The 103,129-nt window shown below is 46.8% G+C and overlaps 2 protein-coding genes across 2 annotated transcripts; both read left to right on the forward strand.

Annotated features, from left to right (window-relative positions):
* The first annotated feature begins 5,295 nt into the window (after positions 1 to 5,295).
* On the forward strand, positions 5,296 to 12,316 carry LOC144142117 (cytochrome P450 2D1-like). Its single transcript, XM_077673520.1, has 3 exons — positions 5,296 to 5,545; positions 8,756 to 8,946; positions 12,084 to 12,316. The coding sequence occupies exons 1-3, from the start codon at positions 5,337 to 5,339 to the stop codon at positions 12,281 to 12,283; spliced, it is 600 nt and encodes a 199-aa protein (XP_077529646.1). The 5' UTR covers positions 5,296 to 5,336; the 3' UTR covers positions 12,284 to 12,316.
* Positions 12,317 to 42,477: 30,161 nt separating this feature from the next.
* On the forward strand, positions 42,478 to 94,693 carry LOC144143403 (cytochrome P450 2A9-like). The gene is made up of 7 exons (XM_077675163.1): positions 42,478 to 42,645; positions 50,513 to 50,746; positions 73,070 to 73,194; positions 76,596 to 76,702; positions 79,660 to 79,952; positions 89,620 to 89,735; positions 94,434 to 94,693. Exons 1-7 carry the CDS (start codon positions 42,590 to 42,592, stop codon positions 94,691 to 94,693), a joined length of 1,191 nt encoding a protein of 396 aa, XP_077531289.1. The 5' UTR covers positions 42,478 to 42,589.
* Positions 94,694 to 103,129: the final 8,436 nt, after the last annotated feature.

The raw sequence follows: 103,129 nt of genomic DNA on the forward strand, positions 1-103,129 counted from the left end.
TGGGCCATCTGCTACTGACGTTTATGGCATCAATATCCTCCCGTTGCTTTGAATCTTTCTAAACGCAAAAACCTTCCTAGATCCAAACTGTCGGAATACGACCATTCTTCGGAAGCTGATTCCAACGATGATTTTGTCCACCTCTACTTGAAAAAAATTGAGGAGACAAAATGCAACCCAGACTCACCTTTTCAGTGTGAGTAACCATCTTTCAATAGCTTCTGTAGTGGGAGTAGTTCGAAAAAACCACCCATTAAATCCGCACAACATCCATATGTAGTTACTGCGATTATTTATGCTTTTGTCCTGTTCTTTACACACAAACATAATAACTAATATCTTGTAAGCAAGAAAGGGCTCGGAAAATACTAATCCACTATATGACATGTATAAGCAGTGCCGATCTGAAAAGAATCTTCAGTCTACGAACAATATTAACCCTTCGGGACTACGTGAAGCAAGACGTTTTTTTATTTCACCAACCTGACCCTTCTCCCGTTTAACGACCACTGTATTTGCGCAACCCCATAGCTCTTATTACTGCATCTGATAGGAATGTCAGTATCGTCAGCAGTACAATCCCCGCTAAGCGACTCAAATGGGAGCCCTTGCCCGTGTCACTATTGCTCAGGCAGTGGCTAACCGATGTAAAGACGAAAGCACGAGCACTTGTATTCATCAACATCAATTTTAGTAAGCGTTTCTTCACGCCGTTTTTTTATTGACAAGACCGTAATAATCTAACCGTAATGGCAATTTTTATTTGTTGCGCAACAGGATCCACTAATCATTTTCCGCAATCAAGCCCTTGATATCGCCTAAATGACCTCTGGACTTTCTTCACTAAATATGTTGCTACTGACTTATCTTAATAAGTATTATTCAACGCAAAATAACCTAAAAGCAATACCTCAGTGCTAAGGTATGGTTCCTTTGAATTGTGGGGAGCTGGTTTGTTTGCGTAGGAAATCAGGTCCGATAGTTTAAGACAAACTGGAATTTTCAACGAAGTGAAGGGGCTCTAAAAAATGTAATATTATTCATTATTCACTCGACTGAGTCTGAGAGGTGGTTACAGACAGCATCGGGACAGTGCGTACGTGGTGGGAATGTTTTATGTGTATATTGTGGGGAGTACAATAGCTATGAGAGCAATAGTCTAGTTTTTCTATTATTTTGTGTTTTTGCATCCCTGGTGTTTTGTGACTCTGCTCCCGTCCTATTTATCATCTTAGTCCCCTCCTTCAAGCGCAGTTTTTCTTCTTAACGATGCAACACAAACTGCGCCAACGACACGCTGTACTGAGTCCCAATCCGATTGTTGTTTTCATTCCTGTCCCCATGTTATTGCTACACTTTTTCGTTGTTCTACATGTGCCAGTGTAAACGATTCTCAGAGTACTGTTCTGGCTGAACGAATAGGTCGATAAAATTAAACCCACTTCCACCCCCAGTGAAATCGGCTGAAACAGCGGTTCGAACACCGGTTCGAACAGCGGTTCGGCTTGAACGTCGACGCCGCTCGTCTGAGAACAGCAGCTTCGTCTCCACGCAAGTTCTGCGGTTCGAAGAAAGAAATCGGCAGTGCCGGCAAGCTCCCTTCTCTCTGCCTTCCCCAGTGGGAGGAACACAAACCCGCTCCGGCGATGTCTTTTACGAACTGATTGTCCGTAAGGGTGAGGGGTGAACTATGCAGAATCGGAAATGCGGCTGTGAAGAAGCGGTTAGTGCTAATATGTAGCCTACACTCACTATTTTCATTATTTTCAGTGGCCTAGGCACTCAACGCAAGTAAATTTTTTTCACTGCGTGGATCAGACATTTTTGTCTGCGGACCCCTGTAAGGGAGCAGCGAATGTTTTCTCCCAAGCCAAAGAGTGTCTCTAATTTACATATGATACCGACATAGATTTCAGTGCGATTACGCAAAACACTAACATGCTCGAAAAAGTGGACGAACACACACATAGCCTAAGCAATTTTTTTTTGCGTTCGAAAAAGTGGAGGAACACACAGATTCCCTAAGCAAACTTTTTTGCGCAATCTTACCGCAACAATAAATATCTAGAGTGCTCAGAATACTCCTCGTAACGGCAATACACTCTTTCGCAATTCCAGTCGTTTTTTTTTTCCTGCATTCAACAACGTAATTAGGAGCGTTTCAAAATTCCCGCAGTTTCCACCTTGATGTGCACGCACATTTGGGGCAGACGTGGAAGAACGCGAGAGAAAATTTTTCACTCTTTGTTTTTAATATTTCAAAACACTTTACGAAACACTAAAAACAAGAAACGTTTTTAGTTCTTAATGTTTAGAACTACCGTAATGAATTTATTTCTCTTGTTTCCACCTTGATGTGCACGCACATTTGGGGCAGACGTGGAAGAACGCGAGAGAAAATTTTTCACTCTTTGTTTTTAATATTTCAAAACACTTTACGAAACACTAAAAACAAGAAACGTTTTTAGTTCTTAATGTTTAGAACTACCGTAATGAATTTATTTCTCTTGTTTAAAGCCTGGTGAGATGGCTGTTGCGTTGAGCTTTCACGAGTTCTTCGAGGGTATTGTGGATTCCGAGTTGAAGGAAACGACAAGTAGAGGTTTGAGCGGGGAGGCCAAGTCCAATTTTGAAAGCTTTCGAATTAGTATGTCGGCTTTCCCCCGTTCTCTGAGTTTGAGGGAAATGTCTGGGGTGAAATATGTGATGCGACAAATTGAAAGTGCTTGAATAAGTCGTATTGTATCGTCTTCTTTGAGGACTCCTCCTTACCACTACCGGCCGACACGTCCTCCAGGCCCTCGGATAACCGACCCCACCTGCTATACAAGCCCTTCAGTGCATTCCATCTTCAATTCGGTCCCACAATACTGTATGCAAAATTCCCAACAATATGCACCAAGAATTCAACCAAGGTAGAAGACTCTTTGGTTAAACATCTTCGATCCCAATTCCGCTTTCACCCCGACTCGCTCATGCTCTGGCGCTTGTAAACTGAGAACGTACATTTCTCACCTCCCTCACAACTCTCTCGACATCAACCACCACTGCCGAAGAAATCGCCACAGCCATGGCCGCTACAACTGGCTCCGAATACCTTACAATAATAACACATTCCCAGCAAGCCTGCCGTATCATTCAACGTGGACGCATTTCACTTCCCCCATTACGCATGCTCGCATCAATCAATCCCCTCCCCGAGCTGTACATCGTGTGGACGCCCGGCCACTCGTCCCTCGATAGAAATGAGGCGGCTCACGCCTCACGGTCCAGCCTCCTCCACCTCCCGCTGTTCCATCACACTCGATATCCTGCACCATTATAGCAACCTTAGCCTCACTTTGCCTAAACCTCGCCCTCAACTAACCAAGGAGCAAGCAATCATCTGGCGTCGATTACAAACAAACACTTATGATCCTGCACGCTCGTTCCCCTACCCGATACACACTCACCTGTCACTTCTGCCCCTCTTTTAATACTATCTACAACATGGTGTGGGCCTGTCAAAACAACCCATCGTTTATCATCAATCCCAACCCTTCCCCAGAGCAGTGGGAGGGCCTGCTGACCAGCTCCCATCACGCTGACCAGATCTTTCTGGTGACCCGTGCCAGGGCTGCAGACAAGGCCCAAGGGTACCTGGACTGAGGCGAACCCACCCCCTGAGCGACTGCCCAACCACCGCAGTTTGCTCTATTAAACATATTAGATGCGACTGCATCTCATTCACTCGCCTTGTCCCTCCATACGGCGTTGTCCGCACCTCCCCCTACACTATAAAAAAAATAATAGTTAGCGGCGCCCGGTTTCGATCCCACGACTCCGTGGGCGGAACGCGAGGTACATGGTGCTCTTCCCACTGCGCCACAAAACCGAGACAGAATCAAATGCTACGAACGCGCCTTATATCCTTGACTCATTCAAACTACGTCAAGAAGCTGCTCATACAACGCATGATGGGGCAATGATTAACACTTGCAATAAAAGAAAAGAAGCTCCCACTTACAGCAACAATGATGGAGTAAAGGTCGTTGCGACAGCGAAGCCCCAAGCATACCACTTAGAGAGTTTGACCAAGATTGGCCAATAAAACATAATAATAATTTTAAAACATAATAATCATACGCGTTCCCGACACGTTTCACGCAATTTCAGAATCAATCCAACGGAAACACCAAGTGAACCCCACAATGCGTCGCATCTACACAGGGTTCCCCTCGCGGGGAGGTGGGCGAAATTTATTCTCTTTCTCTCTCTGGTTTAAAGGGCGACCAAAATTAACTATTTCAGTCCATGTGTGCTCCTTAACTTACTAAACGGGTTTAACAACTCAATACTCAACAATTCCGTATTAAGAAATGATATCTATGCACACTATCGCCCCTTTGCATCCCAAACGTCTCTTCGAGGCTGCTGGGGCACTCTAGACTCATTCACATGAGAAAGAGGTAATGGGCAAGTCCGCACACAACTGTGCGTGCTCGCTCAATTTTTCGTCATTTCATTTCAGGTCCCTTTTATGGAAAAATTGATCTGATATCTGGTAGCGACTGGCTTTCTATGGACACTATATAGCCTTACAATAGAAAGAGAAGTTCAGGAAAAACAATCCTGTCGGCTAAATCCAGAACTCGCATGTGCTATCGGCGTCAAATGAAACGCGAACATGAAAACATGAACCTGAACACACAAACAGCGCGATTTCTTTCCATGCAAGCCAAAATGACTCGTGGCTTAGTTACAAAAACAAAGTTGGGAAAAGTGCATTTCTAAACATACCAATAGCAAGGCATTATATGAACCCTACGAACAGTAGTTTTCAATTTCGCACGTTCCTGTTTTTATTGTCGTGTACGCGTTTCATTTGATGTCGATAGTACCTTTTTTTGAAGGATTACGTTTTACAGCGCAGCTCTATATACCTAGGTTTTCACGCAGAGCTGCGTGGATAAACCGGCTTAATCATGAGATTTTTCCCACTTTGTGGTCAACGGGTTTTGGGTTAAAGATGCCAATGAAGTGGCAGGGAAACAGTCACCTCCATGATTGTCCGCTAGAAAAACTAGTCGTTTCAGGTTTCATTTAGCTAATTGGTAAGGAAGTACGCCCTATCGCAAATTACAAAACAAACTGTTTTGCTTAGTGCAATCCGTGGACTTTTCCCAGCTTCGCTTTTCACCCTTCTTCACAGAGTGAAATCGAACAGAATTCTGACAAATTCCTCCATTCTTATTTGCCTCAGTTACTTTGTACGTTGTGGCTAAGTTTGTTCGCCCTTTTTTCCTTCAGACAGATATCTGATTGGGCACATTGGTAACTTCATTGTTGCTGGAACAATGTCCCCCTGGGACTCCATGCAACAGACTTTCGTACTCCTGGCCATCCACAAAGACACTTTTCAAAGGAACGTTCAACAGGAAATTGACGACATCGTCGGACAGCACCGGTGCCCCACATGGAAAGACCGAAAGAGCATGCCGTTCACGCTGGCCTGGCTGTGGGAAGTGGAGCGATGGAAAGCGGCACCCATCAAAATTCCAAGAGAGTGGGTCACGTGCATTTTATTTCATGACGGTGGTGGTTCTTAAAACTGGGGATCGAGCAACATTTCAAAGAATCGTTGGGGTCCTTAACCATTGGCCAATTCTGCGGCAACCATTGCACAAAATATAATTCGTGTTTATTTTCATAATTTTGCTATGTAAGCGGGGCTGTTAGCTGGAAGACGTGTGTTCTAGACAACTCTGAACTATTATTTCAAATATTTGTCTTAAAATTCCCACCTGTCAATTGCGGCTGGCATCAAAACAATATTTACAGCAAGCAATGACGTTTGACTATCCGAGGGTAACAGTTGCAATTTGCAGACAGGGAACACATGCTGTGTTAATACACAAAGTAGGTTATGCATAAGGTCAAGCGGTGAGAAAGCGCTTTAGCCTAGGCAACGAAAAATAGAACAGAATCTAAATATTATTGCGTTTCACATGCCGTAACTGCTAATCAAAAGAGAAAGAAGAAAGAAAAAACTAGGCGCAGAGTGACAATGTATGGAGTACACTAGAGAAGCACTATCTTATTATAGATAATGAACAGGTGGGTTAGCTCTGTCCCAACGAATAATGGAGCAAAACAAATGCGTGCCTTGGATAATAACTTAAGGAATCGAACCTACCACTTGCTACTACGCACCCTGGAAGGCAGCACTTAAGAACAGACAGCCATGGGAATAAGCATGATAAGTAGCGCTTACGGATATCAGGTAAACGTCATGAATTGGTATACCACTTTCTCTAAAGACATCCTACCTTCCATTAGGATGATGTTAGGGAAAGTTATATTGTTCGGGCTTCCATGTGCTGCAAGAAACAGAGGATAAGTCATCTTCCGGCCGAACCAACAAATACTTCGAAAGACGTTGTAAGTAAAATAACAGATATACTTCTATGGGAAGATAAGACAGCCCAATTTGGCGTAAAATGATCCATTGCCAAGGGGCGTTGCAGCAGTGGTCTAGATCCGGTAGGAAAAAGGAATCATTCCTCCATTCAAACTGATAGATAGATAGATGTAACTTAAGGAAAGGGCTGGCTCAGAGGCCTATAATAATGGTAGAGCGGATAAATGAATGAAATGAATGAAACTGATAAATGAATGTTTATTTTGGTTGAAAAGATACCCCTTTTAAAACACGACCTTTTCAAAGCGGCTCTTTCAAACACCAGCAGAGAAGCTGCTGTTTTCAACGCTTTTTTCGGTTGCAGTGATGAACCAGTCAACAAATTCCAGAGATACAGAAATATACTTTGCTCTGTCAATGTAATTCTCGAGCAAGATAGACCTTTCGGGACTCATAAAGGGGTTAACAACGCACAAAGACGACGACGCCTTTCTGATGCTACACCAACTAACCCACCAAGCATCCTCATGAACTTTCGCGTTTGTTTCAAAACGCTAAATTTAAGGCAGCGTTCACCGCGTTTTGTCATAGTGTAATTACATGCTTTTGTGCATATAGTTGTTTGTCTTTGTAGTGTGCACATATTTTTCTCTGGTACTTCAGTAAACGTAACGTGATATTTATTTACCCTGTAAAGGCATAACTTTAAGAATTTCTTTCACCCATTTTCGATTACACGAACATCTACACCGTTATTCTCGCATAGTGAGTGGTGCACCCTAACAATAAATAGTTTATGTCAATCTTGCTGTTCTTCCACGAATGAAATTGTTTTCAATCAGGCGTACGTGGCAGGCAACGAATCTTAGGTACTCTACAGAAAAATGTTTCATGAAAAGCGCCGGGTCATAATCACGCTAAATGCTACCGTGCCGTAAAAATTGCCACTTTTCCATAACAAGGTTTTATTTGATTGCCACGTAATGAAGTGCAAAGTACGGGTGTAGTAAAAATAAACGTTTGTTGAAGCTACCTTTTGCATAGCACAAGACAAACAATACACAAGCGGCGAACAAACGAGTACTAAGTGACTTTTTGATTTACTTTGTTTTATTTTATTTCGACGTTTTTTTCTGACATATGTTGTCTAGGTAGAGATGGCTAAAAGCAGGCTGCCTTTATTCTGAACTACGCAACCTTATTTCCGAACGTTGTACATTGCAGAACCGTCGGAATAAATCATAAACTTGTTGAATCATCATGAGCAGTATGGGTTGGCAAATGACCAGCCGGCGCAGGCACCCTCTCAAAAAAGATTGCCCGACGAGGCATTCAACAGAAGAAACTGATTGGAGCTAAGCCCCAACTTGCTTCGAGCTTGAAACACAGAGTAAAATAACTGGCCCTGTTCACGCACCGGTACCAAAACAATACCCGAGAAGCGGTAACAAAACAAGTAAATTTATCAAGAGATTGTGGCAACTCCATGTGTCCGCAGTGACCTTGGCGGAACAAGCGAAAGCCTTTCTCCACTGTCGATGTGAAAAAACACTTTTGTGTTGTGTGGCCCAATATTGTAACGAGCACGCACCTCTGACGTGGCATGATGCCAAAAGAACATTCTGTAATTGTTCCAAAAGTCAATTGTTTTGTCAAAAATGGTGTACGGACAAATCTAAACGTAGTAACAACTTGGGTCGTTCAGCAACAAAAACCACTCCGTCTTTTAAGTGCAATGCACTTCTTAAGCGACCCTGAACCTGCGTACACCGGCGATGTCCGCGCACGTGGAGATGGGCGCGCGCAGCCTGGCCGCTGACATGGCACATACCCACGTGGGGGATTGGCCAGGAATCTCCTCGTCTTCCTTGGTAACGGGGGGAGATGGGCGTGCGCTGCCTGGCCGCTGACATGGCACATACCCACGTGGGGGATTGGCCAAGAATCGGGCGTGAGAAGGGCTAATGCACCTGCTTAAAGGAGTACTGACACGAAATTTCAAAGCTGAGATCCGCTCTAGCAATCAAGTACAACGACAACACAAATAGCTGTCTGTGAATAAATGCATCTTTCTTTCTTTGTAGTTGTGTGTGTGTGTGTGATCTCTCTTTCGCAAACATTACCGAACCGCGCAAATTCAACTCGTGCATTCGCACTTTCACATTCTTCCCCTCGGGAAAATGCGGGGAATTTTTATAACTGACCCCACAAAAGAACAGCTCAGTTTAAGGTGTACGAAAAGCAATAGCGCAAGATTTTTTTCGAATAGATTCTACCGTTCTGCAAGGTGCTTCGCATCTTTCGAACATTATAGACTGTCTTTAATTTTTCCCGCCACTAATCCCGACTTTTCAGAGCACGGGAAGATATCGTCGTCGGTGATCTCTTTGTACCAAGGGGCACTGTGGTTCTCCTCAACAAGTGGGCCGCGCACAAGGATCCCCGCTACTGGAGAGAACCGCACAAGTTTCGCCCCAGCCGGTTTCTAAACGATGACGGATCCTTTAATGAGGAAAAGCCAGAAAGCCTGGTTCCGTTTTCCTTGGGTGAGTTTCAACCTCCGCGGTGGCGTAAAGGTTAAGGCGCTGTGCTGCTGAAAACCAAGGGCACGGATTCGATCCCGGCCCGCGGCGGCTCCTTTCTGATAGAGGCAGAAGGCGAATTCGCCGGCGGTGTGTCGAGATTTTGGAGCGCGTTTAAGATCCCCAGGTTGTCAAAATTAATCCGAAGCCCTGCACTACGGCGCCCCTCATCGCCTGTGAAACGTAGGCGCGTTAAGCCTCACTGTCAATCAGTCAATAAATCAATCAGTCAATCAATTAATCAATCAATCAACTTGTGTGTGGGACACTATCTTGTTCTTGATCATAACACCATTCAAATGCGATAGAAGAAACAATTTCATTCGTTTTAGGAAACCATGAAATTGCACAATTTTTAAAATCATTTTTGGCAGTTTCTAAAGTGAAGGCACCCGCCGCGGTGGCTCAGTGGCTAAGGCGTTGCGCTGCTCAGCACGAGGTCGCGGGTTCGATTCCCGGCCGCGGCGGCCGCTTTTCTGATGGAGGCGAAAAGCAAAAACGCCCGTGTGTACGAGATTTCGGCGCACGTTAAAGATCCCCAGGTGGTGAAAATTAATCCGGAGTCCTCCACTACGGCGCGCCTCATCGCCTGCGTTGCGTCGGCGCGTTAAACCCTACAATCAATCAATCAATGTAAAGTGAAGGCAATGGCGCGAGGGTTCAGATAAGAAGATTAACCCTGGGCCCACTGAATACTCCTGAGATGAAGAACGGCACTCGGGGTACTAATACGGCCAAGGGAACTGCTGAAGAATATCATGCCGTGCTAAACACCATGCTTAACATATCTACAATGGCTTGCAGAGACACTTAACTTCAATCGCACTGTTTCAGCGCTATAAGAAGACGTGAAGAACCCATAAAGAGAAATGTGGCAATATACGTCGAGCCCCAATCTCCAAATGTAATTCATTCCATCTTCCACACCCCTACCTTTATATCGGTTATTAATTAAACAGGCTTTCGTGCGAACCAGAATGTTGATGAAGAGCTGATAGAAATGCAAGGCGGCTGCTAAAGTTGGTTTGCCTGTGTTTTCTTACCCATATGATTATCAGTTTATAGACGAAAATGAGATTGAGATTGGCTCGTGATTGTTATCCTTAGTTTTTAGAAAATTGTGGCTTCTGAAAGAGCAAGTAATACGTATATAAGTTACATGTAACTATGCTGAAAGATGAGGTGTTATGCCAAGGTATATAATGCTGAAAACAAGAAAAGACGTAGCAATTACAGCCAGTAGTGACCTAACTGTGTGGTTTATTGGTCCAAAACCATGTCCTGCAGCGGTACCATAAAACGTACCAGCAACGCGCGTGCCGTTTCTCGCGCTATTTGCTATGCATGAGCAAGGTCTTGCAAAGCACAATGACAGGATACATTATCCTAACGTGCCGTTCACATAAAAGCGGTATGTGTAGTTTAGAGGCATGGCTCTAGATAACGCCAGGATTTCTGTGAAAGTTATATTTGTTTGTCTGCTTACTTTTTTGTTAATGGGTTTAAAACTAAATTAGGGGGGTGCGTGTGTGCTCTAGAAAATACTTGCTGCTCCCCCATTCTTCACACTGCAAATATTTTCTGCGCAAAAACACTGCATGATTCAGGAATGGGTCCGACATGTTTAGCTTTTTTGCACGTTCCGGTGACGCATTGGGTGATATTGAAAATTTGTATTTCTTTTTAACTCGCCATATGTGTGTCATGCGGGTCCACCTGTCCACGGCGGCGGCCACGTCAGTGGTACAGCAGAGGGGGACAAGAATCTCTCGGTCCGTACATGCCGCCAGTGGAATTTTATTGCGGCAACGTTCTGGGCTAAAGCCCTTGTAGGGAGCAGACTCGGTTGGTGTGGCTGATGCGGCTCCCTAAATTTATTTGAAGAGCGCATGCATGCCTGCCAGAACTGAGAGCGGCGAAGACGAACTACCGCCCACCTGCTCAGTCGTGTTCGATCTCTCGCGTGGCACAGCTTACGCTGGCCAGGCACCGCTGATGATGATTCTGGCGCTCATGATGACATGGCGATGGTGTCGCTACACCCTCCAGAGGGAGCGTGGCTGAGATTTACTACTAGAACAGCTTTCAGTCATAAATGGGATATTCTAACATTGCGCGGGGTTGAATGAATACGGGAGGGTATTAAGGTGCTGAGTAGTGTCCATATTTTATGCTACCGAGGTCATGACGAAAGGGAGAAATTTAGAGTAGGTTTCCCGGTTCATAAACAGGTACCGCAGGAAACTGGAGAAATTGTACAACTTTAGGGAAAGGAAACATCGAGCTGGGACGAAGAGACAAACAAGACGCACAGTGTTAGAATATTCAAACTTCCAGCTACGAAAGTTTCTACGTGGAGGTGGAATTGGCAGTGACTAAGGTAAAAGCAAAGTACACTATAGTGATGGGAGAATTGAATGCAAAAGTACTAAGAAGCGACTGATCAGACGTGTGGCAGGAAAGCTATTGGAGCAGGGAACATAAAAATATTTGTAATCTATCTAGTCACGAGAAGCCGGTCTTCCTCGCTTCGAGCTTTTTTCGCGGTATTGTCTGATTTTTCTAAGTCACCTGCGCGTTTACGGCTACTGCTTCTTATCTGTATAAACCTGAGATCTACTAAATGACCACGTTCTGGATTTTGTTTCAGATGTACCCTTACCTCGTTTGGTATGGGTGTTACGGCGACCCTGCTTCGTGTCGCCGAAGAGTTGGCGTGTCGCGGGTTCTGGTCCGTTCGATTGGAGAATTGTTGGAGAAATCGAGCAATTTGCGATTAACCTAAATTAATCAGAAAATGGTGCGGATTTTTGCTTCCCTTGTTTGCGTCGGGGTTTCTTAGGCAAGGAATATCAGCCGAGCCCACGTGGTGCGGATTTAATAGATTGGGTTGCCGTTGATCATTAATCCGCAATAAGTGATGTGCGCGCCTTTTCCAGTCAGCGGGTGTGTTGCGTTGATGGGTTCCCCTTAGAGATCCATGGCAAATATGTCACATGTAACTGTTTTCAAGAGAAAGCTCTCACGAACACATTTTCACCACACACTTAATAAACGTAGCTTCAACGTGTTGACTGGACATTTCTCGCTTCTATTTACAGGTAAGAGATCGTGCCCGGGAGAGAAGTTCGCCTTGATGGAAATGTTCCTGATGATGACGTTCGTTCTGCAGAAGTATACTGTGATGCTAGATAAGCCGATTCCACAAGACGAAGAACACCCAGACGTCTGGCTGTGCAATCCATTTGCTGTAGGGCTGCGGTTCTTGCCCCGACTGAGCTCAGCCATTTACGGCCCTTGAGCCCCTCCCTCAGAATATAAACTCAGGGTTACACGGAAGCAGTGTTAGCTTGAGGGTTGTGCCAAATACGGCGCGGAATTTCAAATACACTTCCAATAGTAAAATCAATCATAAAATACACAACAATGCCCCAGTCGAAGCAATTTCATCAAGCAAGCTTTCCAGTCGAAGTTTTTCAAGGTGGTGGTGATGATGATGATGGCGGTGATGATGATTAGGGTAATGATGATGGTGACCTGGTGAGCATTTTGTTTTGGCTGCGTCTAATCTCACGGCAGCCATAAGAATTACCTCCGGAAAATTCTTGTTCCACAAAGGCTGGCTGGTTTACAGTTCGCTTAATATTATTACTTCCCAACGTAACCCAACATAACATAACCTCACCGAACATAACGTAACCTGAAGTTACCTAACCTACCCAAATCCCACCCAGCCCAACGACACAGAACGCCACCTGTATTAAACCTAATGCAACCAATTCTTGAAAACATGTGCGGCGGGCGCTTGATATGGCAATAACCTGAATGAACCCGGCCACGGTGGCTCAGTGACTAACGCGTTCCGCTGTTGAGCTCGAAGACGTGGGTTCGATCCCCGGCCGGGGCGGCCGCTTTTCTGATGGAGGCTAAAAAAACACCGTGTGTTCGAGATTACAGTGCACGTTAAGGATCACCAGGTTGTCAAAATTATTTCAGAGCCCTCCACTACGGCGCGCCTCATCGCCTGCGTTGCATCGGCGCGTTAAACCCGACAATCATCAATAACCAGAATGAAAAAAAGCACTAACAAGTTCACGAAGAGCAAAGACTTGAAAAATTCTGAAGCTACCAAATTTCCGCACTCCCGGGCTCGAACCAGAGTCTTCTACTTTCAAAGCAAGTGCTATACCACAGCGCCACAGGAGCAGCTCTAGGAACAAGTTTTTACGGTATATTTTTCCCAGAAAATGTCCGAGTGGCGTACTTAGGCAATCAGAGGCGACTGCCTTGAGAAATTTTTAAGAGTAATTCGCACGGTTGCCGTGATAATTGACACTACTTTTGTTTTTTTTTTCTGGTTTGACCCTTCTAAATAAGCGCTGGAGTTCCCCGTGGAATGATCTGAGTAAAAATTTTAACAGCTTAGCCTACCGTGCATCTTCTTTATATTTCGGTCTCGTATCTTTCAGCAGCGTGTTTAAAGCCCCGCACTGTGCCAAGTCACTCAAACCAATGGAATGTTTTGCGAAGGTGTCGACAAACACCGTTGAATTTGCTCGCGCGTTTCGGCGTCCTTCCGTCTACCCTCCCGTACTACGTAACTTACGAATTCCCTTCATCACATGAGCGGCGCCAAGCGTCTCTTTTACGGCGAAAGCCTCAAGTGCGCCATTGTGATAGAAACTGTGTTAGTGATTGTAGTTATTCCCCTGTGAGAAAAATGCCCGCCACTGTAAAGAGGTAATAAAAAAACCCATTTATTTGTTGTGGTAATTGAACTGGCGCCCATAGAGTTGGAGCCGAGCTTCTTTCTAGCACGCTAAAGCCGCACGTTGCAAGCGGAGGAGCAAAAGTAAGACTTGTACAAGCGCCTGAAAATCGGACGCAACGGCACGATAATAGAACGATCGGACCCCCACCACGCAGAACTCTGATTCTTGGGGAGCTGTGACGTGTGCTGAGTCTCGGAATATTTGACGCCAACAGACAAAATGTTGAAAGCGAAAAAAGCGACGCAAATACGATGTAGCCCTAAAGAAGTCTGGAATACTTTCTAGGCTTTTGCCTTCAAATCCCATAAGCAGACTTAAGTTCCTTGAGTCATATTTATCTACACAGCACACAACACAAACGGAGGAAGTACTGTGATTAGTGGAAAGCGTTTGTGCGGACCTCCGCGCATGAGCAGCACATCTGCTGAAGGACCACCTAGCCCTGTGCCCGCTCTGTGAGAGGCCGAATTTCAGCCCGCTGCGCCACTCCTGGAGCTGCGTTTTCCGTCGTGACGTAAGCCGCAGCCACACGTCGCATTGGCTTTCGCTACATGATGAGCCCTCCTAGTCTCAATTGCGGCTCCACGGATACCCTCCCTATTCGCTCATTATCTCGCACATAAAAGTTTTAAGCGTGTTGAACAGCTTTAAGAAAGACACCTGAGTCTCCGAATCAAACTTTTTTTTAGTCATCATTGCTTGTTTCTTTTTTTTTTTTACCTTTGCGAACTCATTCGTAGTGGTTGACCTCAAAGACCCGTCTTGGGTGCGTAATTTATATAATGTCACACCAAGTGCAACAACTGAGGCTCGATATTGTGTGGATTCTGCACGCAAACATGCAAGCGCAGTAATGTACGGCGGCGTCGGGTGCATTTTTTTGAGGGAGGAACGCGAGAACGAGTCCTTTGCTATACGGCGAGAGAAAATGGCAATAAATAAATTACGAACTAAAATAACTGCAGACCACTTTTCCGAGTCTTCGCGTAACTCGAGGAAAAATGAAAACGCTTACGTGGATTGGAATATCCCAGTTCCTATGGAAGGGCTTTGCTGAAATGACAAAAAGATGCGCCGGTCGTAAATGGCGAAATCCGGTTGAGCTTAGTAGAAAGAAAAGAGATGCTAATTTTGTTTCTAAACTAGCACACACCACTTGCAAGATAGCATATATTCATGCATGCTTTCACGGGCCTAGGTGTACCTTGCGCTGCGTATTTTATTTCAGCAGGGAAAGCAGACGCGTGAAGAATTTCACGCAGAACCACATCCCGGGGAGCGAGTAACAAAAGATGCCTCATTACGAACAGAAACAGGCAGGCATGAAATTAATCTGGCCTGATTTCTATCGATCATAGGCCCGGTGCTCTGATGCGGGCAGGTGGCGCTGTGATGCAGGTAGGAAAGAAGTCACTGAAGCCATATAGTTTCATACAATAATTATTGTATGAAACTCTGTGACTGAAGGCCCTATTCTGGTGTTTGGAAATTCTTTGTGAATCAATGCTTTCCCGGGAAGCTATCTCAAATTGGTTTTCAGGTAGTCACATCTTCCAGCTGACTCGGCCATTGCGTGCAGTTATCACATTTTCACGTTTAATGACGTTTATGCCCTTTATGTGTTTTGGTTCCTTTTGACAAAGTCCTGGCCGATTTCGATAGAATTTTCTATTATTTTAGTCATTCAAAAGTCCTTATCTAGATTTCAGCATTGGTGTACCGTGAAAGGTAGGTTTTAAAGCGCACTCCATCCAAATCCGGTCGTTAGGCTTAGAGGCCGCCTTACTTGCTTCGTTAGCTGATGCAAAGTTCTCCTAATCTGACTAACCTAGGGGAGACGATCTTCGCCGTCTCCGGCAATTCGACCGTCACTTGTCTGCAGCTCAACCGTACCCTGGGCAACTCACCGCCCCCACGTTTCCAATAGGCCGCAGCTGACACCGGCTTGGCGCATGCGCTCTTACAGCTGGGTCACCGCCTGACCACGTGACTCACCTCACGCCCGGCATAAATGAGCGCCGCGGTCGTCTAGTCAGTGCGAGCTTGGCCATGGATGAGGGCGACGCCTGTCCGTCTTCCCAGAGTGTTACGCCGGAGTTGCAGGCTTTGAACTGTTGTTGACTGGCGACGTCTCACCAACCTGTGAATGTAACCCGGCGATCTGCTTCACTGTAGAGGGTTGAGAATTCCAAGCGTGCGAAGCTAGCGTTTGAGACTGCGGAAGAGCAAACCAAGTGAAGCAAAACCTAACGAGGCTAAACGAAGCCTTTGCTTTGCATATCCAGGGCCAGTTGGGCTAAGCCGGAGCATTTTTTTTATCTTACTGCAATATTGATATCCTCCTGGTACTCAGCAACATTGGTGACCGCGTCGACACTCGTAATTGCATGTGCATCATTGCAACAACAAGAGAAACAGTTATTTTCCTGAAAAACCCCTACGAGTAGCGCAAATCGAAATGTTAAATGTACTTGTGCTTGACAAACCACGTGAAAAATGTGCATGCACTAGACAACCCACGACTAACTGATGCTAAGGTAAGCTTTGCGTTCACCTGTGCTGATTAGAAATACCCTATGCATCCTCACACAACGGCAACGCGCGACTGCGGTTTTCTTATTCTACAACCTCAACCGCGTGCTGCTTGCGTGGCGAGCATGCGCCCTGCATTCATAAAGCAACAAATACCACAATAACGATCTTGAGCAACGTTTTTCGCCACTGACATTTTCTTGTGAAAAAAACCCATGAACCAGTAAATGAACAAGCGCCGGTGATCACAGGCTCGTTTACTGTCACTAAAGGCACCTGTACTGTGATAAAGGCACGCTGTCGCTTTCGACAATGTCGGAATAGCCTTCTGCTTCGACAAAACGGCAACACCCTCGACAGCGGTGCTGCTCCCTTACCTCGACAACGGGCACACGCAACTTCCTTAACGCGCTCCGACGCCACCACACTCATTCCTTCCAGCGTGTGCACAGCATCAACGAACACGGCCGAAGAAGCCGCTACAGCCCTTGCCATTACTGACGTTACGGGCCCAACTATCGCGCTGTTTACACACTCCCAAGCTGCCTTCCGCCGCTATCCTCAACGTCGGGTTTCCCCCTGAAACTGCACATCCGTCTCACCTTCCCACCCTTTCCTTTACCCGCTTCGTGTGGACACCCAGCCACACCTCTCTCCCTGCGAGCGAAGTGACTCAAAACACGGCCCGTGATCACCTTACCCAGGCACTACGAGACGATGCCTCTCCCTCTCCAACATTGACCAAGATACACCTGCTTTCTCTACTTCCCGAAAACTTACACTGACGTCCCATACCACTACAGAGGACGACAGAGTCCCCGGCACTTCTATCCCCCTGCCCACCCTTCGCGGTAGGCTTTCAACGCTCGCAGCTGCCGAAGACCTCAAACTCATACCCACCACAACCACGTCGCCCTCCGCCGCATCTTCCCACCTCCAATGCACTCTTCTAAAACGGCTGAGACACTTCTGACATAGAGTTTCATACTAATATACATGACTTCGGACACTACCCCGCACCTTGTTCGGTTTGATATGCCCACTCAATCCGCCGCTACCACCTCCCATTGCTGTAGAGCGATGCGAGAGTGCGTTGAGCAGTTGCCAGCTTGCAGACCGCGAAGCCCCGATCTCTTGGGTGAAGGAGGCGGCGGCGACGTGCGGACTACAGGAACTAGGATGGCCACCCGCGGCTTCCCAATCCCTTTCCCATCTCCCTTTTAGGGGCCAAGCTTGTCTTGTTCGGGCCCTGTCCCGGCCGTATACGGCACATTCTACACGGCACATTCAAGATGATTGTGGCAGGATCACCCTGCCACAATCATCCCTGCCCTGTCGGTCGGTCGGTCGGTCGGTCGGTCGGTTGGTTGGTTGGTTGGTTGGTTGGTTGGTTGGTTGGTTGGTTCCTTATGTCATGGCGCGTACCCACGCGGGGGATTGTAAGAAGCTGCCTGTAATAATTAGGCTGTGACCCGGCTTATTTGAGACTGTGTCCCGGTTTATTTTAGGCTGTGACCCCGTTTAGTTTTAAAAAAAAGAAGTACGACAAAAACATTGAGACATTGAGAGTAGAAAAAGAAATCTTTGGATAGAACAGGATTGTCAGAAAAAAAACTTGCGAATGAAGGCATAGCTATCTAGCAGGGCATCCGGCCTGTCGCCGCAACAAAGGAATGAAAGGCCATCATAACATCTCTGTGGCAATATCCTATGACGGAAGCACCCAGGGAAAGAATAACAACAAAGGAATGAAAGGCCATCACAACATCTCGGTGGCAATATCCTATGACGGAAGCACCCAGGGAAAGAATAACGTTTAAAGATAAAGGGAGATTAAGCCTATTAAACGTGTATTCAAGGTGCGTACGTCGCATCGAGGAAAAGCTGCGGCAATTTAAAAGAAAGTGTTCTATTGTGTCGGGGGCCTTGCAGAAAGGGCATTGAGGAGATAACGCCTGACCAGCTTTGTGTAGATAAAAATTTAAAGGGGGGATTCTGCAACGAAAGTTTGTGATTGCGACCTCACATTTACGAGATTCGCAGAATTTAGGCTTCCATAAGTGAGAGAGGTGAATATAGTCGGAGCATGAACGAAGGGCATCTTGCTGATTATTCTGTAAAACTTGAAGGCACCTGAACCTCGCCCCCAAAAGAAAACTGTCAATTCGGCAATCACGACGGCAGGACCCCCAAGAGCCACATTGGCTAATTGGTCTGCCAGTTCATTGAATATTGTCCCTGCGTGACCAGGGACCCACACTAACCGGACCTCGCGAAGCTGGTAAGGAATAAATGAACCGAATGACCTGAGAATGGAAGAATCTTTATCAACGCGTTCGTTGCTACCCAACAAGGAGGAGAGGAAGAAGAAGATGTTGTCGTTCGTAGCCTGCGAGCTCAAGACTTGCTTGGGCCCTGTCCCGTCTCTCGTTGCTGCCATTTCGATATCAACCAGCAAGCGATGAAGGACTACATGCGGGAACAAGTACTTCTCTACGTACCGTTCAGAAACGAAACTGTGGACGTACTAGACAACGACAAGTACGTGCGCATCTACGAAGAAAAGAAGGACATCATCGCTGCTAAACGGCGCGAGTACAGCCCTGCTGACGACGACCCCATCGTGGCTCAGCTCATCGAGCAATATCAGCAAGAACGAGAATCTCGATCACTCGATGCCGCCGCCGCCGCCGCCAAAGACGACGATCCTGTCGTACACCACCACCACCAAGACGACGACCTCCTTCCAAACGAAGACCTGCTGCGTCTCGTTATACCCCTTCGCGTGCCGCGGTGCGAAAGCGTCAAGACATCATAGACACGGACGAGTACGTCAAGCTCATGCAAATCACCAACGCCGAGCAGTACGAGTTGCTCCGAGAGATCATCCACCATCTATATAAATCCACATAAAAAAACACCCCTATAACAACGTATCGAGTGTTCGAATGATGTGTAGGCGAGCTTTTCACGGTTTTACCGATAAGCATTAGAGCTTCGCCCCTCTCATCATCATTCACTTCGTGGAGATGGCGGGATTTTTTTCTGAACGCCCCTTTTGCCAGAACAACCCTGCATCTGTGCTAGTTAGAGCTTTCCCTCTTTCTGCCGTGCATGGTACCACTGAAAAAGCTTTATTGCCCTCTAGCAGCATCCGCAACAGCACCATTGTAATCGCTATGCGGTGCGTGGTCTAATAAAGAAGAGAACGAAGTTGGCCCCCGAGGCTCGAACGCCAGCACTGCGTCTGCGTCTCTTTACTTCACGGCCCTGGCCCGTCGGCCACAGGCGCCGTGCAGAATGTGTGGGCGCGGGCGGCCCGCCTCCTTACGCAACGGCCAGTCCAGCCTACAAAAGTGGTGACCCGGAGACACCGGACTCAACCCAACGATGCATTCACCGCTGGGGTATCAGCGAGGCTTCAACAGCGAGCCGCCATCTTCGCCATTCCCTCCTATGCCACCTTTCAACCCCAAGGACCCAGAGCTGTGGTTCGCGCTCATGGAGAGCCACATTTGAATCCGCGGCTTCTTTAGCCAAGTCACAAGGACAACATCACGCTCCGGGCTCTCCCGAGCGAGGTCTTTACCCAACTCCACGTGCAACCATCGAGACCAAATCTCTACTACGACCTTGAAGACGCCGTGCTAGAGTGCTTCGGCATACCAGTGGTTCGTCTTCCCCCGCTCGCGACCCAACCGAGCTCACCAACTTCGCAGGCACAACCGCCAGCGCATATGCTGAAACTCGAGCCTCCTACCAATTTCCCCGAACTCAATGACAACGGCGCGCCTATGGAGACGTCGTCAACTGCGCAATCGTCCTCCCCGTCGCTGACAATCACCGGTACTGACAAAAACATCGAGATCCCTTCTGGCCAAGCCAAAATAAAGACGCCAAATCCACCTCAAGTGACTGACACTTCAACAAGCGCCCCCTTGACACATCCCTGCATCATTGATTGCCCGCTCACCCATCTTCAGCGGCACACTTCTGCCCCTGAAACGTTAAAGCCGTTGTCCACTCCTTAGGTGAGCTCCACAGCGCCTCCGACAGTCCTCGGAATCCTTGCTCCACCAAACGAACCAACACAGTTACCTTGCTCAGCTCCAGTTACCTTACCCGATGCACTGCCGTGTGCCTCCGTCGATCCTGACCACAATTCCTCTTCAACTGCTAGAGGCCAGCGTAGAACTCGCGCCATTGGTTTTCGCATCGGCAACCTCGGTCTCCAATGCCCAGCATATCAGCTAAATGTTGCTCATATGAGGTTCGCCCCAGTCACTGAGCCCCGTGGCGCGAAAGAAAGCATTCGGTTTGGCGGCGAGGCAGATGGCATGGCGTACCAAGCGCCGTACGTGGCATCGACGCCGTGGTCGACCACCACGCCATCACTCCATCCCCACATCCATGTCTGCTTCTACACGCATCCACTTTCGACATCGGCACCATCCCAGACCCAGGGTTCTCCTTCCACCTGCCGACTCTCGAGCACGTACCCGCATCATAATGTTCTCTCCAACTCATCCGAGAGTCTCTGTTCACAGACTTACGCACTACGACCTCTCGAATTCGTGGAACAGCATTATCCGTAACGCGGGCAGACCTCTGCCGCACTCCCAGCCCAGACCTCCGGAATTCCCTCTGTGGCTACCGGTGCTGCAAGGACCCCGACTGGGCGCGAACATTGAAAATACCGATCTCAATTGACAAAGATATCATTTGTACATATCTGTGCTGATAGCGCTTTCTTCTGTCATCTCACTTGCACATAGTTAACGCTTTTACGCAGTTGTGTATAAGGGTCATGTCCATTCTCAGCACTTTTCATCGCTCACTTCAACCTGCTCGCTAGGGAGGAGGCCATCTTTAGCAGCATCCGCAACAGCACCATTGTCATCGCTATGCGGTTGCGTGGTCCAATAAAGAAGATAACGGAGTTGGCCCCCGAGGCTCGAACGCCAGCCCTGCGTCTGCGTCTCTTTACTCTACGGCCCTGGCCCGTCGGCCACAGGCGCCGTGCAGAATTTGTGGGCGCGGGTGGCCCGCCTCCTTACGCAACGGCCAGCCCAGCCTACAGCCCCAACAGAAAAAGTGCGTAGTCTCCTGGACGCACAAAATACATAACCAGCGGAGCTGCACATGTCCAATCCCCCCCGTTCTCTGGATAGTTTCGGACAAAAACTCAGGCACTTCGGGTATTGTGCTCCGCGTATGAAAAAAATTCCCCCGCATTTCCCCGAGGGGGAGAATGTGAAAGTGCGAATGCACGGTTGTCGGCCCGCTTGCGGCGCTTGCGCTCGGCCCCCGCAGCCCACCGCCTCGCCGCCTTCTCTTCCATCTCTTCCATCGGGTTTGTAGTATCACGTGTACACCACGCAGTTATCAAGCCGCTATAACGCCGCTGAGTCGCCAACGCACGCCGCTGACGACGTAGTTTGAATGCGTTAAAGATATAAGGCGCGTCACTAACACTGATATCAGCGTCGCCTCCGTGGCTTGGTCGGTAGAGCGTCGCGCTGCGGCCGCAAAGTCCTCGGATCGAAACCTGGCGCCGGATGCTGTTTCTTTTTTTTAAATATAGAGGAGCACTGCGGACGCCGCCGCCGCCGCCGCCGCCGCCGGCGGTGGATGGTTTGGGGTCGCTTATAAAGTGCATTCGCACTTAAAATACCTAAAAAATGTAGTTCAGCATACGGAAAAAAACTATGAAAGATAGTAAAATGTCTTGGAGCTTCCGTATTTTGAGAGAAAATGTACAAGGAATGCGTTTCTTCTCAGAGGTGAGCCGACTTTATTAAGGAGATCACTGTAAGCTTGGTTGTAAGCTAGCTTTCGGGCAAATGATGTTGCGCAGTGAAGCATGGCCATCTTCGCGGTTAGTATCGTTACGGCACCACTTTATACTCCTCACCACCACCACCGCCTTTTTCCCGAATCCTGTATTATTGTTGCTCCGCGTCATACAGTTTCATACTTGAAGGGGGCGCGAGAAGAGGTCCCGCTTTCATTTATTGAGGAGGGCCGAGAGGTTACAGTCATGACAAGGGATGATGAGTGTTTTGTTTGGCGCCGGTGACACATGTACCATTTAGCAAAGAATCGGCGAACATCGTCACCACAGACACGCTTTACACTTGTTCTCTAAAGCGTTTGAGTTCAATTTACTTGCTTTTCCATAGCAAATATTTCACTCCGTTCATTTTTAAGTGCTGGCCACCTAAAGGGCCCGACTTATCATCGTAGTTCGTCCGGGGCCACGGTCGCTAGCCACCATAGAAACGCATAACGTGTAACACGGCGTCGCATACCAAAACAGATGCTTCAGAAAGATCACCGCTTCCCCTGGTCGGGATCGCGTACACGTTCGTCATATGCGAGGTGTCGTGGCGAACTTTGCTCTGCTGCAAATAGCTACACAATAACATATAATAAAGAAAAGATTGGCTACATTTTACGCTGTGAAGGTGGTTCTCAAGCGAAGCTTTAAATGAAACCCACGGCAATTCCCCATGCGACGTCACTTGAATTCACACACGTGGCTCTACAAAGAGTGAAACCAGAGATTCTTCCAGCCGTTACCAGGAATTCACAGGGGCGGCGTCCCGAACGCAGCAGCAGCGTCGGCCACGGCCGGGCTACAGCGACGGACGCTGCCACTGTAGCCCGGCCGAGATTCGGGAGGAAGAAAACTGAGAGGAGCGTCTTTCGAAGGGTGAGGCAGCGGAACCTAGCTATCCTAATGTGCTAGCTTAGGGCTACACCACCGCTCCACAGAAGTGCACGCACCGAAACAATTCGGTAGGTAGCCTTAGTGATTCCCATTTATAATGATTTGTACTAGTTAGTTTAGTAAGTTTGAGAATTGCGAGAAAGCTCAGGGAACTTTTATAATAGATATCTATCAGAACCAGTTGCTACTTTCTCCCTTTGTAATACCTCTTAAAACACAACCGAATTGCTATTCACCAATTTAGAAATTGGAATCCCATTCGTGGCAAGCAGTGCGCAAAAAGTAGCGTTTCTCTAGTGACCAGATGTCTGCATGGGGTTTGTACATTTTGTTTTCCCGCCCTGCAAATCAATCCTACGTATGTTTGCCGTGTGACCACTTTATTCTGTCGGGTGCGGGTTACGCTGGAGGAGCTGTCTAACAAGTTAATCAAGCCGCGCGAAGGCAGCGCGCAATGGACGCGAAGCTCCACCAAAACAGGCCCAAAACAACCATTGCTAAAGCAGACGACAAAGCCGAGCTGCCGATGCCACCGCTGGCGAGCGGGCACTTGCGCGCGGAGAACGCTGGGTAAATTGGTCACGCCATCCCTGGTGTGCTCCGTGAGTGAAACCACCCGCCCCCCTCCTCCCGCCGCCACCTCCGCCGCGTTGGGAGTTTCTCATGCCGAATGCCACGAAAGAACCGTTGGCTGGAAGAGCTAGACAGATTTGCTTTAAAAAAACATACAAATTGCTCGGCGCAGTCGCAAACTGATAACCGGCAGGGCGTGATACATTCATATTCAAATAGGCTATTTGTTTTTGAGATATTATGAGTGATGGCTGGCTTACGCACTTGTCTCCGCGTTTTACTATTGCGTGAGCTTTCATTATTCCCCTGTCTGGTTGCTCTTTATGCGTACACTGTCACATGGTGGTTTGAAATCTTTCAGAAAATCCCCACTCGTCGCAATGTATTCCCAAGTGTAATAGCTCCCTGTTTTTAATGACACGTTCGTATTTTTTTATTCTTACAATGAAACAGCGTCCAGTCTGACCCATATGATTCCCGCCAGATGGCGAGGAACCAGCTCCTACGGCCCCATGAATGTCACAATGGGGGTTTTATGCCATATCCTACATTTCGCGTTTTGGACTTTGATTCTGCTTTCTTGTTCAGCCCGTGAGCCATAAATCACAAAACCCGTACTTTTCACACATAAGTTTTCACTTAAACTTGTGCATGAGCCCACATAATTTTCGTAGGAATCAAAGGCGAGAATTACGGAAGCGTAGAAGCGCACTCGCGATGAAGCAGAACGCCAATGGAAAACACGTGCAGTGGGAAAATTGCGAGGTCGATGCACCAACAGTTTCTTAGTTTCCAAAAAAACTACCGAAACCGCGCGTTCTGCACTCTTTCTAAACTCCTGAAAAATTAAGCGTCAGATTAGCGCGAGTGGTATGAAGCAGGTACAACAAAATTTGAAGCCTGATATGAAACACTGATCGCATGATTCGTTTGAGCTGACTTAATCTGTTTCCTGTCGTGCCGTGACGGTGCACTGATATATTACTTTGCGAATAAAGAGAAATAATATTGGACTTGCATAAATTAAAATGTCCAATTTCCTACGTTCTGTGATCCTAGTGTTGCCTTCGCGTTTTACTTAACAATGACCGTACATGGCTGCTTGTGACACTTTTTTTCGCGGGCACATGATTACACGGGCTTGTGTCACTCACACTCAGCTGCAGGTGTGGCAGCCAGCCGAAGGGCTTGTCTCTGACGTCCCCACGGCTGGCAAGCGATTGCAAGTTTTGCTGAATCGCCGTTAGAAATAACAGCACTATTTTACCTCTGATTCGTTCGTCAAGAGCCGAACGGAGCATCGAGTTTGTTCTCCCATCTCACCAACATGCTTTCACTCTTGCTCTCGATATTACTTCAGCGAATAGCCAAGAGTCGGAACACATTTTTACGTATAACGAAAGAAATACGCGCGAAGTGAAAATCCGCTTTCCTATTCTCATAGATTCTACGACTAAATTTTCATACATGCTGCATCCTCACTGCTGATGGTACTTTGTAGCCTGGTTTCAAACCAGGTTTTTGTACGCCGTGTAATTGAAATTCAATACAACAGCTTGCTTTGTCCGGAAAAGCACGGTGAGCGTAGGCTAGTAAGCACTAATGACTCACATTGGCTGTTTGCTTAGAAGGTGAAGCTAGGGAACAATGGTTTAAATGAACGCTGCAAATGATGGAGTTTCATTACGTCAACTGTGCGAACAGTAACCATCGATGGAACCTCAGCACAGGCCAGCAAAGGTATTCTTGTCACGTGAGTGAAGCTTTATCAGCATTATGCAGACGAAGAAAAGGTGTTATTTTATTTGTTGCATTCTAACACATTGCCCATCATGAAACACCGGAATAAATTTATGGAATGCACCCATGCACCCCGTATAGCTGGTTGCTCGTGACAAAGACGGACCGAGAACGAACGCCGCCTCCGCGATCTCCTAAAGACAATAACCTTACATCCGTATCCAGTGCCTCAGGGCCTTCCCGCGCTGAGCAGATCTTGCCTAATCGAACGCGGTCTGGAAATGCATTAGCTATGACATCGGGGCCAAGCGGAAGCAAACCTCCAGCAGAATCCGACGCGGTGGAAATTCCAATGTTGTAGTCCACACTGCTGTTCATCAAAGGCGAAGGCATCCCCATCGCTACCTTCCGACTTCTCCTACGCTTGTGGACACGCGCTGAGACCGACGATCCATCACCTTGTATGGAACTGATTTGGTATCACAAGGCCATGGTCGTCACGCCGACCGGCATGGGTCCTCACTTACGAGGACTGGATCCGTCCTAAGGGCCCCATCAAATAGACTTTAAGCGCACTACGCCGTCTTGTCTAGGATTCGTCAAGGTTAGCGTACTACTGAAGCCTTCTTCCTTCCCACCCATCATTTTTTCCTATGCGGCCTTGAGCAATCTCTTATTATAACCATTATTTTTTCGTTCGATAGCCTGGCCTTCTCTGGTAACTGGGGCCCTTTCCACGAGGCTACGCTCGCCGGAGAAGCCGAAACTAGTCAGCCGCGCCACCCACTACTCGTATGTGGGTTGAGGTTGTGGAATAAGTGATGGGGTTAGAGGACACTCTCCTACTAGGTAGTTTAGGGTGCCACAGGGGAGTTGGAGGGAAGTATTCGCGGGAGGCGGTAGAGGGTGGGTTACATGGTAAGGAGTAGGGTAGTGAAGGAGTGGAAGTTTTCAGTCGTCAAAATGCCCTAGCTGTGGATCCGGATAGGTGTGGGTGGGGTAATGGGTATTTTTGGCTCTCGTGCCGGTACTGGATAAATATGTCGGCGTATTTAGGCAGAGGCGTTGGCTTGGACATATGTGGAGCTTTTAAATCTAAATCTACTCCTTGAGAAAGGTCCCGGAGTGTATGGGCGGGGACAGTGGCGTATGCGAACTCATTGCCTTGAAAGATCCCTGCCCAGGAGACCAGACAATGTGTAGTTCTGAAATCTAACTTCTTCTAGAATAGCCAATGCTGTAGGGATATTCGTTCGGTGAGAAAATTCCGGCAGGCAGATGGGTAGTCAGTCAGTATAATCGTATATTCCTCGCGGTTGGTGGCAGATATGGTGGCAGCAACTCCTCTTGCTGGTTCTACGGATGTTGCGAGGGTATTTACTGCTGTTAGTTCTTTTCTGTTGGCGTCAGTCACTATACCAGCGTTGGCATGTTTTTGGTGGTAGGCGGATGCGTCTGCGTAGAGAGTGAGGGGGGTTATCGTATTGTGCATGAATTCCTCGTGTCCTTGCTGCCCGTCGTACCTTGCCCTATAGGTTGAATCATGTTACGTGTGATTGATGACACGCCGATGTGTTGTGTAATGGCTACAGGAATATGTCTTGTGAACTTTCTTTTGTGAGGTTGAATATCCTAGCGGGGGAGACATGGCTGTTTTCTTAGAGGGGAGTTGGAAGCCTACAAATTGTAATATTCGATGTGTTACTTGGTTCGCGTCCACGCGCTGTGGACGCACTGTTGTAGCAATTCTTTGTTCCCGTGTTGGTGGGCCGGTTTACTGCGATTTTGTAGGCTTCAGATATCGCCTTGTTCAGTTCAGCTTATTCGGAGGTTTTTAGTGCCAGGTACGGAATGCTCTACGCAGTTCGGTTAATAAAAGTGGCCTGGAATATGCGAAGCGTATCTGATTCTTGAAGACTGAATCTTCGGTGAGAGACTGGACGGATTAGATGCATTTGTTGTGTGACTGTGCGTTGGAGGGGGAAAATTATTTCGTAGCCGATTCGTATTTTGGTATGGTGAGCCCCACAATTCGGAGGTGGGAGATTTTAGGGACCGTTGAATATTGTCGCTTTATTTGGAATCCGGTATAACGTTGACGCGCGGTTCGACAATCGACAATCGAACGACAATCGAAACGACACTAGAATTTCTCCTTACTCTATGATGAGGCACAAATCCACACTCCGTCACAAAGTTCATAGATTGTGCGTTCCCGCCTGAGCTTTGATATGACGTAGCTTCGACGTTTCTGTTTTTGTTCTTCCTAAAAAGAAAACGAATAAATCCAGGCGGTCAAAGTTGCTCCTGCAGAAGCCATTGGATTAGGTGGCAAGCTCCAGAACAGTACATCAGCAAGAGATCTTGAGAACACGCAACAGCTCTGCTTCACCCACCGCAATATACCTTTACCCGCTTAAACAGGGCTTCGAATGATGACAGCAGGCAGTTGTTGTTTACGTACACCAAAACTTGCGCGACCAAAGTACACCGTCGACATGGCTGACAGACAGGCACTACACAGTGCGCTCTCGCAATTTTCACAGTTATCAGCAGCTATCCCACCCGCCCACAAGCCGAGGGGGGTGAATTTTGTGACGTCGCTTTGTGCAAAAACGTAAACATTCACAAGGCCATTCTTGCAACTCTCCAATGTTGCGTGTTATTTTTGGGGCTGTCTGCCCTGTTGTAAGTTTTGTTAATTTGCTTTTAAAAAATGAGTATTAATGACCTTCCTGCCTAAACTTTGTATAGCACGTTTTCTGGTTTTCTGTCGTTTTTTTTTGTTTCCCACGGTTGGTGTGCAGCACCGCATGTACACGGGACAAGGTTTCCGTGAGGCTGAGTTAATCTCACTTTTTCCTCTCCAGCCCAGACCTCGATTGTCTGAATAAAAGAATATATGATATGAAATAAATAAAAATGGGGGAGCAAGGTGTGGCAGAAAGCTGGACACACATCCTCATCGAAATCAGCAGCAGCTGCTGCAGTCTGTTTGAATCCCCCTCCAAACGAACGGTTCTCCCATAGAGTTCTAGATGCGCCCGCAATTGGCTGTCCGTACCAAAGGCTAAAACAGAACCTGTTTTGGAAAAACCTGGTCGCGATGATACAGAGCGTCTGGGATGATAGCTGGGAACTGATCGAGAGACAGTGTCTGACTGCGGAAAAACGTTTCAGATTGTCACAGAAAGCCAAAGCCGCACTTTAAGCAGCATTAGCGCCATTAAACGTAGCGTTGTTGGCTAGTAGGATCGGATCATGCCGAAACGGTTGATTGCAATTACTTCAGCAGCTTTTCTGCTATCAGCGTGCACGTACATATATGTGAACTTTCTAAAGCTTTTACTTCATTTCACATTACAGAACTTATATTCGTATTAAGAAAGTGTTCCCGGACCCTTTTAAAGCGAAAGCTTTCTTAGTGGCACTGATGGCGTCCTTTCAAAAAAATGAACGCCTTTCCACTCAACGTGAAAGTGATCGGAAGTGCAGAGCTGTAATTCGCCATAACAGGCTGTGTGGCGCCGTTGTCCGCTCATTGCTACCACAAATCACGCTCTTCGCTGCCCTGTCTCACTCCTCCCCTGATGAATTGAACGGAGGTTTGCCCAACGCATTTCAAATTTCCCGCCTTCGCAGTGCTCGCGGGCCCCTTGCCTGGCACAGGGCAAGCGGGATCTCGCACGTGCCGGCGCCTGATGTGCCGTTTGGAATGTGGCGTTCCTGGCGGCTACTACTTCAATTTGTGTGTGTGTCCATGCATGTTTGTTCCTTCCCATAAGTTTCTTGCGTTTTGTTTTTATGTAACTATCCGCGCACCAGCACTCAGGGCTTTGGCTGTTCCTGGGCACGTAAATAAACATGATTGATTGAATATTATTATTATTAATATTATTATTATTAGTTTCATTCGCTAATGCTCCCTCTTATTCTCTTACACGGGACTAAATGGAATATTTCTTTGTTCCGTCATACTGAATGGATCTTGTTCTGGTTATAGTAACCTCTTTTTACCTGCTTGCCTTACTATATGGATAGTATGCGGTTTATATGGCTTTTTTGTTGTTTTCTATTTTACGGATTGCTGTTAAAATGTTCCACGATTATCTGTAGTGTGCAGATGTTCTGTTTCATCTGTACGATGTAATTACGAATTCTGTTGTACCTGTCAGTTTTGTTTGTGTTTTGTGGTAGTATGTATGTTTTGTAGTGGTTTGTACGGTATACTTTGTAATATACATTGTAAAAGTTATTTTTTACTCTTCTATCTTTTACTTTGTGAAAGTGTTCTTTCCTTTCACTTTTTTCCTTTTTTTTCACTTTTATCAATCTGTGTGCCAGCAACAAGGCCTCAGGCTGTTCCTGGGCACAATAAATATACATGATTGATTGATTGATTGATTGATTGATTGATTGATTGATTGATTGATTGATTGATTGATTGATTGATTGATTGATTGATTGATTGATTGATTGATTGATTGATTGATTGATTGTTATACAAAGCATTACGTCCTAATCACCTGTAACACCAATGGTGAAGTTCCACCTTGTATGGCAGAGGTTAATGACCTCGGTGTCAACTTTGACATCAACCCCGCACGGGGCACCTTGAGCAATCTTGGTCACGGTATTGGCGACACCGTGGACCCCGAGCCCTCAACATAAGCTCTAACCTACCGGGGTGATCTGTATAAAGGTGAAGGGTAGAAATCTCAAACGGTGGCCGTGGGAGCCCAGGTCAAGCTCCGGCGGATGGGCTCCCTGTCTGTTTACCCGTCAGGGAGCTCCGGGACCTCTCTTACTAACAGGGTAACGTTTGAGAAGAAAGAACCCCGGTCCCCTGCTTCTTTTACATGCCATATGGTAAATCGTAACCTCCCCCCCCCCCAAACATGATCGGCCCCCCAAAAGGGGCCGCACCGAAGGTCCATTTCCGCCACTCCCAGCCATCAGTTTTCCAAAGCCCGATAACTACCCCCATTTTTGGTGTTGGAATCCACTGAACAAAAAAAGCCTCTTGCATCACAGTCCGTGTTCCTAATATCAAAATTTTTGGAGGGTATCATTTGTGACAAATAAAAGGCCAAAAAACAAAGAACTGGAGAAATCCTGGTTGAAGTACACAACGAACAGCATGCCAAGATCCTTCTTGAACAAACTCGCATAGCCAATCTTGCAATCAGGGTGACACCCCACCGGAGCCTGAACAGTACTCAAGGTGTCATCTCTGAACTAGACCTCATGAATGAGACAGATGCCGGCCTGCTGGAGGGCCTGAGAAATCAGGGCGTGACAGCTGTGAGGCGCATAACTATGAGGAGGCATGACAAAGTAGTCTCCACCAAGCAGATTACCCTTACGTTCGACCGGTCCACACTCCAAGAGTACGTAAACGCAGGGTTTGTACATTGTAATGTCCGGCCCTGCATTCCAAACCCGCGCCGCTGCTTTAAGTGCCAGAGGTTCGGGCACGGAACCAACTCCTGCCGTGGCCGTCTGACCTGCGCAAAGTGTGCCCAGCATGATCAGCCATCTGACAATTGTCTATCACAAACCCTCACCTCCGCCAACTGCCAGGGACCCCACGCCGCCTACTCTCGAAAATGCGAAAAGTTTAAGCAGGAGAAGGCGATCATAAATGTAAAGGTCACTGAAAATATCACCTGCCCAGAGGCGCGAAAGAGGTTCGCCTCTTTCCCCCTGGGCAGCTACACCGACGCAACTCGCCAGGGGGGGGGGGAGCAGTGTCTGGTTTCGTCGGGGATCTAAGTCTCGTTTCGTCGGGGATCTAATAGCGCGAGTCGGACTTGGTCCCGCCACGGCCCCCTCCCCCCACCCCCTGGGTTGCCTCGGGCAGCCCAACCCACCTCCGCATCGCTCGCTGAGGCAGCAGCGGCTGTGGTGGCATCTACGTCCGTGGGGGATGCCGCTGCACCCACCACACGCGAGGGCCCGGAGGGTATGGAGACGGAGGAAACCGCGGCAGTTCCTATCCCCGCAGCACCGCCTGTGCTACCCGGGGCACTCCTGACGCCCTCGACGGTCGCGGGTCGAACCAAGGGGACCAAAACGGGCGCCAAGTCCGGGGGGTCGGGTCCGCCGGGTACCCCTTCGAAATCTGATGATGTCATGGATGGGGGAACTTTCCTGTTTGCTTCGCAGCCGAAGGAGCGGGTCCCTCCATCTAAACCTCCAGAGAAGGTTAAAAAAACCCTTCCAAGAGTGGAAGCCGCGAAAGACCTTACGTAAATAGTCACACTCCAGTAGCTCCGAACACTTCATAATAGGAAGAGGAAACGTAATACAATGGAACTGCAGAAGCCTTCTTAAAAATCTCGAAGATGTATACGAAATACTGCATGCTAATAAGCCAAGTGTAATGTGTGTTCAGGAAACACATTTGAATTATAAACACACAAATTTCTTGATTAGTTACCTGGTATAGACAGGGATGGCTGAACACACTCTTCTGGAGGTGTGGCAATAATCGCCCGGAAATCCTTAGCATGCCATCCTCTCACTCTGAAGACTGTCCTTGAGGCTGTAGCAATACGCACAATATTATTTAATAGGTTGATAACGGTATACTTCATTTACATTCCTCCTGATCTTGCACTTTCGAGCTCTGACTTTGAGGTGCTGGTTGACCAGCTGCCCGAACCATACATCCTCACAGGCGACCTTAATGCACACAACTGTCTTTTGGGCTCCTCCTGAACGGATGCCCGAGGTCGCGTGATAGAGAAGTTTCTTGCATCCTCTGGAGCATGCCTTTTCTACAAAAAACAGCCTACACACCATACCTTAGGAGACAATACATACTCACATCTTTACTTGGCTACTGGCTCCGAAATTCTCTTTCCATGTCTTCAGTGGGGTGTGAGCACAGACCCATATGGTAGGGACTATTTCCCCACTTCATTAACATACATAGGTTCAAGCCCAAGCAGTCCATCTTCCCATAAAAGGTGTATTTAATCAAAAGCAAACTGGAGCACATTCACACAAACATTTCAACTCCACCACACATCCATAAAACACCTACACGTGCAGGAAGCCGCCCAACTCATTACGGCGCTTATCTTCGACGCTTGCGAAACGTCTATTCCCCAGGCCTCCAGTGCGTCCCGCAACCCAAGGAGGCTCTGGTGAAACGAGGACTGTAGGCGGGCGCGAGAGACCCAAAACAAGGCGTGGGGTGTCCTTCGCCGTACCCCACGTCGGATAACCTCATCTCGTTTAAACGGGCAAAGGCCTCTGTAAAGCGTGTACGTCGTGAGGCGAAAAGGGAGAGTTGGCGCGCTTTCCTTACATCCATTAACTCATACACAGACACTCACAAGGTATGGACAAGAATACGTAAACTTAGAGGGCAACATACACATAGCCTGCCCTTGATCAGTACAACAGGGGACACACTCGAAGACCAGGCTAACACACTTGCACAACACTTCCAACATGTTTCCAGCTCTGCACACTACAGAAACACTTTCCTGAGACATAAAACCACTTGTGAAAACAAGTTCCTACATGACAATAACAGGTCAAAATCTGGTTACAATTCTGAATTTACACTCTATTTGTTGAGGGCTGCCCTGAGCACATGTAAACCTTCAGCTCCAGGCGAAGATAAGATTCCATACACCATGATACAACACGTACACCCAGACACTCTTAAAACACTCCTACATCTATACAGGAAAGTATGGCTTTTGGGGCGAATTCCAAAATCTTGGAGGGAGGCCAAGTAGTGGCTTTCCTGAAGGAAAGAAAGGACCTTTCCTCTCCTGCCACTTATCGTTCCATTGCCCTGACAAGCTGCCTGTGTAAGCTCTTCGAGAAGATGATAAAAAGGAGACTCGTGTACTTTCTTGAGTAAAACGGTCTTCTCGAGGGCTGCCAGGCAGGCTTCAGGGCGGGGCAATCTACAAATGACCAACTAGTAGCGCTAGCATCCTACATAAAGATGCCTACCTACATAAGCAGTACTGTATGAGAGTATTCTTTGATCTTGAAAAAGCGTACGATACCGCGTGGTGGTACCGCATCCTAAGCGACCTGAAGTCCTTCGGCATGTCGGGTAATATGCTGAACACACTTTCCAGCTACTTGTCTGAAAGAACTTTCGTGTGCGAGTTGGAACTGCACTCTCAAGGGTTCATGTGCAGGAAAATGGCGTGCTACAAGGCGGAGTTTTGAGTTGCACTCTCTTTATTATAAAAATGAATTCACTCAGAAAGGCCTTGCCACCATCGATTTCCTGCTCAATCTATGTAGACGACGTGCAATTATCTTTTAAGTCTTGTAACCTGTCTATCTGCGAGCGCCAAGTCCAGCTTGGCGTTAACAAGCTGGCTGGCTGGGCAGATAGCAACGGTTTTAAATATATTCCAGTGAGGTGTACTTGTGTTTTGTTTTCGAAAAGGCGTGGTATTTGGCCGGATCCAGACATCGAACTCAATGGTGTCTCAATTTCAGTTAGAAATGAACCCAAGTTTTTATGTGTCGTCCTTGACGAAAAGCTCACATTCATTCCACATATAAAACAACTTACACATAAATGCTTAAAGGCAATGGATATACTCATGGTTCTCTCCTACTCTTCATATGGTGCTGACAAACAACTTCTTTAACGTGTTTTTACTAGCCTGATAGGTTCACGATTGGTCTATGGAAGTGTTGTTTATGGGTCAGCAAGTAAACCATCCCTCAAAATGCTGGACCCAGTGCTTCATCTGGGGCTCCGCCTGGCATGTGGCGCCTTCCGCACTAACCCGGTCGAAAGCCTCTACGTAGAGTGTAATAAGTGGAACCTACAACATCAGCGAGCCTACACAGATCTTTATGCTTTTAAAATTTCATCTATGCCTCAACATCCTTTTAAATCAGTTTTTATGATACATCCTTGACTGAACTCCTCCTAAATTGACCATCGTTTTCTGCGCCCTTCTCTTACAGAGTTAAAAAGGAAGCGTCAGAGCTAGCTGTTTCCTATTTAAACACCATCCAAACTTCTGTAACATATTTTATAGCACCATGGCATCTCCTCCCTGTCTTATGCGACACATCTTGCACACATGTAGATAAAAAGTGTCACCCATCTACCCGAAGGGAACCATGAGTAGGATGCGGAGCGTCATGGGGGTTCCGTTTGCGTTTCCGTTATGTTTGCTAGCCAAATTTGGTGGAAATGTAGTGAAGCCCGTAATGCTCATATATCCTACTCATGGTTCCCTTCGGGGAGATGGGTGTAATTTTCCTTATTGTATGCGTATATACGCGAGTGAGACGAGAATGAAGTGGTATCTAAAGGTCTTTATTTTGGTTTGCACGTCTTCTTACTTTGAGTATGACGGCCTTATGGTCGCTGAAGTGCACATTCAGTGGATCTCGTAGCAGCGGTTGTTTGTAGTCGTCGCCGTTGCAGTTGGTAAAGACGAGATCGATACACGTTCCGTGGATTGTAGTTGGGTATAATAGCTGTTAGTGTTTGCGCTGATGCTCTCACTTAATTGCGTCGTCACACTCACTGACGGGGCTGTTGCTTCCATCCTACTTCATCTGAAGAATCACAGAGTCAAGCGCAAGCACACCCGGAGTTGTTGTTGTTGTTGTTGTTCCTCTTCTATAGCACGTACCCACGTGGGCGATTGGCCAAGAAATGATGGTGTGCGGACGCCGGACCACCGCTGACGCCGCGGGACATACCTCCCAGCATAAGACGCTCCGCATGTAAAACCGAGCTCCCACATGTGCAATTCTGCAGCACTTCTTGTATTTGCAGCAAAAGTATCAGTGTTCTGAATTTTATACGGACGCCTCTAAAACTGCCACCTCTGTGTCCTGCGCGGCGCATGGGCCCAGCCTTAATGTCACTAGAACTCTGAATATTAATACTAGTATCTTTACGGCAGAGGCTTACGGTGAACTTCTTGTTGTTAATCATATACTTCAAAGCCACATCCCACAATTCATTATCTATACAGATTCCCTCAGTGTTGTGCGGGCATTGCCGTCAGCAAAGTCTTCACAAAATAACGTTGTAAATCTGATCATCAAGGGTATTATGTCTGTGTATGTCCACAAATTTGAACTCGTCCTTTGCTGGGTCCCTGGCCGCTGTGGTATAGCCTGGAACGAAGCCGCGGATGGAACGGCTACTGCTGTTACACTCTGGAATACAGTAGACATAACCCCATTACCCTACACCGACGTGAAGCCACACATCAGACAACAACTTCGCAAAACATGGCCAACACACTGGAGTTAACGGACAGATAACACGTTACGCGTAATAAAATCACACTTGGGATCATACACTACTGACTCACACAACAGACACATTGAAGTTACCTTAGCTAGTTTGCGAATATGCCTTACACATGTAACACACTCACACCTGCTCACTGGCTCTCCAAGACCCATGTGTAGCAGGTGTGGGGAGGGCCTATCCGTAGTACACATCTTAATCACATGCAAGGCACTCGACACAACACACAGACACCTCAAGAAACTATGCAGACAACACATTCCGCTACACCCTTCCTTGTTTTTGGGTGACAATGCCATGGTTCCTGTGAAGCGCGTGTTTAAGTATTTGTCAGACGTTAAGTTTTGAAACCTCATTTCATATCATGCATAATCAAATCTGGCACTATACACCAGCCATCACCATCGCTTTTAATTGATTTTAGTGTAATTCTGGCATACACATTTTAGTAGCCACTGTTTTCTGTTGTATACTTTTGTTTGGCGCTCTTTGCCCTAGCTGGCCTTGCGGCAAGAAAATCCAACCATCATTATCATCAACTTTCACAGCAAGGCGGGGCTATTCAAGCTGCAAAAGAGCAGCCTTTTTTCCACTGTCCACGCCACAACTGCTTTGTGTAAAACACGCTGTACTCTAGCGGTGACATAAACTTCAGATTCAGCTTCAATTTGCACGCATGTGCAGCGAGCGCACATGAATAAGAGTTGGGCTCTGACAGCGTATATGTGTGTTTCCTAAGTTAATAAAGTTTTCAGGTGACAGAAAGCACCGGTGTCGTCTGCCTTTCTTGACCCTGTTTTTGTTAACGATAAAGTTTCAATGATGAATGTTCGCGAATTAGCTCGTCTGTCTATTTTACCTCATTTAAATACGTGGCTCTAAGTTGGAAGATTGTTACTAAATTTTGCCGTCCGGTATATACCCCTCCATTTTTTTTTGTTTCGGTGTATCCTTCTCAGCAGTACGTGGGCTTCTGCTTCCTGCTGAAATCTTCAAATGTCCTTCATACGTCAGACGATGTCCAGTAGGCCACATATTCCGAGCAGTAATAAAAATTCAAGCCCCTTAAGAGGGTTCAGCAGTGCCGGCCTCCGGTATACCAATACATGGCCACCTTCAGAAGCCATAGCGCGCCTAAAATTTGACCTAGACGTATGATGTGAGTGACAACTTTTTCCAGCGTCGAAAATGGGGGGAGTGTTTAGGACAGATTTTTTTGGCTGAGATCTTGATTTTTTTACAAACGAGACAGAAATATTAGAAAAAAACATAAGTTTGGGGTGCTTGTGCTCCACATGCCGCGTCGAAATAATAGCCCAATATCAAAATTCCATTCGCTACAATCCCTCCCTTTGGCTCTTCAGACTGCATACATACTGGTAGAATTCTTCTGAGGCCCATAGTTTTAGCACTAGGCCTTCTGGAAGTTCGGCAGCTCGACAATGCCCGCAATCAAATTTCTCCCTCTTTTTTGTGGATCTGTTTTTCGTAACCAGGAGAAAACATTATCAGGCTCTACCACTCACCGCGTACACGCCGTGATCTTGCTATGTTGCTGCGCGGATCGCCGCACTTTTGGGCTCATGTAGGATGCGCGCGGGAGAGTGAAAAAAAGGCTGCCGTTAATCATGCGGGTGGGCACCACGGCTTTGAAATCAACTATATATAGACCATTCCAACGAGGGCGCCGCCATCTTGCGTGCGCAGCGCCCTCTCGTACCTGGCCGATTCGCAGGCTTGGGCGTTTGCTCCGCGGCGCATGGGCCCGAGCGGTGGCTCGGTGAATTTTTCGTTGTAGCGAGTTGTACGTTCTTTTCCGTAATATACTTTAAATTGGAAAGTTGTTGCATAACACCAGTTTAAGCTGTCTGGCTTAAATTGGTGACTTTTTGGGCCGCGGTGGAGCTGCAATTCACCTCGAGGTGGCGTTGTCCGCGGTGGGTAAACGATGCCGTGTCGAACATATGTTTGCAATACTTCTGCACATTTTTTTGTTTGCGTGTCTGTGTCCGGGATCGCTTATAACGGGTATTTTGATCGCTTTACTGCAAAAACTGGTGTTTGTTAAAACGATCTAACCATGATACGCTCGGCAACCATGGGCAACAAGCAGAAGCGCATGTCGACGTCAGTGTAACATACTTTTGGCTTCATATCCCTGCAGGGTTTGGGTGAACTTGGTAAGTATTTGGCATATTACATAGTTTGTATTAAATATTATCGATACATCAACATCTCACCCTCAGCCAACCACTGTCACCAACTATAAACAAAGCTTCCTCTGTTTAAAATTCCAAGCTGCTCTGCAGTACTAAAGTACAACATAAATAAAATGAACAACACAGCTGCTGGAGAGAGTCCGCTGTTGAGCAACTTATTATTAAGCGTCCGCCATTGGGCAAACAGACAAGCTTTTGCGTTGCTTTAATCTAGGTTTGATGTTGCCGACAAAGAGACAACATATTTGGGTAATAGACTGAACCCTTGGCTGAAATGAGCGAGTGAACAACTTTATTTTTCCCTAGTCGGGGATGGGGGAAGAATGGAGGTGGAATCGCCTTCAGTAGTACCCTCCCCCTTTCGCTCAGATTTTCTGGGGAAAGGGACAACCTAGGGAGGTATTAGTAGTCACTGTGAAAATCGCCAACGCCAGCCCACGTAATACTTGGAGCCGGGTATGCCACAATGTGACCGCAGCAGCAGTGGAGATGGAACTAATACCATCTGCGGCACAGGCAAGTTTCAGTTACCCATTTTAGTGTGCAAAGAAGGTAGAATTTTCTGCCAATACTCCAAGGTAGGAGTGTACAGAAAGAGCTCAGAAGAACAAAATTGCCAAAAATCTTGTGTGTTATTAAGTGCGCAACTCACAAGCTGCTAGTCTGGCTCATTTATTAGGAACATTTCATTAAAATATAGCGGAAATTAGTGGTAAACCCGCACGCGCGATGCCTGCAAAGCGTAGTCAAGGCAAAGAAGCAGCCGCGCCAGGCCCGCCGTGATCGGCGCGCACACTCCAGCGAGGGGTAAAGGCGGTACGCGCGCCGCGGCCGCTGAGTCCGAGAGTACGTCTCCCCCCCGCCCGATGGAACGGTCTATATTGCAGCGTCGCCTCTTGCGAGTCGGTTTCCACGCTTATCAGCGTTCGGAGAATAACAAGGTTAGACCAACAGCGTAGGCCGAAGTGGTGCATATTTTGCTTTTTCTCCGAACGATGGCTTGCTCCCGTAGTAATGCTGTTCAGTTATTTATTATTAGCGAAGATGAAGCGCTTGCCCGGAGTGTCGCGACCCCAAATCTTGCGGGTGCATCTGTTGCATGTCATTAATTGCATGGCGCCGTCACGGTGCAAAACAGCAGGAAGATTTTTCTTCTCTTAGAGGGTGGATAAGGGTTAATCGGATAAGGGTTAATAAAGTGTCAAAGGGGCAATTTCTTACTTGTCGCTAAATAGAGTTTATTCTGGCTTTTTAAACTTGGGACGCCACCTCCTTCCTTTATTTTTCTTTTGAGAGAGATGGTCAAAACGCGAAGCTTTCACCCATGCAACGTGAGTCAAAGTCAAAGTCCAAACTCCAAACTGCTTTAAACGCGTCGGAATGACACGTGACCGCAATACAAGTGTTCTAGATAATGTCAAGCATGTTTGTATGCCGCTAAATACACAAATATGTTTTTTTAGGCTTTATTCGCAAACGCTTCCAGTGGAACCACGGCTGTGCGAAAAGGGATGTCGATCCCTCGGTCAGTCAATTGTCAGTTGTGCAATCATCCAAAGAGTATTGATCATTTTTTGTGCGTTCTGCTGTAATGCAGTGCTTTCCTGGGACTTTTTGCAACGGACGCTTAAAAAAGCAGGGTGACATCGCACCGTAGACAACTCGCTTCTTTCCTTTTCAAAATGTTATTCCGGTTCCCTGTGACGTTTTTGTTCTGCTATAATTGTTTAGCTTGTAGAAGTGCAGCTTGATGGACCGACATGCGTTACTACCAAGGCCACCCAAGTGTATTTTTCTGGGAACAGGCAGCGTTGGTGCGGAGCGTTTATGCGTCGTAGAGTAATCCACCGCAGTGGCCGCAGCTTTTGGATGCGTTCGTCGGCTTGCGTGGGTTTTGACATGGTGCCGATCTTTTTTTAGACTGATGTGTTCAGTCTTCACTGTTTGTTAGCTTTTACATTGTGCGTGATTGTCTAGCGTGAGTTTCGACAAATTGCGTGTACATAACAAGAAAAAGAAGTTTCAGAATGGCGCAATCAATAGACGTCGGTTTAATAACGCGAGGAACCGATGTTTAAGTCCGACCCCTGGAAGTCTTTTTAAGCGCAGCATTTTGGCGCCAGGTGCCATGGTTGTGTCAGCGGCGGGGCAATTTCCCCGTAACCGAGCGAGCAAACGCGGCCCCGCAGGCAGAAATAAAACGGAGGGGAGTTTGCCGAAAGTATGAGGGGGAGGCCGGCACGCGTAACTATGGCGTTATCTCTGTCACTGCATTCCCTCAGTCTTTCGCCAGACGCTGCTCCTCCATTCGTGGCCCATCCGAACTAGTTGACATTTGCCCGGAAGGTTCAAACACGATTTGCAACAAAATACTCGGCTGCGACGACGCACTGCGAGATAACGGCTGAGCACCGGGCGCCGCCGTGTGTTCGCCGATCACGTGACCACTTCCTCATACGCAGCAGCTAGGCGCCGTGACAGGGAAGACTGCAGTTCGCGATGTGCACAAATTTGGGATTAGGGAGTATAGTAACCGTCAGGGCTTTTTTAGATGCAAAGCATCTCTTAGTCGACAATCCGTAGTCCGGCGTCCGTACCTCTCCTCCTAGTGCCCCTCTCCACGCCAGCTGTGATAACGCTGCTCTCCTCCTCGCCGCTCGGCTCGTTTCGTGCCTCTGAAGACAAGGCTGCACAGAGGAGAGCTCGCGACGCCGAACGTAAACGGCAGCGTCTAGCAGCGGATTCCTCGCTTCGAGAACGAGAAGCCGCTTTGAAACGCCAGCGGCGAGTAGCTGATCCAGGTGGCGTTCGGCAGCGTGACAACGCTTCGAAACGCCAGCGTCGAACAGCGGATTCCTCGCTTCGAGGATGAGAAGCCGCAAAACGTTCCCCACTACTCGATAAATAAAGAAGTCATTTAATACACTAATACACGGGTCTTTACTCTAAGAACCAATTAGCACGCTAGTACTCCACGGCTTTGCACCCCTCAGGGTTCCCACGTGGTAACATTGTGTATTTTTTTCTTGAGGCATTGATGTGCCTCCAGTTAACATCAGGGCTTTACTGCGCTATATTTGGAGAAACGACACCATCAGTGATGCGTGGCAAGCTTCGCTAAAGTGCCCGATTTTAGCAATGGGGTTTTAATGGAGTTATCGAACGCCGGTGTTTACACTGTGCAACACAACCAAATACAGTTAACTTCGAGGATATCCAAACTGCCCTAATATAAGCTACATCAAGAGAACGTTTGCATCTTTAGCCCAGAAAAATGTGGCTGGGGAAACGCTCAATTTTTCTTTAGAGCTCTCTTTCTGAAGGCACAAATGTTATGCTAGTGGTCATTTTATTTCGGATGAAACGTATACTAAAATGCCTCACACCTTGTAAAACGGGGTAGTGCATGCCACACTTAAATTAGATGACTTGGCAGCCGAAGTTTTTGTGAGAGAGCCCTGCAAGCAAACGTGAAATACATCTGCAATGTAACAATAAGGCTGAAATACTGAGAGCCACTAAAGCCTGCGTGGCTCCAATTCAAATCGATCAGTGAATAAACGCATTCTCCCTCGCGGGATCTTGAACATATTTTCCGACCAACATTTTGATTCAGTCGAACATTTACACTGTCGGATCGCCTCTTTGTACTTACCGCTAAGTAATTTACCTGCTGCACACTTTCCAAAATCTTCTGACGTCTTAAGTCATCGTTTCTTGTTTCCTGTTTCGAACAGTGTCAACCTAGCATTGCACTTTTATACAGATGAGTTCACGGCTTTCTTTGTTCCTTTGGGAATCCAAGCCCTTCTTTTTTGTAAGTGGCAGCCTATACTTCAATTGCTTCCTGGTTCTGTATTTTTGTATCTATATCCTTGTTTCCGAGTGCCCTCAAGGGAAGCCACTTTAATGGGTTCATTTTTGGACGGAAAGCCAAGCAAATAGGAGGCGCCTTCTCATGAAATATGTTGCCTTTTTTGTAGGGATAAAACACTTTTAGAGCACTCTAACATACAACAAAGGAGATATGGGCATAGATATGGGCATAGTAAGGAGGAAATAATTTTTAGAGCTATGTGTTATTTCCAAAAATGCTCCGTGATTTTATTGAGGATAAATATTGAACCCATTCATTTCGCAGGAGTGACCCATCGGCCGCGTACTTTTGAAAGCAATGTCATTCCGTTGAGACGATATCAGGAGGCAGCTGTAACTTATGTGCACAATCACGCATAAAACCGGAGTCCCCCCCCCCCCATCCATAACACGGATAACCCAGCACTCGTTTGTACCCTCACAGAACAATCAAGCTCTGGACGAGCTGCAGTTTCCGGGTGCAAGCCAAGCATGGTCACTTTGAGGGTATTCCGATACTGATGCCTCTGATTATGAACGCGCAAATTCACGAGGGCATTGATTCTTTTTGTAGCTCTCTAAACTCGAAGGGTGACTGAGGCAGCCGCAGGAAATAGCACAGGACCATCCAGCGACAGCAGATGTAGACGCTTTACGTAGTCTGCAGGTTGAACGCCTCTCCCATCGACTCCCACCTGTTCGTCTAATTTTCGTCGCAAATATTAACAGGGCAGCTGCAATGGGAAAACGCGGCTGCGGCTGTGCAGCAGATCGAATATGATAGCTGCGAACTGACGGCCAGATATCTGACTGCGTAGGAGCTTGGTAGGGCGTCCGGAACAGCCACAGCTCTGGTTTAAAAGCAGAGCGAGAGCTTTTTACGTAGCTTTGGCTAACTAGCAGTATTATGCTCACAAGATTTCTCGCCGCCATATCGGCAGCTTTTCTACTGGCAACATGCATGTACGTATGTACAAAACACCTCTTGGCTTTTTCATTTTATCTTAAAAATTACTCATTTCCATTGAAAATGTAACAAGTGTTTTGGTAATTTGAGCTCGTTGTCTTATGTCCCACCCATCCCACCTCTTCTATCACAAATATGTCTTTATATTTGTCGCATTCTAGGAGATACACCTTATGCACTAATGTCAAACCTCGCTGCCTATTATAAGCACTTTATAAAATCTGGTCACGACCAACCATTTTATTTGAAAAATACAATTCAATGAGTTCCTTAGAACGATTTCTTACGCATTTTGTTTGTGGCTTAAATACAGAAGCACATCATTTCTATCTGAGTACAAGTCACTTTCATAACCGGAAGCGGTTCGATGCGTCTGACTCCGAATGATTAAAAGTGTTTCGTTCTAAGCATCATTGTTCAAAAAGATGTATCCCTTACCTTTTGGCAACCCGTGGTTGTAATACAAAAATTTTACTTCATATATCACCGGTTTTTACAATACCGTCTCAACGCTCTCTTGGTTAGACCACTTAACCCCGAGAACTTTGTGATGACATTACTAACCATGGCAACATAAGTGAAAGAAAAGGCCCTCATGAATGCAATCTTCGACGTGCACGGAGTAACCTCTGCCTTTGCATTATGTTGCGGCCGCAAAGTTTTGTTTTCCGGGAACCGAAATCATCCTTCAGCAGTGATTTCAGTTTACGCTTTCGTGTACTATTCCTCTCTGAACTATTCCGTGTTGTCGAGCGTAATCCCTTAAACCACACCAAAAAACGATGCGCCTCGTTTCACTTAAGGAAATACACCTTCCCCGGAAGGGAAACCCACGGCCTTCTTACAAACACCTCGCTTAGTCTGAATTTATGTCGCCTTGAATTTCGCAACCGCGCTGCCAGTGCAACCTTCACAAAATCGTTTGCGGCGGGATCCCCGAATATTTTCATATCATCATAAACACCGCTGCCGAAATGTTTTCTAGCAACTTTTTGAAACTTGAGGCACATTCCTTTGGGCCCCATAAAGCAAATTTATAGTACAGGTGCGTAGCTGAGTGTCAATAGGCAATTTGCAAACTCCATCCTATTACATGTGTAGAATTCATTTCAAGCCGCATTTTGAATCCGATGAACCACCATAATTCTACAGTAGTGCTGTAGAGAGTAGCAGACAACGTTGAACTTCTCTGCTTCACAAAAGCATAACGCAGCATGATTCATGTTTCGTATTTTGTGCTTCGAAGCACGCAAACGTGGTATTCACATTTCGTATTCTACAGGTTTGTCGCCTTCCTCTGATTAAACTGTTTTGTTACGTAACAATTACCCTTTACCTTCGTTTATATTTTTTATCTAAAGCCGTTTTCGCTCAGCATACTTAAAAGCGGTCGCTTTCGTGAATTTAGTCTTTGGGCTGCCAAAAAAGTGCGGTGGCTCAGCACATGATAGGGAAAACGCATTTTTATGTATGGGTACCTCGAGTAGGCCGTAGGGGTAGCAGGGGAAATATGATAGCTTTTACAGCAAGATGGGACTTCCAAAAAAGTTCGAATATTTGGTTTGGGTTCCGCCAAAAACGCGTTGTTTCCCGAGATTTTGGTGAAAGCAAGTACCATGATACACATAAGCAGCCACGACTTTGCAGTATCGGAATAGCACCTGTCATAAGTCACTGGAAACTTACTACAACGTTGGGCTGAGAGATTGAATGGTCTGCCCTTCTTGCGTGGTCAAGCTGTGACCGCACACCTGTCGCATTCTCCTTTTTACGCTCACTCATCAGACCCCATTCCGGGACAAAAGACTCAAAAGGCGTACCCCGTCTATAAGACGACAGAACTGTTTTATAAGGTAGGAGGTGGTCGGTTTGTGCGTGTTAGTCCTGCCGTTAATTTCTTGTTGCTGTTTCAGCAATCCGCAACCTACATTTTGGGGACCTTTGCCGTATATATCTATATATCTCTAAGGCTTACTATCCTCTATATATCTCAAGGACTTACTATCCAACTATCGCTGATGTTCCTAGTGCGGCTACCAGATGGGAGCCAACGGCATCGCTAGGTGCCCAAGAGTACGATGTGCTCTAGACCGTGTTTCACTGGCTCAGATAAGAGAGCTGCTATCACTGGCCTCATAGCCGTTCACCTTTATCGTAAAGCTCTATAAGTAATGCCGTGCGAGACATATCTTACTGTTGTTGATGAATTTCTCCTAAAGACGCTAAGCGTTAAAAACTCTTTTCGTAAGCCTCTAAAATCATTTGTTGCGAGCAATAAGTGCTTTTAAATTAGGGAAAGGAAAAGTGTGTGAGTTTAACTTGATGTTCCTGTCCAAGGACGATTAAATCCTCTTTTTTACACTCCATGCACGCCTTCTCTTGTTCCGAACACGCTAGAATGCTTTTCAAACAAAGACGGGTTGGCAAAGCTCTCTATGTTACTGTTTGTACCCCGCAGGCGTTCGATTCACCTTAGAAAAAATGTATTCGTGTGATCCTTGAAGCCTCTGGCAGTTGAAAGTGCGTGGAAGGCAAGTTCAGCCGCTTTAGTTAATGTAGTCGTACCTTCTAGAGAAAATTGACGTTATCGCTAGTGTACAGAATACTGTCCGGGAACCATTCCACACTGGATTCAGCCGTTCACTATGCGCGCTGCATGACAGAGTACCGCTGAATTAGCGGGTGATTGCAATTACGCACGGTGGCGTCTTTGATACGTGATATTGTCTCCTGCGCGTCTCTTTTTACTTTTGGGGGTCAAGTCACCATTTTTTAATCTATATTCCCAATACGGCATGCCACGGTCGTTCAAAGTCAACGTGGCTGCTAGCGTAGCGCTTGTTTATATCATAGAGCACCTATACATAAAGCTAAGAAGCAGCTGCAGTTTCCGGCCGCAAGCAAAGGGTCGTCGCTCTGCAAATCATACAGCCTCTATACCATTGATTCTGGACGCTCGAGTTAAAAGCAAAGCTTTAGGGTTCTCACTTATGTTCTCAATGAAGAACAAAACCCTTGCCGTGTCCGGAAACAAACCTGGGTCCCTCCCCTTATGAAGCCAACGTCTATCCGATTGCTCCGTTTCGAGATGGTCGAAGCGGTTTGGATTTGGAGAGGGTTTCATGGACGTGCAAAATTAGAAAAATCCTACACCCCACCTTGTAAAGACGATGATTATCCGTAACGAGAAACCCTCGCGTTCAACCATCGTCGTCGTTAGATGGAGGTTTGCCTGGTTTTAAGTACAGAGTACTTTAGGGGCTCGCCTTGCGGTTGTAGCTGGCCTGCTGGACCCACGTAGAGCCACATAGCGGCTGTCGTCACGGCGTAACCCAGACGTTTCGAAAGCCAAGCCGTTTATATAGCCATATGCGTTGGAAATTCGTGAACCGCTGGCCCTTGTCATACATCTCCCCCTTGTTTAGCGAAAAGAAAACTGGAGGTACACTTGAGGCAAATGTCGTAATTAACCGGCAGTGCCCGCGTTCGTTTAGTTAGGAACACTGGTTTGGTTGTTTTGTACGATAGTAAACGAAAAAAGGTGGCAGCGCAACGTCGGCACATCCGGGAGGAAAAGCAAGCACAAAAAGAACAGAACACCTGCTGGCGCAGTTTCAGGCAGGGGTGCGCGAGCACTGAGAAGGCGGGAACTTTTAATTGCACTGGGGGGTAGCAGTGAGCGGAAAACGGCGCTACAGCCCATTATGTCGAATCACTGCTCTGCACTTTCAACAGATTTCCCATATAGTGGAACAGCTTGAAGTTTTTCCGAACATTTTTAATCTGGGTTTAGTCCTTTAAATTCATTCAGTGAGCGACGAAGCCAAAGAAAACAGGAGAATCATGCACGTTTTCATCATCAGCAGCAGCGACTCCTCTTTTTTGTCCCCACCAGCACGAAAGCTTCTCTCGCAGACTTCCAAGAGAGCCTGTACTTGGATGCCAATAGCCACCGCAAGAACACCCGCTTCTGGGAAACAAAACATGGCCCAGATCATGCACACTTAAACCGGCAGTGGCAAATTCGTGGTCGGATATATTCCGAATGCAACAGAGCGTTCCAGATAGTCAGAAAAAGCCAAGCATTACAGAGCGCTGTGGGCCCTGTCAAGCTATGTAAAATAGCTTTTAGCCGAGAAAGGCTTCTCAGGAACCACTGGGAAAATGAAGAATACATATAAAAAAGAACTTTTGTCTGTGCAACGTACACAAGCCCTGCCGCAAGCAGAGTCAGCGGTAAGAATTACGACTCATTGAACGCTGCGAATACGGCCAAAACGTACCTGCATGTCGAAAGCCGCAAACATTTGGGCAGAACTACCGCGCCACTTCCAGCCGGACATTACGCTTCCAGAGTTCCAGATTGCCATATAAGAGAAAGAAAAGGCTTGGTTGGGCAAGGCTCCTGTGATGAATGCGCCGCCGCAGATGCGTCTGGTGGCTGCGTTGATGTAGATTGTCGCATACATTGCTGCTTCACCACGTTCTGATAAATCTTTTCTGCAGCGCTCCCGAAACATGAGCTGTTATGCCTATAAAAGCAAAGTGTTAGATCGGGTTGGTTGTGCCTGTGAGATACCCATGGAAAGCGTCGGCTGTTGACGTTCACTGTAGTACTGGTCGGCAGTGCCGATAATAAAATTTGGAGAAAAGGGGTTTCTGGCCAGTCAACACTATGACTAGGGTGTCGTGTCCACGAAAAAAAAAAGGAGGAGTGGGGTGGTCTTCCGCAGATGTCGGTAAAACCAAATCATGCGTTCCTTCGTCTAACGACGACCATTATTGAACACGAAGCTTGCTCACTCTCTGGTTGGCGTCTGAGTTTAAACTTTGGCTCACAGGTGGTTCGGACTTTGACTGCTAAAAAAACTATCAATACATAAACGGTATTTGCAGTGTTCCTTCAATAAAAAAATTCATAGATGCTTGGCGTTTGCAATAGCAAATGAAATACTGCATCAACGGCAGAAACCCGTCGCCTGCTATTGCCAGCGCTACCTCCTGGCGGCATGTAAGAAATCAAACGGCAATAGCAACGAAAGGTTCCACTCCACTATCGTCTTTCGGCGACATTGGCAACAAAAGAAGCAGATACGCGACCATTTTCACGCTCGTCTCCGCTGTTCGGCAGCGCTGGCATCGAGACACCCGACCTGGAGCAGTGGAACGCGGTAAATTTAAATTGACTTGAGCAAACCTCTAGCGTGCTATCTTTGACTTTCCCTTGCACGCATTTTAGAATTTTGATCGCAGCGGCTTTGACTTTGACCCTTCGCCATTTGATTTTGCAAAAAAAAAAAAAAACAAAGCTCCCAATTCAACCATCGTCACCCATAGACGGAGGGGTGCATGATTTTTCTGTCTAACTTTGCACGTCCATGTACCAATCTCCAAATCCGAACTCCTCTGACCGTGTCGTAATGGCGCAGTAGGCTACACATCGGCTTCATAACGTGAGGGAGCCAGCTTCGATTCCGGCCACGGGAACCGTTTTCTTCTTGAGGCGCTTCCACGATCATCATCATCCTCAGAAAAAGCTCGCTTTCCTGCAGTGCGTTTGTGGCGCTCACGGAAGAATCAGTGAAACACAGAGAGCTTCGCTTTAAAACTCACTAATTGTGAATCATGCATTTCATACTGGGCAGCCAGAAAAAATTCCATACATCTTTACTGCCCAACGAGGAGCTAAGTTTTATTTGAACTCTGTTATTGTAATGGTTTATCTATGCAGCAGAATCTGTTTTAATGCGCAAGCGTTAGTTTAATGCCTAAGTGACACATTCGGCGTCGTGAGTGTCGTAATCGACGGAAAACCAACAAACCACAATACAGTATTCAAGCTGAAACCAAAATTTTGGTAAATAAGGGTACAGATGGGATCAAATGGAGCGTTTGCGCAATGCGACTTGAGCACGTATCTGCCACGCAATGACAGGTCGATGGCTTACGCTGACTAAAAATGGATCTACTGAATGCGTTCCAGTTTCTACTCAAACTTGTTGGCGTATACCCGGTGTGCTAGTTGCAGATGTAGCATTCAGGTGAGCCTCAGAGTATGTTAGCACTTAATTTCCTTATTGCTTGGAGATGGAAACATGGGTATGTGGTGGTGTGACTTGTGTAGCGCCATCGTGCGGCGTCCGAACTACATGCCATCACATGGTGCTGCCCCAAGCGCCCGAGTAGTGTGGACAAGGAAGTATATGCTAGCTTGAAGTTAGTTCCAACGTCGCGCTTACATGTTTAACATAGCCAACCGTGGCACCCGTAGCTTGACGTGCTGTGACTGATTTTTTGTGGCCCGCCTAAGGTTGATCTTTACAATTACGTACCGTTAGACCGAGGTAGAGGCCTAACAAAAGCGCTTGGTCACGGCTCTAACTCGTGTTACCGAGGGAAAAAAAGACGCAAGCGGGAAATGATTACCCCAGTCGGAGGACCCGTTCGGCCTTTCTACACTAATGCTTTCACATCCACCACATCAAGACGAGTACTTACAATGTCCTTGCAATCTGGAAAAACAACACGTTTATGAGAGCCTGAGTTACAGGCGCTTTTCTGGTTCACCCTTTCTTTCAATAATTCAACGTTAGTTAAAGTCAACAGCGATTCGCTATCGAGTAGGCGAACTAATTAAAAACAATATCTGACGATTGAGCTATGTGAGCCGAAATAACACCGCAGCTGTGGTGATGACGCTTTGACAAAGTCGGCGCTTGTTTCCCAGCAGTCTTAGACACACCCGTTTCGCTACGCGAATGCACTCATGCTACGCCGCGCGCCCATTTCCTATAAACGCTTTCCGTATGTTGGGGAATCCAGTGCTGCACGCCGCAATACGTAAAACCTGGATTCACGCCACCCAGGCCGAACGAGGGCTCCAGGCCATGCTACGTGAGCGGGCTGTGTGACTGCTAACCTTTAGGAACACTTCCGAGCACCGCCTCACGAGGGCTATGCAAGCCACAGAGTTGAAAACGTTGGCTGCTTTCGAAGCAACTGCGTCGACGTAGATCACCTAGTCTGCTCTGACAATGCCTTTTCCGGCTAGCCATATTTTTTTCGGCACGAGTCTTCGGTAACTGATAAACTAGTCCGGCCGCTGCCGCAGCTGCGCTCTAAAATATCCGACACCTCGAAGTGGCTGAATCAGTTGTTCAGAAAACGTCGGTGTGGTATGTTTACGTCCCCGTATATTGGCACTAAACGTGCGTATGTCTTGTGGGCACACACTTCGCATCAAATTGTATTCAATGGAGAGGCGACAATGACTACATGACTCGTTTTGAACAAAACCCGAATTCCATTACAACCACAGACATATTCGTTCGGGCGCCCTCAAAAATCCGCTCGGTAAAACTGAAGGGTCCCTATATAATCACTGGAGTATTTATGCATGGTAATCTCACGCAGTATTCAGTACACTCACACTGATTATACACCTGAGGCTTAGAAATGCAGTACCGACGTTACCTCGGCGGCAGCAATTTCGGCCAGGGAACATCAAAGTCTCACCGCCAATGAGCATGTTCCCACTTCAAACCGTTGGGGCATGCTCATTGAGTAATTCAAACAGTTGGGCTGCCTACTCGCAATTTCCGACATGCCGACAAAACATAGGAGCAGGTCACAACCTTTCTATTGCGCCCACAAAGACGTCTGCTTGTGGAGCGCACGATGAAGTTTGCCCTAAGCTGTACAGCAGATGTGGGGCCAGCAATGCAGTAGACAGAAAACAGTTGATTCTAAAGAGTGTAATCACCAAATTTGTCCCATCTCGAAATTTCACTCCACAAGTTACGGCGGTCGATTCTGTGTGTCACGGAGAGTTACTGAAAGAATTCCCATAAATTTCTTTTTAAGGTGCTTGTGGCTGAATTACAAAGGTCGGGGTGACATCGCTTTGTCGGTACTTTCGGCGCTTTGCTTCGCGGTACCACTGTTCTGGTGGAGCAGAAAAAGTACGCTCCCTCCCGAAACGCGGCTGCCACCCATGCCACCCTCTCGATCCATTCGCGGCCACCTGGAGGTAACACGGAAGGACTTTTTTAGTGGAAAAGCAATGGAGTGGGCCAAGGCATACGGCACAATTTTCAGGTAAGGCTGCGGGCACATTTTTCTTGACATTCAGGGCCAATAGTGCGAAACCTCGTGTGGTATTAGTTGGGATAAATTCGCACGTACGAGTAGTGTCTAAGAAAGGTTCTGCTTTTACTGTCATCTTTATATCAATCACAGTGTTTTTTTTTCTAAATAATTTTGACTATTGCTTACCATTTATGCACTATTTCGCTTCTATATTTCTGTGTGCTCGCGGCAGAGTGCCCTGATCATCCATCGAATGTCAAGTTTTTATCTGCAAAGCTTATTGCGATGCTCCTGTGGACGTTATTCTTTCTGGTGAAATGTGGCCTAACTTGTTATATTGTGATAACACACACACATACGCACACTTTCCAATTACTTTCACATTCTGAGTACGATTAGGGAGAGACACCTCTGAAAGACATCGAGGCTCAGTAAGCAGATACGTATGGTAGGAGCGCTGCCAGTTATGGTATACAACACTGCCCCCAAATAGCAGTGGCACGCTATTTGCATTCAAAGCAAAGTACTCGGGTTTCCTGAGATAAAAACAAAACTTCTCGTCATGCAAACGACCTTACCACCATAATGCTGTACAGTGCGGTAGAATGTTCTTGAACCCAAGACTATGCGCCGCCCTTAGACCCCATAGAAGTAGGGCATCTGACCAAAGCGTTGTTCTTGACAGCGAAACAGCGAGCAGTGCTAAGCATCAGACCGTCGCTGGAATCTTGCGCCGGAAACGTTTAAAAGAACTTCGTTGAGCGACAGCAGCCTAGCTGGGTACCGAGAGGTAGTCACCGGCAATAAATAAAGTATCTTAAGGTAAAAGATTTTAACAAACAATATGGCCTGTAGAGAGTTGAAAGAGTGGGTATATTTTGTGCTCCAAAAATCTTCCTGACAGGACGTGGCTTTGAATAGAACTCTTCAGCCGTAGAAAGACACCAGATAGTACGGGTCCTTCCACAGCTCGAGCGAAAGTGTCGACGTTGTTCTGGTCAATATAACAGCAGATTCAGTTGAATGCTACCACAAGCGTATGCACTCAAGGCTTACTGCAAAATTGGGGCTGTTTACAGCCTATACAAAACTTCGAATCCCGATATTGTAGGATAGGCATTTCGAATTGTATATCTATGGGAACTTCACAAGAAAAATAGTGAACCAGCAGGTAACGTACAGTAAAAAAAACTTGGCTACGGCTTAACTCAGTTATGCCTGGGTGTGCGTAGCGAGAGGTACGGTCAATGTTATTGTTTAGCTTGGTTCTCTGTACGCTTACGACGCTTCTCGAGGCGTGCGGATTGCTCTTGCTCCGTCTCCTATGCTCGCTGCCTCCTCATGGTTTCGTTTTGACGACGAAGCCTAACTTCTTTAATTCTCTCCGACTCACTTTCAATATCTGACGACGAATCCCACCGAGCCGCCCCTTCTATATATCAGTTTTTTTGTTGTTGTTTTTTATTTACATTCATATTTATTTGTTATTTTCCTTTTGTTTTGTTTTTTGGGCGCGGTGAGCGGCGCAGCCAGCTGCGGCGGCTAAAGAATCGACAGGTTCCCTATCCGCCGCAGGTTCTCTAGGAACCGTCGCCAGCTATGGGAACCGTTCAGCTGGCAGGGCGGCCACCGACCACAGTGAAACGGCGCGAAAACGGTCATTCTGGCTACCGCTACAAACATTTCAAGCAAAAATACTCGGGTCCAAGTTAAGAACGACACCAGAAGTCGCCCCTGCACCGCATCACTGAAGCCGGCTGTTACTCCGCGCGGCGCAAAACGTTCCCTACTACGAGTATTTTGAAAGTGACACGAGTCGTTTCTCTGATTTCTCGCACTTGATATGCTTATAACTTCCTGCAATGGCTATAAAAACACTAGGTGTGAAAAAGAAGATTTCACGCATTAAACGCCATATCTTTTCAAAACGCGCACGCGCGTTGACACCCAGGACCATCGCTTCGGCGGAGTGATACACTACGTAAGCTGTTGCCGTTCTTAACTTATACCCTAGTATAGTACGAATATTCTATCCATTCTATCAACGTGTGACCCTAGATGCAGTGAGGCACCATTTCTATGTAAGCAATGAAATACTAGAACAAGTAGAAGATTGTAACTCCCGGGAAAAATCTCTGGGGATGCAAATATTGAGCAGGAAATTGCGTGCAGAGATATTGTCGAGCGGCCTGCCTTCGCTAAGCAATTCAAAATGTGCGGCACTTAATTACTTTCTATGCTGAAACTACTTGTATACAAATATTGTGCACTTCCAGTGGTGATTTATGGGGCGCAAACTTCAGTGACAGTAATGGTCTAGAAAGCAAACACACGCGGGCCGTACGATTCTGGGGCCAGACAATACTACGTGCAACAATCAGAGATGAGAAAACAGCAGCCTGACATCGGAAACAAACTTGTGGAGAAGATATATCTGAATTCGCAAAATTCAGTAGGTTGAGACGTCATGTAATGTAAGTAACGTACACCACGTGAACTACTGGTTTAAGTAAATTGTTGAAGGTTTGTAGTTTTATTGAAAAAAATATAGTTGTTACATTGAAATACAATAATGGATACATACAGAAGGAGGTCCCAGAGTGAAACACTGTCGGGGGGACCTCCTGTAACAACGTTATATGGTGCAAAATTCTCAAAGGTGTCGCAGCATTTGATTGCGGTTGTGCAATAAAAATTATACAATAGAAAGCGAAAACATGGCACCGAACGAAAAGGCATGGTACCGGATTGGTTGTGCGAGTTGGTCAGGCGGCGTACAACACACTGACGCGTTAAGTGCCGAGATCCGAATAGCTCTCAAAAAAAAAAGCTTTTTAATCTACAGTGAAAAGAACTTAGGGAACGAGACAATTTAATTTCAACCGGTATTGTGTTCCAGAATGCAATGCCTGAAAACAGAACTGTTTGCCGTAATTGGTGCGTGCTTTTGGAAGGAGGAGGTTATGATGTTCAGAAAATCTGGTAATGTTAGAGTTTGTGAGGTGATCGTGGGGAAAGCCGTCAATGACGATGACATGAGAGCGAAGGCGATAGATCAGTAGCCCTAACTTGATTAGCACTAAGCGTCGTAGCGGAAAAATTTTCAAACTGTTGTTAATAGAATAAGTAGGTGCCCTGTAAGTGCTGAAGCTGATTATGCGAATAGCTTGGTTTTGTATGTGCACAATCCCAGATAGATGCGCTTGGTAAGTGTTTCCCCATGATGAAATGCAATATGAAATGTGGCTGTGAACGAAGGCAAAGAAAAGCAAACGAAGTATGTGAACAGGGAAATTAAAACGTGATCGCAACAAGACACGGATACCAAAGCATAATTTCTTACTGAGGGATTTAACATGCAGGCTGAATTTCAAATGGGGGTCTAATGTAATTCCCAGGAATACAGCTGATCTAGATGCGGTTATACAGTGATTACGAAGAAAAACGGAGGGAGTTGAAGGAAGCTGCCTCTGATGTGAGTGAAAGACCATAAATCTGGTTTTAGTGGGGTTTATATGAAGCTGATTTTTTTTTCACACCACAGACAAATATTTTTTAGATCGTTGTTGAGTCAATTCGTTAAATTTGTCAAAATTTCGTCCCCAACAAATAGTGTGGTGTCATCGGCATAGAGGATGCAATTAGTGTATTGAAAGCAAGTAGGTAAATCGTTAATGTACAAGAGGAAAAGGAGAGGGCCTAACAGGGAACCATGTGGTACACCTCTGCTAATAGTTGCTGGTTGTGATAAAGAATCTTTTATTTGTACCACTTGATCCCGGTTAGCCAAATAACTGCGTAAAAGGTTTAAGACGAGCCCACATATTCCGAGCGATTACAATTTATGGTTAATCGTGTCAAATGCCTTTGGGAAATCAATAAACAAGGCCCCGGCCCAGAACCTCTTGTCAGTAAATGTTTTCACGGCGTCAGTAGATGTTATCAGAGCTAATTCCGTAGAGTAGTTAGCACAAAAACCGAATTGTTTAGATGTGAGCAAGTCAAATTTGTTAAGGTTGCTGATCAGGCGGTTAACAATTCGTTTTTCTGGGAGTTTGCTAAAAACGGCAAGATAGTGATTGGACGATAATTGGACAACAAAACACGCTCTCCCATTTTAAACAAAGGAACAATTGTGTCCTCTTTCAGCTGGCTGGGAAAAATACCACATATATATTTTGTTCATAATGTTAGCAAGTACACCACTTAGCTCACGGGATAGAAGTTTAATTTTGGATGGCATGATTGCGTCCAGCCCAGCCCCGTGGTTTTTGAAGCTACTCAGTATGGCGTAAACTTCATCCGGCTATGTGGGGTGTAAAAAGAAACTACGGGGGCAGCGGGGAAGGTGAACTGCAACAGCGTCCTCAATCGGAATACCCGTTGAGAAAAAACCATTGAACGCATTCGCTATATCGTCGGGATTAGTCCACCACCGAGGACCATCAGTATTTTTGTTGATTCCAGGTTCTGGGTTAGCCAAGTTTATAAATTCCTTAATTAGTTTCCAATTCATGTAATTAGTTTTACTGTTTTTCATAATTTTATTTTGGTAGTAGGTTTGTTTGGCTTCTTTTAACAATTAGGTGAGTGTGCGAGAGTATCTCTTTAGGCGGGCTTTAAGAGCTAGGTTAAAGGGAAGGAGTTTCACTTTTTTCTGCAGGTTATCTTGCGCATCAACTGCAATAAGCCACGTGAAACCCAGGGATTTTTTGGGTTATTAGAACGCTTGTAGGTCTGTGATCGTGATGTGCATGAGGTAAAAACTGTTTTTAGTTTATCAGAAAACATGTCATACGCCTTTTCAGCATTTTTTTCCTGAATTATATCCTCCCAATTTGTATTAGAAATGATTTGAATAAACTGAGCCGAGTTAAATGAAGCTGCATGCAGAATATTACGTTTTGTAGGGTTCTGATTTTCGATAAGTAAAAAGACGGGGTAGTGATCCGCAATGTTGAAATGGACAACACCAGCAATCTGAGATGAGATGAGGTTTGATAGGACGTGATCGATCAGGGTACACGGGCCAAGTAGCATGCATCTTGTAAGCGAGGTAATCAAAGAATCCAGACCATGACCGTGAAACCAGTTCACATAATCTGAGCACGAGGCATCATTTATGCCGCTTATATTGGTGTTTATATCACCAACGATAATGACATTTTTGTTTTCACGGTTAAGAAGATGGAGTATGTTGTCGAGTTCGGCACAGAAGTCCTGATAAGATGAGGATGGCGATCGGTAAATTGAGGCCACGACAGTGTTTTTATGAGCAAAAAACGAGGTACGGTCAAATTCTAGCCAGGCGGACTCTAATTTATCTGTTCGGAAAGAAAGATCGGCGCGGCGTTTGTAGAGCATTGTCTGGGAGATAAACATGGCAAGGAAACAAGGAAAGACAAAATGTACAAGCGAAGACCACAGAATCGATACCGGGATGAATAAGACATTTTTGGGGAGAAGGACGTGGATATCTCGAGATATCACTATCTGGAAATCCTTGGGAGAGGCCTTGTCCTGCGGCAGACACAAAAGAATGATGATTTTAATGATGCGCAATGCCCCCGATAATGCACTGGTTTGTTTTACGCGAATGAGTAACCGGAATAAAGTTAATTCGTTCTTTTAAAAGCAAGGGATTTGAAAACAGATATTAAAAAGCCCTAATGTTGAAACAAAACAAACCTTACTTGATAGGTATTCAGATGAGAATGAATGGCTAGTCTTGATAAAGAGCTGTGATCACAGGATTTAACCCGGGAACTCGTACAACACAAGTATATTTCCTGTTCTTTGCAAGACATAAAAAAGGTCACGCTATCGAGAGAACCAGTAAAAACATAATAACTTGAATTCTGTAAGAGAGAGCGGGCAAGATTTTGTAATAACGTTAATACAAGCTTTCCGTCGGTTCGATTGGTACGTCTTAAACTTTGTTTTGAAGATGTGCTGCCAGGGTGCAAAATCAAGTTCAGGCAATAACGCTGCAAAAAAGTAGAGGTGTGAAGTAGCAACATTACATTCATCTAAATCTAAACATAAATATATGTAAATCTAAAAAAAATTAATATCTAAATATAAAAATGTGCACTACACAACCGCCCGTAATATTGACAATTGAAACACACAGCGTTATGTTCTACAGAATGTAAGAGGGCCGCATTCTACCCTTCCATAATTCCAATCAGCTCACGCTTAACGATAAAAAGGGTCTGCGTACACACATACGCGAGCGCATGATACCAAGCTATGGGCCTCTACGGACTCTCTTCTTTGCTCTCTTAGGCAGGTTGCTAAGACAGTGGTCTCCTGGGCCATAGCCTATTGTGCGCACATAGTGCGCGCCAATAGCAACCTTCTCAGGGTCACTACTCTGCGCACACGTGTACCGGTGCCCTCGGAGCATAGTGTTTTGACATCTACCTGCATGTCCAACATATCTCTTGTCGGATTGCTCTACACCTGCGACGTAACGAAAAATTTTGAAGGGTTTTTCTATTTGTTTAATGCTTGGTAGGTGAAGTATATGGTATTCTTTATGAACGATTGCAGAGTGATGGGGGGCGGACATGCGGAAACAACAGGTTCCAAGGGCATCACGTGTGCGCAAACTAGTGACCCCGAGAACTTGGGTACGCATAGGAAAGTCTACGCAGCCCACTTTCGTGCAGACCAAGATCTTGTTTCGCTTGGCAAAACCGCAAAAAAGACCTTTTTTAAAAACATATGGCATGTTGTAAGGCAAATGCTGTGTATGCATCAGCTATCGTTAGGCCTTCCTGAGAGGTGTGCCTTCCTGAGAGGTGTGCTTCGGCTCCTGTACAAGTGTATTCGCTAAAGAAAGTTCCAAAAATACGACACCACGCGGTGTACTTGTCCCATTCCTTGATCTTTGTGTCGCGCATGATTATTTTTATGTTGTGGGCACTAATTTTACACCTATTCCGTCTCTGTTTGCTACAGAGAGGGTGTTTATGGGTAGGGGATGGTGCATTTTGGTCCTGCGTGTGCTAAACAAAACATAGGGTCAGAAACCTGAAAAATCAAATTGCGTAGTTTCATGCAAAAGCCTGTACGCCTCATCACGTGGATATTCAGTGGATTAGTTATCATCGGTCACTATTTTCAAAATCAGTAGACCTCAGATAGCGAAGGTCCCTCAAAGATTTTCTACTGTGCGACCTGCATCGACCATGTCTACGTTTTCACTGCCCCCTGTATGCAGACGTTCCAAGCGCTCTTGCCTCTAGTTTTCTCCGGCTCTTTGGAGCGGCTGTCTACGTTCACAACAGCCTCTCTATGCCGTCATTTTAAGTGGCCTACTTACCCTTCTTCATTAAGCTCGAGGTGGCGCTCCCATTGTTAGGAACACTTTCTCTATTTTCAATTTGATTTTTCGTGTATAGTCGTGACTCCATTTTTGTCGGCCATCCACCTTCATAGAACAGAACAGCTTGTAATTCTTTTTTTTGTGTGCACAGCCAAATGAGGGGGTACAAAGAACGGTATCCAGTCGGCAGCTTGCACCCATTTGTTTTGTAGCGTCTTTCCCTTGTCCATCCTTACTTTACACCTCTTAGATAATAGCAAAACGTGTTCGAACCTAGAGTAACCGACTAAGAGAAAATTGTTGTTCCTAAACGGGTGGGTTAATGTTCCATAGGCATGCAGATTTGTAACCTGACTATGATTTTTACAAATCCTTTAGTAGCTGTAGTAGGTCCATAACCCAGAAAACGTGTAACGCCATCGTAACAAATTAAGTATTTTTTTCGGACACACTGGGTCATGTAGGTATCGTAACAAAAGATAAGATGAAATTGCCTGAGTGTTCAGAATTTTCACAAGAAGCAATATTAGTGGCATTTGTGCCTGCCACATGACAAAACTGCATCCAACATGAAAAGTTTAATCAAGAGAGAGACGTGATTACCAATTTTCCCTATAGATAGCCAGAAAAAGTTTTGTTTTGTTTTTTAGTTTATTTTGCGACAAACCACGTGAAAACATATATACCCACTAAAAAACGGGTCGGGGCACGTGTGGGCAAAGATGAACAATACGAAATTACGCTAGCATATTAGCTAGCATGCTAACGTGCTAGCATGTTCTAGCGTGTTCACGCTAGCATGCTAGCGTAAAAAAAAGGTCAATCCCATTCTTCAAATGACAAAGTCGATTAAAACGCGAGGCTTTCCTCCGTCACAAACAAAGTCGAACCAAAGTTAAATCTCGTTAACGCAATAAGGGTAGCGTCCGGAGCAGCACGTCGCAGCACGTCGCAGCACGTGTCTGTCCTCACTTCGTCCGTGTCTCCCCCCAATTTTGCGGAATTATTTTATTTAGCTCGTTAACGATTAGTTCGTTGTCGTCTGCCCATGACGGCAGCCGGTGATGCACTAACTGGTCACTGGTGGTAGCTATGATACGACTATGCTGCCCATCGCTACCTAAGGCACCCTAACTTTCCATAGGTCGCGCTCAAAGCGAAACTAGAACCGTCGTCTTCAGGCTGTTCAACATCATCTTGTGCATTTGATCCCCCTGCAACGCTGCGAACAATCAACCTCCTGTACATTGAGCAAGGGTGCGGCAGCTTTCATTTAGGAGGCTATGAGTTAGGTGGGGCAGTTGGTCGCGCGCCACAGCATTTCTACAGCATGGAATGTATGTGTGAAACCACTTTGTTTACTCTAATTCAGGCTAGCAAAATCCTCGTTTGTACTCATCGGCTCAGCCGTTATCTAACAGGACGGCCGGCGTAATTAGCGCACATCGAGCGCTGCCTATGTACACCTGCGTCTACGCCGTAGCACCTTGCGCAAAACCTACTTTTTCACGCGCTCTAATGAAGATGACGAGGATGGTGATGATAGTGTTAAAGTGCTTCCCATGTATCCAGTTGCGAGGAGTGGCTATGAATATATAAGTGTCCCCTGTCCTTGATGTGCCATTCTTGAAACTGATTGTGTAAGTTCGCATTCCTGCAGTGAGTTTTGAGCATAACAATTTGGTTTTTGGACTTTGACTTCGGACTTTGGAGACATTGTCTTTCGACTAGAGAAAGGTTCGCGTATCAACCCTCTTTCACTGCAACAATAGTCATCGACATCGTCAGAGAAAGTTTGCTTTCCAGCAGTGCGTTCACCCGTGCGCCGGAAGCCATCAGTAAAGCATAAAAACTTCGCTTTAAAAGTACGATAGCTATATGACTACTTCCGCTAACAAGGTATTGTTTCCGGGAAACTTGACACTCGCTTCGGGAGAGTCTGTAGGTCATAGGTCGGCGTACTCACTCGTGAGTACACTCATTTGTACTCATTTGTACTCAAACTCACGAGTGAGTACGATGATGAGTGATCACACACCCAGAAAAAAACAGTGAGTACGATGACGAGTGAGTACAGGGGTAAGTCCACTACTCGTGAGTACAGTACTCATGAGTACACTACTCATAAGTATGAGTACTCATGAGTACAGTATTCATGAGTATGAGTACTCATGAGTTTGAGTACTAATGAGTATGAGTACTCATGAATACACAGTACTCATGAGTATACAGTACTCATGAGTATACAGCACTCATGAGTACAATACTCATAGATACTGTGTACTCATGAGTACTGTGTATTCATGAGTATATGCACTCCTGAGTACAGTAGTGCAAACAAGTTTTATCAGGAGCTCGAGTCCGGACGCGCGTGTACGAGTCGCAAACATTTAGCGGTGCCGCTGTGCAGCTTAAAGCGCTGGACACATGTACGTCTAGTGCACGCGATTCGCATGCGACTGCTCGTTACGATTGATCGTTAGGACCCGTTTTGGCGTCGATCGCTGGTCGGAGGAGGCTCACGACGTGCGACTGGCAAGCCAGATGCAGTCGTGCCATCGTCGCCGTCGTCGTGAGGCCACAGCCAATGAGAGCCCGCTGAGCCCGCAACCGGCTTGCGTTGCTCTGGTCGGCTCGGGTGTTGAGAACTTTAGGCTTAGCGTCCTGGCGAATATTTGATCGCCGCTACCTGTGCAACTGCGAATGACAATCCGTAACACAACTTTGCACCACACTATCATCCCCTTTCTCCCATGTGAAACTTTATTTGAGCTAAACTGCCGTTTGAGCGATCGGTGACCGAGACATCTGCGTAGCCTGTTTCAATGCTTCCGCGCAGGTATCGCCATCTCTCGGCCGCTCGGCGCACCGCGCGCCGCGGCATCCACGGCCGGCCAGCATAGGCTTGCATCGCGGCAGATATCTGATCGCCGCTTTTAAAATAAGCCCTGAGAACAATCCCTAGCACAATTTTTCACCACACTAACACCTACTTTCTCGCATGTGTAACTCCGTTTTAGCGATCAGATTGATTCGGAAGAGCAGCGACAAGCGGTTGCTACCATGGTCTGCTAGCCGGCGCACACCGTGGTCTGCGCCGGTTCGAGCCGCTGAGTGTGCCGAGGTGGCAGGTGCGGCCGGCGTGTGCGCGGACTGTTTCCGATGCAGAAAACGCTTCACGATTGCCTGCGTTATCCATTTCTTGCGTACAAACGCGCGGAATCTACAAATTCAGCTCAGCGATCGTCGTAGTTGACCATGGAGCAAAAACAGTGGGCGAAGCGGCTCCGACGACGCATCGCACATCGGGCCATGTGTCTCAAATTGACGCGTACGATTAGTCGTGGTGATAGTCGTAACGATCAGTCGCATGCGAATCGCGTCCACCAGTCGTACATGTGTCCAGCGCTTAATTGTCAAGGATGGTAAAATTAGACAACGAAAACTGCACCTTCCTCCTTTCCCGGTCCCTGTTAGGCGCTGTAAGCGTTTTTCGTCGGTCGCTCGCATAGGGGTCACGGTGAAGAGGGCAAAAGGAGGGGGTGAGGGCCCGGCGGGAAACGCGGCCGCAGTTGCTCTTCTCTGATGGGACTTGTTGACTGCCGCAGTTATTTTTGTTGACGCGGCCTGTGAACGCGTGGCGGCTTCATTGCGCGTGCTCCCTTCCAATTGTTTTAGGGGAGAGGCGGTGGAGGCTGCTAACAACGCACGAACTAGGCGTACTGAAGTCCCTCTTTTTCAGTCTTCAGAAGTTCCCGTAGACGCATGCCACGCTGTGTAGTTTCGTGAGCCGAACCGCTTATTTCAACAGTCGCAGTTAATTTACGTAACTCACGTCAAACCGACTGCATGGTTTGTAACGTTCGCTGTGCGTATTCAAGCGACAGTTTGGCTGATGTACGTGCGCCCATATGGTTTTATTAGGTTCCCGTTTTGAAACATTTTGCTCAGGTTCACTAGTAATGTGGTCTCGTGTAGTGATATTTACAAGTGAGCATATAGCCCCACCGTGCTCTACGGCGTGCAGGCGCGGCGGTGGAATTTGCCCCAGCAATGGAAATAAAATATCCGAGTACACCAAGCACGTTTGTGAGTTGTGAATCGGACATCATAATATCCAGTTCAACGCGTGCGGCGCCTTGTTTAGCCTCGCATATTTTGTCGAAGAGCTCTGTCATCTTGCTGCTGGAGGAGCGTTTTGCTTTCGAATGGCTTTACTTTCGAGTGGCAACCCGATTCGCCGCTTCTCGTTTATGCCACCGTGTAATGAAGGCGCTGACCATGATGGTGAATTTTGGTGGTTGTTATTCCCCTACCTTCACTAATGTTTACAGGCGGGGCGACCACCCCTCGCTAGCAACTATACAACCGAGTTTAAGCTCGCACTGTGAAAGGCCTCGTGAAGGAATTGTTTTGAATTGATGAACGCCAACGCCAGACGCCGGGATTGTCGCTTAAGCTCGCATCTTGGAACGTCTCGTAAAACATGTGGATTGCACATAACGACGTCACCGCACTTTTTGATCGATCTCTGTCCGCTTCATCCGCGTTGCTCGAGATAAGAGCTGAAGATTCCCACTGTGCAACCAACCCACCAACACGGCAATACAGTGACGTCAGTGCAAGCTATCACGCCTCCGAAAAACGCGTCTACAAACTTTGTTCTCGAGTACACAAAGCACGGCAGAGCAGTTCTACGCTGCTGTAACGGCTGCCAAGTACCGGCAGCAACTGGGTGCCCTGCGGCCCTCGACTGCGACCGATACCCTCTCCACGCCCCCCCCCCCCCCCCCCGAACACACACACACACACACACACACACTGTTGGGACTGGGCCATTCTAGCTCAGTCACCACTGTTCGATTCACTTCACTTTATTTCCTTAACGACCTCACAGGGGGGTGTTACATAAGGGGCGCGTTGTACAACATAGATACAAAAGCCACAGGTGCAGATGCATAGATGCATAGATACAGATGCATAGATGCATAGATACAGATGCATAGATGTTGCGACGGTGCCCTGCTCAGTCCGGCCATCGACGCGGCGCAGAGGAGAGCGATGAAGTTGTCGAGCCGACGGTGACAATATATACAAAGGTAGCAAGAGCGTTACATGGCTCGCACAAAGGCACTTCTTAACTCAGTGCCTCCGATGAAATGCCGCCGCACAGCCGCTGCTTCAGGGCTGGTTTTATACTCCCGGGGTTCCGCCGCAGCCGCGTGCAGTTCGAATATTTCCAATCAGGACTATCACTGGCCGCAGTTTGAATCCGGCGAATGCAGGCGAAGTGATTGCGTCAGCCGAGCCACGAATGGGAAAGGGGAGGCGACGCCGTCTCCAGAGTCTACTCGTCGCTGCGTGTCTTTTGCGGGCCGGCCATCCCAAGCATGATTTGGTGCGGCCGTCTCGATGGGAAAAGGAGAGTAGACTCGGTGGCGCCGTGTGCCGCCAGTTGCGGCACGTCTGCCGCGGGCTGGCTGACCGAGGCGCGAATCGGGCCCACCGTCGGCGCGTCGCCAGGTGCAGCGAATTTGTGTCGGGTGCTCTGGTTAACCGCACACACACGCATAAAAAAATCCGCCTCTTTCACAACCCCACTGCGCATGCGCAATCCCCTAGCGGCCAAGTCCCTAAGCAGTCCGGTAGGGGCAGCAGACGACATTCCCCACAGCTTCCGCACAAGCGGGAAGGGGTCGTGGTTGTATTTACATCGTTTGATTTTTTGTGTGTGCTCGTTGTGCGCGGAACAATTCCCACAACTTGTGCTGCGTTCCGCTGTAACTCGGAGTGCCGAAAAGAGAACGGTGTCGGCTTCTATCGCTTCCCGTCGGCCGCACGCGATCGGCTACGGCGGCTTGCGTCGCTCGCGTCGGCTCGGGTGATGGGAACGTTGGGCTTAGCATCCTGGCGGATATTTGATTGTAGCTATCAGTGCAACTGCGAATGACAATCCGCAACACAACTTTTCACTACACTATCATCCCCTTTCTCGCATGAGGAACTCTATTTAAGCTATAACTGCCGTTTGAGCGATCGGTGACCGAGACATCTGCGTAGCCTTTTTCGATGCTTCCGCGCAGGTATCGCCATCTCTGGGCCGCTCGGCGCACCGCGCGCCGCGGCGACCGGTGAGCGTAGGCTTGCATCGCGGCAGTTGTCTGATCGCCGCTTTTAAAATAAGCCCTGACAACAATCCTTAGCACAATTTTTCACCACACTAACACCTACTTTCTCGCATGTGGAACTTCTTTTTAGCAAACAGATTGATTCAGAAGAGCAGCGGCAAGCGCGGTTGCTACCGTGGTCTGCGCCGGTTCGAGCCGCTGAGTGTGCCGAGCTGGCAGGCGCGGCCGGCGTGTGCGCGGACTGTTTCCGAAGGCAGAAAACGCTTCACGATTGCTTGCTTTAGCCATTTCGTGCGAACAAACGCGCAGAATCTACAAATTCAGCTCAGCGATTATCGTAGTTGACCATGGAGCAAAAGCAGTGTGCGGAGCGACGCCGACGACGCATCTCATGCGCGCATCGGGCCGTCTCAAATTCACGCGTACGACTAGTCGGGGCGACAGTCGTAACGATCAGTCCCATGCGAATCGCGTGTACCAATCGTACATGTGTCCAGCGCTTAAAGGCATTTTGCGAACTGCCGGCCTTTGTTGAGCTGGCGATCGCACTTCATGCCAGGCGACTCCAAGTACTGCTCGCTCTGCTACTCGGACGGCACACGGATCTGTCCGAGATTTCTCTGCCAGCCCTCATTCAGTGATAAGAAGCCGCCTGGTATTATGTGATGACCAGGGGCTGTCTTAAGGCGTTATAACACCAACACTGAAGAAAAACTTCGGCTGCTCCTCGCCGTAATGTGGGATCGCCGTGCATACAACGAGAACGCAGCCGGAGGAAACGCCGGCAAACCCTACCACCTCAACTTCCGCTAGGCATGCTAGGTGGCAGCACACCGCAATGAAAAAGGCGGATTAGTAAGATCAGACCCGTGTGGGTTTTGGCCTAGCTGTTAACGGAAATAGACACAACGACGCGTAGCGTCCGTCCTGTCCCTTTTTCGTGGCGGGACCTTCCTCTTTGGCTTTTCGCGCGCTAGCCGGTTTTCGTCTTTCTGTTTATCTCTTACTTTGCGGACTGGCGGCGGTTGCGAGGGGTACGGTTGCGCAATGTTCGCAGAATTCGGAACAGCGGCGGCAGCGTCTCTTTCCAGATGGTTTTAAAGACGATAGTCTTTCTTTGGCCACTTGAGCGCAACAATGTTGGCCTGTCAGTCTGTCTGTCTGTGTCCGTCATAAAGATAATTCATTATTGCAACTTAATATCACGCCCCGCTGTACACATGGGAGCTACTGGGGTCGCCGTTAAGTAGCTTCATGCACATAATGCGCCCTCTCTACAACTGGCCAACTGCCCCGCGATTCAGCCGCGATTCAGCCCGCGATTCAAAACGCGAGTGCGTATGTCCCGTTTCGCTCTCTCCCGTGTACGTGCCTTCGCGCAGTGGGAAGCCCTACGACAATGCACTGTGTAAGACGTTTTCTTCTCGGGCTCGTCTGTCCTGATGTATATGTAATCTCAGTATTTCTAATTAATTAAACATTTTATTTTTTTCTGTTTAGCCTTTCATTCGAGCCACGACCTACCTAAGATGTTGCAGTCGACAGGATCATGATTTAAGGCCACGGGAGGACGAACGGACGAACAACCTGGGCGGACCGCACCACGACTACGAGAGTGCAGCATGCAGACATGGGGCACCGACGCACTCCACGCCAGCGGTGGTCGACACAGTGCTGACTTAAACAGAACGCAACGTCCTATGCTCTTGAAGAAACAGCAGTTCGTGAGCGCACTACGATTACGAGGGCTACCCTGCTCTGGCCGTAAGGAGGACATCATCTTGCGTCTTCTAGAGGACAACGAAGAACGTCGCCATCTTTCCAAACGAACGAATGTGCCAACGCTACTTCAGGCTGCCTCCGACAACAAATGGCAGAGGACCCTGCAAGCGGCGCTGTTTGAGAGCACAAGGCTGCGTGATGAACGAGAAAGTTTTCTGAGACAACTGGCGAGAGTCGGCCGCACGTTTTCCACGGTGCCTGGACTGCACGAGATCCGAGCACAGGCAGAATGCACGACGGCACGCACATGAACGAGACGACGCATGCAAAATTGTGATTGCGTGCTCACCGGACCTTTCCCAGGTAATCGCCACGATTACGGAGACGCATCGAAGGTCAGTGCATTTCTGGCGAGATCACGAACACACGTTGCTCTGCTACATCGCCCACGCGCAGGTCATTCCAGCAACGAGCAACGAGACGCGCAACGTACGCAGCGCGCACGAGCCAGAAGGCACCACGTTCCTGGCACCCGCTCTTCCGCTACAGACGTACACGAACGGAACGCTGAGAGCACGGAACGCAACGGAGCCGGTACGTACATTTATCCGCACGTGCTGTCCCGGCGCGGGTCCACGCAACCAACGACATCGCATCCGGATTGGTGGATATGGCCACGACAAGCGAGCAAGACGCATGGCGCCCGAAATGCACCATACGTGGCGAACGACCGCACCCCAATTATAGGGGAGTTTCCTAGATAAAACGAGACGTACAGCGCACGAAACGCACCATTAGTGACGAACGACATCCAACTTGAACCAGTGGAGCTGACCACGGAGAACGAAATGCACAACGCACGGAACGCCACCAAGCCGCAGCACACACGGAGGAAACTGCTGTTCGCGACATCCTCCGCTCCCACTGCAGGTGCTATCCGGACTTGGCCAGCGAATGTTACAACGGCAGAAATCACCTGGCCACAAGCAACAAAAGACCCAGCGCACGCGGTTCAACCCTACCGGAAAGTACGAGCTCTCCGACACCCGCTGCTCCCGCCCGAGTCCAGCGGACGAACGACATGACACTCGTGCAAGTAGGTCCGTCAACGAGCAACGACACGACCAGCGCATGCGGCATGTCCGAGCCAGAATTAACAAGATCACCGGCACCCGCGCTCCGATCGAGACTCACACGACAAACACCATTTCGTACAAGAGGACGCAACCGCGAGCAAGCGGACTCGCGATAAGCGGATCCTGCTTGTATGGGAGAGATAGCGATTATAGCATTCTCGAAACAACGGGCAAAAGACGAGGTCTTGAGCGACGACACGGACACGGCAAGAACGGCAACAAATGAACCCGATCCAGACGAAGCATCGAATGCCCTGACGATGAAGTCACGCTTGCGACGCCAAGGAATGTGGGACCGAACGGATGGCACGAACTACGCCCGCTTCCCCACCACAACGGTTTCACTTCCGAAACAACCACGGCGACTGCGAGCACGGAGCCGCAACGACTTTGACCGATCAGCCATGCCACCCTACGAAAACGCCCCGCTACCGCACACTAAACGAAAAGCCAAACGGCTCCCGCACCCTACGCAACGCACGCGTCAATCAAGCAACGTCCTCAACGCGCCGAACTATGCCATCCCTACACAGCGCAGCTCGCCACCGGACAAACCAGACGTCTACGCCCCCACATGCATCAAGCACGCGACGAGCTACACAAACACAATCGCCGACGGAAGCGGCGCAACCAACGCAACGCCGTAAACACTGTCAAGTTAAGGTCTGACGAAGTAAATCCCACGGCGCACACACAATAAAATCAAGCAGATTTGAAATTCACCGAAACTCAACGAGACGAACACCCTCTAAACGAAGTTTCTAGTATCTGGAACAACAAAAAACAAACGCCAGCATCGAGCACCTGTGAACAAGCGGACAGTGATCTGGATACGAACGGACGTCAATCTACGCGAACGCTTCATTGTGCCTGGGGGCAGGCGCATTTCGGATTCAGAGCACGATTAGGATACGTATCAGCGCGCCCGGAAACAAAAACGGACGACAAAAGCTGCCACCCGAAGACACGCAGAAACACGCAGTTTACAGCCACGGCCGCACCGACAAGCTCCGAGCTCCCCTGAGCCCGACCCGGCCTGAGAACAAGACGAGACGCCAGGCGCAACGCGAGTGCTTACGTTCCGTTTCGCTTTCTCACATGTACAGTCTACTTGCCTTCGCAAAGTAAGTCGCCCAACTACAGTGCACCGCGTCAGAAGTTAACTTCTCTGTCCTGATTTATATATGTAACCCGTGTTTTTCTAATCAATTAAACCATTTATTTTTTCTACTTAGTCTTTCATTCGAGCTACGACCTAGCTAACAGTGCAGATAAGGTGATTATTCGTGAGTAATACAAATTGAGTACTCATGAGTACTGATTGAGTACTCATGAGTGCAGAATGAGTAGAACTCGTGAGTGCAGAATGAGTAGTACTCGCGAGTGCAGAATGAGTAGTACTCATGAGTAGTACTCATGAGCAGTAGTACTCATTGAGTACTCATGAGTACAGATTGAGTACTCATGAGTACAGAGTGAGTACTCAAGAGTACAGATTCAGTACTCATGAGTACAGATTGAGTACGAATACTCGTGAGGACAAATGAGTTTGAGTACAAGTGAGTACGATTACCAATTAGTATTTCATGAGTGAGTACGAGTGATTTTGTGAACAGACGAACTTTTTGAGTCTGAGTTTGATTGAGTACAGCGTAAATAAAAAAAAAATGTGATTGAGTTTGAGTGAGTTCTTTCTGTTTTGCCGACCTATGCTGTAGGTATATCATACTACCATCAACACAGGGTAAGAGCGTGTCTCCACATAAATTGAATACCTTCGAGTTGCCATCTCTACGATATTTTTTCGAACGTTTTGGAGCAATCTGAGCTCTTTTGTGTCATATTGACTGCTTTTTTATTATAAAGTAGAGTATGACATCGTCGGAACGGATATATAAAACCAAACAGCAGCAATTAAAAGAGGAATGCACCAAATCATTGGGGGAGCTTACGGGGTCCCTCAACGGTTTAATTTGAACAGGATGTCAGCTAAAGGAGGATGACTGGGGTATATGAGCTCGACGATTTATCTGTTGTTTTAAGCACGCCACGCGCTTTACACCACACCGGAGCATGGGTTCGACAGTTGGTGTTGAGGGGAAGGAAGCCGCACTTTATGCCCCATCGACCATTCTTAAAATTAGCTATGGCTGCTCTGCTTTAAAAAGAAAAACTAGAAAATGTTTCGGGCATTCTCGCACTTCTTTTCTGCAAATTTTGAACTGGGTGGTTTTGGCACCTTTCGTTTTTGCTAAAGCTCTTTATGTCGAATTTTGCGGCTTGTACGTCAACCGAGTCGCTCTGAACCCAACTTTAAGCAGAAATACCTTCCTTACTTGGCCATTTCGGAATCTCCCGGTTGCACACTTGATAAATTTTGTGGTTCTTCAATGTTCAGCTTCTTGCTGCTAGATAAAGTGCCCTAGGCACAAACACCCAGGCTGCTTGTGGCGATGTTAACGCTCTATTTACCACCAGATCAGCAGTGGTTTAAAATATGTAATCATCATCATCACCAGCCTATCTACGCTCACTGCAGGGCAAAGGCCTCTCCCATTAACCTCCAATTATCCCGGTCCTGTGCTAACAGCCGCCAATTTATCCAGAGTAAACTTCTTGATCTAATCTGCCCATCAAACTTTCTGCTGCCCCCTGCCAGGCTTGCCTTCTCTAGGTATCCACTCGGTTACCCTTAATGACCAACGGTTATCATGCCTTCGCATTACATGCCCTGCCCATGTCCATTTCTTCTTAATTTCTACTCAGATGTCCTTAACACGCGTTTGTTCCCTGACATACTCCGCTCCCTTCTTGTCCCTTAATGTTACACCTACCATCTTCTGCTCCATTTCCCGCTGAGTCGTTCTCAATTTAAGTTGAGCCCTCTTAGTGAGCCTCCAAGTTTCTGCCCCGTACGTGAGTACCGGTAAGATGCAGCTGTCATACACTTTCTTCTTTAGGGCCAAGGGTAGGCTGCCATTCACTATCTGAGAATGCATGCTGAATGCACACGACCCCATTCTTTTCCTAATTATCTCGGCCTCAAGCTTGGGATCAGGGGTCACAACTTAGCTGAAGTAGATATATTCGCTTGCCACTTCCACTGCCTTGCCACCTGTCTCAAACCGCTGTGCTCTCCCGAGGTTATTGATCATTACTTTAGTTTTCTGCATAATAATTTTCAGGCCCACGGTTATACTGTGTCCAATGCGGTACGCTTGCTTTGCAATTCCTCTCCCGAGTTACTTAACAAGGCAGCGTCATCAGCAAATCTGAGGTTACTGATGTATTCTCCATTAACCCTTAGAACCACCTGTTTCCAATCCAATGTACTGAATACTTCTAGTAAACATGCTGTGAATAACATCGGAGAGATTGTGTCTCTTTCTCCGACGACCTTCCGTATAGGTATTTTACTGCTCTCCTTATGGAGGAAGACGGTAGCTGTGGACCCATTGTAAATATCCTCTATTATTCTTACATAATGCTCATCTACACCTTGGTTCCGTAATGCCTGAATGACTGCTGCAGTTTTGATCAAGTCAAATGCTTTCTCATAATCTATGAAGGCTATATATAGGGGTTTAGGATACTCCGCGCACTTCTCAATGACCTGATTGATCCTGTGAACATGGTTTATTGTTGAATAGCATTTAGAAAACCCTGCTTGTTCGTCAGTTTGACTGAAATCTAAGGTGGCAGAAATTCTGTTAGCGATTACCTTGTTAAGTACCTTGTAACAAGGTAATCGCTAACAGTACCTTGTAGACAGTAAGCTGATCGGCCTATAATTTTTAAGTCCTTCATGTAACCTTTCTTACGGATTAGGATGATGTTCGCGTTCTTCCAAGACTTTGGTACACTCGCAGTCATTAGGCATTGCGTGTACAGGTTTGCCAGTCTTACTAGTACAATTTGCCCGCCATCCTTTAGAGAGGACTCCTGTTTTCTGGTCTTCACGAGGTTGTTTGCCCCCTTTTATTGCTTTCAAAACCTTCCTTACTTCTCCTGTCGTTAATGGTGGGATGCCTATCTCCTCCGAACTACTTTCTTGTTCGGTATTGTCCTCGATGCCCCGGCTACTGTCAAGATCTCAATAGAACATCTCGGCTACTGTAACTAGTTTATCCCTATTTGAGATGCCATTGCCTAGCTTGTCTTTAAGTACATACATCTGATTTTCCCCATGCCTGGTCACCACTTCACTGCTTTCAGGTTGCCTCTTTTCTTTACAGTATATTCGATCCTCTCCATGTTCGATCCTCTTCATTTGATCCTCTCCGTATGTCAGCTGTCTTACGCCAATTAAATTCGAAAGCTCCGCTAGTTCTATTCTGTTAGCTGGGATGGATATTGTCATGGTTTGCCGTTTCGTAATTACATCTTTCGTCTTCTGGGAATGTTTACCAGTATCCTGCCTAGCTATCCTGCCCCCGATGTCTACTGCACGCACCATGCTAATGCATGTAAGATTGTCGCTGTCTTCCTGTGTCGTGAATTCTGCTTCCTCGGTAAAAGGTGTATATCCGTTATGCAGCGCGATCCTGAATTCTTTAACTTAATTTACGTCTTAATGTTTACGTCTTAGCTCATTGATCGGCTTCTTTCGTACTAGCCTGTTACGGCCCCTTCTCAAATCTAGTCTGATTCGAGATGTTACCATATGGTGGTCACTAAACCTTACCCTTCCGAAAACTTCCACATCCTGCACGACACCAGGGTTAATGCATAATAGGAAGTGTATTTCATTTTTATGCTTCCCATTCGGGCTCCGCCACGTCCACTTCCGGTTCTCCCGTTTGCAGAAGAAGGTATTCATTATGCGTAGGTTATTTCGTTCTGCAAACTCGACTAGTAGGTCCCCCCTGATTTTTCTTCAGCCATGATCATAGTTCGAAATTACCTTGTCTCCAGCCTGCTTCTTGCCTACTTTAGCATTGAAGTTTCCCTCAACTACGGTATACTGTGTTCTTACTTTATTTATTGCCGATTCCACATCATCATAGAAGCGTTCAACAGCTGGTCGTCGTAGCTGGATGTAGGCGCACAGCCCTGTACGACCTTGAGTTTGTACCTCTGATTAATCATAATTACAAGACAGGCTACCCTTTCGTTAATCCGTCTATGTTGACAGCTATGCTTTTATTGACCAGAGATCCCACTCATACTTCTCTTGTCTCAACTAGATTACGGTAACATAGGGCATGTCCATTTTTCAGCACCCTAATGGCTTTAACTGTCCTCCTAAACTCACTAAACCCTATGACACCCCATTTACTGCGCTCTAATTTCTCGAACAACACCTCTCTACACCCGCTTCGCTGGATAAAGTTCTCGTGTTAAACGTTGCCAGGTTCAGGTTCCAATGGCAGCCTGTCCGGCTCTAGGGATTCTTAGCACCATCTACTGCGCCCCAGGTAGGACCGCCGTGGTGGTGAGTTGCTTCGCAGCCACTGGAGACTGAGGGCCCTGGGTTAATTGGTGTATTCATGGGAGGTTGTGGCCAGTACTACACCAGAATAACTAATCCTGCTCTGGTGAGGGAGTGCGTTACCGGCAATGGTCGCCGAGATCAGGCCGCACCCCAAGCCTCATTCTGCAATTCCATCAACACGCACATTTTTTTTAATCCGGTGGGAATTGTGCGGCACCGGTATTAGAGTCACGGTCCTTCCGCTGCACCCCACCCCGTAGAGGTAGAGCATCCGCCTCGCGTGCAGAAAGAACTTGGTTCTAGTTCCGGTGGCTCACAATTCATACCGGATTAAAAAAAGAAATCCGCTTGTTGATGAAATTGCAGAAGGAGGCTCGGGGTGTGGCCTGATCTCGGAGACCATTGTCTGTAAGGCACTCCCTCACCAGAGCAGGATTGGGCAGCCTGGTGTAGTAATCGCCAAAACCTACCATGAACACGCCAGTTAGCCCGGCTAGCTCGGTCGGTAGAGCATGAGACTCTAAAATATGCACAATCTTCGTAATATGTCTCATTCCTCTCACATTGACCCTTTTTCAGACTTCGAGTGAACCTGAATTATATAGTGGTACTCAACGATATTGAATCTATAAAGTCCTTTTATTCGAAAGACGATATACTAAACCGTTCAAGCTGCTTTCTTTTGAACTTCGAAAACTACCCAGGTAAGTGCGAAAATTTGGCGCTAACCTACAGGTGTCAACATTATATGAATAATTTACAATTAAAGCTGACACGGTGACCTAACGCCTTCGGCCAAGGTTAAGGTTAAGGCAATCACCGAAGTGTTCGTCATCATTGCTCTCGTCTTCGATGCAAAAGATTTGCGAGGAACGTAAATGTAACCCATCGCAAATGTAACGCGTGACACTCAAAGATGGGAAATTTGAAATTGAAGCTAATAGCCATAAATAGCCCGTTTTCCCTTCCGTTTTCCTTATAGGCGACGCATTTGTTCGTTTTCAGGAAATACCGACGCCTACATTTTACAACTTCCCCTCGTTTATTCTATTGGACTTTTTACCAGCCATATTGAAGTGTTCATGTTTAAAGCTCTTGTTAAATTCTAGCATGTTCATGAAAAAGACCCGCTGTCTTACTGCAACCTGCAGAGCCGCACCTGAACGACGTTGGAACTAAAGAAATCACTTGTGTTTCAAATGCGGTACCTTCAATTACCATTGGAATATCAACATAGTTAAAACGCGAAAACAAAATAATTGTTTTGTGGAATAGGTGTGACATTCTGAAATTTCAAACAAAATTTGACAAGGTTCGCGCGAGGATGCGTAATTAAAACTGTGCCGGAAATTCTGCTCACTCAATTTGAGACATCTTCTAGTCATATCAGGTACTTGTTACGTATGTTACCCTAATAGGCCTGAAAGAAGTCTGCGAGGGTAAGGTCTCTAAACAATTCTAAAAGACACCTAATGGCATTTAGTCACACCTACAATTCAAGGATATAAACTACTCGGTAGATCACTAACTAATTATGGCAAAACGCAATGTGTGGTTCCTTCTTCAAAAAAGGCAGCCTCCGGTATCGGCGTTGCGTCTGGAACAGAGAAACGGCTCCTCGAGGGGCGTTCGAAACCATGAGGAGTTAAGCGCGAGTTTCAAAGTGGAATAAAAAATGGCTGCAGCTTAGTTCGTTTATCCCTGAATATGCAAATTGAAGGATTGGCTTAACCCGGTTAAGGCTTGGTTGCACTTGGTTAACCTTGGATTTTGCTGTAATTATTACGCTATTCATCCAAACTCTGCTTTGTCAACGGTTGTTGTCCCGCTTCTGCCGTTTTTCGAGCCGCACCGCTACCCGGCCGATACCCGCGGGGTTGTCAGAAGCCGCTTGCCGACGACGGCTTAAAGCCATCTCCCGCGCAACGCTCAGAGAATACGGTCCGGTCTCGCTCACATCCATGGTCATGCTCACATGCGCACGGTCACGTGGTCAGGCGCGAAACAGCTACGGGAATAAAGTGGAACTACTACTACTGCTGCGGAGAGTGCATGCGCCAAGCTGGCAGCGGCGGCTTTGGTGGCTAGCGAACGCTGCCCTCGGCGAAGCTCAGCCGGGCGAGTCACGTCATGCGTTGCCAAGGGCACGGTGCAGATACGATCAAATGAAGGTCAAATTTACCGCGTCGGTGAAACTGCTCGGCGAGGTTAGTATAGCTTTGCTTTAAAACACAAGTTTAGGGCAGCGCTTCTAGGCAATGCAGAGCGGCGTGGCAAGCGCAGAGTTGCAGCTGTGGCTGTGAGCTTCATGCCCGGCGCCTCTCACGCACAAGCCCCGATCACCTGGCGCAGCGCAGAAGTCACCTGGCCACAATTACTTGCAGCCAAAAACTAGAAGGACGAGCGGCGTTCAATCTGAGATTATTGCGTCGCATTCACAATTCCGGAGAAGTAGTGAGGTGTACTGGCATTGTTTTTTTTTCTTTCAGCATAGGTCATATTTTCCTAAATTAATAACAAACATGCGTGCAAGACGCAACCCTGGTCTGTGAGTGGGAATGAGGATATCAGCTGAAAGTGCGCAATTCCCGCGGGCTTCCATGTGATCAATGCATTCGTCTGCCTAGCCCAGCAGCCGGACGACACTCATGGATGCAACATTAAAATATTTGCCGGTCAAATAGATGCTTGACTCGTCCTCAGCAAGATATGGCTAGAAAATCTATTTGAAGAACGCATCTTTACATGCCTATTTATAGGACGCATACATTACATGCATTTTTTAATCGGTAACACCGCGTTTCTCCCTCAATTCAACGATGCTGTGAAACTGAGAAAGCATTTAGCAATGACTTTACTAAAACGTTTACTGAAAACAACTCCCTCCATGCTTCAGCTCCAGAGTTATTATGTGTATGTAAATATTAGAGCAACAACTATTTAGTACCGAACAAGCTTTTTGTAAATGTTTATGAAACACTACAACCCCTGCATGTTCACAAGAATATCGCGTACTGAAGAATTAGAGCACTTTTGTAAGTACAGGCTGACTTTCCGGGTAACTGCCAATTTTTGTTGTCATTTCGCGTAGACAAATTTATTAAGAGATGTCTATCTGTTAACTCAGAACTGGAGAGCTCCCGATCGCAGCAACATTCGAGGCCTTGGTGGCGGCTTGAACATAAAAAAAAACAGTGTATAGTAAGAGAGTGGCAGAAGGGGTCGTCCTGCTCGTCAAAATATTAACTCTCATTGTAAAAAGGCTGTAAAAAACGACCAGGAAAGCTTTTTGACACTTTCTGAGTCATATTGTGCCTCCTTTGGGCAGGTTTGGTTCAATTTATATGCAGTAATTAGCGTTTTTTGGGTAAGAAGACCGGTAAATACCAAAAGGAAAGAAATTAAGACACAAGACAATAAAAACTCGCACAGAAGCCGTTAAGGATACCAAAGCAACATTTTGGACAATAAGTATGCGGCTCTACATTTAGTTAACCGTGAGAGACGTTACATACAATGTTCTCACCGAGCGCAACAAATACGGGTGAGTTACAAGTCAAGTTTTCTTTACATTTTCTTAAACGAACAGACTGCGTACTGACAAGCGACGGACGCAGACGAAGAGGACACATTTGTTACATGCGAAGGATTAACAAAATTGAACCATCAACTAAATGAGCGTATTTTTGTTGCTCATAAGTAACTGTATATATTACAGATTTTTGGCTAACGTTAAAACATTTTCCTAAAGGCGTTAGGTACTAGTCATCTATTTTTTTTAATTTCCTGTACATATCTGTCGCGGTTCTTTTGAATTTTGTCTTTACTCTGTGCGTGATCTTGGACCACTGTAACTTTGAGCCGTTGGTTGTAAACGTTGAAGGTGAACAGATGTAATTACCAAGGACAAGATAACAAAATTTTCGGATCAAAATAACAAAATAACGATATCTTTGAGGACCACAACGCTTCGTGGTATTTTTAAAGGATCCAACTGGCAATTTCTTCGAATGTAAAACAAACAGCCATCGTTGCTTTGCTGTGAATGACAGTAAGTATCCGCCACCTAGCGGTTAAACAACTTCGCGCCGTCTTGTCTTTTTAGGACTCGCATATCTCAATGGAGAAACATGGGCTGCCAACAAGAGATTTTGCATGAGCACATTGAAGAACATTGGATTTACCACATCTGCCGGGGAAGATCTAATGAGGGTAAGTGAGAAAAAATGCGGGGGGTGAAATCACAAACATTAGTACAGATACCACGCTACAAGAACAAGAACAATGTTTCGTTTGCATGCAAATATCATGCACATTTCATAGAACGTCATTTCAACCCCACACGCAGTTAAATATAAACACAAAGCCTTAGTGACTCCCCAAACTGACGAGAATACGATCCGAGATATTCGGCTTCATTGCGGAAACTTCTCTGGGTAATCGGCTCATTAGTTTTCCACGTATCGAAAATCAAAAGGTCATTTTTATTTCATACCTAGGCCCACATCTCCTTCCATACCGTCTTCGCCATTTGCAAAACAAGAATAAGTGCAATACCACCACGAAGGCTGATGGCTAAGAAAGTAACGGCAAGGCTCAATAGACCTTGCGTTCTCACCAAACCATCGCACTGCAAATGATGATGTCTCGGCAAATGTTGCCACTTGTAAGAAAATTCTAGTGATTTTGTGTATTTGAGTATATGTCACTGTATTCATTTCCAGTGTTTCACTTGGATGTTCTTAGATTATTCGGAGTGGTATGATGCCGTGGAGGGAAAAGAAAGTTGGAAAATCATCCATTTTTATAGTTAATCCTGAAGTCATGGATGCAGCAAAATTCGGCCTCATGCCTATGGTGACGAAGCCTGAAGCAAACTGGGACAGAGTTCTGAGACTGGCAGAGTGGTTCCAAATGACAAGAACATTATGAATATTTCAGATAGATGAGTAGAAGCGTACGTCAACGGCAGTGGCAGCTATTAGAACCCAGCAATGAGTTTTGCTAGGGCAGAAAAGACAGCGCGGCGACTGACGCAGTCGATAAAAGCGCCGAGTTGCGCGACGACGCGAACAGAGACTAACGGTATAAAAATAAAATAATGGCGTTTGAGGCGCCAAAACTACTCCAACAAAGTGTACAAATATGGGTTTTAGTTTTGGTGTTATGCTTTTGGCGTTTATATGCGTTCTTCAAGTCAAAATATGAGCCCTTTTATTTTATCGTGATTGCTCCTTCTTAAGCGCATCGTAACAAGCTGGGCCCCTAATGGCGACAAAATGGGGTCATTCTCGGTCACTCCTGAGTGGCAAACCGTCGCCTCCCTTTCTGCCAGCAGTGCCACACACCTTTGTAGGTAAAGAAGGCATCCGAGTAAGAATAATATTTCCATGTGAGAAATCAAAGACATACGAATGTTCCCAAGCTACCCAAGCTACTTGGAGAACGAATGTCGTCGCCTCTAAAAGTTCAGCGAACGCCAACTGTTCATTCCAGCCCTTCAGGAATTATGTAAGTAAATTGCACGGATTCTGGGGGCTGCTTTTTCCGATCCTTTCACCCTCGGCAATACCGTGACAGAAAAGTGGTTTCGGTTAACGCTTTTCATTTTACGGACGCTGCACTAATACGGTTGTACAAAAATATTCTCATTAGCAAACCATGCTCACCACCTGTTAACTATGGTAAACAGAAATTTGGTGGGCTTAGCAGATGTGATTATTAGATGATTGCTAAAAATCCGCAATTTCATACTTTCATTGTTTTTCCAGGAAGTCGTTCACGAACTCTTTGTTGGCCTTGTGGTGGAGCTTAAATATGGGTGTCCTATTCTGTATTGTAAAGTACTGAGCTTTATCTCGCCAAAAAACTTCAGCCACAACATAAAGTAGGAAAACTGTTTACACACGTCCTTCCAATAGATAAATAACTATAAAATCTAGTATCTGGGCAGTGTATTGAACACATGTTGTCGTGACTACAACGCCTTCGTTAAGGGAAAAGAACTGTATTTACGTTAGAATACACACTCAAAATGCCCGATCGCCGCCATCATTCCTCGTCGTCCTCTTCTACTCACATGTGCGATCACTTCTTTGTCTTCGGGGGAAAAAGTTCCAACACATGTCAATTACGTCTGTTGCACATTTTTTTGGCACACAACATTCGGAAAGAAAGAAACGGCAACAGGAACCAGAGTCTAGTTCAGTGGTCGCTTAAATTCGTGCCTGCCCAGGGCAGATTGCCTGCCCAGGGCATTCTGGTGCCCTGACGGCAACTGTTCGAAATGTGTGTACCCTACGAGATGTCATCATCAATCTTATATTTTTTGGTCTCTAAACGGTTCTCATTACCTGCTGTTCTTGCGCCCTCAATTGCCATTTATGATAACATGACATAAAATAAGGTAGGAGCAATGAAATAGCAGCAGGAACCAGTCTAGGTCTGTCGTAGCCTGGCAGAATGTGTGTCATTACTAAACAGCGCAACAAAAACACGGACTATAGCTGAGGTACACAGGACGAGCGCTGACTTCCAACTGATCTTTTATTGAAAAAAATAGCACCGCTGTGATGAATTGCTTGTTTTGTTGTGTGCATTTATGGCACGTGTGTGTAGGTGTGTGGGGTATAAATATGTGTTTTTTTCAATAAAAGATCAGTTGGAAGTCAGCGCTCGTCCTGTGTACCTATGCTATAGTCCGTGTTTTTGTTGCGCTGTTTAGTAATGATGGATAACCAACTCGACCAATACTGCACTTTGCTTAGAATGTGTGTCCCCTACCAGATATCATCAAGCTTATGTCTTCTTTGTACTCTACATGGTTCTCATTACCCGCTCTTCTTTCACACTCAATTTTCAATGATGATAACACAATATAAGTTAGGATAATATTTATTTAACTCATAAACGTACATCAGTATAGTTGCGAGCAAGCCTAAATTTCAGGAGGCTCGTGTTGTGACGCCCTGCAGCAGCGATACATTCACAGGTTGATTGCGTACAACGTGCAGGTATAACAAGTCGGACAAAGGAAGATTTAGAGCAAATAAAAATACAAAACACGAGAGAAAAAAAACAAAAAGGTGCTACAAAATAAGACATTACGTGAACATTTACGTACATATATTTTTATGGTAACACCCTCCCACTGTATCCATCTCAAACAGGCGGAAGTGAGCCGATTCACACAACGGATTGGTGAGACAAAAGGAGAAGCAGTGTACCTGCATGATCCCCTGATTGCCTGCATCACAAATAACGTCGTAGAATTTTTGCTGGGGCGACGTTTACGCGACAAGGCTGTCTTCCAGCAACGACTGCACCAGATCGTCAAGAAGCTCGCCTTGAGCTTGGCCGATGGCGAATCCTTGGACTTTATGCCCAGCATTGCAAGAAAGATGCCTTTCACGGGACGTCCCAAACCCCTGCTTGCTCTGGATGAGATGGAAGAATTAATTCTGTGAGACAATTGCTGTTTCTTTACCGCACCACTTTCCTCTTCTTAAAACAAGTTTGATTTTGAGTTCTATGCACGCTTCAGCGTACGCAAACTTATATTTGTAGTTCCATTGTTGCCTCATAAAATGCAATTATTATATGCCGCACTACTAGTAAAGAGCTACACCGGAACAAAATTAAAATACTGACACCAAATTTCTGTTTTTCAAACTTTAGGCCAAAAGCCTTACAGTGAACCCGCAACACTTTTTTCAACTTTATTTGAAATCCTAAATGCCCGCAGAACGTAGTCGCCCAACACATCCAGTACTTAGATTAGGGGGTTGCAAAGTACCTAAAACAAAAATTTTGATCTATGCTTATCGGATAACTTGCAAACTCGCTCAAAACATTTTTCTTTCTTTGCCTGTCTTGGCGTTCATAGGCGGCTCACATAACGTCATTAAGGTCATGTAGCGGCTGTTAAAGCTACAAAGCTACAAATAAAGCTACAAAAACAAAGCAGGAACGGAAGGCGTATCTGCTGCGACGAGCAAATCACGCAGTGCCGCTCCGTGCTGGCGATAACTGTAGCTTTTGCAGTGCTTCCAGACACGAAGCAAAGAGTGAAAGCGTTTATCAAATGCCTTGCAGGGGGCCTTTAAGTGTCCCGTGTGCGAAACGGTGGTGTAGATGTTCGCCACCGCTGAAAAAATAAAAAAACGCTGCACTTTAGGAATTTGTGCAAAGTGCGTATGTGAAATATTTTCTGTAATGTGAACCAAAAAGTTGAGAACATTACAGGCATTTTCTACCTGAACTGGTGCATATTATTGCGGTGTCCCAGTGCATAGTGCTACTGAGAATATTGGTTAGTAAAAAAATGAGAATATGCTGCACTGCTTGCACCAGTGCAGCCAGTTCAGGTAAAAAAATACCTCTTTTGAGTTCGTTAGAAACTGAAACCCTGCTGTCCAGAGCAGGGCCCGGGTGTTTTATCACCGCGCAACATCAGCACGTTGTGGGAGATTGAACTGCGGTTAGAGTGGTGCTTGCGGTGTCGATGTCATATCGCGTGACAGGTGAACCTGACGGCACATGAGTCGAGTACGAGCACCTCAGCCACGGAGAAGTTTAATGCTGGTGAAGCGTGTGCGTGGGGTGTCGCCAGTCTGCCAAGTGATTCCAAGTGGACATTCCGTCAACGCAGTGAAGGGGCCTGGTGCTTGGATGCGTGACACCATTTGTCAATTTGACCGACAGAGCTTACACCATGGATGGGGTCGCGGGATATTTGAACAGTAATTTCCAAATTCATGTAATTAGACGATTTTACTTGCAATAATTTCTTATTACGGCACATTTATTCCGCGTCTATTCGCAATCTAGACGACCCATCGCTTTTTCAGAGACTCGATTTGCTTTTTTGCCATTTTTTTTTTAGCTGTCGTGATGTCAGCGCCCGCATGAGTTGCCGTGGTGGTGCCTTTCAACGATCATTGCTGATGAGCAAGGGAGAATGCGCACGCCTCATGCACACGAAACATGCTCACTGGGTGTCGTAACGCTCTCGCATTAAAATCACGATTCACACCGTGACGATATGTAAAATGGTGGTGCTGCTCCGGCAGCTAACATCACTGCCACGTGCCTATACGCCGCAAGATACAAAATAATCCCTCATCGACGGAAGCGGCGACACGTGAAGAATGAACTTTACTGCGCAAGCGTGTTGTTTGCTGAAATTACGTACGTTTTCTTTTTTCTCCGCCATATTATTAATTGACGGCGAGCCTCCCAGAAGGACTTCCGCTTTCCGCACTACAGTTGTGACTGCGCCCCATTCCGCTGCGCTCGAGGCGAGAGCGATTTATTATTAAGTTTAACGCGCCGACATAACACAGGCGATGCGGCGCACCGTAGTGGAAGGCTCCGGTTTAATTTTGACCACCTGGCGATCTTTAACGTGCGCCGAAATCTCGTACACACGGGCGTTTTTGCTTTTGCTTTTCGCTTCCAGCAGAAAAGCGGCCGCCGTGGCCGGGAATCGAACCCGCGTCCTCGTGCTCAGTGGCACAACACCTCAGCCACTGATCCACCGCGGCGAGTGCACGCGGCGAGAGGCTTTGGCTCGATTGAATTTCAGCTGACGGCGTTAACGGATTAGGATTAGGATTAGGAAAAACTGTATTTGTGTCTGCAAAACGACTAAGCGCCGCGACGCGGGCCTGGCGTCGTCCTAGGGATTGCCCGGATTGCCGTTACTAGGCGCAGCGCCAACGCTTCCCGTCACCGGGTCGCCTGGTCTGTGCTTTTCGAGCGCACCCCGGACTTGCTGGACGGCCCAGAGTTGAGTGTCCTTGTCGCTACTGCGTACAGCGTCCTGGAGCTGCGGCGGATAAGTTCTTGATTGAGCTTCGTTCGAAACCGGGCACAGTCCCAGAAGATGTGCCACTGGTCTGCCAGACCCACACCACACACTTTACACACGTCCGTCGAATAAAGTTCTGGATGAAACCTGTGCAGCGTTGCCGGGGCGAGGATGGACCCGGTCTGGAGCTGTCGTAGTAGAACTGCTTCCTCCCGGCTCAGGCCCTGGTGGGGGGGTGGCATGACCCATCGAGCCAGGCGGTAAGCCTTGGTGATCTCGTTGTAGCTCACAAGGCGATCTTTGTTCGCGAAGCACCACGGACGGTCGGTCTCGGAGGAGCGGAGGGTAAGTGCTCGCGCCTCCGAGTGTGCCGTCTCGTTGTGGTTGGGTGCGGTTGCGCATTCGCCCACGTGCGCCGGAAACCACTTGACACGAACGTCTCTGCCCTGGAGCCTTGCCTTGCCGATGATGGCGGCCGCCTTTGCGCAAACGCGACCTTTCGCGTAGTTGCGTACGGCCATTCTCGAGTCACAGAGCACTGTGCGGCACTCAACCTCAGAGATGGCCAGGGCGATGGCGACCTCCTCGGCGTCCGTGGCTTCGGTGCACCGTACACTCGCAGTCGTCGTCTTAGGGCCCGTGGAGGCCTTAACGGCGACCGCGACGTAGCCTTCGTGCTGGTACTCTGCTGCGTCGACGTAACGCGCGTAGTCGTCTTTGGCATGCATCTTGATGATGGCTTTGGCCCGCGCTGCACGCCTCTCCTTGTTGTGCTCCGGGTGCACGTTTCTAGGTATTGGGTCAACGCATATGTGTGCCATCGCTTCCTCGTTTATGTCACGCTGTTGCCGGTCCGGCGTGCGAGGGTTGTAGCCAAGGTTCTCGAGGATTTGGCGTCCCGTCTTTGTCATGGAGAGACGTTCCAGCTGTGCCGCCAACTGAGCCTCCGTGATTTCTTCCAGGGTATTGTGCACTCCTAGCTGTAGTAAGCGCGCAGTGCTCGTGGTTTCCATAAGGCCCAGTGCCGATTTGTAAGCCTTACGTATGAGTGTATTGATCTTGGCCCGTTCCATGACCTTCCAGTTATGGTACGCGGCCACGTACGTAATGTGGCTGATCACGAAGGACTGGACTAGTCTCACGAGGTTGTCCTCCTTCATGCCCGTTCTTCTCGAAGAAATGCGGCGAATGAGGCGAATTGCCTCGGCCGTCTTGCTGTTGAGCTTGGCAAGGGTTTCACCGTTGCTGTTGTTCTTGTCAATGATCATGCCCAAAACCTTGAGTCTTGTTACTTCGGGGATGCGTTGCCCCGATGCGGTGACTATTTTGATACGGTTGGCTTCGCGCTGTGGCGTATTGCCCCTGCGTTTCGGTGCGAGCACGAGTAGTTCAGACTTGCTAGGCGAACAGAGCAGGCCGGTACCAACGAGATGCTGCTCGATGGCGGTGACTGCCGCTTGCAGTTGACTCTCGATGTATGCGTCGCTGCCGCCGGCAACCCAGAGCGTGATGTCGTCGGCGTATATAGTATGCCGGACGCCCGTTCGCGCTAGCGCCTCCGCAACCCCAATCATGACGAGGTTGAAGAGGCACGGTGAGACGACCGATCCTTGCGGTGTGCCTGTGCTTCCGAGCATCTTCTTTTTAAGCTGTAGGTCCCCCGCGTGGAGTTCTACCATCCGATCCGTAAGGAAGTCCTTGATATAGTTATAGCTGGTTTCGCCCATGTTCAACTTGGAAACTTGTGCCAAGATCGCCGAATGCTTTACCTTGTCGAAAGCACTCTGGAGATCCAGCCCAAGGATTACTCTGTTATCTCTCGTGCCTTCCTTGTCGATTATTTCCGCCATAAGCTGGAGCATGGCGTCTTGCGTGCTCAGCTTGTGTCGAAACCCTATCATGGAGTCTGGATATATATGCCTTCCTTTTCAAGGTACTCTTGCCATCTGCGCGCGAGCACGCGCTCCAGCACCTTGCCCACGCAGGACGTGAGCGCGATTGGACGGAGGTTGTTGGTGTCTGGCGGCTTGCCCGGTTTAGGGATCAGGATGGTCTTGGCACATTTCCACTGGCACGGTAGCCTGCCCGATCGCCAGCACTCATTGTAGTATTGGGTAAGGGCCTCTATCGATGGGTCGTCTAGGTTTTTAAGCATCTTGTTCGTGACCAGGTCCGGGCCGGCTGCCGAGCGGGTGTTTAGCTCGTGCAGCGCAGCTCGCACCTCTGCCATCGTGATGTCCCGGTCTAGCCACGCATTGGGTGACCCTGCGTACGGTGGGTGGTGCTCCGTGGGGGTAGCAGGTAGGTATTTGTCCTCCAGCTTCTTGAGCACAGCGTCTTTACCTTCCTGCTGCACCGCTGTGTGCATGAGCCTAGCGAGGCGGTCTCGTTGGTGTGACTTGGTTTTAGCCTCGTCAAGCAGGTGTCGTAGGAGGTTCCACGTTCTGCCACGATGTAATTGTCCATCGGCTTTGTTACAGATCTCGTTCCACTGCTGTTTGCAGAGGAGTTTGCAGTGGATCTCGATGGCCCGATTTAACTCGACCACTTTCTTGCGCAGTTTACGGTTCAGTATGTTTCTTCCAGCGTTCCATGATTGAGTGTTTGGCCTCGATGAGGTGGGCAAGGCGGCTATCCACGCTTACTATGTCTTCGTCGGTCTCCACGGTTTTGGTGGCTGATCGCACGGCTTTGCGAAGCGCGGCGGACCACTCACCTATGTCTCGGATGACCGGACAATCCTTGGGTTGGTTCTGTCGGAAACAGTCCCAATCTGTCCATTTGTGCAGCACGGTGTTACCCCCGATCGTGCTGGGTATCGTGATCTCGAGAATGTAGTGGTCACTGCCAAGATCAACTCCGGTGTTTGCCCACGCAATCTTGCCCGTTCGATCGTTCTTGACAAAAGTGAGGTCTGGTGTAGTGTCCCTTGCCACGGAGTTGCCTATCCTGGTGGGGTTGGTGGGGTCCGTGGTGAGTACGTAGTCGTTGTCCAGGGCGCTTTGCAGCAGGTCTCTGCTCTTGATCGTGTCTCGGAGGTAGCCCCATGCTGTGTGCGACGCGTTAAAGTCGCCACCGATCGCGAGCGTGCTGCCCCTGGCCTTTGTGCTGGCCTGGCGGAGGAGGGAGCGGAATTTCTGGTGTATGTGCTTGGGGTTGCTGTAAACGTTGAGCAGGAACAGGCTGCCCTTGCGTTGCTTGCTCGGTATGATCTCCGTAAAGGTGTACTGAATCTTGATGTTTCCTTGCTTTATCGTGTGCTCCACAAAGGTGAGACCCTTGCGGACGAAAGTACACACGCCACGGCCTTGGTCGGGGCTAATGTGTGCTTTGTACCCGGGGAGGGACGGGGCCGCCGAGACCGTCTCTTGGAGCATGATCACGTCTGGTTTCCTGTTAACCATCGCTGTGTGCTGTTGTATTACCGCCTTCTTGTGATCAAAGCTGTGGCAATTCCACTGCCAGATCGTGAGATCCAACCGTGGTTTTACTGCTGCTGTTGGGTTGGCGGCCATGATTGCGTTAGGGTGAAGGGTTGTTGTTGCTCTTGGTTATAAGGGTGGTTCACGAACATTGGTGCAAAGGTCGGGTGGCGTACGATTGGGCGTAAGGTCTGCTCGATGAACTCGAACTTTGCTTCGATTTTCTTGAAAGACGTGATAATGAGCTCCTCCAGCTTGTTGAATCTTGCGTCAAACTTGGCTTCTAGCTTGGCCTCAAGCGTTGCTTCGAACTGTTCCGCTTCTTTGCGGGATCTCCGCGACTCGAGCGCGCGTTTCTTGGTTACGGGCTCAGTCTCCATTTCATCGTGGAGTTCGGTCATTGACATTTCCTCCTCGGGCATAATCTGCGGTCTTGACTCTGTAACCGGCGGTGGGGTTGGTGGCGAGTGAGTCGGGGATGGCGACGGTGCAGGGGTGGGGTTCGTAGCGGCGGGTTTCGATATACGCAGTAACTTGCGTATCTCGGCGATTTCCTTGGTCAGGTTGTTAACTGAGGCTTCCAGTTCGATGTTTCTTTTTCGTAGCGAGCCATTTGCTGCCTTGAGACGGTCCATTGCTTCGTCATTTCGCCTCCGTGGCGGCGTGGTCGGCGTGCTTCTGCCGCTGTCGCTCTTAGTTACGTCGGCCCAACTCACGCGATCGCGTGACGGTGACCTGTTGCGGCTGAGGCTCCGTTTGTTTTTGTCGCAGCTGCTGTTTCTTCGTGACGATGCGCGACTCCTGGAAGGAGCCCTTGACTTGCTTGGGGAACGTGACCCTTCCAGGCGCGGGAACGAGCTTGCCGAGAGCTGCTGCTGTTGCTGCTGCTGCTCGGCGGCGCGACGCTCCCACTGCCGGCGCCGGACGACGTACGGCGTCTTGAATTTTCCCTTGCAAAATCGGTCGCCCGTTGGGTGAGCGCCTCCGCACAGTTTACACTTGGGGGTACATGTGTGGTCCTCCGTGGGGTTGGTCGCGCCGCACGCAAGACACGCGCGCATGGTCGGTGTGGGGCATACGTCGCGCCGGTGGCCGACTTTGCCGCACTGCTGACACACGTCTATTTGCTTGCGATACAAGTTGCACGGGATTAGGGTTACGCCGTAACGAACGAAGTTCGGTACCCTGTGATCTTGAAACGCGATGATAACTGTGGTCGTGTTTCCGATGCGCTTGGCTCCGACAGCGAGGGGGTTGCGGTCGTTCACGATGTTCCTGTCTATTTCGGCGGCGCCGTCATCCGTCGGGATGCCGGGTATGACGCCCTTGACGGTGTCGTGGGGCGCCGTGCGATAAGCGCCAACTTGGTGGAGCTTGCCTTGTACTTGTATCGCTTGAATTCTTGAGTATTTTGCTGCGTTTTCCTCGCTGGGAGTGCTCACTACCATGATGTTTTGCTGGACGTTGGGGCATATAGTGTCCCTGGTCCCCGCCGCGCTCTCGATGCCTGCCGCTGCCAAAATCGCCGCGGCCACGTTGGTGGTGCCGGTCTTGAGAATGTCGAGGCCGCCCCTTGGCCTCACCACTATCTTGATTTCCTCCGTAGGCATGCCTGGCATGCGTGCCGCACGAATCGCCGATACACGGGCGCTGGTGAAGAACTTCGATTTCGAGCTCGCATTGCCGTCAGGCTTACCGTTCGAAGCGCGTTGCCGAAGTCTTGACATGCGATCGCAGGCCTGGGTCCAGCCAGCTTCATCGTGGTATTCTTCGGGCGAAATATCCTCGCCCTGCACTTGCACGCACATTTTGGAGTCCGAAGGCCCCGCTAATTGAGCGGAAGTCTCCATGTCGTTGGCGAAGAGTACGGGCTAGGCCAAGCGAGCCCTGGGTTCGCTTAGGCTTAGCGAGTCCATGTGGCGCCGGAGTAGGTAAAGTTCGATAAATTGGCGAAAAACGCACATTTCGATAAAAAATCGGTATCGGTCGAAGGTAATCACCTTCGCGCACACATTGATAATACGAAAACCGAAGGTTGATCCAAATAGCACTGCGTAATTAGGTATGAAAGACAGAGCCGATGTGAAAACGACTGCTCACCTCGGCGATCGCAGCGCCCTCTCTAGGTTATTACTGCAGAGGCATTACATTCCATCATGCATCGCATCAATCAGTGGCCTGTCATGCGTGGTCTGCACACGAAACATTGCTGATGCCTTTGCGGACGATTGGCTCTGATTACGTATACCAAAGACATGCCTAGTTCTTAAATGGGCCCTGCAGCACTTCAAAAAAACGCTTTCACTCTCTCATTCGCGTCTGAAAGAACTGAGAAAGCTATAGTTATCGCCAACGTGGAGCGGCACTGCGTGATTTGCTCGTCGCACCAGATACGCCTTCCGGTTCGGCTTTGCTTTCGTGTCTTTCTGTTTTAAAGAGGCTATCTAATGCGTCCCTAGCTGCAACTGAACGAGAGCCGGGAAATGGCCGCTAAACCGCGGTAATGATGCAATTCCAGCGGGTCAAAGAACGCCAACACGTAGAAAGAGAGAAAATGTTTTGAGCAAGTTTCTACGTTATCTGCTGGGCATACTGCAGTATTTTTTGGCGGAGGTGCTTTCCGACCCCACTCTAAGTACTGGTTGTGTTGGTTGACTACGTCCTGCAAGCATTTAAGATTTGGAAATAAGATCAAAAAGGTGCTGCAGGGTCTCTTTAAAACCTAAAAGCGGTCGCTGCAAGGTGAACGTCCAAAAGGGCTGACTTATTTTTCCACTGGTTCGTGCGGCTAGATGGTTGGCGGTCGTCGTAGAATCAAGAACCTCGCTGCGGCCGCTTTTCTGATGGAGGCGGAAAGCAAAAACGCCCCGTTTGTTCTAGGTTTCGGCGCACGTTAAAGAGCCCCAACTGGTTAATGTTAATCCGGAGCCCTCCACTAAGGCGCGCCTCATGGCATGTGTAGCGTCGGCGCGTTAAACCTCATAATCAACCAATTGCAATCAAGAACCACTGTTGGTACCTGCTTCCTCGTAATATTACAAATGCATTTTCAATTCACATTTTTCATAAAGTCCGCTACGCCACTTCTGCGAGCAACATTTTTTCATCCTTTTCCAAGTTTGCCACCAATGTATAGTGGTTTCATTTGCCTTTGTAGAACTGAAGTATTTTGATGCTGTTCAGAACTGCTCAGTTAATTTTGTGCCGTCTTTTTTCTTGCAATGCCGTGCCTCTCTTATGGCTAATTCGCATTTTGTTGCGTGAAAATTTACCAATGATATTTTTGACCTATTTAAATTTAAAATTGTTCTTATCCGTGAGAAATATTTATAAAATATTTTCACACATTGTGATATTTGCTATGTGGAAATATTATGATATTTAGACTGCAGAAGCATTAGATTAAACAAATTTTTGGGTAACATGGGCTTGTAAATTATTATAGTTGCTGTCTGCGGGAGTGTTTAGCCGATGTCGTAAATATATACCAGTATTCTTCAAGCACCATTGATTAGGCTTATTCACTGCACACATTATACAAGCAGTGCATTCAACACCTGACACCTGTAAGTGGGCTTCAACTGCTTCTACAGTGTTTCTACGCCTCCTGTTGGACGTACGCTATGTGATTTTTTATGTATTTTTACGGCAACTACGCGTTAAAGTGAATTCTTGGGGTTATATTAACAGGCCACAATGAGGACTTCATCTCAGTAACAGCAAACGTTCAGACTACAACGCGGTGTTTTGACTTCTATCAGTTTTTCTGTTTACAAAATTGACAACTAACTGCTCTAAGTTTTACTCTATTGCAGCAATTTCGTGAACAAACTTTGTCCTTTTACATGCATATCATAGACCTATTTGAAATGGGTTTGATTTCAAACCTTTCGTAGCACCCAGATGCAGGAGTACGACACCACATCGGAAGCTGACTCTAAGGACGATTTTGTTCACCTCTACCTGAAGAAAATTGAGGAGACGAAATGCAACCCAGACTCTCCATTTCAATGTAAGTGATCATCTATAGCTTCTTTAGTTTATATTTATTGAACAATCCGCTTCTTATATTCGTCCCGCATGCTTGTGTTTCACTGCGAAGCAGTGTATGTCTAACCCACCCCCACCCCGTCCCCTACCCCAACCCCCACCCCAGTTTTCAGTCCGGTGGAGCCACTTTACTCGGCGCCGCTCCGTCGTTCCTTTTCGCCACCACCGACCCCTCTTTCACAATTGTTATTTGCCGGCGCCTTTGAGGTTTAAGCACGCGCACATAAGCAGTTGCCGATTTATGCGTGCACGTTCGGGGAGTGCAGGGAGTAAGGGGGGGCGCGCAGGCAAAGCTATAGGTTTCGTGCCCTCACTGATGGCCTGTCCGTTCTGCTTGCGGGAGGCTTACACGTGGACGTCAAACAGCCGAATGCACCCTCTGTGGTGTCTTCACTGGTCGGTCGGAATGGGTTGTGTCTTGTGTGTTTCACAGACGGTAAGATGCCTACGACACGGTAACGAAACAGACAGCCCCATGTTGGTCCACTACAATAAAGCTCAAGTCCTTCCAAGTTTAATTCTGTTACATTTATGTAACAGAATTATGCTCCAGCGCAAACACAAACAACGGGGTTTAATTTGTGCACTCCGTCGACAGCGCCCGACTTCGCAGGTCATCCACGTTCACAGAATGGAAGGACACTAATTTTTAAGTCCTTGTTGCTGTTGATGACGCCAAAAGATCGCTACAGTTCGGAAGTGTATACAGCGCATCGCAAATTGCAATTTAGTCTACGTCTTGCAGAAGTACTGCAGGGCTCAATGCAAGCATCCATCTCTAGGTGCTACCCAAGCTTCCGAGTATATTTGAAGTAAGAGTTTCCCTGTGTTCAAACAGTTGACCATTTTCACGTTTACGACAGTTGAATTTGAGTAACCACGTATCTCCAATTATTACACTAGGAAGGAGGTAACCATCGTCGGCCTTAAGAAGCCAAACTTCCCAACGGCAACGCAAATCAAATTATGAGCACATGCACACACACATACGCACGCTCAAGACGACGCTGGGCACGTGAATAAGGACCGCATTAACTTGAGCTTTTCTGCATACATTTTGTCAAACAATTATGTGAGAACTTCTTGGGTTTTCAAGCGCTTTTAAATAGTCATTAGGAATGACATTTTGATGGTAATAATTCTACAATAAAGCTACTAATAAAACCACGCGCTTCAATCTCGAATGAGTAATTTAGTATGCTTTGTTCCGTAAAGCATTTTGCTGCTGCATTTTTGGAAATAAGATTGTTCGGAACGCTGTGGATTTATTTAGCCAGAACCACACAGCTAAAATACCGATCATCCCAATCATGGGCAGGTAGCTGCTTCTGCAGGAAATCAATTAAAGACAGGCTGCACCATGCCGCATGTCCTAGCATGAACTTCCACCAACGTAACTTCAAACTACTCACAACTGTTGAACGTTTACAAAGACTTAGAAGATGAGTTTAGTTAATGTATAATACCAAGACGTCGGGAGAAACAAGTTTTACTGCAATGAAACGAGGCAGAAAGCATCCGACAAAAATTTAGGTGCCCTCCTAGAAAGGGATGTGTGACAGGTAGACGATGTTTAATAAGGCCATAAATATCAGCGAGATGGGTCCTACAATAGAGGGTATCGTGCGAACACTTCTTATTTGGAGACCCTAATCTTAATATTAGTTCTAAGGAATAACATGGAGGGAAAGGCAACAAAAGCACAGCATTGTTTTTATACGGGGTGATGTTAAGTCGACAGGTTTTTTTTTTAATTTAGGCGTTTAGATGTACGTTAAGACACCTCTACAGTGAGGTTATGCGCCAAGGGGGACACAAAATAAGGTGGTAACAACTGATGTCGGTGGCCTAATTAACTAAAATTAGATAATTACGTTTTAGTGGCCGCAGTAAACAGGCATGCTTGTATTGAAAAGTTAGACGCAATCGTATTTCTACGCTGTTTCATTTGGTAGAATTCTTCTAATGCGTACCTACTCCGATATATCGAAGTGCTAAGTTTAATTGCCGTTCGCATGATTACGAATGCTAGGCAGTGGCGACCGGCACAAAGCTCCTCCGTTTTGTTCTGTGTTTTGATATGGGTTCCAAGTACTGCAGATTGCGATAACGCCAGCCAAGACTGAAAGGATGCCAGTTATCACTTTTGCCTATGCCTCCACCCCGTTGTCAAACTATACACCGAACACAGCACGCACGTCACAGAAGGGAGGAGCTCTGCGCCGGTCTTAGCTGTCTAGCATTCGTAATCATGCGAACAGCCATTAAACTTCGCAGTTCGATATCTCGGGGTACGAATGCGCCAGAAGAATTCTGCCAAATAAAACTGCGTAGAAACAATATTACGTATAACTATTTCATACAAGCATGGCTGCTTACTGCAGCCGCCAAAAAGTTAATTATTCAATTTTAGTTAGTTAAGCCACCGACATCAACAGTTCCCCCCCTCATTTTGCGCCCCCCTTGGCGCCCAATCTCACTGTAGAGATTGGCCCCCGCGTAAAGCTAAGCGCCTAATTTTAAAAAAAAACCTGTCGAAATAATTTTGATCACCCTGTATAAGAGGTTGGTGTACCAATGTCCTTCGTCAAAAACTTAACGAAACACAAAAACTAAACCTACAAAATCATTGACAAATGAAATATTGTTGTTTTGATCTGCCTACACGCAATAAGAACTAAGCGGTCCCAGCAGGAAGCTTTCGCGCATGGATTGCTAAAGCACGGTTCCTTCTACCATTAGATTAGCGAAAGGTATGTATACTGCTTCAAATGTTTTGTCCATTAGTCTCCCTCGGTAGTTTTAATCTCCTACGTTGTCAGTTCAAATCGCGTTTGGTTGATTCAAAACCTGCGTTCAACCTTGTCACACCGAAAAGTCGGGCAGCACCTAAGTTCGATTCACACTATTTCAAGTGCCCTATCGTTTCGCCACTTCACCATTCGGTGGAGCCCTTTCGGTTTTAATTTAAAAAAACTCCCCCCACCTCCCCGAAGGGGATCGTGCGGAAATGCGAATGCATTGGGTGCACCGATGAGTGCGCTGCGGCAAGCAGTAACGGAGAGAGGCGTGCGCTCCACTGCATTTATATACATTTTCCGAGCGCAGCGAGCGGAGAGAGGGTACGCGGAGAGGAGAGAGAGACCCGCGCAACACGCCCGCCCCGCGCGCGAGCTCTCTCTCCCGCCGAGCTCCGCGAAGCGAGCGCCCTCACACGCCCGAGCGCGCTCCTCCTCTCCCCTTGCCCTCCGCTACTCCCGCCCGAGCTACCACCCGCTAAGAAATGCATTCGCATTTAAAAATACTAGCGGCGCGGGTCCGCCGCGCCGAGACGACGACGACGAAGGCAGAACTACGAGGCGCGCGCTCACGTGCGCTCGCGCTGGAGGCATGCAGGCGCACGCCGACGGAGCACGACAACCCCCGACTAAGAAATGCATTCACATTTAAAACAAAGTACATCGCCTTTACCGCTCATGTCAAAGACCAATTGCGTAGACATGGTACATCAGCTCTTAGGGATAAAGCGTGCAGAGCAGGCCATTGACCACTACTTTGCCTTACTCCGGATGGTGGATGCCTCAGACAGACTTGTCAATTACCATAGGTGCAAAGACTCATTGAATGTTCATTTGGTGATGAAAGGCTTCGAAATAGTATAGACGTTCTGTCCTACGTTTCCACTACTATTTTCCAAGGGCTATACTCTATTCCGAGTTTCTCCTCACCTTGTGGTCACTAGCGCGAACATCTTACGCATTAGTCTGGTATCTTTTCTGATGCCGTTGGTGCAGTGCTGCCCGTGACCTTTCCTTATCATAACCTTTAACCTAGGTGGCTGTAATGCCGCCACACAAAAGCTCTGGAACGAAAATCTATTTTTGCGAATGCTGTCAGGGTGAAAATACTAAATTACGAGTACGCATTTTTTGAACAAGTACCTGCGAGTACCGGACGATTGGTCTCGGAAAGCACGGACGAGGAGCTGGATAATCGGATCTAAGTGTCAGAGAGCCCGGTAGTTTACTATGATTGGTTTTTTCAAAGATCCGAAATACATTTAAGCTTTTTGTTATTGACAAGTACCTCAAATAAAGTGCTTACGAACCACAAAGGCAGCCATTTTGAGTTATTTCTCTCCCGCACGGCAGCCCGGGGTACTATGTGCGGTATTTTCGCAATACTTCCGTAATAATACATCTCGCATCCAAAGTACAGTTTCTGGCTGAAATACCTAAAATTAAAATTTTAGTGGTCCGTAAAATTTGCTCTTGCCTGTACATACTGTTAACTGAACAAACCACGCAGCTGAGAGAATGACCGAAGTAAGACCAGATACACACGACCCCTTCCTTGTCTGTGCGAAGCCTTACTTCTGTCCGGGTGTCAGCTGCGCTGTTTCTTCTGTTACTTACGTGGAACCAACAAATAGACCCTCCAATATATATTTTTGGTGGTTATCGGACATACCAGCTAGAAAAATTGCAGAGTATTCCAATATAGAAAGGAGTTGAGGGACAAGCTAGAATTCTTTTTACTGAACTCAGAACTGACATCTTTTTCCTGGCCAAATTATTCCTTTTCACTCCAGAGTTCGCCCATTCACTCTAATAATTAACTGGTGCATTGTTACTCTGTTTTTGATCGTTTCCCCCTTCAGACAGATTTCTGGTTGGACACATGGGTTCCTTTATTGTTGGCGGCACATTGTCTCCCTGGGAGTCAATGCAACAAACTTTCGTACTCCTTGCCATTCACAAAGACACTTTTCAAAGAAGAGTTCAGCAGGAGATTGACGACATCGTCGGACCGCACCGGTGCCCCACATGGGGAGACAGAAAGAGCATGCCTTTCACGCTGGCCTGGCTTTGGGAAGTGGAGCGATGGAAACTAGCTCCTATCAGCGTTCCAAGAGAGTGAGCTACCTCCTGCGCAACTCAGTTTGAGCAGTGACTTGTCAAACAAGAAATGTAGCCAATCTCAGACAAGCGTTTTAACCATTAGGCACTGTTTATATGTTCGGCAACGATGGTTTTAAGCAAAACACGTGTGCTTTTTTAGCATTTTGATAAATTTAAATTGAAAGGCTACACTTCAATGTTGCTCGCAAAACTTTTAAATATTACTTTATCTATTGATGTTCTACAAATGTCCGCCTGTCACCCGGGCATGTGAGCTGAACCATAATTACAAATAAGCAACGAAGGCAGAGTTCATAAAGTCCGCCTTCGTTGCTTAGGTGACGAGAACTGAGGTGGATATAAAACAGGAATACAGTAGGTTCGCGATAATTTAAAGGCGAAGGTCCCGAGATTTTGTTTGAATAATCAGAAGTTTGAATTATCACAAGTTCTCATATATACGACTCTGCGCGGCATACCAACTTGTTTTGTAATAAACATTCAAATCTATTTATTGTAATACACTTTAACACACAATACTAAAGTGTTACTGACACTTTGGGAAAAATCACGAATGGATGACTGCCTTGTCGCTGCATGAGAGTTCCAGTGTTTTCGATGCCAGCAAAGGCAGTCCGTTCATTCTGAGAGATTTCTGCACTGGTCAGGAACGTTCCCCGGATGCCGTCTTTGTTAGTTCTGAGAACTTCGGCGCCCACTACCGTTGTTTGCTGGCGGCGTCAGCGGCGGCCGCCGCGATGTCCGGTGTTCGCGTAACCAAGCCAGCGAACGCGGCACCGAAGGCCGAAAGAAAATGGAGCAGTACCTGGCGAAAGGCTGAGGGGAAGAGCGGCACGCGCTACTAAGGCGTCATCTCTCACTGCCTCCCCTCACACATTCACCAGAGGTTCCTCCTCCGTTCGTGGCTCGTCCGAACCACCTGTAATTTGCGCGGGAGGTTGAAACAGAATTTGCAGCAACATGCTCGGCGGCGGCGACGCTCTGCGAAATAACGGCCGAGTGGCACGCGCCGCCGTTCGTTCGCTGATCACGCGGCCACTTCCTGAGACGCAGCAGATATGCGCCGCGGCTGAGAAGACTGCAGTTCGTGTTAGCACAGATTTCGCATTAGAGAGTATAGTAATCGTCAGTGCATTTTTTAAATGCAGAGCATTTCAGTCACTCACGATGTCACCCGCGTTGACGTCCGTAGTCCGCACCGCACCCCTCCCTACTATATATAACAAAAATACTATCCGGCGCCCGGTTTCAATCCCTCGACCCTGCGGGCGGAACGCAATGTACATGGTGCTCTACCCACTGCGCCACAAAGCCGAGACAGAATGGGACGCTACGAACGCGCCTTATATCGTTGACTCATTCAAACTACTGCTGACGAGCGCTCTCTCGTCAGCAGTTGCCACAAGTGCAACAACATTAACGTAACGCGAACTACTTAACGTCGTTGCTCCCCCGGAAATGCTCTGCATTTGATCGTGCCCCTCGCGAGGGGGATGTTTCACTGCGTCTTCTCTCGGTCGCGGGACCCGTGGCGCCATCTGGCGGAGGCACGGCACAACTCGTAGCACTTTCTTTGAAAAAGCGCCTCGAAAGCGCGGCAAATATGAAATAGGGATGACGCACTTTCGAGGCAATCCACCGACGCGGCTGCTTTGTGTACAGACATTCTCTTCCTCCGCTACGGTAAAAAAGTGGCGCTTTAAACATAAACGCTCGCAGTGTTGCAAATAAATCGGAACAACTTGAAGCTATCATATTGGGCCATAACCCAATGTTGTACTTTTTCTTTGTTCCTTCCTCAGTCCACCCGCAGTTGTTCTTAAGCAAGTGAGCAGTGTGAACTAAGCGGCTTAAGAATGCATTGAAAACATTGCGAGCCAAGCTAAATTTCGCGGATGGTTTGAGTGAATCGAAACTTTTAATTGTCCGAGTTGGAATTATTGCTAGTCTAATATATATGACATTGAAAAGTTGTAACGGCTAATAAAAAGCAAAGGAAACAAAATTGGGCATAGCCGTAGGGTTTATTATGGTACATCAGGGAAGCACGTTTCCATAATCAATGATGGACAGAAGGCTAGCTGGGACATCAAAAATAAACAGCTCAGAACCAATCGCTACTTTCATTCCGAATATAAGGGTTCAAACTTTTATTCTCACTAAGCACCTTGAAAGAAAACACGTACGCATGAATAGATATGTGAAGAAATCAAAATACGTTTATTTCTTAGGTACGGTAAATGGACGTCGTGTATTACGAAACTATGCGTCGGAAACGTATTCTAGCCCCCATCAGAAAAACATGTAGTTAGGTGGACCATTTGCTACGTAGAAAAGTTCACAGTTAGTTTGCCTGGCGAAAAAGAACAAATTCACTCAGAATAAAGGAACTAAAGGTAGGTACACACGTTTGTCGACATCTAGAAAAATTTGCGTAAAAAATTTGGAGAAGAAGAGGCATTACATCAGCAGTTCAAATTTTATAGAGACTGGTGGCACCATCCAGACAACTAAGAATGATTAATAAAGTTTTTTATTTAAAATTTTATTACTTCTAAAATGATATTTCTGTCTACTGGCCTTTTCATACAACATCAAAGAGGTTGCTGTTTTCAACCATTTTTCTAGAATGACAAAAATCAGCGGGGTTACGGGACACTCCAAAACATTTTGCCGTGTAACCGTCATTCTTATTGAAGATAAGCTTTTGGCATTAGACCCAAACCCAATATATAAGGCAACATTTTTTGCTGTTCGTACCAGAGTGATTGGATAGCTTCATAGATGTAAATTGCTTCTCCTTGTAGTGCTCTTTTTTTTTCTCGAGCAGGGTAGAGTGAGACAACATGATGTAGCTTACACGAAACCGTATTTCAATACAGTAAATTGCTTCAGGTAATCTGATTAAGGTTTCAATACCCCTTACCTAGAAGAAAGGGTAGCAAATTCTTGCCCCCGTTATCTCTTCCTAGTACATCTATCGTGTACACCAAAAATAAAGTTTGTGTGTGCGTAAAATATTTGGTATATATTCCTTCTCTTTCAGCAATAACATTGGTATTCTATCAGGAGGGAGCAGTATACACTAGTTCTAGACAATACAGCTACATGAACACATATCTCGTTCAAAAGCTGTTTATAATCGCACTGAATGCTATCATAAAGTGAACAGTTAGATTTTCTTCTTTCAAGGGCACATAATAACTTCTTCCTTCAGCGACCTTTGCTGCACTGGGAAGATGAAACCAGCACGGTAGTATAGGCAGTAAAGACCATCCCTCTGATTTGAGTGGGAAGCCAGTCTGCAGAGTGGCCAACAGATGCACGAGTGTTTGGGTGTAATACAAGCTCCGTAACAGCAGCGAAGATCAATGACTTAGCAAGAAGTGTGCCTAGGGCAAATTAAGCGTAGTGAGAAGAGCACGCCGGTTGTGGTAAGGCAGACATAACAAAAATTGCTAAAGCCACTTTATTTAAATTCTATTGTATTTATAAATACTGCTGCCTGATCTCTGGGATATTGCAGGAGAGGGTACAGAAAAATAAAACAAGAACACGAAAGCAAACAAGAGTGCATAAAATTTTATGACGCACAAAAAAACTTTTCCCCAACTCTACAGTGTTTAGTCTACGCAAAGCAACATCAAGTTTGTTCCCCAGTTGAAATAAAATGAAATAAAACTTTGAAATGAAACTTCATCTCTCTCTTTTTGCGGTACAGTAGAGAGAGAACGCATCGGAAAAAGCTGCAAACAACGCAGCTTGAGGACCTTGTACTCCCAACCCGACAGCTTGGTTCAATACAGTTCACTTCATACATTGGCCAAACCACACTAAAATCTACGTGATATGCCGGTCGCTCAGAAGGATAAAATAAAGTCACGAAACACACTTGCATGAGAACGAACAAAATTAACACAGGCATAAAAAGCATAGCGGATAGCTTAAAAGGCACACCGTAAAACAAAAAAAAAAAGTCCTAAAACGCAGCATAAGGTGTTTTCTGTCCGTACAGATTTATGCTTGACAAACAGTTTAATGCGGTCTGATCATGATCATTCAGAGGGACTCGAACAGGTAAAGAGCAGTATACAATTTTTTCTTTGAAGTTTTTTTGAGTCAGATATTATTACTCTCAAGACAATTTATATACAATGGTAAAATATAGCACAATGACTGCAGGCGATAGTTAGTTCGGAAAAAAGGCAGGAACAACGCCAGGCGCTGGCGTACTGTGTAAGAAGTGGCATTGCATCTCACGTGAGGCATGGAAATAAATGGTTGATTGTTTCTTAATATTGCATTCTTATACATGACTAGCAATCTGAATGCGTACAAGGTATTAACTTTATGTACATTATAATAAGTGAAAGAGTGTTCGGTGCGCGCATACCGTGGTTCGTTTACAATTAGTCTAACTGCTCGTTTTTCGCTACCAGTAACTTTAGAATATTTTTCTTTGTGATTGTTCCCCATACGGTATAATAATATCTTATGGCTGGAAGCAAGAAAGCATTGTATATAACTAGCTTCACTAGGTACTCCGTTGGAAGGGAGTACCTGTGTTTACATATTACTCTGTTTATTTTATTATTTTTTGCGTATTTAGTCTATTTCTAGATCCCAGCTGATTGTTTCTGCAAAAAGGACGCCTATGTTTGGAACTTTATGTTTGAAACAATATTAATAACTATATTTTCATACACCTGTTTAATAGTATCAAGTACAATTTTTTTTGCTAGATATATTAAAGCTTTTTTGTGGTTGGTATTTACTTCGAAGTAATTTTTTCCGTTGTCTAAGGTATTCCAGGAATTCTTTGCCATATACTGCCAATGTTGTTTCTGTACTTTCCGAAAGTAGCATGGTGATATCATCCGCATATGCTATCAGGTTACCTGGCAATGAACTATGTAAGATATCATTATTATATAAAACGAACAGCACAGGACCTAAACTACTGCCTTGTGGAACACCAGACACGATTGGTTGCATGTCTGAGAAGATGTTATTGTGAGCTACTACTTGACGACGGTGTTCCAAGTATGAAGAGTAGCGACGGAGCCTCAGATGCCGCAATGAAAAAGACTGTCCAACAAAATTTTGTTATTAATTACATCAAATGCCTATGAAAAATCTATACATTTCCAGAGATCAAGGTGCTTTCCCTCGAATGCCTTAAATATTGTTTCTTTTTGTTTCAGCAGGGCAGTCTCTGTTGATCTGCATTTCTGAAACCAAACTGACACTCTAAAAGCCCGGAGTGCTTAGATAAGAAATTGTTCATTCTGATGTAAATTATCTTTCTAAGCCCTTTATTAATACTGGAAGGATCGAAAGTGGTCTCTAATTGGAAAACTCAGAAATACTTCCACCTTTATATACGGCAACACATTTCGCAATCTGCAATTTGTCTTGGAAAAATCCTAGTACCCAGTGAAATGTTATAAATGAAAGCCAACGCAGAGGCTACTAGGTAGGTTATATATTGGAATGGCTGAATTTGAAAACCATCTATACCGTGAGCATTGCTGAGTCTGACATTTTTGTATATTTGTTTAACTTCTATTTCGGTGGTTGGAGAAATGAACAAAGATTCCTTCACGCTTGGAGCCTGATAAACATAACCGCATGTATAATTAGATAAGCAGCATAAGTATTGCGTTACGTTTATAAAGAAGCTGTTAAATTTGTCTGAAAGTGCTTTACTGCTTAAAACAGTGCCATCATGTTCAATTGTTTTTGGTGACACTCTTGATCGGAGGTTGAGTACGGAGTTTAACTGAGCCCATGAGTCGCGGTAGTCCTTGTTGGAGGTAGAAGAAAAAACGCTATTAAAGTGATCGGATTTTGCCTTCTTTAGTTCTTTATTTAATTGATTAGAATATTTCTTGAAGGCACCGAATTCATTAATGTGTCTCTACTTCATTAACTGCGAAAATAATTTCAGTTTTATTGTGATTTTTTGTAGCAAATCCGCAGTTACCCATTGTTTTTTAGCTTTTATTTTTCGTAAGAAGATTCTAAGTTGGTCAATGAGGGCTCCATACGCGCTACCCTCGTCTGTGTGTGACAGTGCTCCCTCCAAGTTTGTTGCTCGAATCTTATTCCTAAAGCTTTCAAGTGTGTTCTCGTCCATAGGTTGACAGCGTGCGCGAGGTAAATCGCATTCCGCATTTAAATGAGCTTGATGATCACTTATATCGCACACAAGCGTGCCGGCATGTACATTTTGCTTTTCCGTGTTCGTTATGATAAGGTCAAGCACTGTTGACGTCGTCGCGTGTCGGCACTGGTGACGCGTGTCAGCACTTCAATGACATTATGAAACCCATATGCATCTAATAAACTGGTTAGCTCTAGCTGTGCGGGGGAAGAAAAACTAATATCGATATTCATGTCACCACAAAGATATAAAATTTGTTGATTCAAAGACACGTGATCAAGAAGAGCGTCTAGCATGAAAAAAAAAAGAATTTAGCTTGCCGTCTGGTGGATGGTACAGCACAGTAAATACATTTCTGCCACGTTCAACTGCCAGTATTTCAAATTCCGGCGTAATAGTCGAGAATTTGCTATTTTTTGCTGGAAACACTGTGTTGATTGATTGTAGGGTTTAACGCGCCGACGCACCGCAGGCGATGAGGCGCGCCGTAGTGGAGGGCTCCGGATTAATTTTGACCACCTGGGGTTCTTTAACGTGCGCCGAAATCTCGTACACACGGGAGTTTTTTGCTTTTCGCCTCCATCAGAAAAGCGGCCGCCGCGGACTGTGTTCAAAATCTGTAAGAATATGCCTCCCTCCCGACGGCCAGATCTGTTAAGTGTAAAATGCGTGTAGCCATTTAAAACAAAATAACTAGAGTCATCGTGATACAATGTCCCCGTGAACGTAATGACATGGAAGGAAAACCTGAATTAGTCGAAAATTAATTTCAGCTCGTCTGTCTTTTCATTACTTGAGCGACAATTTAAATGAAAAAGCCTGAATGTGATTCTGCTCGCAGAATCACAAAGACTTGCTGGGGTACATAGCGCGTCACAGCCACACATTTTTTTGCCACCTGTTCAGTTGTTGCCTTATTGCTGTCTAGGTCATTTTCACTAGTTCCACCACACGCAGAAAAAAAAGAGGATTTCAAGCAAGCCAGACGAGACCTGAAGGGTGCAATGTTCAAAGCATCTACACTACGCGTTGCGCGCGCTGGTACACCGTCCAAAAATAAGGGCGCGTGAATGCGGGTTTTTATTGTGTAAAATCTTGTGCAACAAGATAACACTCTCATGCGTACAGCGGTGTTCTGGAGTATGAAGTGGCAAGTGAACATGTGACGACAGTGAAAAGTCTCGATCCTAATGATTAATAATGAACCGTACAGCATTTCTCTGTACAGATTCCAACATGTTTTTATCTTGCTCAAGATGAGGCGACTAAACCACCGAGGCATACTCGAGCCTCGGTCTCACTAAAGTCTTGTCGGCAGTTAACTTGCATTTTTAGTCGAGTTTTTTCAATCTATGCTCAGGTAACCGAGTTTTCTTAGAGCTTGACATCTTCTCTGATCTACATGTTTGGGCGGTTAAATGTCAGGTGAAAAGGTGACACCGAGATATTTGAATTCGTTCACGTGAGCTGGGGTGCTTCCGTTGTAGTTAGAACTGAAACTAAGAGGCTATTTTTCATTTTACAAAGTCATAGCTACAGTTTTCTTGTAATTTATTGGCATTTGTCACGTGACACTCAAATCGCAGAACAATGAGAATATGTTGCTGAGCGTTGACTGTTCTGGGGAAGTTGTAATAGAGTTACACAGCCCACAATCATCGGCATACAGACGTATGTTTACAGGGGTTTTAGCGATGACATTAACATCAACAATAAATATAATAAATAAGACAGGTGTTAGCACAGAGCCTTGCGGTACGCCGGAAGTAATTTACGATACACCGGATGTAAACGGGCGTACGGTCGGTACGCCGGGCGTAACAAGGAAACATGACTGAGCAGGTGACTCAGGGTTGATAGGCTTCCAGAATTTTGTCCATGCCAATGTATTGCTGAAATAGAAATGTCTCGCTTCCTTCATTTTGGCCTTCAAAGTACACTTCAAAAAACTAAGCACTGATGTGCACATAGCTGACAAAGGAGGACGACCTTTGCGAAGTCGCTTTATACGGCGAATTGGTTGAATGATTTCCCTTGTCTACCAGGAATGTCATGGATTGCGTTTAATGCATTTCGTAGGCTCCAACTTTGATATGCACTCCTGGGGCCCAATTCTCTAAAAAAGAAGGGCCGTTCGTTTTGAAGGCGGTAAGCTCCATGCAAATGCATGTGTTCTGAGGGTTGGGACCGTCGCTTTGATTGTGGAAGAGGGACGAGATGAATCCAGAAAGAGCACTGTGTCAAGGCGCAAAGAGACGAAGGCAAAAC

Source organism: Haemaphysalis longicornis, unplaced genomic scaffold, assembly GCF_048455015.1.
Source record: "Haemaphysalis longicornis isolate Haplotype H1 unplaced genomic scaffold, Haemaphysalis longicornis Haplotype H1 scaffold_6, whole genome shotgun sequence".
NCBI lineage: Eukaryota > Metazoa > Arthropoda > Arachnida > Ixodida > Ixodidae > Haemaphysalis > Haemaphysalis longicornis.

Coding starts and splice junctions, on each gene's coding strand:
- LOC144142117 (XM_077673520.1), top strand. CDS start 5,337: ATGTCCCCCTGGGACTCCATGCAACAGACTTTCGTACTCCTGGCCATC. Junction 5,546..8,755: donor CCCATCAAAATTCCAAGAGA/GTGGGTCACGTG, acceptor CCGACTTTTCAG/AGCACGGGAAGATATCGTCG. Junction 8,947..12,083: donor CCTGGTTCCGTTTTCCTTGG/GTGAGTTTCAAC, acceptor TTCTATTTACAG/GTAAGAGATCGTGCCCGGGA.
- LOC144143403 (XM_077675163.1), top strand. CDS start 42,590: ATGCTCACAAGATTTCTCGCCGCCATATCGGCAGCTTTTCTACTGGCA. Junction 73,195..76,595: donor GAACTTCGAAAACTACCCAG/GTAAGTGCGAAA, acceptor TTGTCTTTTTAG/GACTCGCATATCTCAATGGA. Junction 79,953..89,619: donor GAGATGGAAGAATTAATTCT/GTGAGACAATTG, acceptor AACCTTTCGTAG/CACCCAGATGCAGGAGTACG.